The sequence below is a fragment of the Megascapheus bottae genome, chromosome 4 (assembly GCF_031878675.1).
Source record: "Megascapheus bottae isolate mThoBot1 chromosome 4, mThoBot2.hap1, whole genome shotgun sequence".
Lineage (NCBI taxonomy): Eukaryota > Metazoa > Chordata > Mammalia > Rodentia > Geomyidae > Megascapheus > Megascapheus bottae.
The window spans coordinates 82,564,813-82,707,261 of NC_143512.1; the positions used below are offsets into that span (position 1 = coordinate 82,564,813).

The following is a 142,449-nucleotide window of genomic DNA, read 5'->3' on the forward strand; positions in this document are numbered from 1 at the left end:
CAGTGACCTTCTCTTTTTACTGATGTTTGTTCAGATTATTAGGACAGCTGGTCAAAGTGTACTACAGAAATACTTCTTTTTTTCATATATTTTTATTGTAATTAATAGAAGGGTTACATGATCCTTGCCAGATAGATGGTGCATTAATTCCCATACATTGATACCCTTTCAAATGTCTTGGTCCCCATTTACCTCCCCCCCACCCCCACTCCTCATCTTGTTTCCCCCCCTTCCCTATCCAATTTCAAATAACCAAATACAAATATATCTGATATATCAGGGAACAAAGTGAGATACTGTAACAATATGAGATAACCAAGGGACAGCAAAAGAGATGAGAGATAACATAGTACATTAAGGACAACAATCATTCATTATATGGCTTATGTTTCTATATCCTAGAGATCCTTTCATTTAGCGTCCTACTATATGGCCTTTTGTATCAAGGTTTTGCTCTATTGCAAATCTCTGCTAGGAGAGCCCAAGATTTCTACTGATTATGACAAATGAGGGAAACCATTGAGCCTAAGTTCCTTTGAGTCTGGCTTACTTCACTTAATATGATCTTTTCTAAGTCTTTCCATTTCCTAACAAATGGGGCGATGTCATTCTTTCTGACGGCAGCATAGAATTCCATTGTGTACAAATACCACATCTTGTTGATCCACTCATCAACTGAGGGACATCTAGGTTGGTTCCATATCTTTGCTATGGTAAATAGTGCTGCAATGAACATTGTTGTGCTGGTGGATTTAGTATGTCCTTGTTTCTGGATGGTTGGGTAAATGTCAAGTAGTGGAATTGCTGGGTCATAAGGGAGTTCTATGTTTAGTCTTTTGAGGCACTGCCACACTGCTTTGCATAGTGGTTGAACGAGTTTGCACTCCCACCAACAGTGTAGCAGTGATCCCTCCTGGCCACATCCCCTCCAGCATCTGTTGTTATTCGTTTTCCTGATCCTGGCCATTCTAGCTGGAGTGAGGTGGAATCTTAGAGTTGTTTTGATTTGCATTTCTTTTATGACCAGAGATGTGGAGCATTTCTTCATGTGTCTATAGGCCATTTTTGTTTCTTCTTCAGAGAAGACTCTCTTTAAGTCTTTGGCCCATCTTTTAATGAAATGGTTGTTACTTTGGAGATTAGTTTTGGATTGATTCAATTTTTTGAGCTGTTGATATATTTTAGATATGAGGCCTTTGTCTGTTGTTTGGTTGGTGAAGATCTTCTCCCACTCTGTAGGCTTCCTAATTAGTTTACTAGCTATGTCCTTTGCCATACAAAAGCTCTGCAGTTTGATGCAGTCCCACTCATCCAGCCTTACAGAAATACTTCTAAGATACTTACATCTTTCAAGCTACTGACTATCACACTAAACTGCACTCCATCCAGAGATGCAGTATGAGTTTTGGCTTATTGATCTCAAAAAAAGGAAAAGTTGGGCTGGGAGTTTGGCCTAGTGGTAGAGTGCTTGCCTAGCATGCACGAAGACCCGGGTTCGATTCCTTGGTACCACATACATAGAAAAAGCCGAAAGCGGTGCTGTAGCTCAAGTGGTAGAGCTCTAGCCTCGAGAAAACAGTGTCCAAGGACAGTGCCCAGGCCCTGAGTTCAAGCCCCAGGACTGGCCAAAAAAAAGAAAGGAAAAGGTCTCGGACTTCTTGCCCCTTCTATTATCCTATCATAGGCACTTCGGGAAACAATATGTATATATATGGATTTTCTCAAGGCTAGAGCTCTACCACTTGAGCCTCAGCACCACTTTTGGCTTTTTTCTATGTATGTGGTACTGAGGAATCAAACCGGGTCTTCGTGCATGCTAGGCAAGCACTCTACCACTAGGCCAAACTCCCAGCCCCAACATGCATATTTTTGCATTCGTTGACTGTGTATAGTCTAATTAACATTGTGAGGCACTAGTTAAATAGCACCAGAGTGGGTCTATGGCCACTGGACGCAGCATAGGACTCAGGCCAGACCGTATTTATCATTGTCCTGGCATAAACCTCTTTCTGGCTAATGAAACAGTGGCATGATTATTTCTACAAATTAGCATCACTTCAAAGCCATTGTCTAGTAATCCTGCAACGTCTGAGTGTTTCTCTTTCCCATTGCACATCTGTTCGTCTAAATGGATTCTGGCCCTTTGGAGAAGGCTTGGAGAAAGATTCACAGAATATAAGTGTGGCAATGTTCGATGCCATTAGTTGTGTAATTATTTGTTCAATGGCTGTCTTCCCTCTGGAATCAGGGCTCCATGAACAGAGGGCGTGTCTGTTTGGCTCATTCCCATAGTCCCAGATTTTAACAGTGTGCCAGATGCAGCGAGGCACCTGAGCACTTCCTGAAGAAATGAACAGAGCAGGCAAAGGGAAGGGGCTGCACTGGGTGCCAGGCCCGGCGGAGACTGAAAGCCTATTGTTCTGTACCAAAACCTACGTTCTTCTTCAAGTTCCTCAGCTGCGGACAGCACCCCAGGACCAGAGGACAGGTGCTGAGACTACTAACTCTCAGACATCACACAACATGTTGGGTCCTTGACAGCTTTGTATCTCCTACCAACCTAACTGGTCTCTGCCTTCTTTAAGTTTTGCCATCTCTTGGATTCAATACAAGAAAGCTTGGAGAAGCTGATCCCTGAGAGTAAATGTCATTGAACTTGACATTTACTGCACATACATAGGCATCTGGATGCCTAAAGCCTGGGACCTGGCTTTGGGGACATGAATGACTAGAATTCACTTGCCACTTCCATCTACCTGTTCATCTTAACAAATCTCCATGGCTTTTTCTATTCTTGCTATGGTTCTTTTGACCCAATAGCTTTTTAGATGTCCAATCTAATCCCTTGCAATGGTGGATTTTTTTTGGGGGGGGGGAGTCTTTTATTATTATTATTATTATTATTATTATTATTATTATATAGCTGTAAAAGAGGTTACAAGCACATAAGAAAGATTATGAATACAATACTTGTTGATTTCATGTCATTTTTCCTTCATCTTCCCCCCTTTTCCTCCTCCCATCCCTACCCTCGTTACGTAGTTCATTAACTGTTATTTTCGAATAGCTGTAGATAGTTATAGAAACATTGAGTAGTACAAAGAGTTCTCACCTGACTTAAGTATAATTTCAGGCCGTAAAATTGTAACAGACACCGGACACTGAGCTAAACTACAGCACTTGGTCAAGTTGCAGTTTTTTTGCATCCTTTTTCTGTCTTGGTATGAAGCCAAGACTCGCATGTTGTGTCTAATTGTCTCCCTAGCACAGCCAGTCTGACCTCGCTGCTTGTCTCATCTTTCTTTCCTCACCTCAGTATGTTTGAAGAATACAGGTTGCTTGTCTCATCTTTCTTTCCTCACCTCAGTATGTTTGAAGAATACAGGTTAGGTCGTTTAAAATGCATTTCAATTGGAAACCTGTCAAGCAAGTTAAATGGCAATCTTATGCCACATAAATTGCAGCTTCAAATCTGTCTCTCCCTATCACTTGCAGAGTGCTCCTGTCTTCAGCTTCCAAATTGGACTTGTGGACTCCTTATCACTGACCCCTTGGTCCTCTCATCCTCGTTCTCACATCACTGTTGGAACCACCAAGGCTCGTGGCCAGGAGGAACTGCCTCTGACAAACACACTCAGGCACCTTTGTCCTTGCTCTGTAATACTTCACTATCCAATGCTCTTCCAGTGCTCATGGTTTTTTTTGTAGGGGGGGTGGTGGCAGTGATGGGACTTGAACACTGGGCCTGGGCGCTGCCCTGAGCTCTTCAGCTCAAGGCTACTGCCCTAGCCCTGGAGCCACAGCTCCACTTCCCATTTTCTAGTGATTAACTGGAGATAAGAGTCTCGAGGACTTTCGTGCTTTAGTGCCCAGACTGGCTTTGAACAGCAATCCTCAGATCTCAGCCTCCTGAGTAGCTAGGATTACAGGCATGAGGCACTGCACCCAACTCCAGTGCTCATGTTTCCAGATGCTCAGTCACAACATAACAGGTAGCCAGCCATCCACACGCTACGTGTCCTCCTTCCACCTTTTGCCGATTACTGAGAAAGTTTTGGTGGCTGTTGTCGTTACAGCAGCAACCTACTTCCAAACAGATTTGCACAACATGAAATAAATTGTTTCAGTTGTTGCAAACCCTCCCCAGATTTCCATGATTCCCCCAAATAAGGATTTATTTCACCCCCGCCTGATGTCCAGTGAAGAGGATCCACTTGGGTCAGTCACTGTTCCAGGCAGTGACTGCCATCTAGACTCCTTCTTTATTGCCACCCCTAACATGTGGCTCTAAATTTGCCAGAGGGGAACAAAGGATCTGGCGTGACAGTTGTTTTACTGGCTGACCTGGAAGTAAAACACACATCACAGCTGCTCAATTGGTTCCAAGAAGACTGGTAAAAGCCTTTGTCCTGGATATTTAGGAAAAGAACTCTGTGATGAGATCACGAGAATTGCGTCTACTGCACTGATGGGTCTGAAGGGGCACCTGTTTCCTTGAAACCTCCCATCCCATGCAGAAGAAAGCATTTTCCCTCCACTCTAGCCTTAGGCTCTATTCATGTCATACACTTACCACGCCACATTAAAAATCATGGTACTGTCTGTGGACTCGCTGGATAATGAGCCTGTGAGGGTTCAGAGCTGTCCTTTACCACTCTCCTTGGCTCCAGTTGTGAGTACCATGTTGAATGATCGTTGAATGACTGAGATGGAGAAAGGCCAGGCTAAAAAGGGCCTGAAGAACTTCTCCTTTTTGGATAATAGGATTTTTTTTTCACATCAGTAAGGAGAGTTTTCTAATAAAATGAATGCATCATTAAGGCATTTTTTTTCATTGACTTGAGTGAGCATTTCATTCTCTGAAGGAACAACTGCTTCTTTGGTTCCTGCACTCAGCAGTCACATGGCAACTTACCGTGGAATCCCCAGGGAAAGAGTCTCTACACAATGAAAACTCTCAGAAGAGACTGCATTTGTATTTTTCAATAAGACTTTTTGTATTAATGAAATTGCTACTTGAAACAGACAATGAGAGGTCCCGAAGTATGCGCGCTGGGACATGTCAGGACAAAAGCTACCATTCAGTATGGGCTGGAGATGTCTGAGGGGTCCTGTGCAGCTATCCTCTGCTCCTGGGCTTGCCTGTTCAAGGAAATGACAGAACACCTTTCTATTCAGGCACAGCCATTTCTAATTAACTGGTGGCAATCACAGAATCAAGAACAATAGCCCGTTTGTTTGTCATTAATCTAAGACACAAAGGGCTTGCTTGGAGGAATTCTAACTACACAGGAGATGTGTCTGGCCCTAGGGCTGGGGTGTGAGTGAGGAGGAGGCTTCTCCATGGCATAGCCTGCCCAGAACATGGACGGAAGCTGCCACCAGCTCACTCAGGCCACCTGCTGGCAGGGCTGTGGGTGTCATACGGCTCCTTGCTGGGTAATGTCATCTAGTCACAGCTTTGCGATCTAGCTTTGCAGTTCTGTATGTTGTCTAGGTGGAAGTGTCTTCACACACACACACACGCACACACACACGTATTTCCAGGGGATTACACAGTGTACAGGCGTGAGCAATATTGGTGGAGTCTTAGGAAACTGGACTCTGCTAGTAGCCAACACACCCACCTTTGAGAAATGGACCCAACAAAACAGGTTTGTGCCCAGAAGCTCACTGAGTTACTAGCCACAGTAGACAGGAGGTGGAGAAGCAGGGTGGCAGGAAGCCAGAGCAGGGAGGAGGAAACATCAGGGTATGTACCTGCTAGTACAGGTACACACACACACACACACACACACACACACACACACACACGCCAGGGACAGACAGATGATGGAACTAGAGACTCTCTTTCCTCCTGCTCCTTCTCTCTTTAATTAATCATTTTATTTTTAGATTCATAGAAAATCTGAGCAGAAAAAGTAGTTGTTAGATAACTTTTCTTTTCCCAACATACCTACTATTAATGCCTTGTATTAGAACAGCAGTTGTATTAATGTCTTGTATTAGAGTAACCTTTGTTACAATTGATGATAACAACTTAATAGCCATTTAAGTGAAACTAGCACATTCATTAGGTAATTAATATACTTGAAGGCATTGAAGTATAGTAAAATAATTTCATTAGAATGATACTGTATAAGTAGAACCACATCGTAGTTCACAGTACATGCCATAGTTACGGGTTAACCCTTGCTGTTCTATAGACTTGGACGAGTGCATGCGGTCCGTATCCACCATCACAGCACCAAGCAGAAATTTCACATTTTTCCATGCTGTCCCTTTTCACCCTTCCTTTCAGACCTTGAACCATCATCTTTTTGCCATATCCCTACTCATACCTTTCCCGTAGCACCATTCTGCTTGGGCCCTACAATGTGGAGTGTCTCTTTCATTTAACAGCATGCACCCAGGGCCCTCCCTTGTCTTTTCCTGGCTCTGTGGCTCATTTTACTTAATCTCTGATTCGTGTTTCCATGGGCATGAAGATACCACAGTGTCATGATCCATTCACTTACAGACAGATGACCAAATTACTCCTGATAGTTGCTGACAGCTATCATAGTTCAATCTTCTAGTAAACGTTTACCTGTAGGTTTTTGTCAGATGTAAGCTTTTAGCTCCTTTGGGCAATGTGTAGGTCCTCAGTATTGGATCGATGATAACAGAACGTCTACTTTTGTTGTGCATTGCATATCCCCAGGCTGGCTTCCCAAGTGGCTGCATTATTTTGTATTCCCACCGCGCATATCCATGCTTGCGTTTGCTTCAGTCAGTGTTGTGGATGGTGAGCAGCCTAAAATGTGGGTCCTGGTGTAGAGATGAAAAATAACTACCCCCAGACCCAAAATCATTCCCCTTCAGTAAACAGAATAGAAAAAAACTTCCATTCGAAAAATCTCCAAGCACCCAGAGGCTGCACACACAGGACTTCTGAGCCCTAGTCAGCCATTGTTCCCACAGGTGTCCATAAGCTCCAGGAACTAGCCTATTTTGTGTCACGTGTAACATGTATAACATTTGTTTCCCAAGCCATAAAACTACTCTCTGACAGTTGAATGGGACTCAACCAGCGTGAGAACTTCCCATCCGCCTGAGAAGTCCCCTTATCTCACTCGACCACCGGCCAGCCGTAAACCTGTGATTTTTGCCTTTAAAAGGACTGTGTAAACCCTGATTACCAGCTCCTCCTGGGGCTCCCTGCCTGGCTTGTAACCCGCACTAAACCTTGCTTTTGCATTTCGGACGCCTCTATCTCGGTGGTTTTCTTTGGGGACCCCGTCTCAGGGCACACCATTTTGGCGCCCAACTTGGGGCTGGTCCGGGATCCCCCAGGAACCCCACAGAGACCCTCTGGAGCCCAGAAGGTTTGTTGCACAGTAACTGGTAAGAGCGCTTGCTGTTTGTCTGTGTCTGTGTTGTTGCCGTCAAGTAAGGGAGCACCGTCTGGTAATTGGTCCTGGGAACTTTAGATTTTGTGGCGATCGCGTCTGTATCTTGCAGGATCTCACTGGGACAGACGGATCTGTACAGTGATCTTGGAGGGAAAGGGAGACGTCCCTGTCCCTGCCTGGGCAAGGGGTCTCTGGATCCTAAGCCGTCTGGGGGCACCGAGGAGGTGTCTGCCTGGTTTACACTCCCCAGGGAGGGGAAGAAGGAGTCGCTCTGATTCCTCCTCCCCGCACCAGGTGGAGTGTGTCTGGGTAGCTCCCGAGTGAAATTTGTTGCTTGTTATCTGTTTGTTTTTAGTCTACCAGTCTTCCTACTTCATTCTTTTAACATGGAAGGCAGTGCTCTACTCCTTTAGATCTGACCCTTGCACAGTGGCAGTATGTGCAGGAGACTGCCAGTAACAACAGTGTAATAATTAAAAAGAAAAAGTGGGTCACTCTCTGCTCCTCTGCGTGGCCCACATTCAGTGGCCCACCGGCGGAACTTTCCACCTGGCTACCATCCGGAGGGTACAAGAAATCACCTCCCGTCCACTTACAGAGAACCCTGACCAAATGCCCTATGTAATTACATGGAGAGGATTAATTGAAAAGGAAGGGGTGCCCTTGGGGTAAATCTTTCTTGCCTCCACAGATACCTACTTCAACTATTCTGGCCACCCAGACCAAAAGATCCTGCTCTCACCAACCCCCCATCTCAGATCTTACTAATCTCCTAGAAACTGTTCTCTTCACCCACCAGCCAACCTGGCATGATTGCCAGCAGCTCCTGAGAGTTCTGTTCACCACCGAGGAATGGAACAGGATCCTAGAAAACGTCAGGAAACTAGTCCTGGGCCCCACAGGAAACCCCATCACAGTCCCTACCCAGATTGCAATAGCCTTCCCTTCCAAACACTCCAACTGGGACTACAATGAGGCAGGAGGTAAGGAGCGGCTCTGGGTCTATTGCCAGGCTCTGTTGGCAGGTCTCAAGGCTGCAGCTCGCAAGCCTACTAATATGGCCAAAGTTTAGGATGTAAGACAGGGTGCCCTTCTAGCTGGCAAATATCATGTAACCCTTCTATTAATTACAATAAAAATATATGAAAAAAAGACAGGGTGCCACTGAGAGTCCAGCAGATTATTTAGAAAGGCTTATGACAGCCTTCAAGCAATATACCACTTACAATCCCGAACTAGAAGAGAACAGACAGGCAGTTATTTTAGCCTTTATCAACCAGGCAGCACCAGACATCAGGAAGAAAATACAGTCCTTGGAAAGCCTTGGTGAGAAAGGATTAAGAGAGTTAGTAGTTGTGGCAGAGTATAATAAGAAAGAGACTGAAGAGCAGAAAGGAGAAGGAAGAGAGGGGGAGAGAGACCAGAGAGAGAGGAACAGAGAGACAGAAGACAAGAGGGACAGATACAAAGGATTTTGAATGGACAGCAAAGGCAAATGGAGCAGATGCTCCTAGCCACCATTGGCAAGCCAGAGGATAAAAATAGAAGACCAAAATTAGGGAAAAACCAATGTGCCTATTGCAAGAAAGAAGGACACTGGGCCAAAGAATGCCCCAAGAATAGAAGGAAGGACTTTCAACCTTTGTCTCAGCCTCTGCACTGGGGGCAGATTATCGACCCCAGAGTTCAGGACAGGTAGAAAGAATGAATCAGACCATAAAAGAGACTAACCAAATTGGCCTTAGAGACTGGCTCGGACCGGGTGTCACTTCTTCCTTTTGCTTTATTTAGAGTAAGGAATTTTCCCTATCAGCTAGGCTTTAATCCTTTTGAAATAATGTATGGACCCCTCTCCTCCACCCATTGTTCCTAGCCTCCAAACTGATCTATCTGCAGCTCGTGCACAAGAGTGTGTGGCCCCAACTCAAAGCCCTTTACGATTCTGCCTCTGTCCCTACCTCTTATTTGTTAAATTCCTTATGTAATTAAGTTGTCTTGTAAAAAGTTTTGTTTTGAACCTGGTTTTACCCGCAAGAGTAAGATTGGCAAAACTCTCATGATACTAAAACTTCCAGAAAATGAACGGCTGATATTAATTTTGCGCTAAAGCTTTAAGATCTTTGAGTATGAATGTGTGTGAATGAGTGAGTGAACATGTTCAAGGTTAAACTGTCAGCATGCTGTATTAACAATGGATGAACTTATACCTGAAACACAAAGACAATTGGGTAAACCTAAGTTTAAGCTTCAAGAAAAATACTAGGTTTGATTGTTTTACAATGTCTCAAAGGATTATTGCATAGTTTTAAAGAGGAATTGGTTAATAGGATTTTTCTAAAGATTCTGAAATCTACATTTAAAAAAATCTGGTATTGTAATGCATAGAGCTGTTTACATTGTAAACACTGTATCCTGTTTAGCCCAGAGGCATTAGGGAATTTGGAATTTATTTCCTTTAGTTAAAATTTGGAGCTAAATATCAGAAATTTAAGTATGAATTTGTTTATTAATGTCAGAGGTGATGTGATTAGTGTTTCTTAAATTGCCCCCTAAAATGTATTAAATTGGGAAAAAGGGTTTTAAGAGAAATGTTTAAAGGTTTATCTCTTTATGATTTTGGTTTCATGCTACTGGATTGAAATTAAATGTATTTTAGAAAAAGAAGGAAACTAAATCCAGACTTAGACTTTTGGTGTAGCAATGATGTTTGTAGTAAGGAAAAACTTATTTGAGTTTCAACTGTTGCTGGAGTTCTAGGCAGTAACCTAAACTGCAGAAAAAAAAAATGCCTCTTCTAAAAGGAGACCTGGAGGCAGAGGGAGTGTCTTGAGTCCATAAGGGCCCTTCAAATGCAAATAAAGGCTAAAGTGTTAATTGTTTAAGCAAATATCAGTAAAAGTTTTAAAAATATTAATTAGAAATGGGTTTCTGAGCAAAATTTGAAAGTGAAGTTGTCCTAAATGCTTGTTTCAAGAAAGAAAAAGAAAAGAAAAGAAAAATTGGGACTACCAAAATGATTGCTTAATTGCTATTTTAGTTTGCTCTTGCAACTCTCTTTGTAGCAATTTCCAGCTGACTCATGGAGAAGGACAGCAGATCCTTATTCAGCTGTAACTTTGGCCCTTACCAAGTTCCAGGTAAGATCATGCTTAGAGACTATTTCTGAGTTGACCACCTTGTTGCTTTAATTGGAGTAACGTGGCCTTTTGTAGGACTCATTGATCTGAAAGCCTCAGTTTCCAGCCAGCCCAGGCAAAGCAAAGTCCCTGTGAGATTGTGATATCTAATCTGGCAGCAGACTGCTAGTGGGATAGAGTTGCTTTGGAGCTCAAAGTGGCAGAGTGCTAGCCTTGAGCTGGAGAGCTGAGGGACAGCGCTCAGGCCCTGAGTTCAAGTCCAGAAACCAACCAAGTGAAATGCCAATGGGACATTTATCCCTGTATGGAGAGACACTAGTGGGACAAAAGCAATGAAGCATCCAGATGCAGAAAGCCTCTGCTTGGATGGCAGAGATGGTGTCAGATCCTAGAGTCACTTGTGTTTGGCCATTCAAAATTAATCAGAGCCGGGAGGTCATAGAATAGTTTGTAAGCATGCCTTACTAATGCCCATGCCTTTCATAACTGGGCAGGAACTTGTCAATCATCTGTAATAGTGGGTAATTTAAAGCCCTAACTGAGCAAATTTTGATTTGACACCAGCCACAAATTCAGGAAAGTTTGTGGATCTGAGGCTGGTGTCCCTATTGATCTGTTTAGATCTGACAACTGAGGCATAGTTAGAGTCACAGAGATTAAGCTCCCCAGACAGTCAGAAAAATACTTTTGCAAATGGGTACTAAGTAAGCTACACTGTTGTAGCCAAAGAAAAAGTTTGTGCAGTTGTTAAATGTTGAATATGGTATCTAGTTTGGAGCAAATCATTGCTCCTGATATGTAATCCTGGCAACCCCTTGGTAAAATAGGCTAAGCTTTTTAAGGTCCCTGGCCAAATATAGAGACAACGCCCCTGCGTCAGCTTGAAGAAGTTACAGAAACTGATCTTTGCCCATAACCCCTTAAGATGAAGGGACCAGGGTCATTTCTTTGGAAAGTGAGACAGGATAAATTAGAGGTATGGAAAAAAAATAGTAACAGATGTGCAAGAGTGGAGACTGCGCTTGTGGGGAATGGCTACAGGTTCAAGTCTTCTATACCTGCCTAGAGAATCCTAGCCTCGTTTAATCTGGTTACTAAAAGTTGTCACCCTGGTATTGCTTTGAATCTCAACCCTATACTGTCCTAAAAAAACAAAAACAAAAACAAAAAACAACAGTGGGGTGCCAGCCTGCAAAAATGAGTGTGCTCAGGAAAAGCAACCAGGGAATCATTGGAAGAATTCACCAAAGTCAGGCCTTAGGTTAAGCTTCTTTAACCAGTCCATGCAGAAATTTGCAGGTGACCCAGTAGGAGGTGTAACATTCCATTGGAGCTGCTGAGAGATGAGGCTGCTGCCACAAGTTCTACCCTGCCTGATTCTACCACCATCCCGCAGCTGCTTCCTGAGAGGACTGGAAGTAAACCCTTGGTGGTGGGACATTCTATCTGTGCTGAGTTCAAAGCCCCCTAGGTTTTTGCAGCCATTATGGTGACTCTAGATGGGTGAAGGGAATTTTCCATCCAGTGCTGAACAGCCTAGACCTGAGAGGTGCTAAATGTGAATGAGGGCTATAGTCAGGTAAAGAAGAGAGAAAAGGTTAGTAAAGAAAACCTTTGGAAAGGAATTGAGGAAACAGAAGAATAGTTTATGCATAAGGGAGGATCTGGAAAGAATTGTCTTATGTTTGTTCTACAAAAAGGGAAAGAGACAAAACCTAGAGACTTCCTGTATGTAGTAGATGGTATGAGCATGTCTTGAGAATGGAGCTTACAAGTAAAATTGGCATGTAACTGAGCTAGCCATAATACCAACAGGATTAGGATTGGTACAGTGATGTAGAACTATTCTTTGAGCCCATCTGAGGAGTTGCTATGTTTGGATGTATATTTCCTAATTACGAGGACCTTCTTGGGTGCAGAACTGGAAGGGCACGCTGTATGCTCCCTAAACCAAAGAATGCTGTCTGCCCGAGTCTGATAACAATTGTTGACACCTCCCCCCAGGCCATGTGCTGTCTCTGGTATCCAGAGGCAGCCCCAGTAAAGAGCTACTGGACTCATCACACCTAGGTAAAGACAGCGTGTAAGGATCTTGAACTTTCAGACTCCCAGAGAAATGGACTTTGACATTCTTGGGTCCATTACTCCCAAGCCAGTCCAGCTGACCTCTACTGTGGGGACAGGTGGAAGACCAGCAGGCACCCCTCCAACCCCTTAAAACTTAAGATATACCGCCGCCTGCAGGCCTCCCACCTTCCTCTGCTGTCAGGATGCTGTGACAAGCTTGGTGAAAAACTAATTAAAGCTAGTTCATAATCTTCTATTTCCCACCTCCAAAAATCTCTTAGTTCCCTGGCTGAAGTAGTTATGCAAGACAGGAGAGGACTAAATTTATTATTTCTACAGCAGAAGGGCCTCTGTGAAGCCCTTGGTGAGAGGCACTGTTTTTATGTAGATCACTCAGGGGTAGTTAAACAAACAATGGCCAAAGTTAGGGAAGGTTTGCAGAAACGGGAAAAAGAACTAGAAGCTCACCAAAGCTGGTATAGTAAATCTCCCTGGTTCACCACTCCCATGTCTAGTCTAATAGGACACCTAGTGATATTATTACTTTTACTAACTTTGGAACTTGTGTTCTTAATAAGCTTGTGCAATTTATGAAAGAGAGACTCGGAACCATTCAGTTAATGGTCCAGAGAAGCTACTTCCCTGCAGGTGAAACAACTCAGGAAAATGATTTCATAGAGTTGGTAGAATAGGAGCCAAGGTTGACCCCTGTGGAACAACAGCAGGGGGGATGTAGAGATGAAAAATAACTACCCCAGACCCAAAATCATTCCCCTTCAGTAAACAGAATAGAAAAAAACCTTCGATTCGAAAAATCTCCAAGAACCCAGAGGCTGCACACACAGGACTTCTGAGCCCTAGTCAGCCATTGTTCTCACAGGTGTCCATAAGCTCCAGGAACTAGCCTATTTTGTGTCAAAATTAGACTGCATGTATAACATGTATAACATTTGTTTCCCAAGCCATGAAACTACTCTCTGACAGTTGAATGGGACTCAACCAGCGTGAGAACTTCCCATCCGCCTGAGAAGTCCCCTTATCTCACTGGACCACCGGCCAGCCGTAAACCTGTGATTTTTGCCTTTAAAAGGACTGTGTAAACCCTGATTACCAGCTCCTCCTGGGGCTCCCTGCCTGGCTTGTAACCCACACTAAACCTTGCTTTTGCATCTCGGTGGTTTTCTTTGGGGACCCCGTCTCAGGGCACAACACTGGCATCACCACTGCTTTAATTTACAGTTCTGTATTGCCACATTGAAGCAGACTAACGTAGGGATAAGTTAACTAGTTTATAGCACATAAAAATATGAGAAGCAAGCTAGAGTTGGGTATAAGATGTCAGAGATAAGATCCTATGAGTAGGTCTATTTTTCCTTCACCGCTAGGCTACAGCAGCTAACCCGTATTAACGTGGGGTAATATGTGCCCAGAGCCCCAGAGAAGCGCATTCTGGATAGATACATCAAGAAAAAATGGATAAATCTCATTCTGGGGCTAAAAGAAGGCATTGTTAAAGGAGGATAAATATCTCCTAATGATTGGCTTTTCTGCTTTAAGTAGCATCTTAAGAGAAGTTGTCTAACTTAGAAAGAACATCAGTGAAAAACATATACTTCTGTATAATTTGAGCACAAAAAAACCCAGGCATATATATCACAATGACCCATATTGAATGAACTGGCCAAACTGGATATCTCTGGCTCTAATAGATCATTTGAAAGGAAAAAAAGCCGGATGCAGTGACTCACACCTGTAATCCTGGCTACTCAGGAGGCTGAGATCTGAAGATCATGGTTCAAAGCCAGCCTGGGCACTAAAGCCCATGAGACTCTTATCTCCAATTAACCACCAGAAAACCAGAAGTGGCACTTTGGTTCAAGGGGTAGGGCCTTAAGATGAAGAACTCAGGGACAATGTCCAAGCCCAGAGTTCAAGTCCCACAACTGACAAAAAAAAAAAAAACAACAACCAGAAAGGAAATGATTCACAAAGAAAAGAACTGAGATAACCCGCTTGTTTTTTTTAATAGTGTGAAACCAAAGAAGTAAAGCTGAGAGATTGCACCGTATTTACGAGGAACTAACATGCACCTAAGGCACAGAGCCTCGGTGAGAAGCGCACTTCTCATGCAGCAGTGGCGCAAGTGTCACAGTGTAGTCCAGTGGTGAGGCAGGCCACAGCAAAGCTGGTCTGCAGCTGCAAACAAAGTCAGCGCCAGGAGCTGCAGTGTCCCCTGGGCAGGGCTCATGGGCAGTTCCAGGCTGTAGTTGGCTGTTGCTGAGAATTGTGCTTGGAAGAGCTAGAAGGAACGGCCCCTAGGGGGCGCTGCGGCTGAGGCCAGCTGGTGACAGTGACTGAGGGTCCTCAGCAGAAGCCACCAGTGACCAGGGATTGGGCAGCATGGGTCCCCGAGTCCCTCCTGGCTGACAGCTTCAGTGACATTTCTCCTAACCAGGAGGAGTGATGACTGCACGATTCACATCTTTAGAGACTCTCTTGAAGTGGATATTTCTAGGACCCAGGTCAGATTCTTCCTAAGTTGACCCAGTCTGGTGGAGACCCGCGCTTTGTTTCTCTCCATCTCATCCAGCTGTGATTGGCAACTGGAGCAGGAACGGGGACAGCCACCATGACACCTCAGAAGCAGAAAGCACCCCGAGTTTATTATTAGCCAGCCCTCTCCAGCACAGCGTAAAACACGAGGGCGTGCCTTACCCATTAGGCAGAGTTGAGTGAGGACAAGAATTTTCATACCCACTGAGCAAAGGCCTTGGACAGCAACAGCTTGGGGCTGGCAGTCCTTACTGAGCCACCTGCTCAGGCCTTCAGGTTTGCCGTCGTCCTTCAGGCTTTCTCACTAGGACTTTCTGCCAGGTATCTCTTATCCTCTTGCTTTCCACCATAAGACAATCTCGCAAACACTTTTGCCTGTTTATTGCCTGCTTCCCTACCTCTGCGGTGAAGCTCATTCTCATCACTGCACCAAGACTGTTAAAAGGCGTATTGTCACACCCACAAATGCGGAGCCAGCAATGGCATTTTGCGTTAGGACAATGAGAAACGGCGCAGGAAGGGAAACACCATAGCTTTGTCTTTCCAACCAAGTCCTTTCATTTGCTATAGTCACTCAGTTCTTAGGGTTACATAGATGTTTCCACCTGTAAAACATAAATTTTAACAATCTCAGCCTCCTCTCTCCCTCCCTCCTTCCCTCCCACCTTCCCTCTCCTCCTTTGTCTTTCTTTTCTTTTTTTTCTGGTCAGTCTGGGGCTTGAACTCTGGGCCTGGGTACTGTTCCTAAGTTCTTCAGCTTAAGGCTACTGCCCTACCCCTTGAGCCACAACACCACTTCCAGTTTTCTGGTGGTTAATTGGAGATAAGAGTCTCACAAACATTAGTGTCTAGGCTGGCTTTGAAACACAATCCTCAGATCTCAGACTCCTGAATAGCTAGGATTACAGGCATGAGCCATCGAGTATGGCTTTCCTCTGTCTTTCACAGGGGATTTGAACTCAAGGCCTTATGCTTTCAGGCAAATACTCTACCACTAGAGCCTTTCTGCAGTCCTTTGTGGGTTCGTTCGTTCTTTCTTTCTTTCTTTCTTTCTTTCTTTCTTTCTTTCTTTCTTTCTTTCTTTTTTTGTGGGTCATGGGGCTTGAACTGGGCCTAGGCGCTGTCACTGAGCTCTTCAGCTCAAGGCTACCACCCTAAACTTGAGCCAAGCCCCACTTCCCATTTTCTAGGGGTTCATTGGAGATAAGAGTCTCAGGTCCTTTTGTGCCTGGCCTGGCTTTGAACCTTGATCCTCAGATCTCAGCCTCCTGAGTAGCCAGGATTATAGGTGGGAGCCACTGCACCCGGCTCCAGTGCCCATGTTTTCAGATGCACCGGTGGGTTTCATTATTTTTCAAATAGCTTTCACAATTGTGCTTAGGCCAGCCAGGACCATCATCCTTCTAAACCATCCAGCAGAGCTAGGATGGTAAGTGTGTATCACCACATCCAGCTTTTTAAAAATTGGTTGAGATGGCATCTCACAAAGATTCTATCCATGCTAGTCTTGAACTTCAATCTTTCCCACATTAGCCTCTTTCCCTTTTCTTTTACTATGAAGAAAACAAATGCTCTTCCAGAATTCAGGAAATTCTTCTACTCTGCTTGGTTGGCAGACACCTGTTTTTTTTTTTTTTTCCCAACAGATATCCAGTCTACTAAATGTGAAGGCCTATTTATATTTCCCCAGAAAGATATAAATATATATGTCTTTTGCAAAAAAAAGATTGCTCTTGGAGAACCAGGAATTGAAGAAGTAATAATATGATATTTCATCTGTATTGTATGTGACAGATGAGGCTTTTACCAAAGAAGGGTGAGAATTCTAAAATATTACCCTTCAATCCCATTAGTCAACAATAACATAACCACGACTTTACAGGGAAAAAAGTGGAGAATGTCATCTGCAAAGAGGGAAAGTTTCACTTCCTCTTTCCGTATGGGGACCATGTCATGAGAAAGGGTATCAATGTTTGTGAAGTAATGCACCTTCTCTCTGGTGAATATAATGTAACCCTTCTATTAATCACAATAAAAAATTATATAAAAAAGTGGAGAATGTAATTTTAAAAAAATAGCTTAGAAAGTGATCCTCTTGCCATAGTTTTTAAACTGGTTTCTGGTTGATCGATAGTGCTACCTAGATTCTCTCACTGCGGAGAAGATTCTAGATTTCAGAACTACTATTTTGCTGATCTTGTAGTTTCACTTCGTTCCTTCAGACACATTGGGCTTTGAAATGATCCGAAGGTTGTGGGAGAATGTGCCAGCACCTCGTCTACCCCTGGGTTGGAACAACCGTGGTTAGCCTGCCATTCTGATGCTTGTATTGTCTTGGCTGCTTTGTAAAGATTTCTGACTGGGATGAATTCAGGAAAAGGTGCTAAGGAGCGTGGCATCATGTGTGTGGCAAGCACATCTGGGTCCTTCAAACCAACCCCGGCCATCATCAGAGGGAAAAGCAGGGTATGAGGTTATCTTCAATAAATTTCCCTTTTTATTTGCATCATATCTGATGTTTTCTCCCTCCCCTCCACGATTCCAAAATGCATGGGTTTCAAGACAACTGGAGTTCATTGCCTTTTTTTTTTGGCCAGTCCTGGGGATTGAACTCAGGGCCTGTGCACTATCCTTGGGGACCCTTTTGCTCAAGGCTAGTGCTGTGCCACTTGAGCCACAGTGCCACTTCTGGCATTATTATTATTAGTATTAGTATTAGTATTATTAGAGTGTGTGGTACTGAGGAATTGAACCTAGGGCTTCATGCATGCTAGGCAAGCACTCTATCCCTAGGCCACACTCCTGGCCCCGAGTTCATTGCTTTTGGAATCTGAATTTTGTGAAGGCTTGAGGTGAGTCAGCCTTAGACAGATGCAAACTCTTTCTCTGGCTCCCAGCAGGACTAGAGTTCTCAGGGCAGGGATAGGCGCAGCCATGGTGAGGTAGGTCGCCAGGAACCCCTGCCCCTCTTTAGGCTTCCAAGACAGGGCAAACTGCATCTAGGAGATGGGTGCCCCGTTCCAGCAGATCCAGAGATGGAACCAGTAACATGGAGTGAGAAACAGGAGACTGGAAGGCTTGGTCCCCAGCCTGGCACAGTGGAAGCTGTTAGTAGCTCTGGCTGAGGTGTGCCTTTGAAGTTGGGTCCTGGCCCCTTCTCCCTCTGTCTTTTGCATCTGGAAGGTGAATGGGATTTTTCTGTATCGTGAGCTCCCATTCTGTGTTCTCCACCTCTCCCCTGCCCACGCTGGGGGCCTAAAGGCAGTGGGTCTGCCCTCTGGAACAGAGGGCCCAAATGAGCATTCCTCTTTGTTGCTGATGATCTGAGTGGAGTCTTTATTGCAATAACACATGATGTCACCTGCAGACCCCTGAAACCCAGTGCAGACTCCAGGCCTAGACTCGCCAAGGATGGAAGCTGCTGGAGGACTTTGAGAAAGACTGAGTGGTGAGATACCCTGGCCTGTGGCACAGGACAGGGATGGGGCTGTGGAGCCCAGACCCTACATCCATGGGGCCCTGAGGGGTGGAGAGTGGACGGAATGCACAGATGGCAGGGCTTGCTAGCAGCAGTGGGCGCCAGTGGACTTTGAGGCTGAAGCAGACATCAGTGTAAAGCATCAGCTGCTCTCTGCCTTGTTTTGATTTTTCTTGATTTCCCTCTTTTTACGTGATTCCAGCTCCTTCATTATCTCTTGCTGTCACCTCCTCTGTGCAGGGGCAATCTGTAACTCACAGCTGCTCCACATGCCACCGGCGTGCACAGACGGCATGGGAAACACAGAGCAGGTGCCCCTGGCCATGGAGAGCCCTCCTTTGAGGAGGGACAGGCAGAGCAATGAGTGACCCTGGTGGATTTGAGTTGTGACCCAGGCAGCTGCTGCGTGTGTGTAGTCTTCCCGCAGAGGACGTGACGCAGGCAAGCACACGCTCAACCCAAGCCCCAGGGGAAAGATGTGGGGGACAAGGCCTGTGGGAAGGGACCCAGTGGCACGAGCAGAGGTATAGAAAGTGGTATCCATGTCCCTAAAGGCTGCAGAGAGTGCCCCTTGCCCTCTAGCAGAAGCCACAGTGGATTTAAAATAGGAACCCATCAGCTAAGACCTTGGGTGTCCTTTTCCTGAATGTCTTCAGTGAGAAAAGTATGGATGTGGAATTAAGTTCACAACATGGAGATGGGGTTAAATCCACTAACAATGCAAATGCTACTAGTTAATATTTGCCCAGTAGGACCCTATGTCTGAGAACTTTCCAGAAGGTATTTATTCATTTACTACAAGTGCCAGGTGTGGACCCAGCAAAGAGCACGTGAGTGATGTGTTCAAGACTGCACAGATGAGAAGTCGTAGGGCGAGGCTCTTTATTCCCTGTGGGGTTGGGGGCTGATTCCAGGGCCTTGTTCACGGTTGGCAAGTGCTACCCCAGCAAGCTACTTGGGTCTAAATCCTGGTTGGTATGGTCGCTCACTCGGCACTGGCTGGACCAGGAAGATCTGCGTGCTCTGACCTCCCGACGACTTTGTAGGCTGGGACTTCCCAGCCCTCAGAACAGTGAATAGAAAATTCCAGTTCCAAGTAGCTGCCCAGCTGATGGTCTTAGTTCCAGCAGCGCTAAGGAGCCCTCGCTCGGGGAGAGGGAGGCTGGAGGATGACGGGATCCAGATAAGCAACAGGTTCTGGGCTGGATGTTTCTAGCAAGCCCGGACCTCGCCTGATTCCCCAGACTCCCAAGGCAATCCCTTGCTCTTGCGCCCCGAGCTAACCTGGGGACTTCAGTGGTTGGAAGTTTCTTTTACCTCCTATTCTCCCCCACTCCCCTCTAGAAGGGAGCGCCCCACAGGCGGCCTTGTGTATCCACTGACTCCTTCCAGGAAGACTGGCTACCAGAATCCCACCTCTGAGAACACACAGGCCAACCACACTGGGCACATGGACATGAATGGCCCTTACTGCAGATGGTAGAAGCCAAGTGCTTGCTCACCCAGTCCCTCCTGCCCCCGTGCACACACTGCGGGCATCTTCTCCAGATCTAAACTCCAGGCTAGGGCTCTAGCAGCGTTTCAGTGAAGCACAGACCTTGTTTCTCCTTCCTCTTGCTTTCTGGTGTTGAGGGAAAGGCAAGGTGGGGTTATATTGTCCTTATTGAGCAAATGTGCTTTTGACCCCTGACTAGGTCTTGGGTTCTCGAGCAGGTCTTACAGTACGCTGTGCCAGGGCTGTCCCCCTAGCAGGTCTTACAGCACGCTGTGCCAGGGCTGTCCCCCTAGCAGGTCTTACAGTACGCTGTGCCAGGGCTGTCCCCCTAGCAGGTCTTACAGCACGCTGTGCCAGGGCTGTCATGCTGTATGTCAGCCTGCTACTGCTTTCCTGCGAAGTGGGGCTGAAATACAACGTGAGCCACGAGAGCTCGGCTGAGTGAGCCCTCCCCTGCACACAGAACCCACCACATGGAATGCCAGGCTCCAAAGTGTCAGCAGACCTGGGTCTGCCCAATGCAAATCATGTGCTGCTTGGAACACAGCGGGCACACTGCGTGAGTGACATGTTGGGAAATGCTGGAGCTTAATGAGCGTGAATTTCCAAGTACAGAAGAATTTTCCTGCAGAAAATGGGAGGAATAAACCTTTAACACTGATCAAAGAAGTCTCATGACTAGCATTTATTTCTTGTAGGAATGAATCACAAACTCTACATAATTAACCACACAATCAGCTTATACCTGAATAATTTGCTATGATGACTCCAGCAACCTGTCTTTGCTGGAGACAAACCTGGTGCTCAGCCAGTAATAACAGTGATTATCGTTACAGTAGACTTTGTTCCCGGGTATCAGACAGCAACTTTATGAGGCAATATGAAGTAGAAAATTAAACCAAAAATTGCTCAAGTAGCTAGGTATCAGTGGCTCACATCTGTAATCCAAACTACTCAGGAAGCAGAGTTCTGAGGATTGGTTCAAAGCCAACCCGGGCACTAAAGACAGTGAGATTCCTATCTCCAGGTAACCACCAGAAAACCAGAACTGGCACTGTGGCTCAGTGGTAGAGGGCTAGCCTTGAGATGAAGAGCTCAGAGACAGTGCCAAGACCCAGAGTTCAAGCCCCACAACCAACCCCCCTTCCCCCAAAATTGCTCAAGTATCTTCTGTTGTGATTTGAGAAGGGCGTGTCCTTGAGGACTTTATTTTACACTTGCTTTAAGAAAAAAACAGTAGTGTCTCCTTATCAACGTGGCATGCTCAGGGTTGCCTGAAACCATGCAAGCCCATGTGTCTCCTCACCCTCCCAGGATAAAGTTAATTTACAAGTTAGTCAGTAGAACAAATGATAGTGGATTGAGTATGACAACAGATGTAACATGATTGCCAGCATCACCACTCTGTGCCTGGGGGCCATGGCTAAGTAAATAAGGGGTACCTGAGCACTACCCTGTGATACCTACCACTACATTTGATTTGATGAACTGGGGTGACTGCCAGATGGCAAATGGATGGGCAGCTCACAGGACAAAGAGGAAATCACTGGATACTTTAACCTCCAGAAGAAAACAAACGCTTCCGAGGGAAATTTCACTCGAAGACAAGAGAGCACTGGTATTTTTGTTCTGGCTTATCTGCATTTAATTTAGCTTCACGGGGAATCCAGTGGTGATGGGATTCCGGTTGTCACAGCAGTGGCAAAGCTGGAATACTTCTCAACACAGTTAAGACATGAGTTCTTAGTTACAACTCAGGCTTTAGGAGAGGGACCATTAAAATGGAATGGATTCCATGGTTTTGGGGGATCAGGCAAACCCCAAATATCTGCAGAGCAGAAGGCACAGGCACAGGTGAATAGCCATGATGCAAGAGACCCCTAAAGGTGATGTGTCGGTGTTTGTATTATCCTGGAATCTTGCTGCTTTTCAGGAAAGATAGCCTCACTCTTAATCTGGCTCCTCCTTGAAAGTTAGAAAATAGGTAATGTGTACCTTTCTGTGCCCTGTGTGTGTGACAGGAATGAGAAGCACCATCATCTGCTCTGCGCACCAGTGAACAAGAGGTTGTGATGCTGTCACGGTCGGGGCCTCCCCAGCTTGGCACCCATCCTTGAGGCCCCAACTGCCGGGCTCCAGCAGGCCCCTCCCCATCTGCGTCTTGGCTCACTTGCAAGGATGCCACTCTCCTTCTCTGCCCAGATTCTCTTCTGTACCTTGAGCAGAGCTCGGTAGGAGCGTGTGGTCACTGGACTCAGTGGACGGCTGGTCCAATATGAGCTGTGGCTTTCCAGGGCACACCTAAAACCATGGAGCCAGGCTTAGGGGCTTTTATCTTTAAGAGAACAAATTTCCTTTTCAAATAACTCTAGAGAGTAAAGGAAAGGAGTTCCAGAAATAATCAGTAGGATAAGGAACATTTCACAAGTGAAGTCACACACCCCTGTAAGTCCACCCCTGGAGATTGACAGAGGAGGATGTTGAGTTCATAGGCCGTCTTGGATTGCACAGCAAGACTGTGCCTCTCCCTCCAACCCCAAACCAACCGACCGAACAAAGGAAAAATCTCAATGTCACAATAATGATCAGAAAAATAATGGACACCAACTTACTAAATTGAAAAATCTATCTGTTACATTGTTCAAGACAACTAAAACAAATGTCATTGAAATCTTCAAGGGCAAGGAAACGACAAATGATTACCAGATGAATACTGCAGACGGATGTGGTAGCAAATGCCCGTAATCCTAGCAGAGGTATTGAAGCAGAGGTCACCTTGGACTACGTATTGAGTTTCAGAGCTTTCCTTGTCAAGCACCTTTTGAGACAGTACTCAAAAATACTAACGAAAAAATAAGGAGCATGGCAATATTCTCATCAAAGCAGAATTCGAATTATTCAACAGGAAAACTGACTTTAATTTGAGAGCAGGTACCGATCGTAAGGAGTGACATTTTACAAATAACAGCATCCAACAAATCAAGAACTCTTACCGATACAATGAAAATTACGTATGAAAGAAAGATAACATTGCAGAGAATTTAAAAATAACAGTTACGTTTATTGTAGCATTATTCACAATAGTCAGACTGTGGCATCATCCCAGGTGCCCAGAAACTGTGGAATGAGTAAAGAAAATGTGATCATGTACGTAAGGAAAATTAAAATTGATTTGCTCACAGGAAACATAGTTGGAACTGGAGATGATCATATTCAGTGAAGTGCCCCAGGGAAGCTGACCGACATTGCAAATGGACTCTCACTTGTGGGAAGTAGACTCTGAAAGTCTGAATGACAGCTGTGTAAACTGGGTGTGTGTGTGTGTAGATCATAAGACTCCTGTTCTGCCTCCTGAGGAGCTGGGGCAGCTAGAGGCATCAGCCACTATATCTGTCCAAGGTGAGCATTCTTTAGACTCTCAAGTAAACTTAAAATCCATAGGAAGAAAATTTATAGAAAAATAATCTCTACTATACCCATACAAAAATCTTTAAATAACATCTCCCACGTAGGTGAAAAGTAGAAAGCATCATCTTAAAAATATATTATTTCTGTAAAAATATCGAGCTCAAAGGAAATCTAAGAATTAAACTGGGAGATAATTCAGAATAATTACAAGATCATTATTAAACTTAAGGTACACATAGCCTTCAACCTAAAATCATACTTGCTAAGAGTAACCTAATACAGCTCTTTTTTTCAAGCATTGATAGACACAAGAGAAATAACCAAAGTCAGAAGAATAAAAGGGAAGAAAAAGTAGAACTTTCAAAACTAAGAAACACAGGAAATCATAGGGCTGAGGATGTGGCTGAGTGGTAGAGTGCTTGCCGATCATGCATGAAGCTCTGGGTTCAATTCCTCAGTGCCATAAACAGAAAAAGGCACAAGTGGCACTATGGCTAAAGTGGTAGAGGGCCAGCCTTGAGCAAAATAAGCTCAAGGACAGGCCCAGGCTCTGAGTTCAAGCCCCAGGACTGGCAAAGAAAAGGAAGGAAGGAAGGAAGGAAGGAAAGAGAGAGAGAGAGAGAGAGAGAGAGAGAGAGAGAGAGAGAGAGAGAGAGAGAGAGAGGGAGAGAGAGAAAGAGAGAGAGAGATCATCATAGTGCAAATCAGCTTAGATGAAAAGAAAAAAGCCTTGAGAAAATCTAATAACTCATGGAAATAAAATATCCAAGTGGGTATGCTCTAGTTCTGCTCTCTACATTCTATGTGCCCAGCTCTCCTATCTCAAAAATCTCAGATGGAGGGTTCCCGCTGTTCTTTCGAAGTAGTCAATGGCGCCTCTCCATCCTGCACCTCACCTGGCAAGCTGGGCTGGACTTCATCCAGCTGGCTTAACCAAACTGGGATAGACCAATGGCTAGACACCTTGGCCCAGCCCCAGTGAGCAGCGGCCTCCCTTCTGAATCAGCAAACTCAAGTCAGCATAGCAGGTACAGATCAACACAGCTGGGGCCAGCCTGGGGCCTCAAGGGAATTCTGGGGAGGGGCACTGCTGCAGGGACCTTACACACAGGACTGCCTGCCAGGACAGTGGATGGGAAACACATTCTTCCCTAGGGGCAAGACAGTGGAAGATTCCAGTCCTACAGTGTGAGCCATCACTGCTCAAAGGTAAATTTTAACCTCGAGGTCTTGCCTTGCCTGGCATGCAGCGAGAGCCTCTCAGTGAAGTTCAGTCTGATTAGCCTATTACTAAGTGGCTCGTACATTTAGAGGAAGAAACCACTCTGCAGTGAGTTCTGGAGACCACAGGAGCAGGAAAGGGAGTCAGGACTGCAAAGCTTCCAGCTGAAGGCCATCTCACCCACATCCGCTTAATACAGAAAGGGAATCATGATCTTTCTAGACTTTGGGTAATCTTCAAACTTCTCCAGGTACCACCTAAAATAAGAAAACACATTCAGTAAGGCACAGGTTTAAGCAATGCATTTTTTCATTATAATACACTGGTACTGGGATTGAATTTAGGGCCTGGTCCTGGCTAGGCAGCTAAAGGCTCCCGCCCTGCTCCTTGAGCCACAGCGCCACTTCCACTTTTCTAGTGGTTAATAGGAGATAAGAGTTCACGGACTGCAGTGCCTGGGCTGGCTTGGAAACGAGGTTCTCAGGTCTCAGCCTCCTGAACAGCTAGGATCACAGGCGTGAGCCACCGTGCCTGGCTTGGTGTTGCTTGTTTTCTAGGTCGGGGCTCACTATGTCTGGAATATGTTCCTCGCACCTGTGCTTCCGCTCTGTGGCCCGGGTCGGGTGACAGGAGCATGCCGTTCTACTCCCCCACAGCTGAGTGAGCGGGCATGCTGACCACCACATCTGGCCACTAGTTGAGACAGGAGTGCTATAAACTCTGGTGCTGGCCCCAAGCGACCACCCTCCTACGGATCTGCTTGTGCCATGTCCCTGGCTGCTGTTGACTTGAAGGGCAGTTCTAAGGACTTTGACATTTCATGTGTGAGTTAGTTTCATTTGTATAATGAGTAACTCCACAAACCTAAAAGACAACTGAAAAGGGGCAGTGGGGGATTCACTCTCCACTGGGAAGCGAAGTTGCCAACATGCCAGAAACACTGGTCAGTACGTGCCAGGCCCTCCTCTCCTAGGATGGTAGGAACGCCCGCTGATGAACTTCAGTTGCCCTAAGGTTTGGGGGAGGCTGGTAGGCCAGGCACTGGGCTTGTGGGTGATGCTGAGAATTGGCTCAACGTAATCTGGTACCACCCATAATTCAACCCTTAGCTCAGACAGACAAAATGATCAATTTTGATATGAATTCTATCAGTGAAGACATACACTCTTCCTGGAGTAATGCCAGTTGAAAGGCTGGCAACTAAGCTGGTGAAATAAATATACCACAAGTACTCTGAAGCCAGATATGGAAGTGTTCACTGCAGTGCCACAATCAGATCCCAAAGGAGAGCAAGACAAAACAAACAAGGAGTCTCCATAGGCACAAACTAAGGATACCGGACTGCACACCACAATGGAAAACAAGTAGCTACTTGTTAGTGAGAAACACATGAGCTGCGTCACCCTGCTAGTACTGGAGGACTTTAACACTGCAATCCACAATCACAGAAGTACGTCGGGGCAGACTCTCAGAACCATTCTTGCTTCCTTCCCGTGATCTGTGTAACAATAAGACCTCCATGCTCTGAGCCAGAACTCAATCAAGTTACGATGTCGTCAAGATACCCTGATTCATTTTCCAAACCACATTAAACTTAACAGATTTACTCAGATTTACACAGATTTACACAGATATACTCTTCCGTGCGGCTCCTCTGTGGCTGGCCTCCAGGTTCAAGCACACCCTGTGAGCATGCCCATGGCTGTTCTAGTCATACCCCACAGGGGTGCACAGTCACGCCACGCAGTGCTCTCCGTAGTAAGTGCAGCTGCTCAAAGCAGGGAGACAACAGAGTTGCCTCAGAATTCTACCCTCTCAAGAGGACACACTCAGCAACCCACACAGCTGGGCCAGGGGCTCCAGTCTCCAGCTTAACTACCAAATGCAATCACATAGGAATTTAAGTGCCAGTGGTTATGGGAAAAATGTCACTGGTATGAAAAATTGTTTCAAGGATTACAATAAATACAAGTCTAGAAATAGTTCCATGTTCTCTTCACGATCAACTTGATCATTTAATCAGTTGAGTTTACTGGATGACTGAAAAAAGGACAAGGCAGAGGCAATGGCTCCTGTCTATAATCTTAGCTACTGCGGAGGCTAACGGAAGAGGACGGGGAGTTTGAGCCCATTCTGTGCCATGGTAAAACCTCATTTCAAACCAAAAGAATAGAAAAAGAAGGAAAGAGAATAAAGAAACATTAAAAAAGGACAGTTTTTATTTTGTTCTCAAAATATGTTCCCGACATTGTTGAAGATATTTCTTCAAAACTGAATTCTTCAAAATTTAAAAACTGTTTTGCATTCATAGTGATTTAAATGGAAAGTGAATGGCAAAGAGCCTTTCAGCTCATGCATCTTGGAAAGAATAACTGACTTTTCTTCAACAAATCCTTTCACTTGGAAAACGGAATTGGTTATTTCTATTTCTGAATGTTAAGTATGCAAATGTTGAAAGGGATTTTCTTTTTCCCTGTTTCTGTTAGAGAAAATAGCTTTACAACAGAGTTGTGGGCTCTTGTTCAGTCTTCCTCTAATCCAACCCTAAAAAATCTATTTTTTAAATTTATCTTTTACTAGAAAATAGCCATTATTTGCTTTTCTATATCAAATACTGCAAGCAAATGTTGAGACCAGTATTTTCTGGGAGGTGATGACAGACACAGTAGGGACCAGGTCCCTGTGCATGGGAGGCAAGGGGCTGGCTGGAGGCTGGAGGGAGAGGTTGGGTACCTTAGAATACAGGAGTCCAGGGATCGGGCTCTGCTCTCGGGACTGATGTAGCATGCAGCCCAGCAAGGCTCTGTTCATTTTCTAAGATCTAGTTGTCTATGCTTAGTTCAAAGTAGCAAGGCATTATTTCAACCAAGTTTTCTACAAAATCACTGGGCAGAGGAAAAGCCAGAAGCTTTCAAAAGTCAAACTCACTATATTTTAAAGGTGCCGTCAGTTTAACTTGGCAGACGTCTGGTGAAAGCGTCGTGAATTTGGTGTTCCCACACACAACTGCAACAGAGCTACCTCACAGGGGCAGCAGGGCCATATCCTGACAGCTCAAGGAGCCTCTTCCTCCGGCTCCCCCTGCCATTCTCGGTCTTGAGGCTGTGCCCATCCTCAGTTCTGCCTTCTCCATTTTTGTGTCTCCATATGGCACTCTTTACTGGGGCTTGAACTCGGGGCCTGGGTGCTACCCCTTAGGTTTTATGCTCAAGGCTGGCCTTCTGCCGCATGAGTCACAACTCATGTCCAGCTTTTTGCTCATTAATTGGAGAGAAAAGTCTTATAGACTTTTCTCCCAGAGCTGCCTTCAAACCACAAACCTTAGATCTCTGCCTTCTGAGTAGCTACGATTGCAGGAGTTAGCCATTCTTTTCCATAAGCTGTCAGTCATACTGGATCCAGCCCATTCCATGTCAGTACGGCCTCACGTTAACCGGTCACCTCTGGGACAATCCTACTTTGAGTATGGGCCATGCATTGGGAGAGACAATTTAGAAAACTGCTGCACAACAATTCCCAGCCACTGGCTCTCAACAGTGCAGGTGCTTTTTGGCATGGTCCTTGTCGCAGGCCTCTGCTCATTTTTCTTTGTGCTGCTCCGTCTTTCCCAGGAGCTCCGATGCTCTAATGTTGGTGTGTAGGAAGACATCAAGCTCACCAGCAAAAGGGCATGGAGGTATACCTCCTTCTGACCTCAGCCGTCATCACACCGTGCACAGCTCTTCCCAAAGGCAGCCGCCTGAACACGGCAGCCACAGCCTTTTCCCTCGCCATCGACAGTAATCGTGAAATCTCTCAGGACATGAAGCTATGAGGTGTTCTGACCACTGGGTACTTCTGTCCCCTAAACAACTGTATCATGACATCAGCGTGCTCCCTTTTGGCTTTCTCTTTGTCTCATTTCCCACAGATGGCATCACGTATTTGTGCATGTCCACAGCTCTGGTGACGTGGAAGACGTGAGTGGATGAGGCTGGGGAGGGAGGAGCCCTCTGGGCTCTGGGATTCGCCACGCCAGCATCTGCTGCACACGGCATTCACAGCCTTACTGTGGCTGTTCCAGCACTCTGAGTGGAAGTCATTGCTCCCACCACAGACCCTGAACCCCCTGCTCAATGGTGAAGCTAACCATGGCCTCTGGTGGCCCAGGCTCCTTGGCCAAAGATGTGGTAGAGGAAAGCAGCACAGCGGGTCAGAGGACTCCTTGCTGGGCCCCGAGCACAGGAAATGGAGGGTGTATCGCCTGGCTGTCGCCAAGACAAGGCTTACATTGCGCTCGGCCAATCAAGTTAGCACGTCAAAATTTGAGAGCCTGGTGCCAGTTATCCTAGCTATTCAGGAGGCTGAGATCGGAGGATCATGGTTTAAAGCCAGGCTGGGAGACACTTACCTCCAATTAACTACCAGAAAATAGGAAATGGAGCTATGGCTCAAAGCAGTAGAGCGCTATCCTTGAGTAAAAAAGTGTAGGGATAGTTCCAGGTCCTGCATTCAAACCCTGACTGCCAGGCCCTGACAAAAACAAAAGCAAGAGAATTACCTACAGTCAAAGAATAAAGTTTAAGTGTTTTGCAACTTACTGGTGATGCTGTTTTGCTCTGGTGACCAGAACACAAAACGTGAAGAAGGCGAACACCCCGCCCTGGAGAGAGCAGCTTGCCAGCGCAAAGCCACCCCACTCCACGACTTCCCCCAAATAGTTGGCCGCGGTGACATATTCAAACAGACCTCCTAGACAAAAACAGAGTGAGACAGTGCGGTTATGACAAGGCAACGCCCAAAGAAATTCTGACTTGAGACACAGTAGTATCGATTTGGGAAAACCTAAATGCAACCATGTAAAAACTACAGAAATGTTTGTCAGTGCCATATACAGCCCATTACAGCTTCAGGTTACCGTCCCGAGGGAGGCCGTGCCAATGGCGTCCATTCATGTGATACACACGTCTGCAGTCACGGCAGAGGCCTGCAGTGAGCCGCTTTACAGGTTATGGACATACCTAAGCCGGCACAGGGGACATCCAGCAAGCAGTAGCTGTCACTTAGCTTAGCCACAGGGTCTAACAGGAAAGAAAATGCCCTTCCTCAAAAAGAAATTCATTATTTGACTAATCAAAGTGTCATCAATGCTGTGGGCATTCCAGCAGCCCATTCCCTATCTAGAACCATGAATTCCAGAGAAACAGACAAGTGGGGAGAGGTGAGGAGTGGAGAGGTGAGGAGTGGAGAGGGGCAGGGCAGGGTTGGGTACCTGGAGGAGATCCTCAGCACAGATGGGGGCAGAGGACAGGGCTCACTAGATGGGTGAGGGCCATGTGGCATGGGGCATCAGAGATGCAGAGGCTGAACAATAATGCCCAGTACACCCCAAGGTCCTGGGAAGGTGAAGAGGGAGGATGAGAGGCGGATCTGTGGGCTGACCTCAGGTGGGCTCTGGGATTGGGAAGCGGAAGGAATGAGCGTGAGTCCTTCCAGTTACAACCGACCAGGGTCTTCCCAGCTTCTGAGAACTAGCTGTGGATAGAACATGAAAAAGGACCACCCTTCAGGTAGAAATGTGACCACCCTTCAAGATAGAAACATGACCATCCTTCAAGGTATAAACGTGATCACTCTTCAAGGTGTAAACGTGACCACCCTTCAAGATAGAAACATGACCATCCTTCAAGGTAGAAACGTGATCACCCTTCAAGGTGTAAACGTGACCACCCTTCAAGGTGAAAACGTGCCCACCCTTCAAGGTGTAAACGTGGTCATCCTTCAAGGTATAAATGTGACCACCCTTCAAGGTATAAATGTGACCACCCTTAAAGCTGGCTCTGTGGCTCAAGTGGCAGAGCCTTGAGCAAAAAGTGTCCAAGGACAGTGCCCATGACCTGAGTGCAAGCCCCAGGAATGGCAAAAAAAAAAAAAAGACAAAGAAAAAGACAAAGGAAAATTCTAACCTTCAAATCAAAGCAACCTTTGCCTTTTGACAGAAGGACACCCACGGATTTCAGCAAGTATTCCCTTTCAAACAGCTTTCTAATCCTTCCCTTACTTCTTTTGTAAAAAGTAATTGTCAGTTATACCCCAAACCCCAAACACCCCCAACAATAATGGAGTTGTGTGACCCCGAGCTTCTGGCACTTATTTTCTGCCCTAGTGTAACCCACATGCCCTCAGGATTGAGGACTGTATTGGCACCTCAGGCCCTATCTTTGTGTGTCTCTGGGCTTAGATCTATTCCTTTTGCAATCATGTTCCTTTAGCCTTGACTGCTGACACTTCCATTATGAATGGAGTTCTAGGCAGTGCTTCTACAAGAGTCCCAGGGCACAGAGGGCATGCCTGTGCATGAGAAAAAGTGGCCACACTGCATGGAAGTCTCCAGAAGTTCAGCTCAAAGCCCGCCTCAGCAGAGCCCTCACAGGATATCTCTGAATCAATTAAAAGGAGGAGGGAACAGTATGAGGGCAAAAGTCCTGGTTCTGCTTTCCTGGGCTTCATGGGATCTGAACCCCCCAGGCTGGCTGCTTGCTCCCTGCATGTCAGTGATGGTATGTGACGGGATGCTTTTCCTGAACGCAGACTTGAGTCCTGCCTTACAGCACAAAAGCTTTACATTGCCTTTTTTTTCCCTTCAAACAGTTTATATTCTGTCTCAATGTTTTGATTTTTCCTCTATCATTTCAATATGCAAGATCGATTTTCAGGCTTCTGTAGCTATCACTGACAAAGAAGTCTAGTTTTCTCCTCTGTCTTTTTATGCACTTTCTTGCTGGTGGGTGTTTTCTTGTCTTCGAGAGTGCAGGTGCTGCTTAAGCAGTAGAGAGGAGGAACTTTGGAAACAATTTCTTGGCTGTGCTTTGTAGGTTCCCCTTTCCTCTACCTATGCATGCTTGTATGTGCTGTCTTCCTCGTTCTTCGGGTTTGACTAAGTCAAATTGGGATGTTGATCAGCCTATGGCAGCACACAGTGGAGGGAAAGGGCCAGAAGTGTGGCTGTATCTGGCCGCTTACAACAGATAGGTTCCTGCACACAGGGTGCCTTGGGGCCTCTCTGTCACCACTCCCTACCTGCATCCTCCATTCTCCTGGATGCCCTCATTCTCAGATGCACCCTTCCTCACTTCCCCACCTCCATGGTATCTAGAACTTTCAGGATCCTTCCATTCTACTCTTAGGACTCATAACCTGCCTTTTTAATTTCGGCATGGCTCACTCTGCTAGGACTGCTAGCACCCAAGGGGTATCTCTTCCACCTCCCAGGCCTGGTGGACCACCAGGCACCCATCAGGGACTCCTTGGCTCTCCTCTTCTCTGGCTTCTCTATCACAGCAGGACTGAGACTTGAGAGGCGGGCTCTGGAGCCTCCACATCCAGGCCACAGACGAATTCACTTGAGGTTTGGGGGGTTCTGTTCACTTGTTTTGCTGTGGTTTTTGAATGGAGGTTCCCAAAGAGACACCATGCACTTGTGCTTGTGATCACACGTGCTACCTGGAGAAGGCGGAGCCCACACTCACTCATGGTTCATCTACGGATGATAATTCACTTTATTTTTTTATTTTTGGTCAGTCAGGAAGCTTGTACTCTGGGCACTGTCCCTGAGCTCTTCAGCTCAAGGCTGGCATTCTACTACTATAGCCACAGCACCACTTCTGGTTTTCTGGTGGTTCATTGGAGATAAGAGTCTCACAGACTTTCGTGTCCAGGCTGGCTTTGAACTGTGATCCTCAGATCTCAGCCTCCTGAGTAGCCAGCATTACAGGCGTGATAGTACACCAATGCGTTAAATAAAACTCAGCCTAACATTTTTACTTACTTTCAGTGGGAGGAGGATCCATCAAGTAACCTCACCTATTACAACCTTGTTCAGAGAAGTAGCAGTGCCTCCTGCAACATTTGTGTCCTAACCCAGATTCTCCTTTGTGCTTAATAACTACCCTGAAAGTCAGAATTGGTTCATTTCTTTCCTGAGATAACAACTGCAAGACGGATTCACCCTGAACACTGATCAACACCGTTCTGTGACATGGAGTACTGACAACGCCTGGTACTGCGTCGGGCGATAGAGACGGCATCAGTCTCAGTACATACCCCTGGGTATCTTATATCCAGTCTCCCCGGGTTTTCTGAGATTCCTCAGGATGTGGTCTGAGTGGATGTTTATCACCATGCCCAGTAACCACAAGACAAAACCTAAAGACAAACAAAAGAGAAGGATGGTGAATGAGCTGAGTGCAGTGGGCAGGGCAGTTTCGGATAGTGGTTATGAAGGCACCAGGCCTGCCTTGCAGTCCGAGGTGATACACAGGGTGTGTTCTCCAGAGAATTCATAAGTATATTTCTTCCCTTGAGATTCTAGGGACAGAGGAAGGCAGTCTTCTGCAAGGCTGCAGTTAGACCTCGAGAATGCCTATCAATGTACATTCACTGGTATACAGTTTTTGAAAAATCAGATCTTTGCAGAAATGTACTGCGCATTTCTTTTTCATGGAAGTCTACCTGCATTGTGGGGAGGTGAGCCATTCTGGCTGGTTCTTAGGTTTCAGAAGGTAGTACGGGACGCTGAGGACTCTCAGGTTACACAGTAGACAGCTGTCCAGCTGCACTGGGTGCAGGCGGCTGGCCACCCCAGCTGGCCACTCCTGCTGGCCGCACTCGCTGCCACCTGAGGGTTCTGGGTAGGCACAGGACCTGTTTCTGAGTCAATATGTGTGAAGGTGCCTGGTGTGGGGGACCCTGAAATGCAGCAGGGTAGCTCGATGCTGGCACTGGCTGCTCGGGACTCCCTAGAAATGCTGGCATGACACCAGGGTACAGGCCGTGAGAGGTGGAGAGTACATCACTGCAGATGCTCACCTGCTAGAAACCAGGGGCGGGTCATCCAGGACTCAGGATACACTGCGTACTGGCTGAGATACCTGCTCTGCAAGTAGCCATTGCAGGTACAGAAGGTGAATGCCAGCACATAGGAGAACAGCAGCGTTGGCTTCCCGCCTCGGATCAGTAATGGGAAAACCAAGGTCCTTGGAAAACAAGACACAGAAACAAACCGAAAGAGAAATGCATAACACATTGCTGAGACTCTGTCTGTCCCCTCCCACACAGAGGCTGTACTTGCTCAGCTTGTTGCTTGGCTGGTGGCCTACTTTGTCGCATACTTTGGAAATGAAATTCTTGGACTTTTCTGTTCATGCTGGCTTTGAACCATCGATTCCTGAGTGGCTAGGATTACTATTATTCAGTTTTGTCTCTCTATAATCTTCCTTTCAAGTGTCACCCTTAGTTTATACTCCACTTATGCTAAAAGCCAGGATTTTAGATGTAGAATGAACCCCGTGTTCTAATAATAGACACCAGTCATTGTGGTCAAATCCTAGATTTTAATTGTACAGAACGCAAAACACATACCAACTCTACTGAAAAAACTGAAGGCGTCTCCAGACACTCAGAATTCCTACTGTTCTAAAACCATTGCCTCCTTCTAGTTTGTACAATAGGAATCGGGGCGCGCTATCCCATCACCTGTCATCAACAGAATGTTCCCTCTACCCATGCAGATCCACGCAGCACCCACCAGCTGAAGCCCACACCCCACCAGGCTGTGTGGGAAGCATGTCACTCACACTTCACAAGGACAGAGTGAAGACACACAGAGGCTGAGGCTCCGGGCCCAGGCTGTAGGGCTGGGGTGTCTGAGTTTAAGTGTACATGGAAGAGTACATTACTCTATCCTGCTTCAGGTGTGCCTGACTGAAGACAGAAAACACAAACTTTAAAACTTATGAGAAAAAGACGATGCAAGGCTTATCTTCCATTTGAATTTTCTCTTAAATATCAATGTGCCATATACTGAAAAAGGGAACACCACAATAAATCTTCTAGACCTGAAGGTAGAAAACAACTCCAATTTATTGGGATAAATTCTACAGGCGGATGGAACAAAGTCCTTAAAGATGCAGACAACAAGCTGACCCGAAAAGAATGCAATCTACAGACATGCCCAGGACCTAAACTGAATTTAGATCTAAAATTCTAGAAAAGGCAGAACTGGATTCTGAGAATTAGCTGCCAAGACACACGAGGGTGTGTCCCTGAGCTGTCCCTGAAATGGCCTGATGGCACGAAGCCTAGGAAAAGAGGCATGAGGACAACCTCAGGGGCACACCACTCTTCCGTCCTTGGCCCATGAAGTACTTACCCCTGACCTGCAAAGTCTGGAAGAGAGGCACACTCCTACTCTCTGCCTTAGTCCAAGCTTACAACATATATGAGGGCAGCCCGGATTCTAAGGAACACAAACCACTGACAGCACACTTTCATTACCCTCTCCTACATTTAAGGCAGAATTCTGGATAACAAGAATAGACTGGTAGGCTTCTATATATGTCTCTCACTCTGCTCGTGGTGTTTTCTGTTTCTACTCTTCCTGACATCCCATGTCCCCTGCTCCTCTTCCTGATCTTCACAGAGGAGATCATAGGCATGTGCCACCACTTTGTACCTGACTTATATTCTTCCATTATATATACCTTGGCACACAAAGCTTAAGGCACGCCTGTCTGGCCCTTTCCAGAAAGTCTGCTGATCATTGGCTTGAATTTATTTGGTGTCAAATTCTGGAAACATTACTTTGTCTTTCTCAGGCTCTGGTGGTGGAAGCCGGCTGCAGCTGGAGTCTGTGGTCTGCCTTGGGGATAAGGTCTGGCTTTCGTGTGTCCTATCTCTTACCAGGACTTACCAGGATCCAGCCTGTGCTCTGGGGGAATCTGGAAAGGTTCCAGCACAGAAGACAGGGCAAGAGGCTCTGGGGCCCATCTTTGTCTAAATTTCCTCTAGACTTCAGGGGCTACTATAAACTCTACAGTGGTAAAAGGGGGACCATTCAGGAAGGAAGAGGGGCACATACATCCAGAGACCCACACAGTCAGTGATGTAGCCCAGGCTTCCTCTGTGGATGCACCAATATTCATAAGCTCTCCATATACTGGCTCATTCTCAGTCACCTTTCCACAGAGCTGAAGGAGTCAACTGCTATACTAGGCCTATGAGAAGGGAAACCATCCAACCTCTATCTGCAAATCCCTGAAGATAGACACTATCTTTAAGAGAAACTCTGAGGCACTTGGGCCAACAAATGCTTTATTCAGATACTGTGTCACAAATCCATTTCTGTCCTGTTAACAGGGAAAGGATACAAAATCGGCAGTTCCCAGGATGCAACAAAGGGACTCTACTTGCCAGCTAAGGAGATGAAGTGCAGTGTTGACTTTGATACTGTGTTCTCTGCTAATGTTACAACTTTACTATTTTATATTCTCTCCTTTCCATGTGAAGAAACAGGACTCATATTTCCCAATGTTGTTTATTCCCTGGGGAAACTGCAACCCTTCCTGGGCCTAGAATATAAGGCAGGGAGCTCAGCCACCAGCAAATGGGGCCAGATGCCCCTGGCCAGGATAACCTGCCATATCAACCTTCTGTGTGCAATTACAAGCTTAGACATCGCATAAAACTGTCCAGCACTTTCTGATAGTGTTTCTAAAAGGTTTCCTGGGCTGAAGATCTAAGTCTCAGGGATGAAGAAGCTCTGGATGGGGAGGTTTATGAGTCTTGAATGAAACCTAAGTATCCTATAAGAAGAATGGCTTACAAATGAATAAAAATCACAAATCTCACAAATAAACAAACAAACAAACCCCAAGGTCATCAGAGCTATAAGGACAGTGGGTATCTCCACGAAAGGATAGAGAGGTTTGAACTTCCAGTTGCAGCACTAGGGTATGTTCTGGAGTGCTGGAACCCCTCACTCAAGGTAGGTTCTCTACCAGCTAAAGTAACTAGCAGCCAACTCTGAACAGACAGTCCTGCAGAGAAGCCTGGCTCTGGGCTAGCTCCTACACTTGGGTTCCCAATAAGTAAACCCAAACTCGCACAGTCAATATGATTTTCAGCCAGTCAGAAACCACTGTCTATCCTCTAACTGGATTTTTTTTTTTTTTTTGCCAGTCCTGGGGCTTGAACTCAGGGCCTGGGCGCTGTCCTTGGACACATTTTGCTCAAGGCTAGCGCTCTGCCACAGAGCCACTTCCGCCTTTTTCTGTGTATGTGGTACAGAGGAATTGAACCCAGGGCTTCATGCGTGCTAGGTGAGCACTTTACCACTGGGCTACTCTCCCGGCTTCTCTAACTGAATTTTTGATCAATCAGAAAACACCACCTACTCTTCAGAGATGTGATCGATCTAAAACTGTCAAGTAACTTAGAACTCAGGTGGGACCTCCCACTCTAACAAATCAATCCTCCAGTTCTGTAAACACCTTATGGAAAGTGTTTTCAATATGTTCAATGTTCTATATGCATTGGACATATGTGGAAATGTCACAAACTAATCCATTTTGTTCAATGTATACATGCTAACAGTAACTTAAAAATAAGAAAAAAAATGGTTTCTCCCTCCCATCCACTCAGTAAGCCCCAGTAGCTTGGGAGCCTGAATCGTAAATTACTCCCTCAACTGACTTCACAATTTCAATTCCTCTAAGTGTGTCAATTCCCTTCACCTTTGCAGCTCTCTGCTGTATTTTATTTATTTATTTATTTATTTATTTATTTATTTATTTGTCAATCCTGGGCCTGAGCTCAGGGCCTGAGCACTGTCCTTAGACTTTCTCAAGGCTAGAGCTCTACCACTTGAGCCTCAGCACCACTTCCTGGTTTTTTTCTATGTATGTGGTACGGAGGAATCGAACCCAGGCCTTCGTGCATGCTAGGCAAGCACTCTACCACTAGGTCAAACTCTTGGCCCTCTCTGCTGTATTTTAATATCACTTATGCTTCAAGCACAGCAGTGGAGTTCATTGGACAATGACGAAAGAACTATATAACTCCTGGATGGATCTGGGAGAGGACTAGAAGAGAGTAAGTAAACAGTGAGCCCTGTATGAGAGGAAATGTACTAGTGACCTCACAACTGCAATCCCTCTGTACATCATACAGAGTGAGGCTGGAGCTGGATGCTGGTGGTTCACACCTACAATTTTAGCTACATGGGGCTGAGATCTGAGGATTACAGTTTGAAGCTAGCCCGGGCAGGAAAGCCCATGAGATTCTTGCTTCCAATTAAACACCAAGCCAGAAGTGGAGCTGTGACTTAACTGGTAGAATAATAGATTTGAGTGAAAATGCTAAGGGGGCAGCATCAATACTGGAACTAAACACATAAATGTTAAGCCAGTTATTGTATACATTAATGGATATGTTAAAATGAAATCTCTCATGTAAACTAGTTAATGTGAAAAAAAAAAAAGAAACAAAAGAGGGTGAGGCTGGTCAGGTTCTCTTGAGAGGCCCCGATTAGGGGAAAGGCTTTGAGGATCTTAATCAGGGATGGAACAGAATCAAGATCCACTCTGTCACTGCTGAGACAGAGTATAACCTTCCGGTAGATGAAAGGAAGTGAAGGCTTTGAGTACTTGAACTCTTGCACTATGGATCCATTTGACTGGTCCCAGCCAGTCAAAACCAAGGGTCAAGGCACAAGTCGCACCTGCATTCACACCCTCTGTTACCTCATTTGTGGTAAAAGGTGAGCCTGAGGAAATCTCAGGCTCAGGGAACCACTGAACAAACCTGCTTGGCAGGAGAGAAAGTAGAGCATGAGCTTGGAAGGCACACCCAGGACTCCCACACACTCACTCATGGCGATTCTGAGCGGCCCTGGAGGAGAGGGCTCCACTGGCAATGGGCTGGAGTGAGCTATGGAGACACTGCAGGGAGGGGGATGTGTGTATGCACGTGCACGCGCGCGCGCGCGCGCACGCACGCACGCACACGCACACACACACACACACACACACACACACACACACACACACACCAGGGCCATGCCCCAGGATGAACAAGGGCAGGGCAGGCAGGGAGGGGTGTACTGGTCTCACTACAGGCTCAGATCCAGCAAGCAGGAGCCAAATGAACATGGTTCTAGGAATACCATCCATCCCACACAAGGGACACTGCCCCTGGCCTTGGCCTCTGGCCTCAGCACAATCACAGTAGGCTCCTGCCTGCCACGGCCTAACTTGGTTTCATTCCTGTGCATCCTCATGGCTTGACACAGGGCTTCTGAGACAGCTACTGCTCCATGAGCACCTTTCCTCACCCAGCGCCTTGGGTTCTCCATGCTCATCCCTCTTGCACCTGCTCCCTCTTGCCCCGCGCGCGCCTCAGTGCCCTGAGTCCCCCAGAGGCACTGCCAGCTGGGATGCTTATCGCTGGTGCTAAGTGTGGGTTCCACCCTGGTGCTTTTCCAGGTACTGCCAACTCAGGTCAAATGGCTACTTAATAAATTAGTGACTTAAGCACAATGGAAACTTTTTCTCTCTTCTACATAGGAAACATTATTGTTCCTGAACTCCAAGGACTCTGTATTCAAAACATGGAGAGTCCAGCAGTTAAGTAAACAAACAAACACATAACACGGTGCTGCAGCAAGTCAAAAGGCACTGGTCTAGAAGATATAGCTATGGTCAACTCACTTTTGATAAAGGGATCAAGAACATACCATTGAGAAAAGAGGACCCCTTCAACAAATGTGCCGGAAATTGGGTACCATAGGCAGGAGTCTAAAACTATTTTCACCCTGCACAAAACGAATTCCAACTGGATCAACAAGCTAAAATGTAAGACCTAGAACCTTAAATCTAATATAGAAAAACAGCTGGAAAACCCTAGAAGTTATAGGCTCAACTACATCTTCTTTTCTATTCAGCTGCCTAGAAGATGGGAACAAACACTCAAAAATGGGGGTGTCATAAGTTAAACTTTCTGCACGCACGCATGCGTGCACACACACACACACACACATACGTACACATACAACCACCACCACCAAAACCAATTCACAAGTCATAGAATGGGAGAAAATGTCTGCCAGCTATTCAACAGATACAGGATTAATATCAAGGGTATGGAAAAAGTCAAAACGAAACAACAAAAGAATAGCCAGGGTGGGGTGGGTACGGTGCCTCACGCCTGTAATCCTACCTACTCAGGAGGCTGAGATCTGAGGATCGAGGTTCAAAGGACCTGAGACTCATAGAAAATGGGAAGTGGGGCTTGACTCAAGGGTAGGGCGGTATCCTTGAGCTGAAGAGCTCAGGGACAGAGCCCAGGCTGAGTTCAAGCCCCGTGACCCACAAACAAAACAAAAAACAAAACCAAAGAATTCAATGAATCACTAAGCAGACATATTGAGCAGACAGTTCTCACGAGTAATTCAAATGGCCAGTAGATCCAGGAAGAAACATTCAACATCGTTAGCCATAAGGAAATTTCAAGGCAAGATTACATGACGGTTCCATCTCACGACAGTCAACAGGAAGACAAACACATGCTGGCAAGGAGGCCAGGTGAGAGAGGCTGGGAGGGGGCCCCTCCTTCCATGCTGGAAGACCAGTATGGAAGTTCTCCAAGAAAGTAAAAATAGGTATAGGGTGCGTATGTGTGTAAGAGAGGGAGAGAGAGACAGAGACCGATCACAAGGTAAATAGGAGAGCAGTAGACATAAAGCAGTAGAAGCCTTGACCAAGATATTTTTCCATGGAGTTGGTGCTGGGGCTTAAATTCAAGACCTGGGCACTGTCCCTGAGTTAAAAAAGCTCAAGGTTGGTGCTTTACCACTTGAACCACAGCTCCATTTCTGGCTTTTTGGTACTTAATTGGAGATAAGAATCTGCCATGGACCCATGATCCTCACATCTTAGCCTCCTGAGTGCCTAGGGTGACAGGCAGTGAGCCACCAGCACCCAGGGAGCTTTGTGTTGTCCTAACTTTTCCCAGTTGGTGATGGTGATGCGGCTTTTTCTCTTCCTGCAAGTTTGGAAGGTTCCATTTCCTTTCTTACCATGTCTGTGTTTCTCCCTCACGTTCAAGTCTCTTATCCTGCCAGACTGGATGCCACGGCCACCCAGCCTGGTGTGTAGGTTGGTAAATCATTACCGTTGTTTACTTCTAGGTTTTGATGGCCTTGCAGTTTTATATTTGGCTCACCATCCCCAGACTACATTTAGTAACATTCTTTCCTTCTGCCTATGGATCCACTTGCCTGAGCTGAACTGACCTGAGGGTCTTGCTCAACTACACCCATAGCGTGCTTTCTGGCTGCTTCCCCTCGTTCTTGTCTGCCTAGCAATCCTCATGTCACTGCAGCAGCACTCTCTGCCTCCTCTTCTTGATGCTTAATTCTCTACATTGCACCAAGTGGTACTGAGTTCAAACTTTAGTACTACCACTGGGGGGAGGGGGAGAAAAAAGAAAGCAAAACTCAACCTATTTTAATACCCTGTGTATCACTGCTGGGCATTGTTACAGTATTTCACCTTGTTATCTGATATATTGTATATATGCGTATTTGGTTATTTGAAGGGAGGAAAACAAGATGAGGGGCGGGGATGGGGAGAGGGAAATGGGGACCAAGACATGAGAAAGGGTATCAATGTATGTGAAGTAATGCACCTTCTATCTGATGAATATAATGTAACCTTTCTATTCATTACGATAAAAATATATGAAAAAAAAGAACTGAAGAAGGGTAAATGAATATAATACATTCATACACATGCTTATTGTCACATGGTTAACATTAGTCAGATAGTGGAATTAGTTTGGTGCCCAATAATAAATGAATGAATAAAGATTTGGCACATGTTTACCATAGACTACTATGGAACTGTGAAAAAAAAAAAAAGCTGTTGTTTGCAGGAAAATGAGTGGAACTAGAGAACACCATGGAATCGGAGCAAGATAAACCTGGCTAAAAAAGCCAAATGTATAGGGTGGGAGACCTGAAAGACATGTTTAAAATACAGTTAGGTATATACATGTACATATATACATTCATAGATGTATACATACGTCCGTACATCGCTATGTATATATATGAATATCGAACCTGATTCTAATTATGGGGCTACATGGGAGACTGACGGGCAATGGAGAGCGAAAGAGAGATGGTGAGATGGCAAGGAATTGTGAGATGTGGCGCAATTATGCATGACAATGGCGCAAGAAACCTCAGTGAGGACTGCTGATTAACAGGGGTGTGGGCAGGGGCGGAAGGAGAAAGAGCAACAGATTCACCCTCTCCATTAACTCTGAGCAAAACACCATGTCTACATGTGTGAACACCACAGTGAAATACCTTGGTACAATTAACGTTAGTACACACTTAAAACTGAATCACAAGAAAGTAGAGCAGGCTCTGTTAGGGGCAGCACTGCGGGAGGAGGGAGAACTGAGGAAGAGGGTGAGTGAGGACAGCTCCGTCTGCAGATAGGAAAGCAATGACAAAGTCTGTTGAAGAGTGATAGAGGGGGTGAGGTTGGTTACTTGTGGAAACGTTCCCAAGAGAGCCCCACTGTAAAATTAATGTGCACTAACACACACACACACACACACACACACACACACACACACACACACACACACACACCTCAGAACACAGAGTTCACAGTTAGTCTTCACCAGCAGCCTGGGCCAAGCCCTTGCATGTGCTCAGTGCTCTGAGGAAACATGAGGAAGCAGCTCTATCACCCTGCTGGCAGCTTTGACCTCATGCATGGGGTGCATGAAGGATTGAGTGTAACCAAACACAAGGCTGGGAAGTGCTCCCTTCATTTCCAACAGAATGTTCTCAGAGGTGGCACCGGAGATGGATGGCAGCGTGCCTGCATGACACGGGCACACAGCCAGGTGGAGTGGTGCTGTGCCATGCCAGGGGTGCAGGGAGCTTCCGGTTTCACCTGCCAGCTGGTCACAGGGCAGTACACTCTGTTGCCAGGGGGAGAAACACTGCTACAGAGAAGGGTACAGATGCCTCGGGGTCCTGAGGGTGGGGTCAGAGAACAAAACTGGAGTTACTTTTGTTGAGCTTTACCAACACTGACAAAAGCCAGCAGGCTACAACAAATGGGTCCTCCGGCAGCTGTCCTGGTGAATCTTCCTTGGAGTCACACACGTACAAGTCAAGCACCCCACCTCACAAGGAGATTTTGAAAGGACATCTGCCCAACAGCTGTGGGTGGCATCTTGTCGGGGCCAGATACCACCTGGCTGTGTTATTGACACTTGCATATCAAGGATAACTGCTTCGAAATTCCGTGTGTAATTCTCAGCTTTAATAATTCTCCCTGTACCTACACACCGTAGTCCTCACCCAGGCGCCTGGGAATCCCACAGAACCTAGTATTGCACTGTAAGAAAGTCTTCTTCTGGGCCAGGAACTTGGCCTAGTGGTTAAAGTGCTTGCCTAGCATGCATGAAGACCAGGGTTCGATTCCTTGGTACGACATATATAGAAAAAGCTGGAAGTGGTGCTGAGGCTCAAGTGGTAGAGTTCTAGCCTTGAGAAAGTCCAAGGACAGTGCTCAGGCCCTGAGCTCAAGCCCAGGACTGGCAAAAAAAAAAAAAAAAAAAAAAAAAAGAAAGTCTTCTTCTGTCGCTGATTGCAAACAGCAGAACAGAGTTTAGATTGGCCCGACTCATTATTGCCTGGGTGAGGAAACAGTTCTGCCTTTCCATGGAGCCCTCTGCAAGAGTCCTGAGAACGCACGGTAATAACAATAATACTAATAACAATATCCCTTTGTTTGGCACAAATAATGCTTCATGTGCCATGCTGGAAAGAAAATCTGAAGAATTGCAACTATTCTCCCTCCCCCTCAAAAAAACACTCCAAAATCATTTCCCATTTCCTGCTGGAAATAAGAAATAGATGGGACTAACTTCAAGCTGACTTGGGGTTGGTGTTTTGCACATTTAGCTAAAATATAAAGATGTAGGTGTTGACCTAAAGGATATAAAGGAGAAATGGGTTAAAAAAAAAACACCCAAACTCTAGTAGAAACTGGTTTGTCCCAAACTTTGGGTAACAGCCTTTAAAAATTATGTATTCAGGAAAATGAAAACCTTGCTTTCAATCGGTCCATTTTGTCAGATATATAGCATAGATTCAATCCTCTTAACGACATAGCAAGTTGCCACCACTGTTTTCCTGTCCTGTGACTAAAATTCTAAAATGAGAGATGTAAGATATGTATGGGCATATTTATGTGTGTTACACACATGTGCATGCTGTGTGCTGTGCAGACACGGCTAAATTCTTTAAGGAATTCCATTAGAAGTGGTTTACAGCTCAGTGAGATCTAAAACTAAAACTGAAAATTAATGAGGTCAAATCTCTTTTAGTTCACGGAAACTAGTAAGTCTGAGAAATCAACTAGTTTTAAATTTATTGGTGAAATAAATTATTAGGCAATTATTTTTGCCTGGGTTACCATTCTGACAATCTAACAGAGACATATGTTAGATGTGTAAGATAATCTGCTCTGGACTTTGGTGGCTCACGCCTGTAATCCTAACTACTCAGGAGGCTTACATCTGAGGATCACAGTTCAAAGCCAGCCTGGGTATGAAAGTCCATGAGTCTCTTAAATCCAATGAACCACCAGAAAATCGGAATTGTGCTGTGGCTCAAGTGGCAGAGTGCTAGCCTTGAGCTGAAGAGCTCAAGGACAGTGCTCAGGCCCAGAGTTCAAGTCCTACAACTGAAAAAAACATCATCTGCTAATGTCTCAGATATGTAAGCCTCATCCAAGAACAAACAGAGCTACAAAGAGAAGGCCAGGACACCGAGCCCCCTGCCGCGCCTCAGGGAAACTGCACACACTGGGTGTCTTCCTTTCAGGACTGTGAACAGGATTTCATGATGCATCCCAGGCTGGATGTTTATCTGGGGTCCCCTGTGTGACTCCATCCGTCCCAGGCTGGATGTTAGTCTGGGGTCCCCAGGAGCTGGGGCTATGACACATTCCACCACGACTGGTTTCCCACAGTTTTTCGGACAGGAAAGAAGCTTTACAAAATGATAGCTATGTTTTCCTGATACTTTGTTTTTATAAGTTGTCTGGATGGAATCATTAAACAAGTTAGGCGATGGAAGTGAGCTACGTATAGATGAGCTTTTCATTTAATCAAAGTGCAAACTGTGAAGCTCATGGTAAAAGTCCGAGTCCCATCTCTCTTCCTCAGCTGCCCCATGAATGGTGTCCCAGCACAGGTTAGGAAAACACTCCATGCCTCCAGCCCTGGGCTCGTTGCTAAACGAGTTAAAAAACAGAAACACTGATGACTATAAATTCAAGTGTGCTTGGCTTCTCCAATTCCACATAAATTATACACTGGACATGGAGGCATTTACATTTCTTAGTGTGTAGTCATGTACAAGGTACACCACAGTGATCACACACACACACACACACACACACACACACACACACTGTGCGTGGACTAGAGGAGCACACCAAGGCTCTGTGTTCCCTGGCTCCTCTCCCTGCACTTTCGACAGCTTTCAGTGAGTCCACCTGTGCCACCTTCCTGCAGACACAATGTGTTCTGGTATTGTTCATTTTCTGCCATTCTTTCCCTTTCATTTTTCATCTTCTTTTACTCAGATATACAATCTCTCTCCCTCTCTCTCCCTCTCTCTCTCTCTCTCTCTCTCTCTCTCTCTCTCTCTCTCTCTCTCTCTCTGCTCTTGAACTCAGGGCCTGAGTACTGTCCTTGGGCTTTCTCAAGGCAAGAGCTCTACCACTTGAGCCACAACACCACTTCCAGCTTTTTCTATGTATGTGGTACTGAGGAATCACACTCTACCACTAGGCCAAACTCCCGGCTCTCAGATACTCTCTTGATTACAGTTGTGTGTGTGTGTGTGTATGTGTGTGTGTGTGTGTGTGAGAGAGAGAGAGAGAGAGAGACAGACAGACAGACAGACAGAGAGAGAGAGTGAGAGAGAGAGAGAGAGAGAGAGCGAGCAATCATTATCCTTCTTAATCTGACTTGTTTTGCTTAATATGCTCTCTAGTTCTATTTATTAAACTCTATGTGTCGTAGTTTCATTCTTCATGGCTGAATAATATTCACTGTGTGCATGTACCATGTATTCTTTATCCATTCATTACTTAAAGGGCCTCTGGGATGCTTTTATAGGTTGAACAGTGCAAGTGTACCTATTGTATCTTGACTTACATTGCTCTAACTAAATGCCCAAGAGTGGTATTACTGGTTCATAGAGTAGTTCTATTTCTAGCTTTCTTCCTTTCTTTCTTTCTTTCATTCTTTCCTTCTTTCTTTCTCTCCTTCTTTGCTACCTTCTTTCATTTTTTTTTTTGTTAGTCATGTGGCTTGAATTCAGGGTCTGGGAGCTGCCCCTGAGCTTTTCAGCTCAAACTACTGTCCTATTCCTTGAGCCACAGAGCCACTTACTGGGTTTCTCGTGGTTAATTGGAAATAAGAGTCTCACGCACTTTAGTGTCCAGGCTGGCTTTGAACTGTGATCCTCAGAACTCAGCCTCTTGAGTAGCTAGGATTACAGGCATGAGCCACCTCACCCAGATCTATGTCTAGTTTTCTGAGGAACTTTCATACTTCTTTCTATAATGCCTATACTGGTTCACTTTTTTTTTTTTTTATCAGCAGTGCAAGAGGGTTCCTCCCGCACTCTGAATGCTCATTTACACACACACACACACACACACACACACACAGTTTGAATGCATTAAAACATCTGTTCTATTCCACATCTAAAATCTGTTCCATGAGGAAGCATGTGTTTACAGATCTAAAACATAAGCAGCTCAGCTGATTGCTTCCTTCTGGAATCCTCACTGGTAAAGAAGGTAGCTGGGGGGCCGGGAGTTTGGCCTAGTGGTTAAAGTGCTTGCCTAGCATGCATGAAGACCCGGGTTCTATTCCTCGGTACCACATACATAGAAAAAAGCTGGAAGTGGTGCTGAGGCTCAAGTGGTAGAGCTCTAGCCTTGAGAAAGTTCAAGGACAGAGCTCAGGCCCTGAGCTCAAGCCCAGGACTGGCAATAAATAAATAAATAAATAAATAAATAAATAAAATTTATAAAAAAAAAAAAAGAAGGTAGCTGGTTTTTTGGGTTTTTTTTTTTTTGGCCAGTGTTGGGGCCTAGGCACTATCTTTGGACACTTTTTGCTCAAGGCTAGCACTCTGCTACTTAAACCACAGTGCCACTTCTGGGATTTTTGGTGCATATGATACCAAGGAATTGAACCCAGGGCTTCATGCATGCTAGGCAAGCACTCTACTACTAGGCCATACTACTGGCCCCTGGAAGGTAGCTCTGTTAATTTTATTAAAAACTTATGCAAAGAGTATGACAAAATTCCACGTATTCAAGAAAGGAGGCAGGAATAAGGCAGAAGGAATGAAGCAGGAAAGACAGCTAGGAGGAGCCTGAGAGGAAGGATGATGCACTTCTGCCAAGAAAAGTTTGTGGATATGGGTTTGTTTGTTTGTTTGTTTATTTATTTATTTATGCCAGTCCTAGGGCTTGAACTTAGGGCCTGAGCACTGTTCTTGGGCTTTCCTCAAAGCTAGTGCTCTACCACTTGAGCCACAGCACCACTTCTGGCTTTTCTATGTATGTGGTACTGAGGAATCAAACTCCAATCTTCTTGCATGCTAGGCATGCAAACTCCTAGACCCTAGGTCAAACTCCTGGACCCTAGTTTTATTTTATTTGGCTTTATATATATGCTATTATTTATTTTGGTGTGAGAAACGAGTTTGCTGGCAGAATGGAATTTCTGCCCAGCAGGATGAAAGACTGGTTCAGAACAGGGAGAACAAAATGCAGGGAAAAAAGGATGTGAGGAGTCCCAGCAGGCAGGTGGCTGTGAAGAATAATTCTTAGGCAATGAAATTGTGTGATCACTTTGGCTATAATTAGAAGAAAAAAAATATTTACAAGTTTATCTGAAAATGGAACAGGAACGTTGATGCAGTGCCAGAATGCAATTTTCACGTTAAACCATTAGGTTTTCTAGTACACCATCCTCATGATCATACAAAGTTTCAAAAATTTTCAGACCTAGCACAGTGGCTCACGCCTGTCATCCTAGCTACTCAGGAGGCTGAGATCTGAGGATCAAGGTTCAAAGGCAGTCTGGGTACAAAACGACCTGAGACTCTCATCTCTAATTAACCTCAAGAAAATGGGAAGTGAGGCTTGGACCAAAGGCAGGGCTGTATCCTTGAACTGAAGAGCTCAGGGATGACACCCAAGCCCTTGACATTTGAAATATGATGTAAAAAATCAGTGTTAAGGGCCGGGAGTTTGGCCTAGTAGTAGAGTGCCTGCCTAGCATGCACGAAGACCCGGGTTCGATTCCCCGGTACCACATACATAGGGAAAAACGGGAAGTGGTGCTGAGGCTCAAGTGGTAGAGCTCCAGCCTTGAGAAAGTCCACGGACAGTGCTCAGGCCCTGAGCTCAAGCCCAGGACTGGCAAAAAAAAAAAAAAAATCAGTGTTAAGAAAATCTTAAAAAAAAAAAAAAAAGTTTGGCAACTTTGCCAGGCACAGGTTCTTTCAACAGGATGGAACAAATACGCTTTTTCTTAAAGAAATTCTTGCCCCTCTTAATTCTTTTTTTAGATTACAAGCTACCAGTGTAACATAAAATCTCACAAATGACAGTTACTGCAACTACCTTGGGAGAACCTAAGAAAGTTTATTCCACCAACTAGGACAAATTTGACAGCATTCCCCACATAACTTTTTCATTCAAATTATTCTTACAGTTCTTTCTAATAATAATCAATCCAACTGAATCACAGGGTACTAAATATGCATTTGATTTAAGTAATCTATACAAATATTTGTGTTAAATCTAATTTGATACATTGTACCTCAGTTTGAATAAAAATATTTAAATTAATGTCAAAGGATAAGAAAGAGCCCCAACTTAGAAAATCTGAAAACTTCAGACACAAATTTTCAAATGCACAAAAGACTCCAAAAGATTGATTAATCACCCTTAAGAAACTTATTTGTGTTTTAAGGTCTTTGCTTGGGGAAAAAAAAAGGCAAAACAACAATAACAAAAAATGCAGTTCCATAGTCCTGGTGGCTCTTGCATGCTGCGATAGCTAAATGGTTTAAAGTCTCCAGTATTTGGGGCGCACAGGTTGCCAAGCTGCAAGTGGGGTCATCTGTCAGGAGAAAGGCAACACCTGAGACAAACACATCCCAAAGGGGACCTGGGAGCAAGGAAGCCACGCACCGCAGCTTGGGTGACTCGAGGGGAGCTCAGTTACACCTGGGCAGCCAAGCACTCATTCCAGGGCTTCTGTATGGCCAAGTCTATGCGGACCAAATGTCATTCCTCTTTCCTCATCACCATCTCAGTTCTTTCTACCCGTCTCCTGCCTTTTCCAGACGAATCCCTCACAGCCTTGGCCCCCAGGCTGGTGTGGCAGGCAAGGATGCAGGGGACGCGCTGGGGCTGTAGATCCTGGGGCGCGGGGGATACAGGGGACATGTGAGGCCTGCAGACCCCGGGGCGCGGTGCGGGGCCTGCAGACCCTGGGGGCGCTGGGGACACGGGGGCGCGGGGGACACGGGGGGCCTCAGGGGTCTGCAGACCCCGGAGCGAGGGGGCGCGGAGGACGCGGGGGGCCTCGGGAGGCCTACAGACCCCGGGGCGCGGGGGGCACAGGGGGCCTCGGGGGTCAGAAGACTCTGGCGCGCGGGGGACGCAGGGGGACGCGCGAGATCTGCAGATCCCGGGGGCGCGGGGGACACAGGGTGGGGCACGGGGGACACGGGGGGCGCGCGGGGCCTGCAGACCCCGGGGCGCGGGGTACACAGGGAGCCTCGGAGGTCAGAAGACCTTGGGGCGCGGGACACACGGGGGACAGCGGGGGACGCGCAGGGCCTGCAGACCCTGGGGTTCGAGGGACACAGGGGGCGCGCGGGGCGTGGGGGAACACAGGGGGCCTTGGGGGTCTGCAGACCCCGGGGCGCGGGGTACACAGGGGGCCTTGGGGATCTGAAGACCCCGGGGCGCGGGGGGACACGGGGGACAGCGGATGGAGCGCGAGGCTTGCAGACCCCGGGGCGCGGGGGAAACGGGGGGCCTCGGGGAGCCTGCAGACCCCGGAGGTGCGGGGGACCTGGGGGGGGCCGAGCGGGGCTTGCAGACCCCGGGGCGCAGGGGGACACGGGGGGCCTCGGGGGGCCTGGAGACCCCTGGGGCGCGGGAGACACAGGGGGCCTGGGGAGCCTGCAGACCCCGGGGCGCGGGGGCACAGGGGGCCTGGGGAGCCTACAGACCCCCGGGGGCGGGGGCACAGGGGGCCTGGGGAGCCTGCAGACCCCGGGGCGAGGGGGCACAGGGGGCCTGGGGAGCCTGCAGACCCCGGGGCGCGGGGGGAGCGCGGGGCCTGGAGACCCCTGGGGCGCGGGGGACACAGGGGGCGCGCAGAGCCTGGAGACCCCGGAGGTGCGAGGGACCGCGGGGGGGGCGAGCGGGGTCTGCAGATCCAGGGCGCGGGAGACACAGGGGGCCTGGGGAGCCTGCAGATCCCGGGGCGCGGGGGACACAGGGGGCGCGCAGGACATGCAGACCCCGGGGCGCGGGGGACACAGGGAGCCTCGGGGGTCAGAAGAGCCTGGGGCGCGGGGGACACGGGGGACAGCGGGCGGCGCGCGGGGCCTGCAGACCCCGGGGCGGGGGCACACAGGGGGTCTCGGGGATTCTGAAGACCCCGGGGCGCGGGGGCACAGGGGGCCTGGGGAGCCTGCAGACCCCGGGGCGCGGGGGCCGCGGGGGGCCACGGGGGTCCTGTAGACCCCGGGGCGCGGCGCGGGGCGCTGGTAATTACCTCTGCATGTAGTGCACCAAGAACATGGCCAGGAGGATGCGGTTGGGCCAGCTGCCCAGGCGCAGGGAGCGCTCGCGGACGCACTCGTACAGCGGCCAGACCATGGACGGCAGCTCCTGCAGCAGCCAGGCGGCCTGCGCCGGCACGCGCGGCCCGGACCACTGCGGCGAGTATCGGCCGTAGGGCGAGCCCAGCCAGCGCAGCACCACGAGGCTCAGCACGCCGAAGAGGCCCTCCAGGCAGGCGAGCGCGTCCAGCAGGCGCGGCTCCGCCAGCTCCATCCTCGCGGGCGGGCGGCGGCGCGCTCCATGCCCGGGCGCCCGCGGACGGCCACATATAGGTGGCGGGGAAGGGGCGGGAGGTTCGGCGACCGGGTGTCGGGCGCCGCCACCGACCCTGGCTCCTCCCGGGCTGGGGAGTCCGACTCCGGGGTGGGGCCGACACCTGCTGCGGGCGGGGCGGGGAGCAGAGCGAAGCCCCGCCCACCCTGGGGGCGTGGCCTCGCGCGCAGGTCGGGGAGCCGCAGTCCGGCCACGCCCGCGTGCGTGCAGGCCCCGCCCCGTCGCGCCGGCCACGCCCTCCCCCGAGCCCCGCCCTTCCATGCCTACGTGTGGGCAGCTGACGCCGAGAAGCTGCCGCCAGGTCCTCACTGCGCACGCGCCCTGGCTAAGTCGTCTACCCCATTGCCTGAGTCGACGTGACGAGCGGGATGCTTTGCGTGGCGGAGCTTTTGGGGGTTTCTCCCTGGAATTACTTTCCTTCTAGGGTGAGCCGTATTCTCTTGAGCGGGAATGCTTTCCCGAAGCCTGCGCTGTGGCGTGTGGGGCCACGTTTCTTGACGGCGTCTGCCAGGGCCAGGCCGGTCCTCGCGGGGGCCTCGCCGTCGCGGGCGGAAGTGCTGCGGGAGTCGCGGCCGTGGCAGGCCGGTGTCTACGAGCCGCCGCGTGCGCGGCCGCGTGGGGAATGGGGCGGCGGGCGCGGGGACGGCGGCAGCCGCAGCGGCGGCAGCCCGAGGATGCGGAGGACGGCGCCGAGGGCGGCGGGAAGCGCGGCGACGCGGTAGAGCGGGCGCGGCGGGGCGGCGGGGCCGGGGTCTGAGCCGGGATCGGGGCCGGGGTCGGGGCCGGGCCGGGGTCGGGATCGGGGCCGGGATCCGGGTCGGGGTCCGGGGTCCGGGTCGGGGTCAGGGCCGGGGCCAGGGGCCGGGGTCTGGGGGCCGGGGGCCGGGGTCTGGGGGCCGGGGGCCGGGGTCTGGGGTCTGGGCCGTGGCCGCCGCCTAACGCCCCTCCCCTCACTCTCTCCCCCCACAGGGTTGGGAAGGCGGCTACCCCGAGATCGTCAAGGAGAACCAGCTGTTCGAGCACTACTACCGGGAGCTCAAGATCGTCCCCGAGGGCGAATGGGACCAGTTCATGGCCGCCCTGCGCGAGCCGCTCCCGGCCACGCTGAGGATCACGGGCTACAAAAGGTGGGGGTTCCGGGGGCAACCGAGGGGGCTTGGGGCGTCCGCGGAGGCCGGCGCGGCCGGAAGCCGGGATGGCAGGATCGCACATGCTCCGGCGTGGGGGGGCGCGAGCCCAGCGGGTCCCCTGCCTCCGCCGTCGGGGCGAAGGGCCGGCGAGGTCAGGCGCCAATAGACGACGCGGCAGGTGCATTGGGAGCAGAGGAATTCGTAGTGCACCTCGCTGACCCTTGAGTGGTGTAGGAATAGGGGGCGCATGCACTTTTTTAAAGGAATCTAGTAAAGCAATGTCTAAAGCACTTTCTGTTAAATTCATGTGGGGTTTGTTATAATTAAAACATCTGCAGAACTGAATATGGTTGAGTGTTAAGAGTGCTGGCCCAGCATGCAGTGAAGCTCTGGGTTTGCTTCAACTCCGTGCCACTTATATAAACAGGGAAAGCCAGGAAGTGGCACTGTGATTCAAGTGGTAGAGCGCACAAGAAGCTCAGGGACAAGTGCCCAGACCCCCGAGTTCAAGCCTCAAGGCTAACAAAACAAACAAAAAACTCCTCACCCAACCAAACCAAAAAATACAACATATGTGGACTTGGGAAAGATGGCTGTGCATTGTACATCAGTGGGCAGTGGGAAATTTGCTTGTTTTTTTTTTTTTTCCAACAGCCATGCGAAAGAAATTCTCCATTGTTTGAAGAACAAGTATTTTAAGGAATTGGAGGACCTGGAGGTGGATGGTCAGAAAGTTGAAGTTCCACAGCCCTTAAGTTGGTAAGTTCATCACATTAGCTTCTCTTTGGGATTTTAATATTTGTTCACAGCAGGAGTTAGCTCTTCTTTTCCTTAGTGGTCCAGGGTGTGTCTCTAGGTTCTGTACTGTGCAGGCTTTATTAGGAAATGCCTGGAACGTGTCAGAACAAACTGGAGGTGTCTAGCCCTGAATCAACTTGTTCAAGCTGCTAAACTTAAGTTGTTCCAGCTTCATACTTCAAAGTAACTTTTGAGTTATTGAAAAATTGAAAGGGAAAAATCATAAATATTTTACATGTTGTGAACTGAACAAGTGCTTTCTGGCAGCTTTTGACAAGTGAATGCTCGTATCTTTCATTTTTAGACAATTTTTAGTCATTGTAGACTTTATAACCATGAAGTTTGCTTTTACTGGATTTTGGGTTATCAGGGCCTATGTAAATGTGCACAGAATATGCCTTTTGAATGAATGCTGAGTGGTCACAATATAACTAGTTAGGGTGCTGTTAAGATCAAAGCCAGATATTATTACAGAATGCATATCTGAGGTAGAAAAGTAAATGGTGCCCAATGAGAGAGAGAGAATGTGTATGCTCTACGATGGGCTAGAAAGGAACACTGTAAGAAAATGAATTAAGCATCAGGTTGCTCTTGGCGAGCATTAATTACTTGTCCATCAGAGTGCCATTAGTGGAACAGGATGTCTTCTGGCTGCTGTAGTTTTCATGGTCTGGCACTGCCTGGCAAGTGCCTGCCTAGCCTGAGTTCAACAACTGTAATATTGCCAGAGGTGCACAGTGTCAGGTGTCAGCCCTGTTATTTTCATCTTCATGGCCTGTGCTGTGTGAAGTTGGTCATCCTGGTGAAGTCTCCTGCTGACCTCTCCACCTTAGCAAGGACCAGAGGGCTCTCTGCTCTCTCTCAACATTATGATTTTGGAGTGACGTGGGCAAGAATTTTGTTCAACACTCACAGCTTGCTTGCACTTTATCAGCTGGTGGTCTGGTTAGAACAATTCTGTGGGGCAGGGACACCAATCAGTGTTGCTGACTGCAGTTGAGAGCAGTGTGGCTATGAACAAGAAAAAAAGGAAATTGGGTGTTTCACTTGGCATGTGATCTGTAGAAATAGTAAATTATCAGGAGAGCACTTCAGCACCTACAATCTGTGAGAGTTAGACCTTTTTTTTTTTTTTTTTTTGGTCAGGTATCCTGAAGAACTTGCCTGGCACACAAATTTAAGTCGGAAAATCTTGAGAAAGTCTCCGCAGTTGGAAAAGTTCCATCAATTCCTGGTCAGCGAGACTGAATCTGTAAGTAGGCATCTTTGAGTCTTGCAGCCGTAGACAAGGCGTGCAATCATACTAGTCACTGGGAGAGTGACAGGTGCATCAGACACAAGTAAAGGCCCCTGTGAGTGGATGCACCAGCTCTCATGTCTGACTGCTCTGCTCTGGTGCTCCTTACTCCCTAAGGTATATAAGATTATATATAGATCACCTTCAAGAGATGCTCATTTAGTTCTGTGCTCAGTATCCTGCCTGAATTTCTAACATTCTAATAGTAGATTTCGGTGGGAGGCTTGCTTTTTCATAATGGTTGCCTAGGTAGCATCCATGTTCTACTGTAAACGTCAGTTCTTCTGTTTTGTATAAGAATGGGATGTTTTTCTGTTGCCCAATTGAAATTCTCTGCATTCTTCTCCCTGCTGCTCTGTGGCAGGGGAACATCAGTCGTCAGGAGGCCGTCAGCATGGTCCCGCCCCTGCTGCTCGATGTCCAGCCACATCATAAGGTAGCTGTTGGGGAGAAGGGGGAGGGCTGGGACTCTGTCCGATCTGTCTGTGAACCCAAGCCGACCTTTTCTCCACTCTGGGTAAAGGATGGTGTGTTTTGAATTTTAGATTCTCTTTTGTGCTTTTGTCTGATTTACATTTTGTAGTTCACTCCTTCAGAGTATCAGTTTGTTCAGATTACCACATGGGTTATCCTCAGTGATCTTCATTGGCCAAATAACATTGAAAATCTGAGAGTTTGTTATTTGAGGGCAGAGGGGCAGATCCTAGCGCTCTGTATTTTTGCAGATGGGGAAAGCAAAGCGGAGAGATGTCAGGTAACTGGCCTGAGACTCAAGTGCTGAACTGGAATATGCCTGGCCTTTTAGCATTGCTCTATAACAGTCTTTCACTGATTTCTAGTGCCATTCTGTTCCCATCCCCTAGGATGGAGGGTGGGGATAAAAGGGGCTAGACAGTAGTTATTACGAGATCCTTATAAGTCATATGACATGCTACAGATGCATTCCACGCAGAAGTGTATGTTTAGGTCTTGGAATAGAAATCAGGATATTAATAGGACTAAAAACTGTTCTAAACTAAATCTAGAATATTATTTGTTGTATCTAGATTTTAGATATGTGTGCAGCACCTGGATCAAAGACCACACAGCTAATTGAAATGCTCCACGCAGACATGAATGTCCCCTTTCCAGGTATTCTTTGGTGGGCTACAGACAGGGAGCGATCTTACACACTACTGCAACTGTGACAGCCATGGGCTTTCTACTTATTAAAGGTAGAGCCACTAGAAACAAAAGCTCCTGAGCAAATGCATTCATACTTGGGGAAAACCTTTTCTTTAGAATTTAAAATCAAATGATAGGGTTTCTTTTTTGTTTGTCATGCATACTAACAGATTTCACAGTTTGAGTTTCTAGCAAAAACAAGTTCTGGGCAGGTTTGGACATCCTTTTTAAAAAATTTTCTATTGTCAAGGTGACAAACAGAGGGGTTATGGTTACATAGGTAAGGTAGTAGGTACATTTCTGTTTGAACATTGTTACTCCCGCCTGTATTTTTTGTCAACATCATCCTTTTTTTTTTTTGGTTGGTCATAGGGCTTGAACTCTGGGCCTGGACGCTGTCCCTGAGCTCTTCAGCTCTAGCACTCTACTCCTTGAGCCACAGCACCACTTCCAGCCTTTTCTTTTTCTTTTTTTTTTTGGGGGGGGGGGTCATGGGGTTTGAACTCAGCCTGGGCAATGTCCCTGAGCTCTTCAGCTCAAAGCTACCACCCTATCCTTGAGCAAAGCCCCACTTCCCATTTTCTAGGGGCTAATTGGAGATAGAGTCTCTAGTCCTCTTGTGCTCAGGCTGGCGTTGAACCTGGATCCTCAGATCTCAGCCTTCTTGAGTAGCTAGGATTACAGGTGTGAGCCACTGGTGCCTGGCTATTGACATCTTGAATCTGGAGGTGTGCCACTTCCTTTACAGGTACAGAGAGCTTGCTCCTTATCAGGGGTTCCCATAACATCCATAGTATTTGCTATAGCTGCCTTGCTTCCTTTAAGTCAGTAGACTTGCTTCAGTTTTCTTGGCATGCTTATTAGCTGAGTGGGTTATTTTTTCTTTTTTGAATCATGTATTCCTACATTATTCAGAGATTATATTTTTGCTAGTAAGTGTTTGATATTTTTAATTGTTTTCTGCAAATTAGTCATGAGGAGTCTCCAGATGCCCCAGGAGCATCTTCTCTCCCTTGTTTATGTTTCGCTTCCTGATTATAAATGTTGCTAGGTATGTGGGAAGAATGAGAAACAAGAAGAGGCAGTAGCTAATGAAGTTCCCGCTGGTTGTTTGTTCTGGTGTGGGGAGTGGAGCACCGTGGACCAGGGCTAGTGAAGTTCCCGCTGGTTGTTCTAGTGTGGGGAGTGGAGCACAGAGGACCAGGGCTAGTAGGCACGGTCAAGTGACTCATCCTCAGCCCTTCACTTGTTTGCAGTGCTGGAACTCATGCCAGGTGATTGTGTTGCTTGTTACACCTTGTTCTCATTCACCTACCCAACTGATGGTTGAATCAAGGAAAGGAATCATTAACAAAATAATTGGTACAAATAGTTAATAGATCTTGGGGTGTTCATAGAATCCACATGGAGTTCCCGGTCTCCCCTTTGGGAACCGCATCCATCACTGCAGAGTCCCTGGACCTCTTACCTGCTGACTTAGAGGTTAGATATTTCAGGACATTATCCCATTTTCGCACATCACACCTGACACTACAATTTTACTTTCCAGAGGGATTTGTTATCGCTAATGATGTGGACAACAAGCGCTGCTATCTGCTGGTTCATCAGGCCAAAAGGTTAAGCAGTCCCTGCATCATGGTTGTCAACCATGACGCATCGAGCATCCCTAGACTCACGGTTGACGTGGAGGGAAGGAAGGAGATTCTCTTCTATGATCGGATTTTATGTGACGTCCCTTGCAGGTATTTACACTATTCCGAGGTCAGAAAACCCCACATCCACAAGGAAATCGAATGTAGATGGGAACTGCACATGACCAGATGTGCTTCTCATGACATCACGGGCCTGACCCCGTGCAGACTGGAGGGGTGGGGTGGGTAGTGAAGCAGCTTAGTCCTAAAAAAGGTAGAAAGAGTGTGGGGGGCAAAGGAGGGGGGGACGGGACGGGACACAAGACTCATAAACTACCACAGTGTTCCATTTTAGAATATTACCTGGGACTGTTTTGCATCTTTTCTTCCAATATGTTGAGAGAAAAATGCCATAGAGTAATGCATAATCAAATAGATTTTGGGGGCTAAATTTATTTAGTAGCAAAAGCAATGTACAAGTTAAGACTCTTGAAAAAGTATGTTCATGTACTTCACATTTGAAGTAGCTAGTGATAAATACTTACAGTTGATATATAAAATGCATTCCATAGCATGACTGAATAATGCTCCAACGAGGAAAGACAGTATGAGTACAGACACCTGTGCAGAGGCGCGCAGGCCCTAGGAATTAGAACTTGAGTACCTTGGATGTGGGGCCCAGAGGTCAGAAATGGCATAGATGCTCTTAGCACTGTTGTGAAGAGTGACGGGCACAGACTGAGCATTGCAGCTGGTACCACTGAGGAGCACCGAGTTAAAATAACCTGAAAATCGCTGCTTAAAGAAAGTGTAGACTTAGGTAAAAAAGTTTTAAATGGACTTCCTTAGATATCTTGCAGCATGGTAAGTAGAGTGCAACTCTGCTTGGAGTCAAATACTTTCTTACTCATGTGCTAATACAGTTTTCTTCGGTTACAGATAGCTAATTTACATTTGGGTAATTTTTCCTCTAGGGTGGAAATACCTGTGTTCTTTTTTTTTTTTTTTTTTTGCCAGTCCTGGGCTTGAGCTCAGGGCCTGAGCACTGTCCTTGGACTTTCTCAAGGCTGGAGCTCTACCACTTGAGCCTCAGCACCACTTCCAGCTTTTTTCTATGTATGTGGTACCGAGGAATCGAACCCGGGTCTTCATGCATGCTAGGCAAGCACTTTAACCACTAGGCCAAACTCCCTGCCCCACCTGTGTTCTTTTGATACTAGATGAGCATAAAGCAATCTTATGGGTGGGATCCTGGGGTTCTGACGCACTTTCCACTGAGCCAACCACACCTGCCGCAACAGGCCAGGGCCTCAGGCCCCTTCTATGCTGAGGACCCCTCCCACTACCGTGCATGTGACCAGCCCCTCCCCCCAAATGAAACCGGACAGGAAGCCTGACTGAGTAAACAAAGCTGGGAGTGGACTGTCCACATTGTACAAGATGTACATGGGAGTAGCATCTAGTAATGAAAGTGTGAAAATAATTTCTTTTAGAAAATAATGGAAAGTCAGAAGTGGTTTTGATTATAAAAAAATTTGGGAAAGGGATAAAGTTTAATTGAATTTTCTGTCTAAAAACCTTTGAGTATATATTTATTGTTCATGTAATTATGATTGAAGTGTCTGTTGATCAACTCAAGTTTCTCACTAGTGGTATTCAAGGTATTCTGTCCTAGATCTACAAAGTAGTTTGCTAGTAGAGGTTGAGGGCTCCTAATCTGAACGTGGGAAGTGCTCCAAAGTCTGGAACTTTTCGAATTCTTACCTGATGCCACAAGTAGAAAAATTCCACTTTAAAGTCTTATGGCAGGTTGCAGTGAAAATAATGTTTATCTTCAGGAAATAGGTATGATTTCCATACAAAACCGATATTTCCTATTTAGACTTGGGTCTCCTTCCTCAGATCTGTCATACACGTGTGTACTAAAAAATCTGAAGGAAAGCACAGTCCTAAATACTATGAATAAGATTACAATTATTATACTCTTATTACTATTATTTCTCCAGAGTAGACTAAAGTAATTTTCTAACACCTGAATAGTTTTCTGTTCAGATCCAATACTCTTGAATACAAAGTTGAAGTAGATATAATTAAAAATCTGTCCTGAATACGGACATAAGAAGTTTCTTGATAAGGACTTAGGTTGTTTTCGAATTGGTATTTATAGTGATACTTACAGTGCTGTTCACCTTATGTGGGACATGCCTGTTAAACTTTCGTCATCTACCCTTACAAAACTGCAAGTTGATAAATATCTTCTTCCCAGTGGAGATGGCACCATGAGGAAAAACATCGATGTTTGGAAGAAGTGGAGCACGCTGAACAGCCTGCAGCTGCACGGGTGAGTGAGTGATGGGACAGCCCCTTCTACCTACATGAGACAGGTCACAGGGGTGCAGGGATGGTCAGCTGTGTGGCCAGACTTCTCAGGAGCTTAGTCTCCAAGTGCGTATCTGGGTGACCATTGGTAACCATGAGCGTAGTAGTTTGTTCACATGGCACCTGCAGGCTGCTAGTGTGCACATTAATCCAGAATGCCTTCATGACATGATCATTCCTTCTTTGAGTGTGAGATTTTTACTTAGCATTTTTTGTTGTTGTTGGTTGTGAGACTTGAACACTGGGCCTGGACACTGCCCCTGAGCTTTTCAGCTCAAGGCTACTGCCCTACCCCTTGAGCCACAGCACCTCTGTTGGTTAATTGGAGATGAGAGCCTCACAGACTTTAGAGCGCGGGCTGGCTTTGAACCTTGATCCTCAGATCTCAGCCACCTAAGTAGCTAGGATTACAGGCATGAGCCACCGGCCCCATTCTAAGGTTTTTTTTTTTTTCCTCCCAAACTCTTTAATTTACTTAAAATTGTCACTTCATTTATTGTTTTTTGTTTTTGTTTTTGTTTTTGTTTTTTGCTCCTTTGTGGGGATTGAGCTTGAACTCAGGAACTGTTCCTGAGCTCTTTTGCTCAAGGCTAGTACTGTACCGCTTTAAGCCTTAGTGCCACTTCCGGTTTTCCTGGTGGTTAATTGGAGGTGAGAGTCTCTAGATTTTCCTGCATGGCTTTGTACTGTGATCCTCAGATGTCATCTTCATGAGTATCTTGGATTACAAGCGTGAGGCACTAGCTCCTGGCTTTGTATAGCTGTTTTTAATATCCATTTGGAAATTATTCTGCCTGTAGAACTTTGTATTCTTTAATATGACAAGTCGCATATTTATACACATGAGATTCTGGATAATCTGGCCACAGATAACATTATTACCTTTTGTTTATTAAATTTTTCTTGTGGAGTGATGGCACAGATAAAATTTTAGAAGTATAGATCCAAATTTTATGTAGAAAAATCACATTTATATAAATATGGAGGTTTTTAATAGAGAAATTCTCGTGATGAGTTAAACCTCGCCGGTTTTGCTTTGCTTGTCAGTATATTAACCCGCGGTTTATAAAACAATGCATTCCTGTAGGTGAATGTTCTTCATCAGTGCAGAAGAGCTCGTGTAGCTGTACCTTCCCTTCACCTGCAGGTGTGACAGAGGGTGGGAAGTCTGTGGTAACCTGGGGTTCCATTAGCTTACAGCTGCGGATTGCCACGCGTGGAGCAGAGCAGCTGGCAGAAGGCGGGAGGATGGTGTACTCCACGTGCTCCCTGAACCCCATCGAGGATGAGGCAGTCATAGCGTCCTTGCTGGAGAGGAGCGAAGGTGAGATGCTGAGCCGTGTGCACCTGCAGACCTTTTCCTCAGTGCTTTCGTCCGTGCTGCTCTTAGAGTCACGGCCTCTGCTCACAGATGGCCTCCTGCCGTGGGCTCGGCATATGCCGTGAATTATTTGGGATGCAGGGGCTTTGACGAAGGATGTTTTTTAGTTGTGGCAGGTCATAAAGTGTTTATCATCTTCATCATTTGTTAAGTGTATAGTTGAGTAGTATTGGCCTGACTTATGTTGTACAACCATGATACATTTCCAGATTTACTCTGCAAAAATAATCGCCCTGAGGACCATCCTCTGTCCAGCCGCTGGGACTCCTGCAGCTCTACAGACATGGTTATCTTCTGTGATTTGTTTGTTGTACTTAGCACGGCATCCTCCTGGTTTATTGTGTCAGAATACCAGAACCTCACCTTGCATAAGCTGCTTGTGCTGGCACACAGCTATAGTCCTTTCTGTGTAGGAAGCAGAGGTGGGAGGTTCACAGTGGAAGTCAATCTGGGCAAAGATGTGAGACCTTTTTGGGGGGGGGGGGGGGGAATCCCAAAAAAACGAAAGCAAGAAAGGATAGGACCATGTCATGTCACAGGTGGTAAAACATCTGCCTAACAAATGCGACTCTTTAAAATCAAACCCCAACACCACCCCAAATTGAAAACAAAAGGCCAAACAAAAACACATGAAGAATGTGTTTCACACATGTAGTGTACATGTGTGAAAAGCCAAGATGAACCCCTGCACTGCTGTTCAGCTTAATGTAAGAGTTGTCCATCTGCCTCAAAAAAAAAGAATCTCAGTGGATTCGTAGGCTAAAAACTGCTGTATTTCTGTAATACAGCAATATCAAAGCAAAGAGACAGGTCTTGTTGGTTCTAGGTAGGCAGTTTTTTTTGTCCTGGCATGAGGCCAGGTCTGGTTGTGCATGACATAGGAGCTGTCATTCTGTGTTGCCTAAGTACTCTGTGATTATCCTTCTGTTTGATGCTCACAGCTGCTATCAAAAGCTAGGTCTTTCCCATCTAGGAAGATTCTTCTCACCATTGGGCCCACCTTCATTCATGGTTTATGCCCATTTGTGCTTGGCATGCTTTCCTCTCAGAGCTCTTGCAGTTCACTTCCTCTTTGCTTACACGTGAGCTGTTTTCCATTCGCATTTCTTATTACAGGACTGCTTTTGCCTGGCTGTTGGGTAGCCAGGTTCTCTTGCCCCAGCCTTTGAAGGACTGGCCTAGACAAGAGTACTTCGCCTGGGAGCTGAGAATTCAAGCTCTATTTGATCTCTGTCTGTCCCTTGGGCAGTAGGTGGGAAGGAGGATTCTGAAACTCTGGGGAGGTGGGTGAGTGACCAGTCTCCTCCATAGTGCATCTGAAGTAAACAAGAACAATGGGGAAGGGAAGTCCCTTGGGACTGAGTTGCAGCCTTAGCGCGTCTGAGGGGTGAGCAGCCACTGCAGAGTTTGAATGACCTTGTCTGCTGTGGCTTCTTGGAGGCCTTCCTCATTGTCTGGATTGTTCCTCTGCATTTGTGATCTAACTGCTGGTTTCTGAGTGAATGTTTAAGAGTTTTTAGAGTTCCAGTTTTTAGGGTATATCTGGCTTGAAGACCTCTTTGTGCAACCCCTTGCAGCTAGCTGCATGTGGTGTCACCTGCAGACCCTGGAGGCCACGGTGTGTTCAATGCTGTGGTCACTGCATTTTGAAAGGTGACCTCACTGTGCTCTGGTGGGAAGTTCCGGCAAACCCACAGCCCAGGTTTTACACTTTGCATCCACTTCCTGTCCCACTGCAGCTTCAAGCTGCCCCTGACCCACTTTTGGTCAATGAGCTTGCCTTCCCTGGACACCGCCTGTGAATGGAGTCACCACGTGTGATCTTCTGCGCCTGGTTTCTTCACTGAGCATAATGGGCGTGCTGTGTTTAGGGGATCTTCTCCTCTTGTTTTCCATGTAGGTGCCCTAGAGCTCGCTGATGTGTCTGGTGAATTGCCAGGATTGAAGTGGATGCCTGGAGTCAGTCAGTGGAAGGTAACCCTGCTATGAGGACTCGGATTTAAGTGAGCAAGGATGGTAGGACAGGCAGAAGAGCTAGGAAAAGTAGAAAGCATTGGTGTTGGATAACAGGAATCAATACATCCTCAGGTTGTACAGCTCTGAATCCATTTGCAAATGATATTTAATCACAGGTGGTATGATTCTACCAGCTTTCCTCTTGGTGGGACATCATCTGGCCTTGAATTCCTTCTGTGGAAGCCAGCGTTGGTGTTGGTTTTCCTGTCCGCACTATTCGACTGTATTTTTTTGTGCTCTGGGATTCAGCTTTATTCTCCATGTGCTTGGGGAGACTCCTTGGCCCCTTGGTGTGCCGAGCAGTGGTGGCTGTGCTCTTGTGTGCAGGTCATGACCAGAGATGGGCAGTGGTTTGCCGACTGGGATGAGGTCCCCCACAGTCGGCATACTCAAATCCGACCTACCATGTTCCCGCCGAAGGACCCTGAGAAGTTGCAGGCCATGCACCTGGAGCGGTGGTCAGTTTGTGGGAAAGCAGGGCTTGGGGAGGGGCTGGGAGTTCAGTGCCTGCGGTCGTTCCCTTGTGTGGAACCCTCCTTTGCAGCTGCTAAGATGCCCTTGCTGCCTGTTAGTGACTGGCATAATACTTGTCAACTGGGGAATTGGTTAGAGCTTTGGCAACATGAACTTGAGGTTTTTATATAATTTCATGTGTGTTACTTGTACAGATGGGTTTCGTTCCATTTCTGTAATGCATACAACAGAATCATGTACATTTCCCGGCTCTAGTAACCTTTCCTTTCTCCTTTCTTACCTCCTTTGTGTCCAGCCTTAGAATATTACCCCATCATCAGAACACCGGGGGGTTCTTCGTGGCAGTACTGGTCAAAAAAGCTTCCATGCCGTGGAACAAACGGCAACCAAAGGTAACGGCTTTTTTCCAAGAACGTGACATTGGCTCTTTGTGCACATTTGAGACAGGGATTTAGCTTCAGTGGACGATGGATAGGAGCAGCAAGTTGGGGTTGAGAGGGGAGGACTAGGCCTGAGCCGAGGGGATCGCCTCTGAATTCCAGGTTTCTCGAAAGCCTACCTCTGTCTTATTTTGGGGCATGCATTCTGCCCATGTCTGAATCCAGTCATTTAACAGCGGTGGAAAAAATATAGAAACCGCTGTGGGACTGGAGGTATGGTCCAAGTGCTAGAGCCCTGGCCTCGTGTCCTGAATGGGCGTCACACAGAACTGCCCCGAGACTAGGAATTTGGAGCTCCTATCTGTGCCATGTTTCCTCCTCCATGCTCCCTAAGCTGGGTGCCACAAGGCAGCCTCACAGCCCCACTTAATTGTGCCTGTGTCTGTCCACACTTGTTATTTCATGACCATCCCATAATGACAGGTGGTGTCTTAGAATCAGGTGAGAAACCTGTATTTCTTGAAGATCCACGCTTGGAAATTAGGGCACATGCCGTGAAGACTCGGAAAAGCAGGAAGGAACTGTTTCCTCAGTGCTTCAGCACCTCCTTGGCACAGGCGGTCCTAGTTAGCTTTATGTCCTGCTTCTGCTTCTGTCTGGTGGATGTGGAACTTCACAGTTTTTGTAGCAGGTTGGATAGGGCCTCACGTTGAGTCTGCAAAGCATTCTTGAGATTTTCTTTTTTTGCTGGTACTAAGGTTTAAACTCTGAACCTTGCTCTGGTTCTACTGATTGAGACATACACTCAGCTCTTTGGCTATAGGTTACTTCTCATATTTTTGTCCAGAACTAACCTCCAATTTTTCCCCCCCAGTCCTGGCCTTGAGCTCAGGGCCTGAGCACTGGCCTTGGGCTTTCTTAAAGCTAGAGCTCTACCACTCAAGTCGCAGTACTACTTCTGGCTTTTTCTATGTGTGTGATACTGAGGAATCGAACCTGGATCTTTGTGCATGCTAGGCAAGCACTCTACCACAAGGCCAAACTCCCGGCCCCTCCGACCTCCAAATTCTATTTGTGCCAATGCCTGCTGTGTCACTGCAGTGATAGGCGCACACCACAACACCAAGTTTGTTAGCTGAGGTAAAGAAGCTGACTAACTTTTTGCCTGGCCTGGTTTTGAATCACAGTGCCCCTTAATTTCAGCACCTGCCAAATAGCTGTGACTATCTACACAGCTTACACAACTCAAAGTGTTTGCAACTCGTTGGTATAACGCTGTGAGTGTGTAGCACTGTGCTTCTACTCGAAAGAGGATACCAGCCACGTGCATAATACCAGCCACAGTGCCCGGTGGCTTCAGTTAAAGAAGTGACATTAGTTTTACTGTTGTAGTTTTACTGTTGCAGTTGACAAAGTATATGCAAAAGTTTGGTGGTGATCAGTGTTAATACTGTGGTTTTTTTGTTTATGTGTGTGTGTCCATGTGTGTCCATCCCTCCATCTCTCCATCTGTTTATCTATCCTAGGGCTTGAATGCAAGGCTTGGGTGCTATCCTTGAACTTTCTTGCTTGAGGCTAGTGCTCTCACCATATGAGCCACAGCTGTGCTTGCAGCTTTTTTGTGGTTAATTGGAGTTGAGTATCTCATGGATTTTCCCGCTGAGCTGGCTTTGAATTGTGATCTTCTCAGCCTCTTGAGTAGCTAAGAGTGCAGGTGGGAGCCAGTGGAGCCAGCACTCATGCGGTGTCTCAACAATAACCTGCACTTGAGCACTTAGATGATCTCTTGGTGCTGGAGTTGAACCCCCTGTACTCTCGCATTCCAGCCTGCACGCTCGCTCTCACCCGGCTGTTACCACTTTCCCGGTGGCAGTGCTTTTAGCAAGTGTAATAGGACCTGTGCACTAGTGGCCTGTGCAGTGCTCACTGTCCGTAGCCAGCCTGGCTCCCGGGCTGCCCAGCGGAGGTTTGGATTCAGCTCTGCAGGGCTCTCTCTTGACTGCACCTGATGGATGCCTCCTGGACATGCTGTCACACTGCTCCCTGTGTGGTTGGGTTGTAACTTCTTCAGTTTGCCCTGTGTTCTCAGCAGAACACAGTGTGCTGTAACTTGTTAATTAGGCTGTGGTTTTAGGCTGTGCCATGCGAGGTAGGGACATTGTTCGCTAGTTGAAATCAATGGGAGGCCACGCCAACTGCAGGAATAGACTTAAGCCTTTCACGAGGCTCCGAGCTGTAATCTCCTTGGCGGTGACGAGGCTGGAATAAAAAGGAGGGTACCCAGAGCCTCATCACCTTGTCTGGGATGTGGGATGCTCTGGAAGGCAAGTCACCGCTGCCTAGACTTTCTTATCTTTTGTGGATCATGGGGCTTGAACTGGGCCTGGGCGTTGTCCCTGAGCTCTTCAGCTCAAGGCTACCGCCTTAACTTGGAGCCAAGCCCCACTTCCCATTTTCTAGATGTTAATTGGAAATAAGAGTCTGAGGTCATCCTTTTGTTCCCTGGGCTGGCTTTGAACCTGCATCCTCAGATCTCAGCCTCCTGAGTAGCTAGGATTATAGATGTGAGCCTCAGTGTCTGGCTGGTAGGTAGATTTTTTTTTTTTTTAGTTGTATCATAGTTTATTTATCAACTCTCTTACTATTAAATGTTCAGTTAGGTTATTTATTTATGCAACTATAATTTTAAAGGAGCAATTTCAGATTTACCAAAAGTATCAGAAACAATAAAGAGAGTTCTTATATATACCTATGCAGCCCTCTGGTGTTTGCATCTTATATTTACATTTGCTGAAATTCAAAATCCACTATTGGCACAGTACTGTTGTAACTAAATTTTAATCATTCTTTGAAGTTCACCGTTTTTTCCATCAATGTCCTTTTTCTGTTCTAGGATCCAATCCAGGTTACACATTACTTAATTGTCATATCTCTTCATTCTTCTCTGGTCTGTGCCAATTTTTAATAGCTCCTTGTTTTTCATGATTTTGACAATCTTGAGAAGTATTGGTGCATGTCCCAATCACATTGTAATAGGCAGATTGTGATAGTCACGCAACATCACTGGTGGTGCCACTTGGAATCATAGTGTTTGCTAGGATCCTTTACCAAACAGTTTCCCCATTGTTCTTCTCTTCTTTGAAATCAGGTGAATAAATATAGCTTGAACTTAATGATAGTGGCCTGGGACAAAGTGAAGGTGCAAAGCAATACCTTTTGGGAATAGTATTTTATATAAATTATTTGACATAATAATCTTCCACAAGGGTGCCTTGTATCTTCTAACTTCACCCTACCTTCCAGTTAATATTAGTATAAACTCAGATTTATACTACACTTTGGTTTTTAATGTAATACTTGTTTTGCTGCTCAAATTGTTATAGTTTAAGTCATTTAAAGTTCCATTTTTTATTTTATTTTATTTTATTGTCAGTCCTGGCCTTGAGCTCAGGGCCTGAGCACTGTCCTTGGACTTTCTCAAGGCTAGAGCTCTACCACTTGAGCCTCAGCACCATTTCCGGCTTTTTTCTATGTATATGGTACCAAGGAATTGAACCCGGGTCTTTGTGCATGCTAGGCAAGCATTCTACCACGAGGCCAAACTCCTGGCCTCGGTAGGTAGATTTTTAACATCAATAAAACATTTTGAGCCCTTCTTTCCTAGGAAGTTACTTGGGCCCCAGGGTCATCTGGAACTGGTCTCACATCTCTTTCATACCTTCCCACCTCAGCACTAGCAAGAAAACACATGTGACATGCAGAGCCTCAGAACAAGCTTGGTGCCGTGTTACACAGCCAATGGGTGGGGGGAAATGCACGTGCTGATGAATGGAAGGTCTGGAAAGCCGTGAGTGTGCAACATGTGAAAGGACAGAAGGCAGGCGGGCATGCTTGGTTTCTGACTCCAGCCTGATCGTGTGGGGCTGGTGTTTACCGTTTGCCTGCCCACCACTTTCTCTTACAGCAAATGTACATTAAGCATTTTAAATGAGAATAGGCACCATGCACTACTATTTAGAGAGGACCACATGTTTTGTTGTTTTCACAAAACTGCCCACAACTTCTGTTTTAAGAGCAAATAGATTTAAAGTGATCGTTTTGGACAAAACCACGCTGTTATTGTCTTATCCGTTGCTCTAGAGAAATACAGATGATATTGTGAATGCTATGGTTTTGATACTCATTCAGCAGCAGAGAGTAAATTACTCCTTGTTCTCTTTTGCCAGGTTCAGGGCAGAGCTGCAGAAACCAGAGAAACCTCACAGTCAGGCCCTGCAACTCCCACAGAGGAAAAACTGTCAGACCCTTGTGAGCTGCAAAACCAGACAGTGACTGGAACTGGTGACACAGAAGTCACTGAGACACCTGTGAGCTTAGAGAATGAGAATAAGAAAGATGGCGTGTGTGGGTAAGGCGATGGGGGTCTCACAGTCCTATGAAGTTAAATGGGACCAGAGTCTTTGCTGCAGTGGTTTTGGGTGGGGTTTAGGATGTGGCACCTGTGGAATAATGGCCTGAGGGGTGGTTGCCTGCTGCGCCCTGAGTGCAGGTTAGAAGGGCCCACATTAGCTTTGTGTGCAGGGCCCCTGTGGAGCCTCCAGGACAGAGCATTGTGTGTGTGGGGGGGATGGGTCATTTGGGAACTGACTTCTAACCACATACTGCATTCTTACCCCCTTGTAGACCTCCCCCATCAAAGAAAATGAAGTTATTTGGATTTAAAGAAGATCCATTTGTATTTATTCCTGAAGATGACCCGTTATTTCCACCTATTGAGTAAGAATTAATTCAATCTCATTGTTAAACATTTACTGTAGAGAAAGAAATGTACAACTATTTGCATTTGACTGATAACTAGCTTTGTGTGGCTGCTTTTCCTTCTTCATTCCTGCGCTTTGAACTAAGGAAGGGCCTTTTGCCAGGCTGCTACTCTATTACTTGAACCATATCTCCGGCTCTACCTTTTTGCTGGTTATTTTAGAAATGGAATCTGTTGAATCAAGAGCCTCTAGGTCTCAGTCTTTTGACTAGCCAGGATTATAGGTGTGAACTATTGTAACAGCTTGTTTCTCTTTTAACTATATTTTAGAGCTGGGGGAGGTTGAGGGGTTGATTTCCCAATCTTTCAGATTAAAAGGAAAGGAAAAGTAGAGGGAGATAGAAAACTTGTCAGTGTGGTTCCAGATGGTGGTGAGCCTGAATGGAGCTCACTGAACCTAGAGTATAGAGAGAGACAGTGGCCGATCTGGTTCTTATCTAAGAATGAAGAGGAGTCTGGGTAGCATTGGCAGTTCAGACAAGCACAGAGGGAATAGTCAGGGTGGGTCTCACGCGTGTGTGTTCATTAAGCGGTCACCTTTAGGATAGGTGGGTTTTTACTTACGTTTGTAAGCGATTCTTTTGAGTGAGGTGGCGTCGCCTCTCTCGGGCCCTGGGCCCTGGAGTGTCGTGGAGAGAGAAGCTGTCTCCTGGGTGGAATGGGTAAGGTCTGGCAGGAGTGCTCTGGAGCATCTGCTGTTGGAGACAAATGAGTCGACACACCGCTGGTTGGTTTTGGACTGAAGCAGCATGATTGCTTTTGCAGGAAGTTTTATGCTTTGGACCCCTCATTCCCGAGGATGAATCTGTTAACTCGAACCACGGAGGGGAAGAAGAGGCAGCTCTACATGGTTTCCAAGGAGCTGCGCAACGTGCTGTTGAATAACAGTGAGAAGATGAAGGTGCGGTGCGGGCTGTGTGCTGCTTCTCTGCTCGCCGGCGGCCAGGCCCGCACCTGCAGAGGCACAGTGGTGGCCGTGCCAGCTCTCCCCAGGGCCCGCCTGCCTTCTGTCCTTTCGCATGTTGCACACTCACAGCTTTCCAGACCTTTCATTCATCAGCACGTGCATTTCCCCCCGCCCATTGGCTGTGTAACACAGCACCAAGCTTGTTCTGAGGCTCTGCATGCCACATGTATTTTCTTGCTAGTGCTGAGACCTGATCCAACTTGCTCACTGTCCCCTTTCTGGGTTGTCAGGGCCATGTGACACGGCAGTTCCTTGCCCGTCTCTTCTTTTCTCTCCATCCAGTCTAGCTTGCCCCTGGCTGTACCAACAGGGTTTGTTCTAGTGGTGGTCCTGACTTGGTGTGTCCTCTTGTTTTCCTGCTGGCAGGTTATTAACACAGGGATAAAAGTTTGGTGTCGAAATAACAGTGGTGAAGAGTTCGACTGTGCCTTCCGGCTGGCCCAGGAGGTAATTTTGAAAGACTAGAGATGCTCCAGTGTGAGTTAATGGGCAAAGGTAAAGGGCTCTCTAGCCAGCCAGCGCCGTCTACAGGCTGTGCTCTTGGATGCTTGCGGGCTGCTGAGCTCCTTGGCGTGTGACTCCTCTGGGGGCTTGCCCAGGGGTGGGCTGTGGTGAGGGCAGCACACCAGGAGAGAGAGGAAGCTCTGGCAGGGTGGGTGCTTATCCCGATGACATCATAGTGCTCTTCCCATTCTCACAGGGAATATATACATTGTATCCATTCATTAACTCAAGAATTATTACTATATCAATGGAAGATGTCAAGATACTGTTGACCCAGGAAAATCCCTTTTTTAGAAAGCTTAGCAGTGAGACATACAGTCAAGCGAAGGACCTGGGTAAGTCGTTTGAATTGTGTGTGCAGTCCTGCTCTTGGAGGTATTTTTCTGATCCACGTATTTCAATGCTATTAGCTGTACCATACCCGTGCATTCCACATTAGATCAGCCAGGCATGGATTAGGAATGTTCACGGAAAGAATGACTCCTCTGTCAGTGCTCCTGAGAGTGTGGTGTAACCACTGTTTGTGTAGCTACGGAGAGGTGCGCTGTGTTCTGTGCCCTGTGGGAAGGGCATGCATGTCCCCGAATCCATGCCCCACTGTGCACTGAGGGACGACGGCTGCTCGGTGTTCTTGGTACACCAGATGACTACAGACACCTCCCCTGTGGCACTGGCCTCTGGTGCCACCCAGCACTCCTGTCCCTCGGTAGACCTGGCCCAGGTGCAGACAGGTCTCGGGAACTCGGTCTCAGCTGTGGATGGCACAGGAGACCGAGTCACAAGGTAGGATTCGCATGACACTTTCCCTAACTTCATGAATGGTGGCTGTACAAGCTGACCTTACACTGTGGTAGTCATTTCTCTCACTTTGTGGTAGCCACAACCTGCAGAGTACAAACAGCCAAACCTGTTTTTAAGTCTAGTGTCTACTTGTGCAAGAAGAGATTAGTTTGAAGGATAAAGATAAGGGAGTTATGTAAACTTTATATGTGTGTGTGTGTGTGTGTGTATGGGTTACATTATATTCACCAGATAGAAGGTGCATTACAAACATTGCTACGCCTTCTCCTCACGTTTTTGTCCCCATTTTCTTCCCTGCACCCCCTCCCTAAACTTGTCTTTTTGTTTAATCTTGCATTAGGAATTACAGTATTCTTTTGATAACTTTTTTTTTTTTTTTTTGCCAGTCCTGGGATATGATCTCAGGGTTTGGGCAGTGGTCCTAAGCCACTTTGTACTCAAGGCTAGCACTCTACCACTGGAGCCACAGCACTGTTTCTGGCTTTTTCTGGGTAGTTTACTAGAGGTCAGGGAATCCTGCACTTCTGCCCAGGCTGGCTATATACGGTGATCCTAAGCCTTCTGAGTAGCTGAGATTACAGGCATGAGCCACATTTTTTACTTGTCATTTTATGCCTGTCGAGGAGCTGGAGGCTTAGTTTATTTCATGTTGAATTTTGAGGTTTATCCCGTAGTCTGTCCCTGACCGCCTTCTGAGGATCTTGTTACCAGCCTGGAGTGGGGGTAGGTGCTCCGAGGTGGCTCCCTCAGGCCTCTGCCTGGAGATGTTGCTCTTCACTAGGGCTCATGCCTTTACTCCTGTTTTGATTCCTGAGACTCAAACAATAGATTTGTTCTCTTTATGGTAAACAGCACATCGTGTACCCAGCTCTGGTGTCCACCAGCTGAGTCACTTGACAGATTGTCCCTTTCTCTTCCAGCCAAGGGAAGTGTCGTGCTGAAATATGAACCGGATTCTGCGTAAGTTGTCCACACCTTACCATTGGCCATGTTGTATACTGTCCTTGTGGGTGAGCAGATTGGTGACCTCACAGTGGTGGAATGTTCCGCTGAAAGGAGGCTCATGAAAACTTCACAGCTAGCATGTTGTTGTACACGGTTATAGAAGCACTTTTTACAGAGCAGTCAGTTCAGGCAAATAGATTTGTATTTGAACAGAATAAGATGTACAGTTCTTGCTTTCTGATGCTAATTCTGGACAGTGCTGAGCAGTCACTGGACAGGAGGTTGAGTGGATCTGTTCCAGGGCTGAAGAAGCAGAGGCCGAGGGCTTGAGTTCAAGTCTGTGGTGGCCACAGGCCACTGTTCGGCTGCTCACAGTGTTGCTCGGGTCACAGGGGGACTTCCTGGGATTGGCAGTACTTGTCATATTGGACAGGAGGACCAGGTTAGGTCACCTGCCTGGAGCTAGCCAGTGGCAGGATCAAGCCCCACCTCTAGCAGCTCAACTGCCTCTTTGTAAAGTAAAAATAAAAATCCATCTGTAAAGGGAGGATGTGCCGTGCGGCCTGGGCCTGCTCTGGGCTGGGAAGTTAGTGTTAGGGCAGGGATCTGCAGGGGGAGAAGCACGAGAGCTGGCATGGGAATCGGCCCTGGTGCAGCGCTGGTGTACACACTGGCAGTGGTTGAGGAGAACTAACAGGCCAGCTGGGAGGCGGGTACGGCCCTCGTAGGGTTGGCCCTTGGTAGTGCCGTGCAGACGCCCCACGTGGACTCGTGAAGACGGCTGCTGGTTGTCGAGCCGAGCTGCTGTCATTCACTGAACTAGGGGTGGAGGGAGGAAGGAACACATTCCCCGCGAAATGCCTGAATGTCCCCGCAGGTGGGCTCAGGCTTGGCAGCCGGAGGAGGTGCTACCAACCCGTGGAAAAGCAACTCCAGGCCAGCCCGTGGGGATGCGATCAGGCCTGTGAGAGGAGATGCGGCGATGGGGGTGGACACGGGGCTTTCACCCGTGTGTTCTGGAGTGCTCTGCCTCCCGAGTGGAGCATCAGCCAGGACGTCCCACGGTGGGCCCGGAGACCACCGCTGCATAGACGTGTGTGTGTGTGTGTGTGTGTGTGTGTGTGTGTGTGTGACACCACGACGCCATGGGGTGAGCTGTGAGGGCACCAGAAGGAAACTCCTTGCCCTAGGCTTGGCCACAAGTATAAATAGCAGCACTAGTGGTGTGTGAGGTCTGCAGGCGTGGACTCTTTTTCTCTCTCTCTTTCTCTGTCTCCCTCTCACACACACACACACGCTAGGGTTCCCCCCCCCCCCCCAGTAATTTGGGGGAGGTTTGTAAGTGCACATCTGTGGTTTCTGGATCCAGCAGTGTTCCTTACCCACTTGCCTTGCTTGCAGGAATCCAGATGCCCTTCAGTGCCCCATTGTGCTGTGTGGGTGGCGGGGAAAGGCCTCCATTCGAACTTTTGTGCCCAAGAACGAGCGGCTCCATTACCTCCGGATGATGGGTCTGGAGGCGCTGGGAGAGAAGAAGGAGGAGCTCGTTCTCACCAGTGAGAACGTGGACGACTCTCTGCAGCCGGAGGACCAGGGAGGCGCCGAACCCCAAGCAGAGCCTGACCCTGCAGTCTGTGACGCAGTGGCGGCCGAGCTGCCCCGGTGAGCACGAGGCCCGCTGAGCTGGCCGCGTCCCTTGGTGTTGAATGCCAAGTCCGGAGCCACCTCTGAACAGTGAGGTACGGTTCTAAAGCCTGGAAGTGGCTGTGAGGCTGGGAGCGGTGGAGCTGTCTCCAGCTGAAGACAGGAAACGTTTTCTAACATCCTGCGGGGGCAGAAAGCCTTTGCCCTTGCAGGACTCCCGGGTCCCTTTGCTCCATCCTGGTCCCTGTGTCGTCTGGGAGGAGTTCTCAGCTCCTCATGCTCGGCCCTGCCGCCACATTCCTGATGCTTGTGGTACACAGCCGTGCGTCGACGTCGTGTGGGGGCCTCCGGTGACTTCTGTGCCTTCTGTTGTGGGGTGGAGTAAACGTCCCCGGGCTTGCACTCTGTCGAGAACTGTGGTGCCCGCCGTGGGGGCGTGTGCTTTTCTTCAGGGGTGCTCTTGACTGTAGTGGGCATCCTTGGGCATCTCAATAAAGAGCTCTTCATGATAGTGTGTCTCCTTTGCTTCCTGTGAAGCAGACTGAAGGGAAGTGGAGGCCCCCAGCCTGTGTGTCTTGCCTGGACCGGGGCCTGCATTCGGGGCTGCTGTCCGTGTCGCTTAGTGACACAGACCCACTGTGGCAGTCCCCAGACCGGGTTCAGACAGAGAGCAGTTGCTCTGTGGGCCAGGCCCTGCCCTTCTGGAGGGGTTGCTGTGCCTGTGACAACAAGCCTGGCGTTGATGGCTCACGCCTATCACCCTAACGGTTTAGGAGGCTGAGATCTGAGGATCACAGTTTAAGCCTGGCCCAAGCAGAAACAACAGACTCCTCTCCAGTTAACCACCAAGAGGCAAGAAATGTCCCTGTCTGCTCCCCAGGGGCGGCTGTGGCTGGACCTTGCATCAGCTGCCCTGTCCCCACTCCCATCACTGCCTCTCCGCCTGGCTGTGCTTCTCCAGGGCTGGAATTCTTGCAAGCTTGCTATGGCAACTGCTTGCTTGACTGAGGTGGAGTCCTCCATAGCTTTTCTCCTGGGTTAGCCTCCAACGTTGACCTTCCTACCTTCCTGATCTCCATCTCTGATGGCTCGAAGGCTGCTCTTTAGCCAGTGTAGACTGACACCATTAAGCAACAAATAAGCAATCATGAAAGGTCCACACCTCTGTCCTCCACTGCCCTCTCCTTCGGGGCTGGGTTCTGCAGGAAGCCATCGGTGAGCACTGTGTACTGAGCATCGTGCTGAGCTCTTAATTCCTTATCATGTTATGTAGCACTTGTGCAGGGAAAGCCCAGCCTGAGAAATGACTGACAGGACTCCGCCCTCCAGACCTACCTTACTGTGAGCCCAAGAAGGTGTGGTGTTTTAAGATCACTCGTGTTTTACCCAGAGATGCAGAGTGGGCTGTGGTCACCTGCAGAGATGCAGAGGGGCTGTGGAGGAGTGGGGTAAGGTGGGTGGAGTTGGGGAGATAAAGGGACTCCCTGGCTTTGTGTGACAGCACTTACCTCTTGGGCTCATCCTCTGGTTGCTAGACGTGGCTCTTTTCCATGTCCCATGGAGCTGAGAGGATAGACATAGAGACAGTGGACTGAGACAGCAAGTTTTCTGCATTAGTTATATTTACAGTATGTATATGTAGTTGAGGAGGGGTGTGGATTTAATGTCCACTGCCTTTTACAAACTTGTGGGGGGGAAGGCTTTAAAAGAATTGGCCTGCAATTCAGAAACATGAAAAGATGCATAGATTCAATGACATAAGAATTTCCTGTATAAAATAAAAGCTCATAAAGTGAAGACAGAGACAAATTAAATAACGTGTTACATCAAGGGGCTAAGTTCCTTCATAAATACACAGAAGCCACCAAAAGGCAAAATCTGTCAATATTAACAGCCAGTAAATGTGGGTGAATCTGCTTGGTCTGAAATGGTAGAGAATGCCAGTATAAGTAATTAGGTTTTGTCATGTTGTGTTGGCTACGCACTCGATGACTTTTTTTTGCTAGTTGTGGTGCTAGAACTCAGGGCCTGAGCACTGTCCTTGGACTTTCTCAAGGCTAGAGCTCTGCCACTTGAGCCACTTCACCACTTCCAGCTTTTTTCTATGTATGTGGCACTGAGGAATCGAACCTGGGTCTTCATGCATGCTAAGCAAGCATTCTATCACTAGGCCAAACTCCCGGCCCTCGATGACTTTTTTGCATATTGACTAAACCTCTGTGTAGGCATTTGACAATTGTCAAATGTGCTCATACCCTTGAGTTTAGAAGTTGTACTTGCAGGAAGTTATCAGCACTTATTTTTGGAGAGTGTGAGCAGGCAGATATGCAAGGAAAAGCAGCATTGAAAAGGGGGACGATTGGAAGCCACCTGCCAAGAGGGAATTGATTAGATTGTCGTGTCACCTATGGTGGTACATGATTGTAATCTTAGCTCTGTGGGGGATGGGGGGGGAATGCCAACCCCAATTTGAAAAAGACACTAAAGCACAAAAGGCTAGGGACATGGTAGAGTGCTTGCCGAGAAACTAGAAGGCCCTGAATTCAAACCCCTGTACACCCATGTACCCACAAGATGAACTATTCAAGTCAGCCCTGCATTTCCCAGTGTGTGTCAGTAAGCGCAAATAGGCCTGGTACAAGTTGGCGGAGAACACAGAGGTGGCACTCAGCTGCCTCCTCCACGTGCTGGTCTCCAGGGAGAAAGCGCATCTGTGGTGCAGGAATGGAAGAATGCGTTGCATGTGTTTAAATGTTGTGCCATGCCTGTGTGTCGCCCAATAGCAATCACAGATCACTTAAAATAATAAATCATATAGCCGACCTTTCGGATCGTAAGAAGGAAGGCTCTGCTGTTGGCTCTTTGTCATGTGCGCCCGGGAGGAAGGCGGCTGGGGAGGAGGGGAGGAGGCAGTCCTGAGTCTGGACAGGACAGGACTGCCATGCCTGCTGCAGGTGTTGCCCGCTGAGTGCAGGCTGGGTGACACTGTCTGCTGGATGCCTCTGGCAGGTTTGTGTCGTGTGTCCTCCATAGCATGTGGGCTTAGCCAGACTTGCCTGGACCTGCACAGCAGCAACGGAGAAGTTGCCCCATCCCAGGTGGCTGTCACCCTGCAGGCCACAGGCAGCATGGAGGAGACGAGGGGCCAGCCGCCAGCCTGGGGGCCCTGGCCTTTCCGGTTGGTCCACCTTCGTAGCTACTCTTTTGGTCCCAGTGGACAATGCCCCTGGACCTCGAGAGCAGAGCCCTGCCATTCTGGGGACCCAGGTAAACCTCTCCAAAGCTCACGGGAGCCCAGATGGGATGAAGAAGCCAAGGGGATTCTCAGGTGCGGCCCCCTCCCCCAGCCACACTGGAGAGAGAACAAATGGGAAAGGGAGTGTTCCAAGTCAGGATGGCCTGTGGATGGGCAGCGAGCCTGGGTGTCCAGCTCACAGCAAGGCAGTGGCTCTCCACCAGGGGCGGCATGGCCTCCATGCTGGTGGTAAGGTCCGGAGGCACTGGGTTGTCACTGGACAAAGCCTGGCCCGACCCAGTGAGCCAAGAGTCCTAGAGTACAGGGATGGGTGAATGGGAGCCACGGCTCATGCCTGTAATCCTAACTACTCGGGAGGCTGAGGTGTGAGGATTGCAGTTTGAAGCCAGCCTGGACAGGAAAGACACAATTCTTATCTCCAGTGAACCACAAAAAGCCAGACATGGAGCTGTGGCGCAAGCAGTAGAGTAAAGAAGTTGAAGGACAGCACCCAGGCCTGAGTTCAAGCCCAGGGCCTCCGCCCCTGGTTGGAGGAGAGGGTGAGCAGCCGCTGCCCACTCAGGACCCCCGAGCTGCAAGCGCCAGGCCAGATCTGATGTCCAGAACAACTACTGGAACTGCCCTCGGCTCATTTCTCCCAAATCCTCTCCTCCCCGCGGGGCTGCGCTTCTTGCCTGAGCCCAGTCCCCCAGCTTCTGTCTGATAAGATTGTTCCCCTCCACCTCCATCGCTCCCTCTGGGATGACCACGGGCTGACCCTGGAGACACAGGAGGACATGGCTGGGGACATGGGCCCAGGGGACCCCAGAGATGCCTTGGTGGTGTCCTTCACCAGGCGTCCACAGCCTCCAGAGGACAGACAGACTGATTAGCAGACTAGCTGCTCTGGCTGCCTGAGATCATTTGCTTGACCCACTTTTCTGTCTTTCATGTCCCAGCAACAGCTGGAAGCAGATTATTAAGCTGCAAACACAGCCTAATTGAAAACCACAAGGGGCCCCTTTTCCAGAGAGAGAACCCCCCCCACACCCACCGCGGGCCTGCCCAGCACCTGCGTCTCTTCAACCAGTCACCCCAGGTCCCCAGGCTGAGCCTGCCAGCAGAGATTCGTTTTTAGTCCATCTACCTCTGCCACCTGATCATTTGAGGGTCATGCAAGGGGTGCTGAGTAAAATCCAGAGGTAGTCACTAAGATCCCACGCCTGTGTCGCCCCCTCTTTGCCTGGCACCAGAACCAGGGAGTGCAGGGATCTCACGCTGGTGGTAGGGCCCTCAGCGCTTGATTGAGTTAACCAGGAGTGAGCGTGCCCCCGTGGCCCGGCCCTCATTAGGTGAGTGAGTGCAAGGGAGCTGGTCTTCCCTGGAGAGAGGAGCTAGACAGGGCGGATGTAGAGACGCCCAGGTCACAGGGCCGTGGGCCTCTGGGGGCTGAGAGTGGACGGGGACAACAGCTAGCAGGCACCACAGTCCTATTGAGTTTAAGAGCCCAGGACAGGATCTGCCCCAGGGGAACCTGCAGATGGGGACACAGGTTCCTGACACTGTGGCATCAGCCTGACGAGATCCCCGCACATGAGGTTTCTTGGTGTATTAATTTACTGTGTTGTATGGATGTGTACACAAAATTGCCATCTTCATAATTTTTTAGTGCAGTGACATTAGCTCATTCAGGGTGTTGTGTAACTATTGTTTCTATCCATCTCCAGAAGGCATCCACCATCCCAGACTGAAACTGTGTCCACTAAACAGAAGTCTTCTCCTCCCTCCCCTCCCCTGCATGGGCAGCTTCGTGTCCGTGATCGGCTGCCCCTATGAGCCTAATTCTGTAAGAGGAGTCGAGGGCATTTGCTTTCTGAGGGGGTTCGAATCACTTAGCATTAAATACCCAAGGTTCGTCCATGTGCCAGAATTGACTGCCTTTTCCTGGCACGTTGGGTTGAACACGGCTCACCTTGTCGCCCCACGAGTATCGCTTGCTCCCACTCCACAACAGGCAGGGTGGAAGAGGGGCCGACACTCCCTCCACTTCCAGGTGGGACTCAGTGGTGCTCTGCACCCATCCATCTTCCCTGTGCTCTACTAGACGGCCACGTCCCCGTGGCCTTGGTCTGAGGGTGGCGGGCAGAGGCTCTGTGAGTGAAAGGCCTCATGGGAGGAGTAGGCAGACAAGTACACATGCTTATTTCTGACACATCCGGGACCTCCAATGCCTTGGTGACGTGTCGACGAGTGGGGTGAGTTTTGTTTTGTTGTATAGTACCGAGGGTGGGACTCAGGGCCTCAGGTATGCCAAGCACGTTTTCTACCAGCTGATTCTGGACTCGGGTCGTGGCCCTGAGGCAGAACCACTGTCTGGGAACCCTGGCCTGCTGTGGATGGACTGGGGTGAGGGCAAGCTCGGAATCGCCTCTTGTTTACTCGAGAAGCTCATAATCAGCAATTGTGTAGTTCAGTGCAGTGAGAGTGTGTGTTATGTAAAGTGAGCGTTAGTGTAGCTGGCTCACTGGGGAGATACGAGCAATGGTGATGGAATAAAGACATATGTACCAAATGGACTGAAACTCGTGTGTGTGTGTGTGTGTGTGTGTGTGTGTGTGTGTGTGTGTGTGTGTGTGTGTGTGTTCACATGTGTGCTGATTCTGGGGTTTGAATTTAGAGCCTGGGCATTACTATTTCTGAACTTCTTCGCTCAAGGTGAATATTTGAGCCCTTCCTTCCCTTCCTTCCCTTCCTTCCTTCCTTCCTTCCCTCCTTCCTTCCCTCCTTCCTTCCTAATACCTGTTGGGTTTTGTTGCTTTCCCCCCATTTAAAAAATTATTATCTAGATAACGGTTGAGTTTTCATTTCATACATCCACTTATGTGTACAATGCATCTTCGTCAGCATTACCTTTCCATCGTTCAGTTTTTGTGAACAGTACCTCTTGTCAGAGTCCTCTTCCATCACATGTGCACATTTCTGAAGAGAATCTGCTCTTTCTGGAAATTAGGCCCATTACCCTTTTTAAAAAATAAACAAAAATATTGCCCCCTAGTGGCTCCCGTGGTGGTTGCAGCTCTACTTCAGAAGGCCACCGAGCCTGAGTGGGCGTCTTCTCTTATCTGCATATTTTCCCCACGCTGAAGAGTGAAGAAAAGAGATTTCTGCTCAAAAGTAGTTCAGAGACAATACCTATGTGTAAATCCACTAAACAAAAAATAAGTTGTGAAAGGAGATGATCAGGGTGCAAAGACAAGGTGACTGTATTAGAGCAGTCAAATAAAAAAAAAAAAGGAAACAAAGAAGCATTTAAAACCTTTGGGACACTATTAAGAGACCAAAGCTAAAAAGGTTTGTTGGGCATAGAAGAAGGAGAAATGCAGACTAAAGGGACAGAAAATATAGTCAATAAAACTTTCCAAATCGTAAGAAAGAAGCACCTAGTCAAGTACAGAAAGCTAAGCCAGGTGCCAGTGGCTCATGCCTATAATCCTAGCTAAACTACTCAGGAGGCTGAGATCTGAAGATCATGGTTCAAAAGTCTGTGAAACTCTTATCTCCAATTAACTATCAGAAAATCAGAAGTAGCACTGTGGCTCAAGTGGTGTAGTGCTAGTCTTGAGCTGAAGAGCACAGGGACAGCACCCAGGCCCAGATGTCAAGACCCACGACTGACAAAAAAAGTACAGCAGTCTTTTAGGAAATTTATCAGACCAGATCAGAAACTAGTCCAAGGTACAATATAGTTAAAACATTAAATATGCAGAACAAAGAAAGAATACTGAAAGCTGCAAGAGAAAAATTCCAAGTCAGAAATATAATGTCAAGTCCATCAACATAACAGCAAAGTATTTCTCACCAGAACCCTTAAAAGGGGCGATGACATAGAATGATGTATTTCCAGTGCTGAAAGTAAACAACTGACAGCCTAGATTAATTGACCTAATAAATGCATTGTTCACAACCAAGAAGCATAAAAATCTGTGATAAGAAAGTGTGATGGAATGTATGACCACGGAACCAGCACTACAGAAGATATTCAAGAGAAACCTTAACACAGAAAAGGAAGATTAATATAGTTATGAAAATAGGGGAGAAAATAAATCTCACTAGATGAACGGAGAAGCAAATGGAAAGTAGGAATGAGCCAGACACTAGGAAAACAACAGATGGCAGGAATCATTTCAAAGCTTTGACATGGAGTGGCAGGTTCTAGTAAAGAGGAGGGGGTAACCGTGATCATATGATTTCTGCTTCTGAGACAGGGATGGGCACATGGCCTATTGGCAGCTTTCTGACGTCCACTGAGTGCAAGAACTCTATCGAGAATAACCCGGTACATGGGATATGGGAAATGGGAGAAATGAGGAAGAAGAGGTTGTTGAAGCTAGTTACAAGAATCCCAGAGCCAAGGAAGAACTAAGTAGTCACAGACACTCTACAGACGACGTGGAGAAGCCTCTCAGTGGATTCCAGAGAATACCATGAGTGAGAATGTTCTTCCTGCAGCAACACCGTGGAACAATGTGTGTGGTGGAATTGTCACTGGCAGCTCACTTGTAAGGGTGCCCCTCAGAGTCACACAGGCCAGCAACTCTGTGTCAGGACCAGGTGGAGAATCTTACACATGTAAGGAATGTGGGAAAGCCTTTACTCCGTCCCAGTACTTTCAGAGACAACACAGGCAGCTGCCTCTGCTCTGACCAAAATCACGAGAGCACTCACGGGAAATACGGGGAACGTGGGAAGGCCTTCAGCAGTTCCATCCGTTGACACACGCACACTAGAATGCACGAGGGGAAGAAATCACTTGTGTGCACACGGAATGGTCAGGCCCTTGGGCATCAGTTGTTTTTTTTTTTTCACTGAAATGAGAAGTTGACGCTGAAGTTAGCTACTTCGGTGACTGTGTGCATTGTGGGAAATCTCCATACTCCAGTTCCTTTGAAGGGCATGCAAGCACTCACAGAGTACAGAAGCTGGGAACAAAACAAACACCACTCTGTAGATGTAAGCTTTGTGGGAAACAAGTCTACTGTTCTGGAGATCTAAAAAGCCACGAGGAAACACACACTGGACAAAAATCACATGGATGGAACAGTGGAAGAAAGTCTTCATTTTTTCCAGGAACTTAAAGTTGAAAACAAAAAACACCTCACATTGAGAGAAACTTTGCAGGGTAAGCCATGAGAGTAGCGCTTCACTCACCTGAGTTGCCTTCAGAGACACGAGAAGACTCCTCTGGAGGGACGCACTGTGGATATGGCGTGTGGGTCATCTTCGCTGGTCAGGGCCTTCTGTAGGGAAAGCACACCTGGCAGAGGGGATGCAAGCAGTGTGGGAAGGTCTTCTTCTGTGCAGCTTCTTTCAGATGCACAGAAGAGCTGGAGCTCTAGAGAAACCCAACATGTATAAGCAATGTGGGAACCCTTTCATTAGCTCCCACTACTTAAGATACATGAAGCCTGGCGCTGGTGGCTCACACCTGTCATCCTAGCTGCTCCGCAGGCTGAGATCTGAGCAGTGTGGCGTGAAGTCTTGCCAAGAAAGTCTCCAATAAACTACTCAGAAAAAAACAGACATGGTAGTGTGGCTCAAATGGTAGAGCACTAGCCTTAAGTGAAACAAAGCTCAGGGGCAGTGCCCAGGCCCACAGTTCAAGCCCTAGGACTGGCCAAAAAAAAAAAAAAGATAAGAGAAGGACCCACACCTGAAGAGAAGCTGTGAATTATGACAGTGGTGGAAAGTCTTCAATTACTTGCCTTTTTCAACCAACACTAAAGAACTCGCAGTCGAGTGTAATCCTAAAAGGAGAATATTGCGAATGTTGATATCAGAAGATCTTTCCAGTACTTGAGTAAATGTGTGGTGTACAGTGTTTATTAGTGATGAGGATGTTCAAATAAGAAACATGAAAGTCAAGTTTCCTGGCTATAAAGGAAATATCAATCCAAACACATTGAGATTTTTTATCTCACTCTGGTCACGAGTGCCACCATGAAGAACACAAACAGCAACAGATACTGGTGAGCGTGCTGGGGAGATGGAATCCAGTGCCAATCCTGGTGAGCGTGCTGGGGGAAATGGAATCCAGTGCAGATCCTGGTGAGCATGCTGGGGGAGATGGAATCCAGTGCAGATCCTGGTGAGGATGTTGGGGAGATGGAATCCAGTGCAGATCCTGGTGAGCGTGCTGGGGGAGATGGAATCCAGTGCAGATCCTGGTGAGGATGTTGGGGAGATGGAATCCAGTGCGGATACTGGCGAGGGTGCTGGGGGAGATGGAACCAGTATGCCCTTATCAAAAGACTAAGCACAGAGCCATGTCTGGCCCACAGATACCACATCCATCTGAAGGAATGTAGGTCAGGTGAAAATAGAGATACTTACACACCCATGTTTATTGCAGCATTATTCACAACAACCAAGCTATGAAAATGATCCAGGGCCCTAAAACTGAGGAACGGATGAAGAAAATGTGGTGTGTGTATAGACACAACACACAAGTATTCTGCTGTAAGGAAAAAGACGATTTTGCTGTTTCCGAGCTGGAGATGGTTATGTTAAGTGAAGGACTCAGATTCAGAAGGACAAAGATCCTACACAGAAGGCAGACATAAAGGACAAACATCAACACCCAGGATTAGATATGATTTATGATTCTAGCACTGCTAGAGGGGACTGGAAGAGGGGTGGGGACAAGTGGGAATCCTACTGACCTTATACTTCCGTGAATGCAGGTGACAAAGGTGAACTCATTCCCGCGGTGGAGTGACGGGGTAGGAGGGAGGGGGAATCCAGAGCGGAAGCCTGGGGCACATCTCATCGAGGCCTGTGTGTGGAGGTGTGAAATGGCTCGGTGAGACACGGTGGACAGTTCACTTAGACTGGAATCCAGTGAAGGCCAGGATATAAAACAGGTCCTGCCAGGTGCATGGGAGACAGGGCGAAAGGATGGGAAAGGGTCATGTATGTGTACACATGTGTGAAGATGTGACAGTGAGGCTTGTGGAGACCGGTTTGGGAAGAGGGGAGGAAGGAAGGAGGTGACAGAGGAGGTGTGTCTGATCAAGGAATCTTGTGTACGCATATGGACAGGACAAAATAAAACAATGCTAATAAAAATGAGAGGAAGGGGAATGCTGACCTTAAGAAGAGGAGAGCAGAAACCTCAACTGGAAAAGAGCAAATGCAATTTACCAAAGAAGAGACTTCAACAGTGTTGTTGACACCGTTAGTAATTAGATAGTTGCAAAGTGAGAAACACTATCACTTCGTACCCAAGAAAACTCGCATGTGACACCCAGGAGGTGTGCAGACACTTGGAAGTGGGCAATGCAACTGTGTCTTGACAGCCTGTACAGTGCATTCATTATTCCCTAAACCCCTGGCACCGGTACAGTCAACTAACTGTACTCGGGTGACCAGAAGCCCCACTGCGGTGCCCGAGGGGGAATAACAGCCTTTTTCCCTGCCTTCCTGTTTCCCACAGGGTGGAGGGGGGCAGAGCCCAGCAGCGCCTTGGCAGTATACTCAGGCATATTCAGGGATCCCAGACCGAAACTTCCATCCATGTCCACGGAGCCACTACCATTCTTATGCATTATCCTCTGCTGGGAAGATTCCAGACTGCACCACAGGGCGTCCACCAGAGACGAAACCTGAGTTAATTTTATGTGAGACCATGATTCCTGCTGTTTTAGACTGAGGTGTCTTATTAGGGGATTGGACCCCCAGTTCACTGAGGAAGAGAGGTAAGAGCAGGGGTGCTGCGTCCCTAGGGTGCTTGATGAAGGTCGTAAGAAGGTCTTACTAAGTGGTTGGTGCAGGAGGTGTGAGGAAGAGGGGAGGGGAAGAGGGCAGTCGGCTGGCGTGTACCCATTGCACAGTGAGGGCAGGGGAGGAAGACTGAGAAAGAGGGCGAGACAGCTTGGGGAAGGATGCTCAGGCTTCTGGAACAGGAAGCCTGGAGTCAAGGCATCCACTGAAGGGACAGACAGTGCCATGTGACATGTGAGACCACCCAGAGAAAAGGGGGGTCCAGTGCCAGCTAGCAGGCTTGGAGCCGAGCCAGGAGGAGCTGGCAAATGGTGCCAGAGGCAGAGCAGGCTTCTCGGAGTGGACCAGCCGAACGCCACCAGCTGCCAGCTTGTGCCAGGACTCCAGGGCTGTTCAGAACAACGGCCTCACTGGGTGTTCCCCAGCCTGGTACAACCTTTCTGTTCCTGCCTGTGGTCACTGCTCTCTCTCCGCCCCAGCCAATGGTCCCACTGTCCTCAGGGTACCCTCCCGCTGTGTCCATCTGTGCAGAGCCCCTCCCTACCTGCAGCAGACGGCAAATCGAGTAGCTTTTCCACTGTCGCTGAGGCATCTCCTGTGGGCTGCTGGTGACTCCTCCGAACGGAGGAGTTTGAGATCGAAGCCTGCCTGGTCAGGGAGCCTGTGAGAATCTTGTCTCCACTAAACTACCCTTCCTCCTCCCAGAAAGCTGGTAATGGGTTGTGGCTCAAGTGGTAGGATGCTAGCCTTGGGCAAAAGCAGCTCAAAGACTATGCCTAGTCCAAGCCCCAGGACCAACATGTGTGCACGCGCATGTGCACGCGCACGCGCACACACACACACACACACACACACACACACACACACGCGCGCGTGCACACACACCTGTTCTGTTCCCCAGAAGTCTGGGCTCTCCGAATCTCCAGAAATCCCAGATCAGTTGGAGCTTTCATGGCCATATCACTTCTCTAGCATGGAGATGGAGGTGTTTTGAAAAAATTGCTTTCTAGTTTCAGGCTTTCCCTTCTCTCCTGTGGATTTCAATATGCTAAGAAAGGGTCACATTCTCCACACTTTGGGGGTGCATTGGAGTGGGAGAAGCAGGAGAACACCCCTGTGGGGCTGGTGCAGCAGGAAAGGCTGGTGGTGTCTGGGGCGCCGGCCACCACTTCTCTCCGTGTGGTCCTGGAGGCGGACACGTGTGCCAGCCCCCGCCGCTTATACAGATCCCTTACCCTCAGGGACACAGTGTGGGCAGGGAGCGACATACCTGTGCCAGCCCTCCATGGCCAGGGGGCACAGCATCCTCACAATTGAATTCACGTGGCCACAGCTCCCTCTGCTTTTCTTAGTCCACCACTATGGCCTGTGAACTTGGCCTCTGGCTCTTCACTCGGCACATGCAGAGTTAGCGCCCTGCACGAGCACTGTGTGGGCCTCCTGCAGACTCAGCCGCAGAGAGCCATGGCTTTAACGAGCGCACGGATTCCATGCAGCCTTCTCTGTCCTTTGGGTCTCATCTGGCTTTTCTCGAGGGAAAAGCACCAGGGTGGGGTGAACTTCAGGTGGATTGAAACCAGCAATCCACGCTCTTGAATCCACCAGGCAGTGGATCTAGTCACTATTCTGTGATCCCACACACGGGGACCTCACGGGAGGTCTGAGCCCTAGGCCTCGAGCCAGCGTGGGCACCATTAGTCTCCACCCCAACTCAGGATGCAAGAAGCTGCTCGGCTCTGACCTGCGGTTAGGCGGTCGAGCTGGTGTTTGGTTGATTTTGACCCGTCGCGGTCATGAGGGTGTTCCATAAGCTGTGTTTAGGAATGATTGCTCTACCGTCTGTGGAATCGCCCCTGGCTGGAGGCAGACTCAAAGTTTGCCCACTTCTCATTTTCTGGAACACTCTGTCCCATTGTTTGGATTCTGTGCACTTCCTCGAGCAAGTATCTGGAGCTCTTTAGAAGCCCATCACTCTAATTTTCTTCCCCTTCACACCCTTGAAGACCCCTTTGCCACGTGAGGCAGCCCATCCCCAGGGCCCCTGCTCCTGCTACCACACCACCTCCATCTAGCTGCGACACGGGCAGCTCTCCCACCGGACGGCAGCTCTCGCTGCACCGGACGAAGTATTTTCAGTGTACTTCCCACCACTGAGAAGTCTGTTCCTTGTTTAACTGGAGACAGGTGCCTCGTCTACAAACAAGGCCTCAAAAAATAGGGCCATGGTGGCTGGACTCCAGGCCAGGCCGCGTCACCGGACACCTCAGCAGTGAGATCACACATGGGAATTGCACTAGGCCTGCAGTTCCCAGAGGTACCACCCTTCCGCCTTTGTGCCTCACCCCCTCCATTCCAGCCAGGCAGATCTGGCCCCCTCCTGACAGAGAAGCCACTTGCCCAACACTTTAACCACCCTGCCCCCTGCTTCACTGAGGCTCTAGGCCCACGCTGCTCCTGATCACCTCTGCTCTCTTCTGGTCCCTTTGACTCTTTTCCTTTTAAAAAATTGCAGCAAATATGCTGCAGCCCCCCCCCCCCAAACTGAAATAGAAAAAAAGAAGAAAAGAAGCCTACACAAATAGAACGTTAGATAGCTCCACGGGGCAGTTTGGACCATTCGCTGTGGATCCACTCATTTCCAGGCCCACACGGCCCACCCCCGGGGCCCTGCCTGGGGCTCTTTGTTACCAGGAGCCCTGTTGGTCCTCGTGGAAGGCAGACACAGTCTGGTGACCCCATGCAGAATCAAATGGCTGGGTTGAGGCTTCTTTTATGTTGGCCCAGCATTTACAATCATGAGGTGGGAAAGAGAGCTTTCAAAAGGCATATGAGAGCGGGGAGGGAGAGAAGGGAGGGAGAGAGGGAGGGAAAGAGAATTATGGGGTAGGACTTGGATGGGTATTTCTGCCCAGGTTTGATGATGTGACTGCCTGGTTCTATTTGTGTGTGAGAATTATCATCCTTCTGTTTGGGCTTGGGATCCTGCCTGCCCACGAAGCCACCACACCCAAATGACAGCACCAAATGTCACTCCCCAAGTTTCTGAGTTGGATGGCAGCCAACAGAAATGCTGGAAAGCACTCATTCTGGGAGAGGATCTGATTGATGCGCATTTGACTATTTCCTTTAGGATCAAATCTGAAAGGCTCTGATCCAGGCTTTATTTTGCCCTGGCCTGGGTGGGTTTAGGGTGGCTGAGTAAGCAGCAGGGGCAGGGGGCGTAGGAAAGGAGTGTCTGGCCTCTTGGACTTCTCCTCCAGTTGCTTGCTCCTCTGCTCTTTCTAGTTACAATGTTTCCTCTGTCTGTCCTCTAGAAAAGCAAAGTCCAGGTTGACACTCCTCATCATGGGGGACTCCTTCACTAGTGGGGAGCCAAGGATTCAGCTAGCTGTCTTCATTCGTGGGAGGGGGCAGCTCTGAGCGGACGACTCGGCTTGAGTAGACGAGTGAATCAAGAACCAGGCCCTCCCCTGTGTCCAGGGAGGGCCTTCTCAGTTCATGTGCTTACTAAGAAATTGGCAGGAAGATTGGAAGTTAGAGCCCTTGTTTTATTTCCCAGGCTGGGATCAATGTCAATAGGCTTAAAGCCATTGTTTTCCAAACACAGCTTCTCATCTTCATGTTCGAACGCGGGATCGTAGGGTGTCACAGCATCTCGGGGTCTGGAGACAAGTGACGGAGGTCGTAAGAGCCCCAGTGAGACCCAGGCTATCAGAAGACCTCTGTCGTGGAAGAGGAGGTAAGGAGCAGGCAGTGCTCGGGGAAGTATGCTAGTGCGCAAATGTATGCATTATGGGGAAGCAGTACTATAAAATACAGAAGCTAAAGTTGTACAAAATCCCTTGGAACGAGGTAAAAAGATTTCATAAATCAGGCATGTGTCTGCAGGAACATGTGCAAACATAGAGTTGGTAAAAGTAAGAGCTAGCTAATGCAAACTTACCATTAATATTTAAAAATGGGAAGCTGTGGAAATTTGTAGCCTGGGATCCTTTTGAAGTTAGAAACTAAAATACTGCCTTAGGCCTGACTTAATACTTAGTACAATGAAGAGTAATTAGTCATGCTTAAGGAAAATCAGGTTAAAAAAAATCAATGAAGTTTTAATGTCCGATTCCGTCTCTAGGTGGTGCACTTCTGCCTACGTCTACCTTGCAGTTCTTCCTGGGAAGGTGCAGGACAAATTAAAATCTCAAAAATGGAGAAAAAGAAAATAGTTTCCTATAGAAAAATTCACTCACCACACTTACAATGCCTGCATTGAACTTCACTTGAAAACTCATCAGAATATAATGATTCAACAATTGTTTAGAAGTGCTCTGAGACAGGTTTTAGAAAGTTGTGCTTTCAGAACTCACCACCCCCGACCCCACCCTTTCCCCAGCCAATCACCGCCCACTTTCGCAATATCTCTGTATAGAGAGGGAGGAACAAATACAGCTTCATCTACCTTACCTGCCTCGTGGCAAAAAGTTAGAATACAGGCCCACCCCATTCCTCTGCCATGGCCCCATTTAAGAAGAAATAGCCTGCTTTCAGTAACACACAGCACAGTTCTGATATGGACACAGACTTCTTACCAATAAAGACTTTGGTGGCAGGCTGGGCAGAGCTTGAGAGTCAATTTTGTGTTATTCTTCCGTGCTTTTCCTTAGAAACTGCTGGTGTTGGGCCTTTTTCTTTTACCTTAAGAAAATGTGTCCTAGCTGGGTACAATGGCTCAATCCTACTTTGTGGGGGTAAAAGAGGTTCAAGGCAGCATGGGTAAAACAACACACCGAGAGTCTGTCAACAAGGTATGTGCCTGCTATCCTAGAGACGGCAGATCACAGGGCTGGCCAGGCATAAAACCAGACTCTATCTCAAAAATAATCAACCGCCAGCCAGGCATGGTGGCTCACGCCTATCATCCTAGCTACTCAGGAGGCTGCGATCTGAGGATCAAGGTTCAAAGCCAGCCCAGGCACTAAAGCCCATGAGACTCTTAACTTCAATGAACCACCAGAAAACTGGAAGTGGGGCTGTGGCTCCAGGGATAGGGTGGTAGCCTTGAGCTGAAGAGCTCAGGGATAGAGTCCAGGCCCAGAGTTCAAATCCCATGACCAACAAAAAAGAAAAGAAAAAGAAACGCACTCAAACAAAAAAACAAGAAAACCCCAGCCAACCCCCAAAAGGCAAGCATACATAAGGTCCTGAGTTCAAATCCTGAGTTCAAAGGGAAGGAAGGAAAAGATAAAATTTCTCTCTCTCTCTCTCTCTCTCTCTCTCTCTCTCTCTCTCTCTCTCTCTCTCTCTCTCTCTCTCTCTCTCTCTCTCTCTCTCTCTCTCTCTCTCCCTCTCTCTCTCTCTCTCCCTTCCTCTCCCTCCCTCCTCCTTCCTTCTCCCTTTCCCTCTCTCCCTCCCACCCTCCCCTGGTACACAGTGGCCCAGACACTGCCTGTCAGTTTCCAGACACCACTGTGGGCCTGTCTGGGGGCAGAGTGGCTGGGGTGGCATTGCACCTCCGTCCCCAGAGCGCCCTCTGCTGGTCTCCAGTAGCCTCGCCTGAGGGGAGCCCACTTCACAGTTTCTCCCCCACGGAGGGAGCAGCAGCTTGAGGAGACCCCCGGGGCCCCCTATAGGGGCCCCGTTGTCTTGCCCAGTGTCACCTACTGTATTCCAGTTACAGGAGGCTCCAGCCTTCTGCTTTCCAGGCAGTGCACGGTTTCACCTACCTGTGCCCAGAGGCGAGGGGAGTCAAGGTTCTGGGTTCCAAACTGCATTCCATCTCTAAAGGAAAATGTGTTCTCATCAGAGTTTGGTCTTAGATATTGATACGAAGCTCTGATAATGGCGTTTAGAGTAAGCATGAAATCCCACATCCACACCGTGTGAAAGGTGAGCGGAACTGCTCTCTAAGTGCACCCTGCCGAAGGAAGGTGGAAACTGGTGCTTTCAGAGTTGCACCTGCAGACGTTGCCCAAAGCAGAACCCCACAAGTCCACGGCATGCCAGCCTTCAGTTTGCACTGAGCACAGCATTTCAATTACGTTGAGAACCTTTCCCAGGGATCTCAGGCAAACGCTTTACAAGTCGTCCAACCCACAGTGGCAGCTGACCAAAGCGCTGACGGCACGCAGACACTGGGACAGACCTGGGCCGGTAGTATCGCTTTGATTTTATAGGCAATCCCTTGACACACTGCAAAGGGTCCCCTTGGCAAGCCACAAGCATGTCAGCAGAGCTAAGAGGGGGTCACACGACCGAGAACCACCCACACAGGACCATGGAAGACAGCACGCAGGAAACACGGAGAAATCTTGACATGGCTGAGCACAGAACATACGAAGACACAGCAGACATGCCATGACACAATGTTTATTAGTGGCAAAGGCTAGCTTTCCAAAATCATTTTTCCCGTTGGGGCAGTGCCTGTAGATTATTTGACTCATGCATTCACCATTTCCCAATGGCAAACATTTTCTTTCTCTGTATCATGGCACATGCAATTTGCTTTCTCTCAGTGTGAGCATTACAGAGCAGTCTAACTCTGGGAAAACACACATCCAAATGTCAATATAAATTGCAGTGAGGACAGAATGTTTTCAAGAACCTGTACCATTTGGGCAGCATTCACCATCATGGTAAGAGCTCCAGCATCCAGGGAAAATGCACATTGGTAGTGAATGCCAGCCGGAATGAAATCAAGCACAAAGGTTATAGCAGCTTCTATTTCAACTCAGTGTCACTGCCAGTGTCTGCTCAAGATCTAGAGACACACATGTCTACAAAGCAGTTCTGCCTGGGGGTCGATTTTCCCATTACTCATTCCTTATACATTCAGGGGAGGTTAACCTCTGGCTTGACCTTCTCAGTCCACTCCACTATTTGTCCAGCTCTTTTACAACCTTGTCATAAAATCCTGCTCGCTTCCCTTTGGAGCGACATTTTCTGCAAATATTCTGTGTCGATTATGTCTGTTTGCCTGCACGCTCAGCTCCTGTGTCTCTTCGGGAACTAAGCTAACACCACTTATTGCTTTCCTGAATGTCAACACTCAACACCGTTTGTTTGGCCTTTCCAGTTCATTGGCCACATGTTGTGGGTCAGACGGGCTCTGGGGTTTAATAATACTCAATGCTTTGTGAACCACAAGTTGCAAAAATTATATTAGAAAAATAAGGCAAAACATGGCATAAAGCCAAGGAACAGAGCTGCTATTATTTTAGTGACTGGAGACAAACTTCTGACTTGCTGACTTGGGGTTTGGAGCCCCTCGCTGAGTCAGTGGAGGGGAACCCGGGCCCTTGGTGCCTGCCAGCTTTTGGTGTGTTGACTGCACCACCTGTGCTGCTCTGGTCGGTGATGGCTTCAACAGTCTGAGGGTGGAAGGGAGCCTGCCCTCTGGTGTGGGTCATAGACTACCTAGTGCAAGGAGCAGCACAGGGGATGAGGAAGCAACACAGGATGAAGAGGCCTCGGCTTTGTCCCAGTCACCTCGGGACCAGTCACACGGCAGCGCTAGCCAGCCAGCCAGCCAGCCAGCCAGCCAGCCAACCTGCCTCCCTTCCCTGCAGAGGGCACCAAGCGTTTGGCTAAGACATCTGGGTGCCTCCTCACTGTGCAACTTCCTTTAGAAGTCTGCATGGTGCCAAACAAATTCCTCTGCATGGAGCCAGTTTTTCCAGGCCTGCCCCACTGTCACCGTGGGCTGTGTGCCGCTGCCCTCACATCTGTGAACAGGGTTCTGGGTGGTGAGGAGGAGCGAGGAGCTGTCAGCTCCCCCTCAGGGCCATGAACACCTAGACCTCGCCCTTGACGGGACCTGCCCTGCGCCTCTCCTCCAGGCCCTCCCCGCTTCCCATGGCCCTGCTGAGGCTCAGACCTTCACGCAGAAACCCTTCCTGCCAGACATTCGAAAGTGTCTGCCTGGCAATGGCTGTGGATTCTGCAATGCCGTTTGTATTCAGCTCCCCTGTGGCTGCTCACTGGGTGGCATCTTTGAATTAGAAGACAATGTGCCTTAAACTTCTGCCTTCCCTGACTTAAGAAGAGCTTGCTGAGGGAGTGGGGACAGCCAACGAGGCGTGGCCGACGTGGTGCGCTGTCTCAATGCCCACGCCCAACTGCATCTTAATCACTGAGCTCATTCACGTGAGTGTGCTCCAATTTAATCTCCTTCCAGAGGGTAGGAAAATAACATGTCAAGTTCATACCACAAGGTTACAACCCAGAAAACAGGCTCAGGCAGGTAAAGCTAACATCAGAACCACAGCAACATCGAGAGACTTCTTTTTTCTAACTCTCTTTCAATTATGGGTCTTTTATATTGGCCCAAAGACTTTTCTCTGAAAAAAATCTAAGACCAAAGTTTGTTCAGTGGGATGAACTTAGAAGCCCAAAACATCAGGCTTCACTGAGTGGTGGATTTCGCAATAGTCATTTCTCTTCAGGGTGGGGTGTCACTGAGGTCAGTGGCACGTCACTCCCACAGGGGTCTTCATCTTTAGTGACTGCCCAAGGCCTCTGCGGGTATAAAAGATCCCAAGAGCAAAGCCGATTGGCTGACAAAGCTACAGATTTTTGCATGGGGAGAAGCAACGAATTCATAACATTTGTCCCTTTGTCTTGGCTGGAATTCCAGTTCTAAATGGAGATAGTGACCTGCGAACTGTGCCCCGCCCCCGTCCTTTCCCACTTGATATCTCTCAAGAGTGATGGATTTTCTCCTCGAGTGTGACCCTGGAGCCAGCCTCTCCCCACTCTGGCCTCCACTGTGAGCATCTGGTTCTCTGAGCGGGGGAGATGGGTGAGATGGCTACTGGGTCGGGGGCCCGTGAACATGGGCATGTTGATGGCCAGGTAGTAGGGGACTGCCTGACCCTGTCAGAAAGGGGGCTTGGAAGGAATAACTTTTAAAGCACTTCCCCCACTGCTTCTAAATGTGGAATTCTTAGCTATTTAAGTGGAGAAGAAAGCTACCTTTTCGTGCAAAAAATTTTTGATTATTTCCATAAGTTTCTAACAACCCTAAAGGAAATGTCATGCAAAATGAATCAAATTCCAGGTGCGTGGAAAGACTAGGACTGAGCTAGTTGGCCTCGGGCTGTCACAGCCACGTGCAAGCCAGGGACACCATGTTTGCTGGCAGTCCCTTCTGGTGCAGTTCACCCCGAAACAAGTTCCTCCACTCAGCAGATAAACAAAAAAAATGTAGTGATTTTGCTTTGGATATATTTTTCCTAAAACATTTCAATTTAATTTTAGACGAGGAAAATATCTTGGGACTCAGCCAGCTTGGCTGACTGCTGTCTCTAAGAAGAGTTTATGCCCAAGACCTGCAGTGCCACAGTTGAGGCAATTCTATGGAAGCCAACAACTCTGGGGGCCAAAGCCCCTCCACTGTGGCCAGCTTCTGGAGTGGAGAATGTGTGGGTCAGGGGAATGTGTATCTTCAGCAGACATGCACAGAGCTTCCTGATTCGCCTTGCTTGCAGGGAACCGGAGCGGGCCAGGCCGTCTCCAGACTGCTAGCCAGCAGCTGTGTTGGTGTGTCTAGGTCGGGCAAGAAAGCCATAAGAAATTAAAGCATCAAGAAAGAGTAGATGTGGTTGATCTCCAGCCACACTGCCTGGGAGGGGAGGTTGCTGGGGTCCCTAGAGACCTGGGAACCCGCCTGGGAACGCGGGAGCCCGTGCTGTCTGGGGAACTGTCCATGCGTAGACAGAAAGCCTGCTCTTCCTCCCTGATGGGGAAACACGAGCGGTCACGTTTAAGTTTGGCTCTCCACCCTTCATGCCTCCAGGCCAATTCTCATCAGCTTTCTGGCGGCTTCTTGGAATATTTTTTTAATCAACTGGCGTTTGGGGGGAGACCGGGGCACCTGGCTCATTTCCTGCCTGGGGAATGCTGCTACCAAAGCCCACATGAGGAGGGTTGCCAGTTCTTTCCGTATTCAAAGTCTATGAAACATATGAAATATTTTTGGTGAAAGGCCAGTCCACAATGATTGGATTCTCGAGGCAGTGTGTCAGGTATGCATGATTTTATTTAAAATGTGTCCAATAAGATCTTTCCACTTGGAATGGACATTTGACCCCTTTCTGTATGTTTTTATAGACAGCATTTCCTCAGCCTCATGGAGTGTCTCAGAAAGTCTAGGTAACTCAACAGAAGAAAAAAATAAAACCGTGGGGAGATTACCTAACAGGAATCGCACTCCACAGTGAGCGTGTTCCTATCTTGACCTTGGGGACACACAAGTGACTACTGGGTGAAGACTCAGACCCGGTCATGCAAATCCTCGTAGGATCACTTGGCGTCCCTGGCAGTTCTGGTGTCCCCTGTCACTAAGCACAGGTGATAAGATGAGTCAGATGACCACAGTGAATGGGAAACAGTCTTTCGCTTTGGATGGTTGAGAGAAGGCAGGGACACAAATGCACTGTCTTGGGGTCACTTCCTACTCTCTGAAGTCCTTTCTCCTCTGATCCCGTGGGGGCACACCTAACATTCTGTCCCCCTGCCCCCCCCGGGGTGACAGCACCCCCTGACTCTCATCGAATGGCACTGATTTATCTGAGAACAGCAGCACACCACAACATCAGCACGAGAGAGCACGGTTTAACCAAGTGGGCAGTTGTAGATTTAAAATCGCTAGGATCTGGCAAGGTTAGAGCTGTGTTTTCACGAGCCAAAGTTCAGAGCACAGGGGAGGTCTCAATGTCATCATAGCAGACCACAGGCCACAGAAAGAAAGACATGTCTTCAAGTTACGTTGACCTGCCAGGAAGAGAGACAGACACAGAGCACAGCAAACGGGGATCAGCGGCGCCCGGTGCACAGCGCCCTCAGGAGGCAGGGAGGGCGCCGTGCATGGCAATGGAGCAAGCAGGGGCTGTGAGTGTCCCGCTGGCTCGACGGAGCTGCTGTCATGGAGAGAAGCGAAGGGCGGCGTGACAGGGTGGGAGAGGAGCGGGCAGCTGGGAAATTTGTCGCCGTCGCCACACTGGTTCTAGAGATGATGACCGTTCATTTGTCATGGAAATCCGATCTGCATCCCGGACAGCATCTGTGTCCTCGTTCTCCCTGTAAACACGTCCGTTCATAAATAACTTAAACGTGTCCTTGGCATTCAGGACGCAGTTCTGGCTGGAGTAGAAAAGGGTGGAGGGTGGGCGGCGCTGGAGGCGATGGCTGGGTGTGGATGTGTGGATGGGCAGGCAGCTGGAGCGGAGGGTGCGAATCAGCCATCAGAGACGGGCGGGGTGACCCAGCCGTATTTCTCATGAGTCTTCACCAAGCTCTTGAAGGTAGCTTCGGCTTCCTTGCGACTGAAGGACTTTTTTGACTTGCCGGCTTTTCTGCAGATCCGCCCCTGCGTGAGAGGAGAGAGAAACCAGGTTACACGCTTAGTAGAGAGGAGCTGGGCTATACACTTAGTGGTGATTCCCAGCCCCGCCATGTCTGTGAGACACCGAAAGGGGCGGGCATTTCTGATGTCTGACTTGGGTGGTGTTGGCCACGAGGCAGACACAAGATATGACGGCCCTGGAACAGAATATACGGAGGAGTCAGGGACCAGCACGCTTTTAGGGGTACAGAGGCCACCTTCATGAACCCCCGGCCTTGACTTGATCTGAACTTGCTCATTCTGTGCAGCTGGAGAATGGCCTCTGCCATTGAGCTCAATGAAAAGGCCATTGATTCAGAGCCAGTGGCCTCTTGCAGGGGCCAGACAGCCTTCTAACTTCCTCGGTGAGAGAGAAGTTCCTCAATGCGACGCCTTTTAGATCGGTGAGATCAATACATTTCTATACACGTGTGCAGGCTTCTATCAAGCCTGGCCTGGGAACAATTAGTGACTTCCTGTGCCACATCTCATTTCAGAGCTGGGAGGTTGAACGGGCCACATGTGCCATGGTTGCTGTGGTGCCAGCGGGGTGCTCTGGTGAGAACCAGCCTTCCCACCATAGGAGGAAAAGCCGGGATAGTGTGTGTGTGTGTGTGTGTGTGTGTGTGTGTGTGTGTGTGTGTGTGGCACTAAGGGTGAACTCAGGGTTTGCTCTTGGTAGGCAGGCAGGCCTCCACTGAGCTGTGCCTCTAGCTCTTTTCTGTGCTGGTTTTCGGATGGGGTCTCACTTCCTGGTGGGACTGCAATCCACCCGTCGTGATCGGAATAAGAAGCATGTGCCCCCACGCCCAGATTCTTTCTCTTGAGACCCTTTCTTGAATCTTTTTCCTCCCAGGTCTGGCCAGAAATCACAAGCCTGATGGCAGTTGTATTTGGCTTCATGACATCCTTTCTAAAGGCTGTTGTGTGTTTTACATGAGCTGCTCAAAGGGAGAATCAGACCAGTAGAAAAGAGAAGACGTAGGGCCGGGAGTTTGGCCTAGTGGTAGAGTGCTTGCCTAGCATGCATGAAGACCCGGGTTTGATTCCTTGGTTACCACATACATAGAAAAAAGCCGGAAATGGTGCTGAGGCTCAAGTGGTAGAGCTCTAGCCTTGAGAAAGTCCAAGGACAGTGCTCAGGCCCCGAGCTCAAGCCCAGGACTCACACACAAAAAAAGAGAAGACGTGGCCATGTACTGACTTCTGGAAGGTTCCCCACATCTCTGCAGGTTCTGTTTCCTGTTTTTATTATAACTGGCTACTTTGATTATGTGGTGCAGTTCTGTGAGATGGAAGGGGACTGAGCAAATACTTTCTTCATCACAGTCTGGGCTGAGGCAGATGTCTAAAGCTAAGCGACTGGATTAAGCAAAGGTGTATCTGCAGAGGGCACGGGCTTCACGTCACACATCCAAAGGCCATGTTTTGGGGAAAAGTACATATTTTAACCATCTCTGGTATTCTTGTTGACAATACTGAAGATTATTTGTGGTATGATTTGAGAATTCTGAATTAAGGACAAATGCAGGCTCACAGAAATCTTGGAATCTCTGTCACTTTTGGCGCGGCCCTTTCTCTTTGCCTGTTTCTTGTGAATGTCCCAATTGTTACAAGAAATAACAAACAAACCCCAGTGGAACAAATTGCCCTTTGTGGTCCTCTCTTCCCTAGAGGCATCATGAACTTGCAGCTCAGGGCTGAGTCCATTCAACTGTCAGGAGACAGAGCCTGCTAGATGCTGGCCCGCCTTGCGCTTTCCTGCGGTTCAGCTGTCAATGGAGAGCTCTGAGCTCCTGTCTGTCCACCCACACTTGGGATCCACAGATGCTTTCCATAGATGTCCACCCTCCTCTGATTGGCCATTTCAAGGCTTGGGCACCACATTCTGCCTTCCAGGGCATGATGAGATCTGCAGATTTGGACTTTTGGAGATGGCCCTGTAGGCCACGCTGTGTTGCAGTGTCACTACTCTGCAGGGGGTGAGGGGGGACCCTGAGCCTTTTGAACACATACAATTAATGACAAACCAGTTTCCTGGCAACTTCCTCCCTGTTTCCATCTAGCAAACTATTTTCTTTGGATTACTTATTTCTTATCCACAGTCACTACTTGTGTTTAACACTGAAAGACACAGATGTGACCATCTGTCACCCACTACAAGAGCTTTGTGTCACCCCTCGAGCTGAGGATATCTGTGAACTGGCCCTCAGCCAGGTACTGTGTGCACTACAACCCATGGTAACCAGCTCATCTAGCCCTGATATGGAGCTTCTAGGCCCTCGCTTGCCTACCAAGACTGTAAGTGCTTCTCTGACCTGACCTTTCTCTTCCTGCAGCAGAGTGACCTCTGACCAGAGTCCAGTGGTGACCTAAAGGGTGGCTTTCTGCTGACTGGAGAGCAAGACCAAGACAACCACTAGCTGTGGCAGGGAGGACCTCTTCTTGGAAGGTCTTTATGCCAGGCCTCCAGGACTCCACTCTGCAGCAGTCAGTGCTGAAAACAGGGGGGTTGGGCAAGCCGGGGCAAAGGGGGCAGGACACACCACACCTGAGAGCAGCTGGGGTCAGTCTAAAGGGAACCAAGGGAAGGTAACGCCTGCCCTCATGCCTGCTGGTGAGGCCCACGGGGGTGCACTTGGCTCCTGTTAGCTGATGACCTGCCGTGAGGCTGCGTCCCGCACTACAAACTCTTCCCGTCCTTGTTTTTCTAGCAGTCTCTAAATAAAATAATAACAACAACAGCAACAGTACACCTAGCAGGCTCAGAGAGACAATAGCATAGGTGTTCTCTCCTGCGTGGAAGCTAGATCTAAAACGCAGCTAGGCATGATAACACATACAGGGCTCAATGCATCTACCCATGCACGAACTAAGGAGGGGAAACCGAGGTGTTCACTCCTGAACAACTGAAGTGTTTACCAAAACGAACACATGTTGCGGGGGTTGAGGGGAGTGAGAAATGGGGAGACACAGGAAAGGAGGAGGCTCGAGCAAACACAGTCAGTATGTTCAATGTATATCATGTAAAAAGTGAGCTACGTAACTTGATGGTAGGTCTGGAAGGGGGAACACAGGAGAGATCAAAGAAAAAGGGGGGGCACTGGCCAAGAAGCACTGTACCCACAACCTGACTTACAGAATTGCTACCCTTTGTACAGCTGCTTAATAATAAGAGTAATACTAGAAAGCAATCAAGCTACTACTTAAAAACAACCTATGGTTCTTTCGAAAAAAGTACATTCTGGCCATGAAGAAGTCCAAAGAGTCCCAAAGGCTTAGTAGGTGGCCACCACACAGAGTGGGCTGCTGGAGGTATGGGGAGACCTGGCAGGTGAAGGCTTCAGTTCACTGAGTGAGTATATGAACGAGTGTGTGAGTGAGTGAGTGACTGAATGAAAGTAATCAGCGGTTCAGTCTCTTCCCAATGGCAGGAGCACAAATCAGCTGTTGTAGGAAATCAACCATTATTAGGGAAAAGCAAGAGAAGCAGTACCCACTATGCTAAGTTACTCTGCTCAAGAGGAAATGTTTCCTCACTAGAAAATTCTAGAACTTCCGTTGAAAAATCTTATGTGTTTGAAATATGTGCCCAAGGGCTGGAAGTTTGGCCTAGTGGTTAAAGTGCTTGCCTAGCATGCACGAAGACCCGGGTTCGATTCCTCGGTACCACATACATAGACAAAAGCCGGAAGTGGTGCTGAGGCTCAAGTGGTGGAGCTCTAGCCTTGAGAAAGTCCAAGGACAGTGCTCAGGCCCTGAGCTCAAGCCCAGGACTGGCAAAAAAAAAAAAATGTGCCCAATTGTGTGGCAAGGTGATCGCCAAGTGTGGCGTCTTACACTGGAGAAACTTCTCAGGACGAATGAGCGCAGGATCAGTTTTGTGTGAGCGTTGACAGGGCCAGAAGTAAAGCTTCACCTCACTTAGGAGTTCTTGGCCTCCCGCTGCCGACAGCACCAAAGGCACAGTTCACAGATGCTCACAAAACACAAGCAGGGCTTCCATGACAGTCTAGAGAAAGTTCTAGCGATTGTCGAAACTGCTATGAAACAGATGGTCTTTTCTGGGAGCAAGCAAGCATACAAAAAAAGAACTTTTGCTAAAAAAGAAAAAAAAGCAAATGAGATTCAGATGATCAATTTAAAGTTGATTTTTGTTTTTCCTTTTTTCGCTAGTTATGGGACTTGAAGTCAGGGCCTGAGCATTATCCCTGAGCCTCCTCACACTCAAAGGTAGTGCTCTGTCACTAGAGATAAGAGTCTCCTGGACTTCCCTGCCCAAGCTGGTTTTGAACTGCGATCCTCAGGTCTCAGTCTCTTGAGTAGCTACAATTACAAGTGTGAGCCACTGGCGCCTGGCTAGAGTTGCTGTTTGAAAGTTCACTAACACTGTTTGGTTCAAGCAGCCAGACGGCAGGAAGTTGTGTTAGCATGGGCAGTGGTGCCAGCAAGACAGACCTGTGCTCAAGGCAGACCGCAATGTCTAGAAAAATCCTTTCCATATAAAAAAAATTCATCCCCTATGATACACCAGGAGGCCCCATCATGGAAGCCCCAGTGCCATCAACCCTGCTTTCTAGACCAGACATGGGGACACAAAAGTGACCAATAGACGGCTTGAAGACACACAGCAAGCAATGGCCCCGGGGCCAGGGTTCTGGAGAAGGATCTGTGGCTTGGGGCCTGCTCTCAGAACTCCAGGCCAGGAGGCTCCCAGAAGGAGGAGAGAAGAACCCTGATAAGATAAAAGGCAAATAGGATAGGACCATGAACTGTCCATGGGCTGTGTCCCCCACCCCGCCCCTGGGCTGGGTTCTCAGGACTGTGGGGAAGCCTAAGTTCAGCGTGGAGCTCCCCGCTCACCTTTGTGCTGCCAGCTTTTATCTAAACCTCCAGCCCATCAGGGGCCTTTGCCACCAAGCGGCTGGGCTGCCCACTGCCTCCTGGGTGAAGTTCCTCTCCCCAAGGGCGGCTCCCTGGGTCCCCTGTGGTCCCGTTCCGAGATAAGAGGCACTGGGTGCTGTCTTCCCACCGCCCAGACACAGAATGCAAAGGAAACTGCTTCTCAAGGGCCATGCCAAGAACATCACGTTCTGTTTTCAAAGCTAAAACCCCTCTTGAGCACAAAACAGTGACTCCTCTGTGTTTTCTCCTTCGGAACCGATTCTGGCTCTCCCCATCGAATGTCCTGGCAATGCTTTCATGTGTCCATTCCCCATCGGGAAGGACAGGCTCCTTCAGATGAGGCAGACTTGATTAGCACCTCTGCATTTCCTGCGGCAGTTTACTCCTCAGCCTTGGCTCCCAGGAAGGAGCTTAAGCCACTGCCTCAGCACTCCCCTTCTCCTCTGGAGATGCCATGTTCACCGCTACACTCCCGAGTCACATGCAGAGAGCAAGGGTGTCTGCCTTGTCCATCGAACCTCCTGGCTCAGAATCCAGATCAACACATTTCCCATTTGTGGTCTACCTTAGGCTGCCACCATTTTCTTTCTTCTCAGAACACATTTGGAAAAGAAGCAGACTAGACGCCTTCCTCTCCAGGCCTGTCTTTGCTCACCTGTTCTTCAGGACTTCCACCAAACTCCAGCTTGGAGGAGCAAGTCTGTCATTGCCAGCCTGCCATCCCCGGAGTGCTGTGAGTTCACAATACCATGACACTTGGGTCCCCACCTGGCGGGAAGCTTTGATTTAGAGACAGGACACTGGGATCCCACTAAGTGCTTTCCTGATGTTTCAGAATGGCAGCGGGCTGTGCCCAGGGCAAGGCAACGCAGCTTCACTGCACATGTGCCCTGAGCCTTGGGGAAGACCAACACAGCCCATTGCACAGTTGCTAGGGAGATGAGAAGTGCCATAAGGTACCACTCTCCACATCTGTCTCTTGCTCATTTTCCTGCAGTGTGCTCACAGGGCCTTCCCCTGTGCCCGGGAGGGCATTGCATGGTCCCCAGTCCCTCCCCACTATTTGCTGTTGATTCTTCGCTGTCTGTCCTTGGGTACTTGAAATGGTTTATCTCCTCTCTCATCCATCAGCAGCCAGGGCACAGGTGATAGTGACAGCAAAGCCTTTGAAGGGAAACCGCAAGGAAAGAAGGAAACCAAGAGGGCTCTGGGTGATGTGGCAGGAAAGACTGCTGGGAATTCATCTGTCAGAAGTCAGGGCAGCACTCTCTCTCTTTAGTCGACACCTGATTCATGAAGTTGACACAACAACCCCGAATTGTTGTCCTGGAAAAAGTGCATCAAGAAGGAATGTGTGATTTCACGAGCATCTCAGGTAAGAGGGCAACCTTCTGCCTTCCAGAAATCAGGGCTGCCTTTGAGCTTTCCCAGGGCAGGTCGTGGCTTCACTCTGTTTTGCACAGGTGCATGGGGGCAAGTGAGTTCTCTAATGCGCCATGTCTGCAGTGTCCAACAAGTAGGGCAGATGAGAATCTCATCAGTAGAAGGCGTTAGATGTTTCCTAAAAACCTCAAGTGTAAAACTGTTTTGATCTGAGTATAGACTGGATAAACTGCATATTGCTTTTTAGAACAGTCTGGTTTTGTTGGAGACACACAGCAGTGGGAATCTACACGGACTGTTTAGACACTTATTACTCTTCTGCTTCGAGACAGGTGTCCAGGAAGATGCAGGTGTTTGCTCGGAGGTGTGTCCAGGAGCAACAGAGCTGCAGTCTCCCTGCCACTGCCAGGGACAGTGGGGTGTGCCTGGAGTCGGGCTTTCTTTCAGGAGGTAGACAGTGCAGATGGAACCCATGCTGTGGACTCAGCGTGACTCTACAGAGCTTGTGTATGTGAGCAGGTGTGGGTCTGTCTGAGTCAATGTGGTCAGCTTGAGGTAGTATATGGTCGGAATGTCCCCTCTGGGGGCCGTGGGGATCCTACACGGCTAGGGGTATAAAGGATCCACCCTGACACCCCTAATCTCAGCCCTCCATCACTGAACATCTAGGAGGTAGGGTAGCTTGTGTGACCAAGGATCCTCAGTACAGATGCTGGGTGCTAGTTCCAGGGTTAAGGGTGGGATTGGAGGTTTATGACTTCCAAGAAGAAGAGGGGCATTTCTGCCTCTCTTTCTACCAAGAGGGGCCCATTCCTGCCCTTCTTTATCAGTGGCAAACCATTATCAGTGGCAAACGGTTGCTGATTGCTGACTGGTGTTCAGTGAAGACAATTGCAGATTACTTTCCTGAAGCTCCACTATGTTTACCTGCTGTGGAAACAAATTCATCACCACTGGAAGGCGATATCAGACAGTCAAAGGAAACAAAAGGTATTTCCAGAGCCACCCATGCCTCTGCAGAGCAGTTCTGCTTCTTGCAGCCCATCCACCAGTCAGGCCTCGCCTCTCATGGGCCTGTTCCTCTGATCATGGGACCATTCCTCTGATCATGGGCCCGTTCCTCTCATGAGCAAGCACAGCGATGTCCTAACAACAGTTCTCACGAAGTCCATAACACCTCAGAGACCCAGAGAGCAACCTCCGAATGCATCCTTAACTAGGGAACTTTCCTCCCTCTGGGAAAATTAGACTTCTATGTGCTGAAACACTTCTCAGAAACTAAAGTCCCTCCTCCCATCCCCCCTCCACAAAAAAAACCCTTCCAAAACAACAACAACAACAAAAAACCCCAACCAACCAACCAGCCAACCAAGCAACAACTCTGGAAGTACACGTGGTACAGCTTACCCTGAGAACACCATTCTGATCGGTTTGTGCAGAGGCTGCTAATGAGGTGCTAATGTGGTACCAGGCTGTAGGTGCCCTCCTCTCCCCGCCAGCAAAGTTCCTGCTGCTAGAGGAAGAGTGTGGGGAGCCCTTGCAGTAGGGGTGACACCTTGCATGCAAGCGTTCCCATGCATGGCAAGAAACAAGCCTATTTCCTAAAGCCTACTTCCTGGCAGGCTCTGCCATGAAGCCTGGCAGCCATTAGCAGAGAGTCTGCACATCTCTACGCTGGGCCTCTGCGGCTCTCGGGGGTTCTGACAGTGTTCTCGAGGGGTTCCAGGCAGTTGCTTTCTGGGGGGCTGGCACACCCAGCGCTTGCCAGGGCACCCCTTCTCGTGACTCTCCTTTACTCTACCACCACCTTCCCTGGCTTCCTTCCCATCCCACCCTCTCTGTTCTTCCTGGTTTCTTGTCACATCCAGAGCCCCAAGTGCAAGGCCTCAAATTGTTTCAGGACTCCACAATGTCAGCACCCCCTAAATTTGCTGGGGTTACACTGGAACCGGTCCCAGTGCATGCTTTTTCTGTGTTTGTAAGGAAACAGCTTAGTCAGTGTTGCCAAAACAAGTTAGGTGGGCGTCTTGATGGAAAATGCGCTGTTGGGTTATCACAGGACAGTCTTCTGTGTGTATTCAAACAAGGATGCTGAAGCTGAGTTCCACGCTGGGGTGGCTGGTTGAAATATTGGGGGGGGTTGACTTTGAGGTGGCCACATGGAAGAGCTCTTTGCAGGAGCCTGGGACTGCTCTGTGCATGGGGACATTACTGTGGAGGGTGTTCTGATTCCATTCTGTCATTTCTCTGTTACCACAATCTCTGGTCTTTAAATAAGACTTGGAGAAAACAATGTAGTGACTCTTCTGAGCATCGCTGTGCGTCTTCAACACTACCTCTTTCTTTCTTTCTTTCTTTCTTTCTTTCTTTCTTTCTTGTGCCATTTCTAGGGCTTGAACTCAGGTCTCAGGCTCTCGCTTACCACTTTTGATCAGCACTTGAGTTTCGCCATTTGAGCGACACTTCCACGTCTGGATTTTTGCTGGAAACTTATCACGTCTCGAAGGTGTGTCTTCCTGAGTGGATTTCCAGCCGTGATGCTCAGACGTTAGCCTAATGAGTATGGAGTATTGTGGTGTCAGCCCCTGATGCCTGCCTGCCCCCTGAAATATGTACCTTTTTTAAAAATGTTCAGATTTGGAGTTTAAACTCAGGACCACACCTCTGCTAGGTGGGGCACCTACCACTTGAATAGTGCCCCTATCCCTCAAAGAGGCAAACTTCTTTTTTTTTGCCAGTCCTGGGCTTGAGCTCAGGGCCTGAGCACTGTCCTTGGACTTTCTCAAGGCTAGAGCTCTACCACTTGAGCCTCAGCACCACTTCTGGCTTTTTTCTATGTGTGTGGTATTGAAGAATCAAACCCGGGTCTTTGCGCATGCTAGGCAAACACGCTACCACCAGGCCGAATTCCCATCTCCAGAGGCAAACTTTTAATCCTCATGGCAACATTCAGGTGTTGAAGGCTAGTGCTGGGACCTGGCTCCACACAGCCACACGTCACTGCTCTTCCTATGGTGTGGTGACATCTCACCCAGTGATGGCTTCTCTCATTCTCCCTATCTGCACCATAAATATCGCACACTTCAGACCCAGCATCTGTTGGCTGCTTAAGCATGTTTACAGAGCAATGGACACCGAGCCTCACAGACTCCACTGCAAGAACTCAAAAGAAAAGTACAGAACACACGCCCCTATGTCCTCAACTATGTCCCCGGGGCATTTCAAACATGATATTTGAATTCATGCTTACCTAGGAAGTAAACACTTTTGGAATTTTAGAAATGAATAAGTGGAGAATCTGGAGACCAATAATAATTCCTCTGGTAAAAGCAGCTTTCAACAGCTCACGCTTTGCCCTGGAATTCAGGCGGGGGCCCTGGATGCCTGGATTTCCATTCACAAGGACTAGTAAACCATTACTGGCTCTTGGCATTTTGGTTTCCTCTCATGAAGCAGGGCTCACTGTCCTCGCTGGGCAGTGAAATCCCATCTTCCGGCCTTGCACCAAGCCTGCAGTCCTCCCGCGTCACCGCGTCACCACACAAGCTCTGTGCTGTGTGGTCTGTGTAACTCATGGACTCTGGCAGCACCACTCTTGGACTGTACCACTGGGCACTCCACGAGGCAGTGGAGTGACCTCTCAACCCTGGAAGTCACACACAAGGTCTAACCACAAGATTTTCAGAAAACTGGAGAAGGTTTCAAAGTCAAATCTTCCAGTCACACAAAGATTACCTGTGAACACGGTACATTTGTATCCAGTGATCTCACGAGGGCCTGTTGTGGACAGTGCTAAGTTAGATGTCAAAAGAGTAAGCCATCCAGAGTGCTCTTTTCCTAGAAAAGGAAAAGTGTATTTTGTACGTTGGCTCAAGGCATTAATTTCCCTGGCTTTGTTATTGTGATATTTACACAGGCCTGCATTCAGGTTCAAAGATAACAAAAATGATCCTCACTTGATCCTTATCGTTGACGGGGCAAAATCAGCCAGCTGTGCTCTGGCTTTGTCGGCCTTGTGGCTCCTGAGGGCTTTTCAGCACCACTGAGGTACAGAATTGTATTGTTCACTTTGTTATGTGTTGGTGACAGCTGCGTTGTGCACCTGGAAAATCATAAAGGTCTAGCTATTCCTGAGGAACTTGAGTGATGGTGTCTGTGTTCTGAAAATAGACACTGCCAGGAGCTGGTGGCTCCCACTTGTAAACCTAGCTACTCAGGAGGCTGAGTGGTAGAGCACAGGTCTTAAGTAACACTTGAGCCTCTAGTAACATGTGGGCGGTCAGGGGAGCTGCTGGGAGCAGCCCTAGAGAGCAGGGGACCAGTTAGATGAAGACAAAGGCACTTTCCAGAACTGTCCTATGTGGCAGATTGGTTTTCTAAGGTTTCATCATTCATTTAGAGGTCAAGGACAAAATGCCATGTTCTGTCTTCTGAATAACTTTGAGTCTTTGGAGGAGTTTGTGTTCTGTGATGGCCCACATGGGAATGGCAAGTTGGCTACTGGAAGCTGGTGATTTCACAGCCTGTCCTGGTCTGTAATTCAGTGACCAAGGCAGCACTGCATCCAAAACCCTGTCACAAAAACCCTCTTGTGTCTACTCTCTCGGCAGAAGGAGACTGACTTCCATCTCAAAAGTATGCCTTATACTGAACTAGATGAGAACAATCTCCTCCATGTAAAAATTATTATTGTGAAGGCAGATTAAAGTTGGCAACAATAGAGAACATCCGTATTATTCTTCATTTAGTAGTAGCCTTTTAGGTTTACATTCATTTAGAAAAAGTCAAACATCCACATATCATTTTAGCTATGATATTGTAGAAATTACACACGTCATCTGTAAGTTTGGGTGTGCATACCTATTTGTATACTGTAGGAAAAATGCATTTTCATTTTATAGGAAGTCTTTTTGCCAGGCACTGATGACTCACATCTAGCTACTCAAGAGGTTGACATCTGAAGACTGAGGTTTAAAGCCAGACCAGGAAGGGAAGTCTATAAGACTCTTATCTGCAATTAACTATCAAAAAGTTGGGTGTGGAGCTGTAGAGATCTAATCTTGGGCAAAGAAGCCAAAGGATCATGCTCAGGCCCTGAGTTCAAGTCCTAATACCAGCACACAACAGAGTCTTAGAGAAGCATGTATTCTATGCATACAGATATGTGCATATACACATACACATGCTTGTATTTCCTTGGTATACACATAATTGCAGGTGTTCTGATGTGTGTACATGTGTACCTTCATATACTTAGAACCTGATTTTATGGTATTTTGGTAGGCTCTGGCACGTGTGAAGTTTGTAGAGAATTATCTCCTTATGTCTAACATCATAGATGGCTCAACCTCTATGACGGAGCGTGGAGATGGGCTGAGCTTCTAAGAGAGGGAATTTCCACAGCATGCGTGGTGACTGCTGTGCGGGAGACACGGCCTGGGATAAGTCGCTCTGCCATCCTCTGATGATGTGGAGGAATGAAAGCATAGCTGTCATGCTCTTACAGGGTTCAAAGCCCCATGGGACAGGAGACAGCATCCTGTCAGGGAGGAGCCTGCAAAGAAGATGAGCCAGGGGAACCTGAACGCACAAATCAATCCTGTCGGTCAGGTTTTCTACTTTTGGGTAATGTAAGAATGGCTATAAACCAAAAACGGTGGAATAAAATTGTGATTGTTGATAAGCCTTGTGTTTGGTCTAGTGTGCTGGATTGGTAAATAATATTGCCAGTGACTAACTGTTCTCTGATGTGGTTCCAAACTCCACACACTTCTTTAGATAACACTGGCCACCTAAATTCCTCAACAAAATAAACACGAGCAGCTAAGAGGCTCAGCAGCCGCAGGCCTGCGAGCAGGCTCCTTCCTGGCTGGGCCTTCACACGGCTGTCCCGCGTGCCACACGCTATGGACGTGCTTACAAACAAAACCTCATACACCGACGCCCACTTACTAGAACACCAGGACTGACACATTGGAGGTTCAGAGAAAAAGGAAACACTCAGGTCTCCTGGACTGCGCACAGCAGCAAAACACCCTTATTCTGGCCTCAGTGACAGGCTGGGAACACCCAGCTCTCCAACACTCCAGCACTGCAATCACCAGGTGCTTGCCACGCTCCCCTTCCCACCCCGGCTTTCAGGGATGACTCAGGATCTTGCTGCGCCCAACGGGCACCCCTGCTGCCCCATTCTGCAGGATTTGCTGTGTCCCGGCTAATCCAGGGTCCCAGCTCCTGCTTTGCCTCTCTGGGAGTGAGTGTGCAGCACAGAAGGTAGGGGACGCAGGGCTCAGCTCCTAAAGGCACTGCAGGAAACTGAAGCAAGAGTCCAGGCTGCTTAGAGCCTGGGCTGAGGGAGGCAGAGGCTGGAGGAGACATGAGATGTTGGGATGGAAGTAGACAGACGGGTGGGATGCAACAGAAAACTCTGGCCTTGGGAATAGCAAGTGGGGGACATGCCCGCCCAATATGCACTGTGTGACAGGATGACAGGAGATGGATTCTTGGTCCTGGGTTCAAAAGAAATTGGTGGTTGCGAGGTACGGCTAAGACGCGGCAAGCTGCCCTGCCTTGGCACCGAATCGGCCTTCGGGCCTTCCTGCACAGTTCAGAGCCCCAGACGGCCAAGGACAGAGTGAAGGAAAAGGCAAGGAGACTACAAGGCCACACCGACAGTCTGGCGCAGAACTCTGGTCCCGACAAGTACCAGGAGATAGAAATCAAGGCTGAGAGCTGTCAGTGCCTGGGACGATGACTTCGCGGCCATGTTTTCCCTTGTCCCCTGGATTTCTGTTATGAAATGACAGCACTCGTAGGAAAACATTATCTAAGTTCTGCCTGGATAGAAACGGAAATTTCAAGGCGGACCACCCTAAAGAGAGAATGCCTGAAATTTGAAGAAGAAGTCACAGTATGTGGAAAGAGTGCCAGGATTCATGTCCATTTGGTGTGTAGCTTTTCCCCTAGAGGGCAAGATCCACCTGCAGAGCTTTGATGTTGATCTTTGGGAGGATTAAAATATCCAGAACAGCAAAGCGCTGCTAGCACAGTCCTGAGGAATCCACCTGGCTTTCCCCTTCCTTGTCAGGAAGACGCTCTGCTTCCTCCTGGGCTTCCCTGGGAAGTGGCACACAACCCACCAGGGAAGCCCAGGGCCCACCTCCCGGACCCGCACTGCCAGGGTGACACGGACCTGATCTCCAGGTACCTGTCCTGTCCCCTCCGAATCCTCACCTACCATTCAGGCCTCTTCTTACTGGGGAATGCAGCCAGAAGTGGGAGAGGGCCTCTCTCCATGCCTGGGAAGCCAGACCTTGCTGACAAAAGCCCTGGAAGGAGCAAACAGATCGTGTGTGTGTGTGTGTGTGTGTGTGTGTGTGTGTGTGTGTACTTGTGTGCAGAGCTATGCAATACACACACTTAACAATGGAACAAAGTTTGTTCATTTTCCTTCTGTTTGTGAGACAGCATCTGACCACTTTGAATTGAGCATTTTGTCTAATGTGGATTTTCAAGACTTTTGTAGCTCCTTTGTTTACAGGCAGAACTTACTGTGTAATGAAGAGATTTACTTTGAATGGTGACAAAATGAAGAATGTAACCACAGCTCAATAAACATTGTCAAACTCCTGGTTTACAAATGATTTTTGTCACTCTGTCAACTTTTCCAGTTCTGCTAAATGATGTGATTCTGAGCAGTATTCAATTATATGACACTACGGCAGTTTGTTTAGTCATTCATTTGCTTGTGGACATTTACAAAGCAGTCTTTCACAGTTAAGTTTTGGAGCTGGAAAAGTCAGAATCACTTCCTTGCAACAGAGCTCTGAACATTTATCTTAACCTTACTGGTGACTAAATTTAATGGCCAATTATGGATGTGCGCGCTGAGTTCTGTGGAGACTATTCCACAGATGATTCCTCACTCTGCCCTGAGTGTGCTAAGTAAGGGGTGAAGCCCTCCATTTCTTCAAAGTCCTCTGCCCAGCTCCCATGTCCTGACCTGCAGGTGACTGGCTTCTAGTAAGAGGTCCCTCCAATCTGGACATGTGCCAACTCCTACTTGAAAATGAGACACACCGAAGACGCCCTTGGAATGGAGGGGGTCAAGACTGCAGGCGACTCCTGATGTGTAATGGCGCGGGTTCAGGTATGTCCCCCCTGGAAGCCCACTCCCACGGGAAACTCCCATCCTTGGACTTCCAGAAAAACCCTGCATGCTTTGTAGGCTCTGGGGGCTGGGGACTCTGTCTCCCTCTCCGCAGCCCACCTCACTTCTTTTACAGTGAGCTCTTGAACAAGGCCCAGTGAGCAGGCCTTGAGCTGCTTCTGGCTGCACAGGTGGTGTGCGACCTGGCCTGACCAGGCTGAAGGCTGGTCTCTTTGGCAATCACACCTGCCTGTTGCAGAGCCTGCAGGCTTGCTCCTTCCAACAAAGCGGGCATGGCTGAGGTCTGGGTACACTCTGATCTGCAGGGACTCTGAGAGAGCCGGGAAGACCCAGAGTGATGCTGAGACCTCGGCCTGAGCCAAGTTAGGGATTGAAGATCTTCATCATTTCTCTTAAAATAAGGAGGATGCAATGTTCTCAACTCGATTAGATGACAGCAAAATAAGGTGTTTGCCAGGAGTGAAAAAGAAACAGATATGGAAATATAGCTGAGCTGAGAATATTTTCTGCTTGCCACTCATGATGCTAAAATGCATTGTAAACTTAAAACAGTAATTTGAAATTTTAATCAAGGCCCAGAACTTCAAAGCACTGAACAAAGGAGCAAACAGACTCAGTGTGTGTGTGTGTGTGTGTGTGTGTGTGTGCGCGCGTGAGAGAGAGACAGAGAGAGAGAGACAGACAGAGAGAGAGAGAGAGAGAGAGAGAGAGAGAGAGAGAGAGAGAGAGAGAGAGAGAGAGAGTGAGAGAGAGTGAGTAGAGGGAGAGGTAGAAGGAGAGAGAGATAACATTGTGTACTTCAGGTCAACAACTAGATCCTTTCTTAGAACAATACATGGGAAAGGCTGAGAAACTCAGGCTGCAGAAGAATGTCATGTATCTATTATGGGGACATGCCCGTATTGCTAGGCATGAGAACATCAATGCAGTCTATAGACGTATCCCAGAGGATCAATGACGTCCCTTGCCTGTGAACACTGACTCTACCTACCTGAGCCTCGAGATCTGGGGAGAAGCTTGGAGATTGTCAGGATCCTACCTGACGCCTGAACTCCAGGCCAGTCTCCAGGCCCCAGAGGAGTAAGCCACGGAGGGAAGTGGGTGGATTCACCTCCACTGTAGGCGAGCCACAAGTCAGCAAGAGGCTGCATCACCTCTGTACCACAGGCATTGCTGAGGAACACTTTTATGGTTTCAACAATCCCTGCTGGTCAAACATGTTTGCCTTGAATCCTATTAGAGAAAGGGCTTTTCCTACAAGTATTAGAAAAGCAAAGCATAACAAACTTCATTCAATAACACTGAAATAATTCACTTTCTTCTTGTGTGATTTTTGATAAGTCACACAAAAGACTTCGGAGTTTCCAACTTTCTACAATGTTTTATATTTTGATTTATAAACCCATTAAAAATAAAAACAAAGAAATAACTAAAGAGTTTTCAAGTGGACATTGTATTCTCAAAAGAAATCATATCTGCAGTGGCTAATGGATATGAAGGACATTTGCACAGCATAGGGGTAAATTTTTAAAAGAGGACGACTCTCCTATGTAACTTCCCATCAGCAATAAAAACCAAGCAAATTTACAGACAGTGCTCCTAGGATGAGAATGTGAAGAGACCAAAATTGAGAGGCGCAGGGTCCCCAGCAGCAGCGCGGTGTGGCCAGGGGCATTATCAACGACTAGCTGCACATGCTGCAAAGTCAGCAGAGGGAGACCCAGGGTCCCCACGAGTGGCATCAGGTGAAAGAGGAAGAAAGGGAGGCCACTCCAGTAATATTAGCAGCACGTGACTGTCACTGTGGCCCCGGAACACTAAGAGTTTTGACAGCAAATCGCTTTGCATAATTTTTTTTCTTTGTGCTGGTTCTGAGATAGAACTCAGGCCCTGGGCATTGTCCCTGCTGTATTTATTATTATTATTATTATTAATATTAATAATTATTAAATTATTCTTCTTCTCAAGGCTAGCTCTGTACTTCTTGAGCCACAGCATCACTTCTGGCTTTTTGGTGATTAACTGGAGACAAGAGTTTCATGAGTTTTCTCGCCCAGGCTGGCTTTGAATCTCGATCACATCTTAGCTTCCTGAGCAGCTAGGGTTACAGACACGAGGGGGAACAGCTTTTATCTCCATGAATTTCTATCTGACGTTCTATGAGTTCTTCATACCTGGTTAACAAATCACAGCGTTATTAGCAACGCCTTGATTTGCCATCAACATAAATCCTAGATTTAAAGTAAAACTGCATTACAGTTGTGATTTGGTAATGCCACTAAGGCCCACTGATGTCAGAACAGGGATAAATGGTGGACGGATCTGCAAGTCTTGACAGAATGTGGACAAAGTGCTTCCTCTGTGTCCCCTCCACATATTTTAGTACATGATTTTTTGGGGGGGCAGTCTTGGGGCTTGAACTCAGGGTCTGGGCACTGCCCTTGGGCTTTCTCAAGGCTACAGTTTTACGGCTTGAGCCCCAGCACCACCGTCTGTTTTGTTCTGTGTATGTAGTACCAGGGGATAGAACCCAGGTCTTTGTGCATGCTAGGTAAGCACTCTAGTGCTAGGCCACGCTCCCAGCCCCAGCACAACTGCTCTTCTAGGCGGGCCTGAGCATTATGCTCCTAGCACTATTCTGAGGTGCTCGAGGTGGTAAGAAGGGGCGTCAGCATCTCTGGTTTCGTCTTGTCCAGTCCTTGGAGTAACCAAAAGACCTCTATCTATCTTGTTAATAAAAAGCCAGCTGCCAGGATCTCCTCTTTAATAACATTACTAATAAAATCATCCTCCTAATTCAATTCCATAGACTCCAAGCTCGCTTTTTAAAAATTAGGTTAGATTTATTTATGAATTACGATAATATCCTGAAAGCTTTATGTAATTTTTACAAGTTAATCTTTGCAGTTAGACAAACCATCTTATACGAGTTTTCATAGAGTCCACTTTCATAAGATGCGTATTATTTTCTACATCTTAGTATTTTCAACATCTTATTAATAAATTCTGTGGATTTTACAGACCCCCCCAAGAGTTTATAATGTATATTATAAAAGAGGTCAAAGGTCATCAAGGGGCAGGTCTCTGAAGGCCTGGGGTCAGTGCCCTCTACCCGGTTCCTGCCTTCATGTGGGGTGTGGTGGGAATCCTGGAGGCTCCCTTTGGCCAGGAGCCTCTCTGTCCTCTATGCTTCCCGGGACCAGCCTGCAGGAGGGGTTAAAGGAGACAGGGAAGAGAAGGGAAGAAAGGATGAAGGAACTGGGAAAGGAAAGCATCACATCCGGCAATTCTCTCTGCATAGGTAGGTGTGAGCTGCAGGGCAGAATTCCCATGAACAAAGCGAGAAACGCCACAGGAGCATTCCTACAGCATTCTGATGACTCTGAAAAGATTACATTGTAAGAAGGCTGCATGTGTTCAGCTACTCACAATGAATGCAATCCAGTAACCAGTTCAGTACCTGTAAATTCCTTCTATAACATCTCTCCTTTTCCCTCTCCGGGAAGTAGACTGAAATAGAGTATATGAAATTAAGCACCAAGCACCCTAGCACAAATAAAATCCCTACAGCTATCAATATTCATTTTGTGCAATATTTATTTCTGCTTTTATCTCCTGAGAAACAATTCATACCCAAACCAGCACTCAATCATCACCCTAACACATGCATATCAATTCTTCGACAGTAATTATCTGTATTAGTTGTTCAAAACATTCAAGTTCTTAAAATGGTAGTACTACTTTCACCTTCGCAATTACTAATTAATAAATTAATGCATTCTGTAACTCCATGCCCAATCCTTAACACTAAAATATGATACTTTTTTTCTGGAAAAATTTCCTTCAATTGCTAAATGAACTGGACATATTTCAACTTTAAAAGCAATCAGATCCATTATAGGTGATAGTACTTTCTTATCTCCTTCATTAAAATAAAATAAATTTTCTTGGAGGGGATGCTTGCCAAATGTTGTGATAGAGGATTGGTATTTATTTTACAGAAAATTATTTTGAAAGTAGTCATTGTTTTCAGTCTGAATGAGTTTACCAATGCAATAATTATCTTCTGAGAAGCACTTCTTTCTTGAGTTATTTTCAGAATCTTTAACATGCCTTTCCCCTTTTGTATAAAGAAGAAATAAAACAGCATTAATTATCTTTCTCCTAGAGCTTGAAAGAATTGAACTATTCTTTCATTTTGCACAATACATGCCACCAGTTTATGGGGAATTAGGAGCAATCTATTTTCCTAACTTCGTCGGCAATTCCTTAGTTCCTCAATTCCACTAATTCCTGTGGTGGGCTGTGTGAATACACCCTCTCCCCACCCCCGCTCACCGATCCAGTAGAGCACAGCAATCTGTATCTGCAGAGAAATCCTGTCACCAGAATGTGCCCTGTGGAAGAGCCCGGCAGTCAGTGCCCGCCAGCTCTTGGTGAGCTGGCTCTGGCTTGCCACTAGACAGTACACTGACAGCGCAGTACTCGACTGAGTTGGGGAAGCCATTCCCCAATTTGTGTCTTTGGCTCCCTGACTCGGTATTTTCCTCGTGGGTTCCGGGGTCCAGGGAGAGGAGCAGGAGAATGCTCATCAGGGAGGAGGCTTGCCTGGGAATGCCCATGGTGCCATGTCAGGGTAGGTCCTAGAAAATCGGAGCCAAATAACAGAATGCAGGTGTGGGGAGACACAGGGAAACGGACGCACAATTAACCAACAATGAACAGTTAATGTACTGGGCAGGAATGCACAGGCACTTTCTAGAACGATTCCTGCCAGTACCATAACCTCCTGGCGGGCTTAGGAATACGTGGGCCTGGCACTTACTGGTAATGTGACTATGATCAGAACACCAATTCTCAAAGTCAGTCCTTCACCAACCACACGGACAGTGCTCTCTTTCAGAATGTTACCCAGAAATCCCGGAGCGCTTTCCCTTCAGAAGACCTCACCACATCCCCAGGGCACACCCAGCCCACGGCGAGTGATCAGGTCCATGGATGCTCACCAAGAGACGCATAGTCAAACAATAGACTCAGCAGACACAGACGTGAGTCAGCCGTGTGCCATTCCTATGTGGCAGTGAGATTCCACTTGGCAAGTCTGGTGTGCAGAGCCCGCACAGGGGGAAGGGGCCCTCATTTGAGTCTAACAAGAGTAGTGAACACAGCTTCTCTCTTGGGGCTTACCCTTTTTGGTTTGAGGATGGGTTTCTCTCCAGAGCTGACCTGGCCAGTGAATGCACTGAAGATGGGGCCCTAGCATTGCTGGAGCTCAGCTAGCCGGGGAGCTCTCTTAGAAGGTTGGGGACCGTGCCTGCCTGTGCAGGGAGGCTTCTGAACCCCAGCTGCATGTGATGACCACAGAAGAGCTGCTCCACTAAGCCGGCCAGGCCTGATCCTAATGTGTGAAGCATGGAGCTCTGAGGGCGGGGCCCTGCCCTGGAGAAGTTTATTCACAACCCCCCTCCCCCGGCACCTCCTGCATTACCAGGCCTGAAACCATGGGCAGAGGGAAGAGCACACTCGGGGTCACTCACCCTCTCCTTGCTACTGTATCAAGGTTAATCGGTTCCTGGAGATGAGGAGGAGAAGCTGGACTCAGGCTACCACAGGAACTTGGACCTACTGACCCCAGAGGTCAGCAATGTACCTTCGTGTTCAACCAAAGGAAAGCAAATCCTCCCTTCACTTAAATCAAAAAAATGTGCACCCTCTTCCAGCTTGTTCGATTCTCAGAACTCTCACCATAAGAGAGAGGAAGAGCTGTCCTAGGACTTAGGGCGGGAGCTCTCACTTGGCCAGCCAAGCTGGCATGGGGCTATTTTTAGGTGACAGAGTCCTGTCTGTGTCCTCCTGCCTGCCCTACTTGATGAAGAACAAGTAGCTATTTTTTCCCTGAATGCTCAGGCATATCAATACGACAAGCTGCAGAGTCATCGTCAGTAGTAATTATCTCTGTCCCTTCACGAAGCATAGGACAGAACAATGCAGTGACTCACAAGAACAAAGAGCAGGGTCTCTTTGGGTGAATCAGACAGTGCCACCCGCCTTGCATGGCACTATTTACTCACTTAGCTCTCCTAGCTTCCCGCCAAACGTGCTGCCGTTCCTCTGTCCTCTGCTGCAGGCAGGGTTTGCTAGCCTGAGCCCTCCTCTACCAGCTTTTTTTTTTAAGCCTCTGGAGAGGTATCTAAATCCCTCTTTGGTTGTGGATTGAACTGTGCCTCCCTCAACTCCAACTTAAAGGCTCAATGCACAACTCCCAGAACGTGCAAATCTGACCTTACTTTGAGATACAACCTTTAAGAGGGCAGCAGATTCAGAGGTCATTAGAACAAGCCCTAACCCAATAAGACTGCTGTACTTACAAGAACATCAGGACAGAGACTCTCCCAGAAGCTGACTATGAGACGATACAGTGGGAAACTGCTCACCTACCAAACAAGGCGGGACCCCAGGAGAAGGAAGCACTCAGAAGCTACGATGAGAATGTGAATTCCTTTGGACTCACTGCGACTTCACGGAGTAGTAGCGTTTCCTAACCTGTACAATGAGCTTGGGAGACAGGTCCCGGGGTCCTCACACTGCCTTCTCAGCTGCCCCTCCGCTCTGCACGAACACAGAAGAACCACTAGCTGCTGCTGCTCTATCGCTCCCAAGTCCATGCCAAGGGGTCTGATGCCTTCTGAGAGGACAGAGGAGTGACGACCTGTCACTCAGCTACCATCTGTTCCCTGCCATGGGGAAATGTCTACTTCATTAGAAAGGAGGCACCGAATACTGCGTGCAGGTGTGAGCACAGAACTCTGAGTTGAGTCTGAGCCAGTGGATATGTTTGTACCCTCCGGATGGTGCAGCTGCAGGCACATGGCGACTGGCTTGGCATCTGCCACAGGGTCCACACCTGGAGACGCAGGCGCACTCTGGAGCTGTCCACCAAGCGCCTCCCACACCATCGCTACCCTGCCTGGGTCTACAGCGTTCCTTCTCTGTAATCTCCGAGAAAGTAGATTGTGTAGAATATGACGTATACCATGCAAGAGTGGTGTTAACTTCACAGTTAGGTTGGCTTTCAGGTGCATTTCACAGCTTTTCTTTTCCTTCCTCTCTTTCTTTCCCCCCCGCACCCCCCTATCTCTCTCTCCCTCTTTCTCTCTCTCTCCCCCCCAACCCCACTCTCTCTCTCTCTCTCCAATCCTAGGGCTTGAACTCAGGGCCCCAGCACTGTCGTTGGACTTTGTCAAGGCTAACACTCTGCCACTTGAACCACAGTGCCACTTCTGGCTTTTCTATTATGTGGTACCGAGGATTTGAACCCAGGGCTTTGTGCAGGCTAGGCAGGCACTCTACCACTAGGCTGCACTACCGACCCTCACAGCTTTTGAACATCAAACATGCCATAGGAGCTAGGGATTGTATTCTTGTGGCTCAGTATGCAAAGAATGAGAACAAACAATCCTTCAAATGTTCTTGCCCATTCATTTTAAAGGTCCAGGAAGCTCTAACTGAAGAGACCTGAAAGGGTTCTTACAAGATTTGGTCACGTGAGGATTTAGTCACAGACAAATAGGTAAGAGACGTGCATCTGTTCCTGCATGGAATATGCCACATAAGTAACTTAGAGGTTCACTTCATTTCCTATGTCCATAGTCAATGCATAATACAACCTGCAAGAGATTTTGACTACATAGGGCAGGTATCAATTTAGTCTAATCAAAGCCTTGTGAAATGACTAAGCTTTTTACACGGGTAATAAATCCAAACTTTTGATTTTGTACACAAAACTGTGATGCAGATTTACTTTTTGAATACTATTACAATAGCAAATAATTTATTTTGTGGATTGGCTGAAATTATAGAAATGGTAAGACTGAGACGCATCCTCCCATGTTCAGAAGTCAGAGGAGCCTTTTCTACTTTGCAACTTAAGAAAAGAACACAGAAAGAAGAAATCTCAACAGAGGAACATAACTGGAATGTAACAATTCTGTTATAAAAAAAAGTAATTATTGCTTTGGTAGCAGTCCCGGTTCTCTCTGAATACCTAATCAGGTATTCTGATTGCTTTCCCAAAGCACATTACGTTTAACTATGGAAATAATTCGGTAACTACCACGTGCACAGTGAAGAACTTGCAAAGAGGGAATTTGCAAAAGGACACAAAGGCTCTCTAATGCTCAGGTTACCACCGTCCTGCGGACAGAGCCCTGAAACATTAATGACTGCTCATTGCTTCAAGCCCTTCCCTGCAGTTTGAATATTTCATGTGCACTGTATGCTTCTCTCTTCTGGAGAACTGTATGTTGAAATCAGCATAGACAAGCGTGCAGTCACTGAACTGTCATTTTCAACATTGCTAACTTTTTACTCAGCTTTCCAGATGTTTAAAAGATAATTTAATACAATATGCTAAGCAGTAGTAACAGAGTTAGGCTAAGATTTTTTAAATAAAAACAATAAATGCAAGTGCTGATAATTACATGCTCAGACTAGCATGCCGGCTGAATGCATGGCTTTTGAGCTCATTATAAAGAAAGACCTGTCTGTTTTAATAGAAGTATTTGGGTACCAGTGAAGCTGACATTATTCTTGACATCAATGAAAAAAAATGAGGAAAATAAATTCTCTTCATTTCTGTTTTTGAAAACACCCTCACTTAAATCACCCCTCATTTAAAATCATTTCTACTATGAAGGCTGCAAGCTAAGATCTCTCTCAAGTCTTAAATGTTATCATTCTGTAAGAATTTGTCCCCAAAGCCATCTTTACTGTGAAGAACAAGAGCCTAAGTTCTGTTGGCCATGATCTTCTAAGGAATAAACACATTTCTGTGGAATAAACTTACACATCTGTTATGTAAATCCTGCTTCAAAACGCATGGCTTCCCCAACCCGGGCTTGTATTCAATAGCACGAACCTCGAACCTGAGACCATACTTCACTATAGATGAGAAGCAATCTGGTGTTGGAACAGCAAGCTTGGTTCACTTGAAGGCATCTTTCTGGAGCTGTTAGACCCACTCCACTCCTAACTCAAGAGAAATGGAACCTGAACCCTGGAGAAGCTGAGCGGGCGAGCAGGATGGCCCAGGAATCTAGTGACCTTCTCTGCTGGAGATGAGATTCTATTTGTTTGGAACCCCAGGGGTTCCACCTCTAGTGAAATTGGCAGAACAAACTTCATTTGATTCGTGCGAAGTACCCTGCGGGGAGGGAATGGAGCCAGGCCACTGAGAGAGCTGATGCTCCTTCACTGGCTGGAGAAAGACCAGAGAGGTTATCCCGGGTCTTCTAAAGCAGACAGGGACTCTCCACAGATCAACCACGTCCACACAGAAACAGAACTTTATCAAGTCACGGTCGATGTTAGTTTAGGAGAAGATCACTCCAGAGCTGGAACACATCAAAAGCGTAGGTAAAATAAAACCAGGCGTCAGCCAGCCGGGCCACCCCTCAGAGAACTCATCCATCCCTGCTCTAGGCTTTCTTCACCGTAGAGCTGCCCCTTGGAGCCCTAGGTAAGACTCAGGTGACCTCATTTCCTTTCTGGTTTGGGTAGGAAATTTTAGTTCTGATAAATCTTCTCTCATCAAAGGGGGAGCATAAAAGAAAAGAAAAAACCCAAGTGTGAAGACCCATCCATCTAATCTGAGGGCGCCGGTTCTAGAGGAGGAGGAGGTGAGGAGGTGAACAGGCCTGGCACTGGTGGAATGGGTGGCCCAGTCCCTTCAAGGAGGGCTCAGCCCAGGGGTATTCTGAGAGCGCACGTCTCACCTCCCTCGAAGCCCGGGCCAGGCCCGCCACGGCGGAGCTTCCGCCTGCACACAGCCCATCCATCCCAGAGGCCTGGCCCGGGATCCGCGGAATGGACCCCGGAACTGGGGGAAAAGTTCACCCTGGCAGGGATGGGAGATGCGCTGGGCACCCAGGGTGGAGAGGGCCGGAAAGCAGAGGAGGGTGGAGAGGGGGAAAGGCGGTGGGGTGGGGAAGTAGAGCAGGGGAAGGGAGCTGTGTGGCAAGGAGGAGAGCTGGATGGAGAGCGCTGGCAGGGAGGGAGAAGGGGGGAGAGGAGGGAGCCCTGGGGGGGGGAGGGGAAGCGTCTCTTTGGAGATCGGTTCCTATGGAGCCGGCGAGCAGCGTGGCCGCAGTGGCCACTCCGGGGGTGGCGCTGCGGGTCGGATCGCGACCCCCCAGCCCCGCCCCCCCCGGCCCCCCCAGGCCGCGGGCGCGCGCGGGCGGACGCCTTACCTGGCCCTTGACCAAGCTGGCGGCGAACTGGCGCATGACGGCCTCCACCGTGTAGGCGCTGGACCATCCGCGGGGCGTCAGCAGCTCCATGCAGATGGCGCCGCCGTCCAGCACGTAGCCGTTCTCCAGGCGCGGGCTGAGCACCCGCATGAAGGGCGGCGAGAAGGGGAAGTTGTCGGGGAAGGTGAGGTTGAGCAGGATGAACTCCGTGTTGGTCTCCTTCATGTCCTGCCACAGCACCGAGTCCTTGTCCACCTGGTGCAGCTTCACGTTCCAGTCGAACAGGCTCTCGTCCACCAGCTCCACCGAGATGAAGCGGTCGCTCAGGCGCGCGATGTCCTGCAGCTCCTTCATGAGCCGCCGGCTGCGCACCTGCGTGCAGTGCTGCTGGCGAGCCGCGGGCACCGGGCAGCCGCCCGCCGCCGCCGCCACCGCCGCCACCGCGGGCCCCGGCCCCGCCCTGGCGCCCGCCGCCCGCTCGCGGGGGCCCCCGGCGCTCGCCGCGCCCGCCGCGCCCACGGCCGGCGGCGCAGCCTTGTCGCGCGGGGCCGGATCCGCCGCGCGCCGACCCTTGCCGGGCCCCGGGCTGGCGTCGCCCGCGCTCCCCGGCTGCGGCGGCGGCGGCGGCTGCTTGTGGCCGCCGCTCTTGGAGCCGCCTTTGCCGCGCAGCGACGCGCTCTGCTGGCCGCCGCCGCCGCCGCCGCGGTGGTGCTTCGGGTCCCCGGTGTCCCGGTGCAGGCGGATGAGCCCGATCTTCCGGAGCAGCGTGGCCATCTTAGGCTGGGCGCGGGCGCGGCGCTCCGGGACCCCGCGGGCTGGGGCGCGGGGAGGCGACGGGCGACCTCTCAGCGGGGCGCGGCGGCCGTGGACCGGGGACCCGCTCCGGCTCGGGGCTCCGGCTCCGGACGCCCGCGGAGGGGACGCGTGGCCGGGGACGCGGCGCGGACGCCCGTCCTCCGGCCGGTCCCTGCGTCCGGCCGCGGTCCTTTGTGCGCGATGGCAGGCGCGCCGGCCCCCGCGACCCCGAGTCGCGCCGGGGGCCGTGCGGAGCCTCCTTCCCGCGGCGCCTCGGAGGCGGCGGGCTCGGGCCGTGCCGCGTTGGCGGCTACCGCGGGGCCCGGGCCGGTGCCGCTCGCGTCGCCGCCGCTGCGGCTGCTGACATTGCAGAGGCGGCTGCTCCGTCTGAGCCGAGCGCGGCGGCGGCGGCGGCGGGCGCGGAGGGGGCGGCTCTGCCGGCGAGGAGGGGAGGGGGGGAGGACGGGGCGGAGCTGCGGGCTCCCGGGAGCCGGCCACCCCCGCCGCCCGGCTAAGGCGGCGACGCGCGCGCGGCCGCTGGGGGGAGACCGCGGAACGCGCCGGCCGGTGCGGGGCGCGGGGCGCGGGGACCGGGTGGGGAGGGCCGGCCGGCCTCCGCACACGGCGGGGGAGGGTCGATCTCCGCCGGCCCTCGCCCAAGGGGAGCACAGAACGCAATCAGATCAGCGAGTCCTTCCAATCAGACGCGATTGATTACGGGTTCCTGGGAATCAGGCGCTGGCGTCCACTCACCCGCGCTCGGGGCGGAGGACAAGCGCGGGACACTTTCCCCGGGAATCAAGGCCAGCGGCTGTGGGCACAGGGAAGGGGGCGCAGGCTAGCCGAGACTCTCCCCAACAGCCACCCGGTCCCGCAGGACTCCCAAAGCTGGCCCCCGGGCCCTGCCACGACGCGGGTGACGGGGGAGGGGGGGTTGTGGGGGGGAGACGGCGGGCAGAGCCCGTGGCTCCTCTCCAATGTGCTGTGGAGAAGCGCGGCGAGCGCACGCGTGGGCCCGAGAGTGCTGGGGGCGCCAAGCAGCTCAAAGCCAGTGCGGGAACCGAACCCGCCGACCTCCAGAGGAAAGGCTACAGCCCGCCTGACCATTTGTGCGTGGCGCAGCCGTGTGTGTGTGTGTGTGTGTGTGTGTGTGTGTGTGTGTGTGTGTGTGTGTTTGTGTGTGTGTGTACATGGCACAGCGAACCAGGGCCCCTGGGGCTCTGAAGCCCACTGTGGTTGGTGGTTGGCTGTTAATTTGGGGGCCTTTCGGATTGGGGGGTCATTTTGAACCCCTGGGACTGTCCTTTTCTTCTGAACACTGTTTTCTGAATCACTGGAATGTATTTACTGTGAAAAGAAACTTCAGCCTCCTGTTACAGGAGGCTTGGGCCTGGCGCCTCTGGGCTGGGCTTGGGGTATGTCGAGGAAGACAGCACATACTGCTGTGGCGGAGAAGTGGGGGGGGGGGCTGCTTTCCTGGGTCTCCAGGAAAGACAGGGCGCCCAGAGGCCAGGTCGAGAGCCCCCCACGTGTTGTCTACCATAGCATGTGGTGCAGGGGACCGAGGCTGGTGGTGGAATGTCACCTGGTCCCCTAGGCTTGGCTATGTGATTTTATCCAACTCTCCCTCCTTTGAAGACAGGTGGCAAGGAAGTGTCAACCTGTAAAATCTCTTTTTGGGCTGGTCCTGAGGCTTGAACTCAGAGTCCGGTAGCTCTCCTTGGGTCTGTTGTTTGCTTGTTTGTTCCTCAAAGCTAGCATTCTACCATGTGAGCCACAGCTCCACTTCCAGGGCTGGTTGTTGTTACTATTATTATTATTATTATTATTATTATTATTATTATTATCATTAGGAGTTAATTGGAGATAAGAGCTGCTTTCCTGCTGGGGCTGGCTTTGAACAGTAATTCTCAGATCTCAACCCCTGGAGTAGCTAAGATAACAGGTCTATGTCACCAGTACACAGCTCTTAGGAGTTTAACATAAAAAAAAATAAAATGGAGAGCTGATTCTGCAGAAGAGAAAGGCCACCCATGGGCTTTTATTTGACTTGCACAAAAGCCTTCATTGCACCCATGCTATGAGTGAAGAAGCAGTTTCAGAGCCTGGTGGTTGGCCCTGTTCTGTCATGTGCTAAGCAGGGTGGCCCCTGGTGGGGTCCTTGCCCTCTGAGACCCTCTGTATGCACACCCCGTGGGCACAGTGGCTTGGTTGCTGAAGGGCCCAGCAGAGGCACAGGAAGTGGGATCACCATAGCTCACAGCCACCCTTGGCAACACTGCCCTTGGATGTGTTTAGGGAAATGTTTACCCAAATCACAGGCTTCTCTATAGGAATGCAATCCTTGCTCTGGCTATTGCAATGGTTGGAGGGTCCTTGTCGTCCCAAACCCATGTGCTGGAAGCGTAGTCTTGATGGATGCAGTGAGTCGTGATGGGTTCTTTAAGAGGAGGGGCCAAAGGGGGAGTTTTGGTTCCCTTCCTGGGTTTTGGTTTCTCTTTCCAGTGCAGTCCACACTAGTAGCCCATCTGCCATGATGGGAAATATTCCAGGGAGCCTCAAAAGGCCGTCTCTCAAACTGTGAGCCCAATGAAACCTCTTCACCAGTTGCCTAGTCTCAGGTATTTCATGATAGTAAGCAGACTAACGGATGGTTGAGTGACTTGTGGTGTGGTTGTAGATGCTGAGTCTGCATGAAAGGATGGCAGTAGATCAGGACTGGCTGATCCAGGGAGCCATCTCTTACCCACAGAGTCAGGGCTGACGCCTGGAAAACACTAGTTCAAAGTTGGAAACGATCTAAATGGACAAGAGGGGAAGTGTGAGGAAGCTAGACCTCGTACTCCCCTTAAGGGTGCATCATGCAGCAGGGAAATTACAGTCACGAAGAGCATGAGGCAAAAGGGAGATGTTTGTGATTCACGAAGTCACTTTAGTGAACATGCGAGCACGGAATACATGGGAAGACTTGAAGGGCAGCCTGATCAGCACCAGTTATTGTATCAGAACGAACCGACATTCTCAGCTTTCTTCCTTCTCTGGCCTCTCAGTCGGCCCAGTCCCATGGATCCAGAAGTTCATGGCTGGCCTGGCAGACAGGAAGGGCCGAGAGGTTCATCAACTGCCCTTCTCCTGCACTAGAAGATTCCAGAAGATCCTACCTCCCAAGAGGGATGAAACATATGTCTCAAACCTAACAATAGGACACATGACATTTGGTTGTCACCCTTATTGCCTTTTACTTCATTTTCAAATTTTTGGAGAAAGAAATGCATTGCAGTTACAATGAAAAAAACAAGACCAAATTCTAAAAACTCATCAAATTAATTAGAAGGAACTCTGAAGCTAGAGTCCAGCATGGAGGAGGGCCGGAGGGAGGGAGAGAGGCAGGGAAGGGGGGAGGAAGAGGGAGAGGGAAGGAAGGGGGAAAGGGAGGGAGGGAGGCAGGGAGGGGGAAGGAAGGAGGAGGGAGGGAGGGAAGAAGAGAGGGAAGCCACTCGCCTCTACAGTGGACCAACCCCCTGAGAATCCAGTTACATATGCCTGTAGCTTCCCCATCAGCACTGAATCAGTGGCCCCAGGTTCCGCCTTGCCAGCTGCTCTTGACGGAAGAGACAGAACCTGTTTGTTATTTGCCTCAGAGGACTGCCTTGCAATCATTCACTTCTGGCCTTTGGCTGGTTAATTGGAAATAAGACAGGGGCTTGTCTGAACTGCAACCCTCGACCCTCCGATCTCAGCCTCCTGAGCAGCCAGGATTACAGGCCACCAGCACTTAGATTTAGTTCTTTTTCTTGGTAGCAATGCTACCTCAAGACATCTGTCCTGGATTTGTTAATATTGGTTTTCTTTTGAAGTAATGTGTGCAGGTCACTGCAATGTTGGAACCCATTTTCTGGGTGGCTCTGTGACATAAGAAGGTCATGGGACCAAGTTTGCCACTCATTTCTCCATTTTTCATGGGTAAACTCTGCATTTGAATGTCAGGTTGTTGCCTTTCTCCCCCTCCCCCTCCTCCCCCTCCCCCTCCCCCTCCCCCTCCTCCTCCTCCTCCTCCTCCCCTTCTTCCTCCTCTTCTCTCCTCTCCTTATCTTTATTCCCCCCCCCATTTATTTCATAGTTCTGAGAGGACTGTCACATACACAGTTTCAACCCTTCATCCTGTGTCACCATCCTGGTGGCCCAGGTCCACCTTTCACAGTGTGATGGGCTTTCCTGTCAGTGTGGCCTTTGTCTGGGGTCACCACCAACAGTGCTGGATTGGATCCACAAGGCCACTGCTTGCCTCAGCTATTGTCCCATTCGCTCTGGCACCAGGAACCCACAGGGGCGTCAGTCAGGCTTCTCTGTGGCCCTGGTGGGGCTGCCCAGCTCCTCTGGGAATCCACAGCCTCCAAATCACAAGTGAGTGGGCTGGGGAGGGGCCTGAGCCACCTGGGTGACAGATTCAGCACTGGTCCTTGTGGGCTTGGCTCAGCGTGTTGAGCAGGGAAGAAGGGATGTGAGAAGGCTTTTGTAATTATAGAGTACAGATTTTTCTCTGGCAGTTGGAGAAATTCTTGAGAGATGAAATGAGTCATACACTTCTTTCTGAAGAAGAAGAAATAACTTGGTCCTAAAAGAGATTTCCAAAGATAATAATCTCCTTTTTTCCCCCCCTGCCCTTTTCATCTTTGCTTGAGGCAAAGACAGTTACTTTCCGGTTGTCTGGAAGTGTGGAATGACAGTTGATATTGTGTCAAGGGAAGCATCTCTATTCAATGCTACCTTAAACATTAGGTCTAAATATAGGCCTCAATGTAGTATTCTGAGAACAGAAAGTTGAAGCTGCTTGCTGGCAAGACTGAGGGGTGGTGAGTGAAATCTTATAATTAGCCGAAACTGAGAACATGTATTATATTTATATGATGCATTTTCAGAGTGTTAGAATAGAGTCTTCTACTGTCTATCTCACTGACCCAGTCTCACGGTAAAAGTCCTATCACTCGTATACCAACTTTGAAAAAAATGTAATGGAGAATAAGTCCTCCAATTATGGGGCTCTAAAATAATATCTAATTTTTAAGTTGTTTTAAATCGAGGATTAGTTTATGTGTCGTGCAGTACATGGAGTAGTTGTAGAACAGTGTGCACAGGTGTAACTTGCACTCCAATCCAGGAAGGCGGGAATACTTCCATTAGCTTGGAAGTCCACACAGGTGCACATCTGCTCAGCCCCTCACCGCCCCTCCACCACAGCCACTCTGCTTCGGTTTCTATCACCATCAGTGTGTTGTGTGGTGTGTGTGTGTGTGTGTGTGTGTGTGTGTGTGTGTGTGTGTGTGTGAGTGATGAAGGGAAAATATAGTATGTACTTTTGTTTATCTAGCTTCTGTCAATCAATACATAATCAATTATAATCATGGCCCACGTTGTCACATGGGATCGTTTGTTTTTCATTGATTGCTGGTGCTCTTGGAATGCCAGTGCCGGAGTCAGCTGAGCCATCTTTCTGTCAAAGGACACATGATGTGATCTGGTTTCAGGTATTGCACACACAGCAATAGGGACAGTGCCCAAGCCCTGAGTTCAAGCCTCAGGACTGGCAAAAGAAAGAATAAAAGAACGAAAGAAGAAAGAGAGAAAGAAGAAAGACAGAAGAAAGAAAGAAAGGAGAAAGAGAGAAAGAAAAAAGACAGAAAGAAAGGAAGGAAGAAAGAAAGAAAGGAAGAAAGAAAGAAAGAAAGAAAGAAAGAGAGAGAAAGGAAGGAAAAGAAAATAGGCAGAATGCTTCTTTGTGAAGCAGACTTTGGAGAGATACTCAAGGACCCACAGCTGACAAAGGCAGATTGTCAGGGACCTTATCCCACAGAAGGGGACTTCTGCCACCACCGGCCACTGCTGCAGAGTGTGTGGAGACAAAGGCCAGGCCAGGCTGGGCTTCAGGCTACCACCAGGGTGCGGCTGGCAGTGCCCACAGCAGTGGGCAATGGAAGATGCAGCCACATTTAGGTGAGAGCATGGGTTGCTGGTCAGACAGGAGGAGGCAGAGTGGCTCTCCCAAGGACAAGCCCCAGCTCATCCCCAGAAGCGCTGTTCTCCTTGAAGTCAGAATCACTGGCCAGCGAAAGTGTTCAAGTCAGCACAAGAATCCAAACACCAGCAAGTGCCTGAGGAAAAGCAAGGAATGAGGGAATTTTAATATATACAAGAAATATCTTTTCAAGAGAGATGTGAGATAACATTCAGCTTGTTATTTTTCTGTGGGTCATACTTTATTTTGGGTTGACTACATCCCTAAGTGAAGTAATCCAGGAATGCATATTTAAATAGAAAAAAGCTTAGTCCTAATCAACACGCCCCCCCCCCCGCTCCCACGCAAACACACTGACGCCGACTCCAGAACTGGCTCTGCGCAGCTTTCCTTGCGCGAGGGTCGGGGTTTGCAGAGCTTGCTTGTGATTATATCGGGTCCACACGTTTGCTATGGAACTAATGGCTCTCCACGTGAGTGTGGCTGTGCTTCACGCCGCAGCTGCCCAGGGAAGCCCCCCTCCTGCCGCTTTTCTCCCCTCCTCCCCCGACCGGGGCTGCCAGGGTAGAACCCTCACCACAGCTATGCCACCTGGAAGAGAAGCCCCTAGGGCTGCACTGCAGAAGGGGCTGAGATCGCTGTTCTGCCACAAAGACCACAACACCACCACAGCTTCCCTGAGCTTCAGTGCCTGCCCAGATGCCCTAACATTGGTTTAGGGAGGTTTTGTCCATAGTGTGTAAGATGGGCCCCTCTGATGGCCACGTGAGCCTGTAGGAGAACTCCAGCACCGACTCCTTTCCAGTGCACAGATGGGTGGAGAGAGGAAGAAACTAAACTAGAAAGAATGTTATCGAAAAAAAACGGATGTCAGTGTCCCAAATGGGATGGTGATTTCAGTGGGACAGACAAGGTATGTCCCCACATGGCCAGTCTGCCATGGTTTTAAGCCTAGTAGTTCACCAGAACTCCAGAATCTTAATTTAACTAAGTGGAGGGAGGGAGGGGTGCCAGTGGGGTTAGAAGTCTCAAATGCATATTTAGGAGCAGGAAATGCTGGGCTGCCAGCGTTAAGTCTGGGCAGTCTCTATGCCTTGAAGCTCATAATGGAATTTTGTTTTGTCCTTTATCTTGTTTGAACTCAAGGCTTCATGCCTCTAAGCAGGCACTGTATAGCTGAGCCATAGTTCCAGTCCTGACAGAGTCTCACCTCCTGCCAAGAGTGGTATCAGGGCTATTCTGTAAATATTTTTTTTTCTGTGCCCATCCTGAGGTGGGAACTCAGGACCTGGGTACTCTTCTGTCTGAGCTTTTTTGCCCAAGGCTAGTGCTGTATCATTTGGACCACGGATCTACTTCTGGCTTTTTGGTGGTTAACATGGGGTAAGAGCCTCATGGCCTTTCCTGCCGGGCTAGCTCTGACCTGAGTCTCAGATCTCAGACTCTTGAGTAGCTAGAACCGCAGGTGTGAGTCACTGGTGCCTGGCTAACGTGCCGATTTTAGACTCCCTGTCACGGCCAGGATGACGGGTGCAAGCCATCACATCTAGCTTCCTTTCATCGACGTGGAGTCTTGGGGACTTCTGAACCCAGGGTGGCCTCTGGTTTGAATCCTCCCAATTCCAGCCTTCCCTGGTTTAGGATGATGTGCACTTGGCACCATATACGTTGAGAGGTGACCTCACGGACTTTTTTTTTTTTGCTCAGTTTGACCTCAAACCATACGATTTCTATTGTCAGCTCTTGAAGCTAGGATTGCAGTCATGAGCCACTGCACATTCTAGGTTTCAGAGTGTCTACAAGAAATGTATAGTTTTGAACAGGGGGCTCTGGGCGTGGGTGGTACACACACAGCAGGAACGATCTATGGCACTTCATTAAGCAGGTAGCCCCGCTTTTCAATGCCTGTAGCAGTCCCTCGTCATTTCACAGACATGGAGACAACCTTTCCCCCGCTGGGCTGCTCCTGCCTTCCCCACGGCAAAACCAGTCGAGATGACCGAAAATACTCAGTGGGCCTGTTGCCTGCTGCCTGGGTATCCAACTGGAGACACTGCTGGCTTACCTCGGGAATGCTAGCCAGTAGAACTTCCTGCTCCTTCCCATGTGACACGGCGCCTCCAAGTCACCTCCACATCTTCCCAGCATCTTCCAGCCCAGCAGAAAATGGCACCAGGTAGCGTTAATCCCGTCTGTCTGAAAGCAGGTTATGGGTGGGTGAACATCTCAATAAATCCTGCTCTAAGTCTGAAGGGTCCTAGCTCTTAGCTTTTCTGTGAGCAAAACATACACACCACAGTAATTCAGACGAAAATGCTGAACTCATTTCACTTATTGCTACTAGCCATGGATCTGGCAGCATGAAAATCTCCCTTCATATGGTCTTCCGCTACTGAATGTCTTCTCTTCCCAAATACTCAGAAATGTTTTGTAAAATGTTTCATAGGTAGGAAAGTATTATTCTGAGCTGCAGCTGGAACACTCACTACGAGGCCATCTTTTTCTTTTGTTCGTGTGTGTGTGTGTGTGTGTGTGTGTGTGTGTGTGTGTGATGGGACTCGAATTCAGTGTCTGGGCACCGTTCCTGAGCTTTTTGACACAAGGCTAGCATTCTACTACTTGAGCCACAGAGCCACTTCTGGTTTTCTGGTGGTAACTAGAATTAAGAGTGCCATGAATTTTTCCGCTGGGGCTGGCTTTGAACTTCCATGCTCCACTCTCAGCCTCCTGAGTGGCTGGGATTACAGGTGTGAATCACTGGCACCTGGTTAAGGCCAGCATTTAAAGAAACAGATGGTAAGACCCTAGGAATAGTTATACACACACACACACACACACACACACACACACACACACACACACACACCCTATTATTTGGAAAACTCTCTTTATCTTGGGATGTGGGCTAGCCTGGATCCTATTTCATACCAACCTGCCTTGCGTATGTTTGTGCACACAATTAAAAAAATTGCAATTTTGCTCTTAGCATTCACAAGTAGCTGGGAGAAAAAGCTCATCAATGTTTCCCTCTCCGTCTTATCACTTTGCAATCTCATTGTTTCTAAGGAAGCGTTATTTCCTTTCTTAGTGCTATTTTTTGTCTAGTCCAGCAATAATTTTCTAAAAACATATTTTATTCAGAGTTAGCCTCTGAAGAATAAAAATTGCAGCAATTTAAAAATATAGATATTACTTTCTCAAAACAGATAACTTAAGTAGATAAGACATGAGTTGCACACACACATATTTTTAAAAAGCAATTACCATCTGCCTGATAGAGAAGAATAATTGTTGGGATTGAGGTTTATTGTGTAGCTTTATAATTAGGATGCCTCTGCACAGAATAATATCCTCATCAGAATTCATGAAGAAAGTCTTCTAATATTTTCCTTTTATTTTCCAACTCATTATGTAAACAGCCTCTCCGTGTTCAACTAGAAGAGTTTAGGATGTAGAAGCTTTCCTGAAGGGGAGGGTGTTTGTGACCGTACTTGTGCTTTCTGAGGGCTGGGGGAGCTGGTCCCATTGCGGCGGGGGGTCCTTTGTAATGTCACCCTCCCAGCTCACCTCGAAGGCACGGGCGGGACTCTGCTCTGCTCATTTCTAGGCTGGAGGAAAAGCAGGTGGGCTCCATCCTCATTTCCAGCTGCTGCCCGGGGGTGTCACGGCATCAGACACCGCTTGGTGCTCTCTGAAATGCACTTGGTCTTCTTGGAAACTATCTTGACACAATTTACTTCGGGCCCCCGAGTGTGGCCAAGTGGTAGAGTGCTCGCCTGGCAAGCACAGAGCCCTAGGTTCGATTCCTGGGTACACATGCAAAGAAAAAGCCATAAGTGGTGTAGTGCTAGCAGAAGTGGTAGAGTGCTAGCCTTGAGAAAACCCAAGGACAGTGCCCAAGCCCTGAGTTCAAGCCCAGGACTGGCATTTTTTTTTTTTAAACCTGGACCGGAATGGAAGGTTCTTGGCTGAACAGAGGGAGTGAATCTCTCACAGCTGGAAAGGTTGCTTTCTGTTCTGGTTTCTGCTGGTAGCCTCCTCTGGGAGCAGTCAGGGATGGGGTCTGGGGTGGGGAGGGAGGAGGGACCTTCTGACTTTCTGGCCCCCCTGCTTGGCAGCGTCCATCAGGAGCTGGTCTTGCTTTCTTCCCCAGCGGCCAGGCAGGACACCCACTGCCCGAAATCTGGATCTCGCCTTCTCTCCTGCAGCCTCAGGTCCCAGCCCAGCTCATGGCACCATGGACCCTCCAGGACCTGCAGGAGTGTGCTGGTAGAACTGTGATCTCAAAGGGGCATAGTGAAGGAGCCCAGGGAAAGAAGAGAGAGGCCTGCTTTCCTCTCCCCTCCCACAGAGCGCTGCCCCTTCCCAGTCCTAATTCCCTCTTAGGGAAAGGGTAGAAGATCCAGCTTCTGGGGCTCTGAAGCTGGAGGAAGAAAACAGACTGAAGCCTGGAAGGGAGCTGCCTGCACCCTGAGCCTGACTCCATGTGAGGCCCAGAGCCTCAGCTTTGCCAGCCTCCATGGCTGGCTCCTCCATCTCCCAGCTGAACCAGTCCCCTACAATCTATTTTGTCCACCTGCTAGCTTTGAGAAACAGGATCCTACAGGTCAGCTCCCAGTGGAGAGCCATCTTGAAGGCTGTGTCTGGGCATGGTCCAGCGGCCTGGCCTATCCGCCTGGCTCCCTTCTCCTCCCGTACCTCACACGGCCTCCAGTCTGGGAATCTCTCCAAGGCAATGCCAAAGCAGTGATGAGCTAGCGCCGACTTGGAACCCAAGTGGACTATTTTTAAAAGTTCTGCACAAAAGCTGTGCCATGAGAGAGAACAGGCTGTGTGCAGAAGAAATTCCATCCAGCCCGTGATGGCTTCAGACGTCAGGAAGCTCACTGAGGTCAGGAGCACGTGAGATGAGCTCAGCGTTCCAAGGGTTAGGCCTGGATGGGTTTTATGGAGTGGAAAATTTATGACTATCTAGATTTGAGAATATTATTAAGCCAGGAATGCATGAATGGGGAAAGCAAGTCAGAAAAATATCCTTGTCTTAAGGAGAGTTCCCTGAAATATAGGTTTAGATTTATTATGAAATTAACTACTCAGTGTCTGGTTATTTCCTAAACAAAATGTATGTGGATTCAGTTTAATTCTCATTCTTTCTCTCCTCTGTCCGTCTGTCTGTCTGTCTGTCTATCTGTCTGTCTGTCTGTCTATCTGTCTGTCTGTCTATCTCTTCTCAAGTAAGAACATCCAAATATAAAAAGTGTCTAATTCGAAAGAATCAATGATCCAGTGACAAAATTCTGTCTTTGATGAGAACATTGATGATTTCAGAGTAATTGGACAAATGACTCTTGATTGATTCAAGACACAAAAATTAGGCCTACTCTCAAGGTGGTGTCCAGAGGATGTGCTTTTTTTGAGTTTTCGCAACTTCTCCTGTCTGCCTATATTCTCAGTTCCCGTGGACTTCTGTAAGTACCAAGGGCAAGTTTACTCACATGTGTGAGGCAGTCCTTCCTTTGCCTTGAACCTGCCTCTCTTCTGCTGAAACAAAACATTTTCATTGAAGTAGAGACACTGGGAAATACATAGCGAGTTGATTTCCCAGGAACCAACTTAAGAGTCACTCAGTGTGGGGAGATCTAGTTACCTTTGGTGAATTTTAAGTTTCTTCAGCAATGAAGTAAAGATGATGTCTCCTGATACTGATTGCTGTTGTAAATATAATAAGGGGAAATTTTACATCTCCTTCGGTGATCTAAAACCTGCAGTAATGGTTCTCTTGAGCTTTACTCTCACTTCAGATGTCTGCAGCTTCAACAATTCAATGCAGTTTTTTTTTTGGCATGCAACGTTTTGAGTAGAATAATTCTTGGTTATAGAGGCTGTGCTACCCAACAAAGGGTACATAACAGCACATTTGACCTCCATTCACCAGATACCAGCAGCATCGCCAAAAAGGTTGTTTGCAGACATTGCTCAGCCTTGCCTGAGTGTGAGATCACCCTTAGTTGAGAGGCCTTGCTTTAACCTTAAAGGATTCAGTCTTCAGTCTGCGGTGCTGTTACAGGTGAAGGAAGGAAGTCAGGTCACTGGGGGCGTGGCTGCAAAGGGAGCATTGGAATCTCGGGTTTCTTCCTCTCTTCCTCTCTCCTTGTAGCTGATAAGAGGTCAACTCCTTGACATGATGTCTGTCTTGCCACAGACCACCAAATACTGGAAAACAATCAGCTACAGACAGAAACCTCTGAAATCATGAGTCCAATGTCCTCTCTGGGCAGTTATTTATTTCAGGTATTTTGTCTCAGATGGCTCATGGTGGCTGGCTCCTTACTTAGTCTCTCTGCTGTCTTGTCTTTACCAAAAGAAAAAAGAATGGTGCCCAGAAAAATCTGCTGCCCAGATCTGCCTTGGAACCAAATAGCATTCCATGAGAAATGTAGCTAGAAGAGTGTATTTCTGAGGCTCTCAAAAATGCACTTATTAGAAGGTGCTGGTAATCTGCCGTATCCTTGATTCCTTTACCATCCTTCATTCTCTGTCAGCCTGCAGAGAAATGTCAGAACTGCTTCATAAGCTTTAGCTTGCAGCAAGCGGGACAACCTTTGTAATGCTTCGGTGTCACACATGTCATGGACTCATGATGCATGTCTATGTACCAATAACCCCCTCTCCACCCTCCATCCACACAGCCATCAGTCCCGCTGTCCAAGGTCCTTAAGGGTGACTGAGGTCCAATGCAAGGGGCAGACATGTCAAGAGCAGAGACACTCAGGGTCCCCAGCAGAGTCTAGTTTTAAAGCTTCTGCATATGTACATACCTACGTGTGTACATCAGTGGAATGCAGATGAGATGCACTATGGTTTACGTGTCACGTGCACAGGTGTACGTTACCATGATGATGCCATTAGAATCAGATGCTTCAGGTGTCCGCTCCCCAGTAAATGCCACTAGGCACCAGTCCCCCATGTCTTGGGGGAGGGGTGACGGTTCCTGTCCCTAAGACTTTCTTTGGTGGTGTTGAACTCAGAGCCTCGTGCTTCCTAGGCAGCTGGATCTGTGGTGGAGCCACGACTCCATCCCTTTTTGGCAAGAGCTGTTTTGCCGTGTGGTCTTGCTCTTTGTCTGAGCCTGCACCTGGGGCTAATCCTTTTGTACACTTAGCTGGGGTGACAAACATGTCCAGTTTCTTCTGCTGAGATGGGTCTTGTGAGTTTTTGTCTTGGGCTAAGTAGGAACTGTGACCTTCTTGTTCTCAGCACCCCGAGTAGCTAGAGCTGTGTGAGCTGCCATGGCCAGCCTCTCAAAGCCTTTAAAGCCAGGTAAGCATAGCATGAAAATTAACGCGGGGCATTTAAAGAGAGCAACCATAAATAAGAACACTGGAGATGGATCTGTTGGAAGGGAAAGTCTGGTTTAGTAGTCTGGAGACTGTCTTCTTCTCCATGAACACCAGTTTCCCTTTTTCCTCTGTGTGCTTGGGGCCGTGATTTTGTCAGCATCTCGGTTACTCATGCAGTGTTTACGAGGGGCTGTTGCTGGGTCTGTAAAGAATTCCAGGCTCTTTCTTTAGATGGTACCATCTAGTCTATTCCTTCTTACACATTCCTGAAATCATTTCTTATTCTCTTGCTTTTCTGAAGGTTTGTCCCTACTGTGTATGTGTTTGAGTCCAGTTGGTTGCACTTAATGAGATGGTGCTTGTTTGAAGCTTGATGAATAAGATGTCATTTAATGAGACTTACTGTACAAAGAACAAGACCGGTTAATGAGTTGCAGAGCTGTCCACTTTGATTCCCAGCCTGCTCAGCATCTCTCACAGCACGCAGAAAGTTCTTCCGCTCGCTCACCAGCTTCCATCTCCTCCTCTCTCTGAACTGTGGCTAGGCCTGCACCTCTTTATATTTAATTTAATTGCAAAGTCAAATGATGTTGGGTGTGAAAATATAGTGTTCATTTTTCACACAGTGCTGCCCCTTTCCAAGTGAGACATTCTAGAGAATAGAAGTTTGACAGGATAAAGCCTTCATGGCTGGAATAAGCTGGTAACTTAACACGCAACCACATCAACATTTCATTCATTCACTCATTCATTCAGTGGACATTTGTCAGAGGTGAGAGTTTTTGTTAAGGCTTTTATAGTGGAAGGAATACCGAAAGAGAGGAAAGGGTGGAGGGAAAGAGGAATGGAAGGAAGAAGGAAAGAAGAAAGCAATACAAGAGACTACAGCAGACCAGGGACGCTTGGGGTTTCTATTCTGACTTGACTCTCCTTACCAGACTCACCTTTTCAAGGCAGGAAAGGCTGTGTCTCTGCTGTTTTCCTGGACCTCTTGGGCAAGGTTCAGGCATGGGTAATTTGAAGCTCTCCCTAGGTGAGAGAGCTCTCCCATGGCTGGGCTAGAATTGCTGGAGGAGCGGAGGAGGATGCCAGCTCGCTGGGAAAGGAGTCTGCCAGGGTAATGTGTTCAGGCCTCTTGGGCCCTCTAGTGTCTGTGTACCCTGAGGGCAACAGGGGGAAGGTTGGCTCTGAGCATGGAAGACTCAGCACAGCACGCTTGTATAACAAGTGTGCTGGAGAGGCTGGCAGCAGTCCCTCCCTGGCTTGTGTGCTCTGTCTCAATGGAGAGCCACCAGACTCTTTGTCCCAGATGAGGACAGAGGGTCCCCTGCAGGCCTGATGCATCCACAGAGGGCAGCATAGGAACCGAACCCCAAGGGAAAATGTGACTGCAGAGACAGCACCCCTTGATGGGTAGCTCCCAGAGACAGACCCTGCTAGCCAGAGCTCCCTTCAGCTGGAGGATGGACAATGTCAAAGAACCTTAGAAGAAATGTACCTGCTCATATCACGAGCTCTTCTGTATTTTAGGACCCAAAAATATTCTAAAGAGAGTTCCAGAAGAACTGAGCAACTCACTGCCAATGATTTCCTGGTCTGGGTTTGAAGAGGCCTTCTTGGAGCCACTGTGGTCACACTCCTGCTCTGAGAATGCTTTTCTTTTGATGGAAGGAAAGGAGCCAGACAGAAACTCAGTGCTCCTGAGATCTGGGGGACTAAAAGTGGTGGGTGCTGGAGAGGAGGTGGCTGGTGGGTAGTGTGCTAGGAAGTCTGCCCACCACTCCCCCAGACCTTCCTCAGCCCAGGCCCTCCTGGTTCCCTGGCACAAAAAGTTCATTCACAGTTCCTGAGCATGGATGAAAGAGGCGACCAACAAAGATTCGTGGAAATATTGTGTGTGTTTTACTCACAACTGAGGACATCATGCATTGTTACGGGAGTTTATTTTTTCTCTACTAAAGTCATGCCTGTACCAGTAGCAACATTCATTTGAGTTGATTTTTTCCTTAGGTGGGATGTTAGCAGAGAAGGTGATGAAGGAGGAATTCAGAGTGCTGTGGGCTGCGGTTGGAGATCTTGAAGCAACCAACAATCCTCCTTTCACCATTCTAGAGGCGAACTATCTGAGACCACTTTGCCATTCTGGCCAGGCTCTGGCTGAGAGTCTGCACAGAAGCCATCTTTACCCCTTTCGAGCTTCTGGTGGGTCCCAGGAATTGCTACCCACCCAGGTTCACTCCAGCCTCTATTTGTCATCCATGACCTTTGCCTCGTGAGTCTCTGAGGTCGTAGACATTTCCCTCTTCTTGTAAGGATGCCAGCCTTGGGGCCAAAGATGGCATTTCAGCTTATCTACAAATAAGATCCCTTTCAGAGGCCAGAATTTTAGGACATCATTGCATCTTTGAGGGCACAAGTCCCCTATAACAGAAGGTGAGAAGAATGACACTTGCTGGCATGGATGGCATCAAACCAGGAGTGGAAGGACGAGAAGGAGACGGTGGATGTGTGAGGGCAGTGGTGGCACTGCAAGGAGCCTTTGGCCATCTGAGGAGGTGCAGTTGCTGAGAACCAAGAGCTCACACCACCTCTGCTGTTCCCAACTTCGGCCTGGACTGCTTTTCACTGGGGAGGAGTGCGGTATGATGTCACAGAGTTTAAATGTCTTGATTTATGGGGCAGAGCACAGTCTGTCTTCCATGCCACGTTTCAGCTACACTCGAAGGGAACTGGTTCCGGTGAACGGTGGCAGTGCGGAGAGAAAGCCAGGACTTCCTTGGGACTTCTGACACTGAACTCAGGACTGAGCACCGAGCCCTCCCCCCCTCAGGGATGCCCTCCAGGCTCTGAATTCCCACTCATTTTGCCTCCTAGAGTTGAGTGCCACCATCTTCTGCTCCGACAGGTTTTACATTCAATGAAAAGAGAAAGCAGACCATCAGAGGCTGGTTTCCAGTACTCTCGTACCTGGGCTTAGAAAAACAGCAACAGAGCCAAAGACCACACGTGTCTCTTCAACAAACAAAGTTGCAGAAGTGAGCTTCCCGCTTGCACATTTGTGACACACAAGGGATTTCTGCTTTTCTCCCAGAGATGGATGGCTCTCCAGATGCTTATAAGAGCTAATTTAAGGCTGTTTTGCTTTAATTACACAGATAAAGAGAAGCAATAGGGAGCAGCAGGTGGCAGTGAGGCGGGTGTGAGTCTTACAATTGGTCAGATCGCATTTGTAATCCCGATCCTACCAGTTCTAGGTGTGTAAACATAGCCAATCATTTAATTCAAGATGACTCTGCTTAACCACTGATCTTTTGGGGTTGTAAGGGACGGAATCCAAAAATGTCTGCTAAGGAGTCTGCATGCTGCCCAGAGAGAGTCAATGCAAGAAGTGGGTTCTGAGTAGAATCACATCCCCTAATGTCAAGAACAAGGTAAGTTGAAGCGCTGGCCTTCTGTATCCTGGAGTGAGACTTTATCCAGAGGTAGGATCTTTATAGAGGTAATTAAAATGAATTTTCAATTCATTAAAATGGTATGACCTGTGTCCTCGTAGAAAGACAGACAGACACAGCAGCAGCAGCAGTAACAACAACAGTGTGTAGAGATATGGGAAACATGGCCAACCACACGCCAAGTGCAGAGGGCTGGAGAAGCAGCTTTCTGCAGCCCCCAGCAGGGGCCTAGTGCAGCTCACCCCTTGAGGGCTATCTCTACAGTCCAGAAGGGTGAGCAATGCAGTTCTTTGTCTTAACCCTCCGTCTGTGGTTCCTTGCTGCGCCAGTCCCTGGACACCTCCATAGCACAGACTCAGCATGGTCTGGAGAGTCTGGGCTGTGCTGACAACACAACAGTAGACTCACTCTGGCGAGCTGAGGGAGCTGCACAGCTTGAACACTCACCCTCAAGGTGCCCTTCGCAGCACCTGCTTTGCGGTTTCCTTTTCTGTTCTCATGACAAAGCCACAGGGAGCGGAGAGCACCTGGAGGATGGGCAAGCATTTGAGAACAGCCCAGCCATTGATACCCCCTCCCCCAAAGTGGAGCCCGAGTCCGTCTGTGACATCACATGCTGTAATGATGTGTAATTACAGGAGATATTATTAAATTGTAAAATGGGAAGCTGGAAAACATGCAATTTGGTGAGCGCTGTCTCCTGCCTGGTATAATTACATGCCTCTCCTTCAGTTGACATTGTATTTACAGGGCGAATGCTGCCCGGGCCCCTGCTATGCCTGGTAATGTGGGAATAAGCCTAGGTGACAAGTCAGAGTCATAAAGAGCATTCATCTTACCTGGGGCCTGATTTTTAATTTATGCTACGATGTGAAAAGGTAGTCCAATCTTTATAGATGCTGACTGGAAAGTTAAAGATTCGGTTTCCTTTCTTCCTGCTTTCTTCAGAGAACTTAGTGTCAAATGGACTGTTGGCCTACAAAACACAGTTATTGAAATGTATAAGCTAGACCTGAGTGGTTTGGAGACAGGAGTCTGGAGTCTGAGTCTTTAGGGTTAGAGCAGGACCTTCTGCTCTTTCCTGTTGACACTCAGGACAGAGTTCCGGGCTGTCTGCCTCAGGGCCGGGAATTGCCAGCCATACCCTCACTCTCTACCCATGGATACCTGTAGCCATGCTTTCACTATACAGTGACAGTGTACCCGAATAGTGCAGAGAGACCCTTCCCAGAAGAAATTTCCCTCCCCAGCTAGTTTGGGATTCCAGGGTATAGGAAAGAGATGGTGGATTATGTGAGGATGAAAGTCAAGGTCATAGCTGCTTGCTAATGTGTACTGGAATGTAAGAAAAGCAGTGTATGTGGTCTGGAAGGGTGTTGCAGCTCCTCTTGCTTGATGAAACCCAACGCACACTGACTGATAGGGTTGAGATGAAGGCTCAGGTGGTTCTTCTGCCCAGAAAGAATTCCAGGATCAGCCACAGGGAGCTTTGAAAATGGGGTCTTCTCTTTCTAAACCTTCTCAGCATCGCGACGCTTACGAGCACTGCGCCTGGGGCTCTCCTGCTACATGATTGGGCAGCTGGCAGTGAGGAAGAACTCGTGCCCTCTCAGTCGAGCGAAATGACCAATTCATATGTCATCTGCCAGAGTCAAATCACAATTTCTTCATGGTGAGGCTCTCCCTTGGTGCTACTGATAAAAGAAATGAAACATGCCCTCTAGCTTTACTGGGTCTTAGTGGGAGCAAAAAGCCACTAATTGGGGGGAGGTTCACAGCCGAGTAATGCATTGCTGGATCCTTGCTGGCTTTGCTGTGCATAACAGTTCATGAAGACAACAGCTTGCCCGGGTTCTTTTCAGGGAACCAAAGGTCTCTGGAGTGGGGAAGAGAAGACCTGGCATGTCTGTCCTATCTGTCTCCCTCGTCACCTTAATGTGTAGACTTACCTCGGCACCTAGACATGTCAATAACTTGAGCAACGCTTAGCCCTCAAATATATTCCAGAGTTAACTTGGCCTAGACTTGTCTGGTTCCTCTGTTTCTCCTTCAGGGTGAAGTCTACTTGCCTGTAGGAGTGACCATTGGATGGCCCTGGTTGCCAGCAGTGGCAGGCCCCGGGCAGGGGTGTAGACGGGGTTCTTCAATGGGGCTCATTGGGAGGTCGGGGAGTTAGGCCCGGGATAACTATCACTGGGCTCATCCCAAAGATGCATGCATGCCTGCAAGGCCACAGCCCTGCTCCTTCCTTAGAATTAGAAATACCACTCGTCTCAGAAAGGCAGGGGAAGAGCAAAGAGGAACAATGTCTTTGAAACAAGCAAAGTGGGCAAATGTATTCCTGGCATGGCTTTAAGGAACAGCCTTTCTGCAGGTGACTGCAGTCAGGTCTGACTGAGATGAAGGACCAGCACACAGCTGGCTCCATCACACCCCAGGCCGGTCTTACTAGGGAGAAGAATGGAGGCAGGATGTCCCCCAACCTCCCACAGTCAGTGTGGTGACAACAGAAGCATGAAGCAAACCCAGGCCCCCCCCATCTCGAGTCTCGTTTCCTCAAGAACACACTTCTCACGCAGTGGCAGGGTTTCCTGGCCGTGGGAGCCCCAGAATCCTGTGAGCTGGGAGGAATTCTAGAGGTTGCAGGGCAGGGGTATCTTACCTGAGGAGCCAGGCGTCTGGTTGTGCAGGCGAGTCTGGTTTCAACAGGACCTGTTGCAGGGTGCCAGGGTTTCTGACTTTGAGGATTCCCAGGCAGAATTTCTGGGAGACACCAGACATGGCTCAGTGCCCGGGTTTTTCATGTGGAAGATGAAACGTTTGGTAAGGTGGCCTTTCTCACTCACCGGAGGACAAGAATTGCACCAAAGATGCAAAATCCCCGACTAGACGATGTTGTCTTGCTTGGCTGACAAGATCCTCCATGCAAGCAAGAAAATGCTGTGCTGAGGGTGCTTTGTGAGTGCTGCTCAACAGAGAAACAGAGCAGCATTTCTCTGTGTGCAGTGGTCTGCAGGACAGCCAGTGTGGTGACTGGCGTACCAAGAGTGCTTGTGGGATGCTTTCCCTCTCTTTCGCCACTGCATCCCAGAATGCCTATGAGTCTGTCCTGGCAATGCCTACCTGGGTGAGGTCCAGGGTGGATGTGTATGCCACCAGGGCTCCCTGAGCCATGGGTGGGAGCACGGGTGCAGGCTGCCGTCATTGCACTGGGTCTCCATCTCCAGTCTTTCCCGTGAAGGGGCTTCATCTGGAGAGTTCCACAGATGCTCACTGTGCCCTTCCCTCTGGGCCAGCCTCTCTTTCCACTTTGGCTTGGGGAGGTTGCCGTGCAAGGAGACTGGTTGTTCTGTACCAGTCCATATCAGTGGTTTCCTCAGGACTTGGTTAAGGATGTATGTCTTCTGCTGGCAGCCAAGCACTTGGGAGCTGTGAAGACACAGCATTGATATAGAAAACAGAAATCCAAGGCAAGCGTTAATACCAATGTCCTGGGGCTTTGGTGTTCCACTAGGAAGGTGAACTTGGCCAAGTTCTAGAAACCATTTATTCCAGGAAACACTAATCTAGGGACTGCAGTAGAGGCATTGTGCTGAGGAATATAGAGTTTAGGGGTGAAATAGTGCCCCTTAGTCCAAATTCCTGTCCCAGAACCTCAGAAGAGAACCTTTATCTCACTCAGTAGTCTTCATAGATAGAATTAAGATGAAGATCTATTGCTCTGATCGATTGTCCATCCCATGGACATGTCTTTATGACAAACAGGGTGATGCAGAGAAAGAAAATAGAAAGTCAGGTGAAGACCAGATTGGACTAGTGTAGCTACAAGTTAGGGGAGGCCTGGCGACGCCCATACACTGGAGGAGGCTGGGAGAGCCCTCCCACTGACATTCCACAGAAGCTTTGATTTAGGGCTGCTGATTTCTTTTTTTTATTAAAGAATTTATTAACATTGATTTTTACATCATATTTCAAATGCCATGTTTCACAAACAAGTATTCAAGAAGGGAATCTCTATATACAATCACTGGCACTTAGATTTTAGAACATAATGAAACGTAAGCTGAGGGTTTGTATGTCATAGATACACACTAATCTATGTAATAAAACATTATGTCTATAGAGTATATATCCCATCATAGATTTTTATGTCTATGTAGTTATGTTTATATCTCCAAGACCATGTCCATAGCATTGGGTATGTAAATATTGAGTCCTCACTCTTGTACTGTTTGGATCTAATAGCCACATATTAAGGATACCATGCGCCTTCTGTTCCTTTGGTCTTGACTTACCTCACTCAACATGATTCGCTCTAGTTTTATTCCCAGTGAATGCCATTACTTTATCTTGTCTGTTGGCTATGCAAAATTCCATTGTGTGTGTGTGTGTGTGTGTGTGTGTGTGTGTGTGTGTGTGTATATACATATATATATATATATATATAGCATTTGTCTGATGTGTTATTGGTAAATATCTTTTCCCAGTTGGTTGGCTGCCTTTCTACTTTAGTAACTATGCTTTTATCTGTGCAGAAACTTTATTTTTAGGTAGTCCCATTTATCGAGCCTCTCTCCAATCTGTTGTGACC

The 142,449-nt window shown here is 48.4% G+C and overlaps 3 protein-coding genes across 4 annotated transcripts; 1 reads left to right on the plus strand and 2 right to left on the minus strand.

The window, feature by feature from the left end:
- Window positions 1-24,118: 24,118 nt before the first annotated feature.
- On the minus strand, window positions 24,119-50,921 carry Srd5a1 (steroid 5 alpha-reductase 1). The gene is made up of 5 exons (XM_090332147.1): window positions 50,498-50,921; window positions 33,602-33,768; window positions 32,837-32,938; window positions 29,335-29,485; window positions 24,119-25,011 (listed from the first exon to the last, which is right to left on the minus strand). The coding sequence occupies exons 1-5, from the start codon at window positions 50,776-50,778 to the stop codon at window positions 24,945-24,947; spliced, it is 768 nt and encodes a 255-aa protein (XP_090188273.1). The 5' UTR covers window positions 50,779-50,921; the 3' UTR covers window positions 24,119-24,944.
- Window positions 50,922-51,191: 270 nt separating this feature from the next.
- Window positions 51,192-73,679, plus strand: Nsun2 (NOP2/Sun RNA methyltransferase 2). Of its 2 annotated transcripts, none has more exons than XM_090332149.1 (19): window positions 51,192-51,263; window positions 51,808-51,965; window positions 52,623-52,727; window positions 53,913-54,018; window positions 54,428-54,499; window positions 55,110-55,194; window positions 56,777-56,969; window positions 59,125-59,199; window positions 60,431-60,561; window positions 62,519-62,592; window positions 62,962-63,092; window positions 63,404-63,500; window positions 67,715-67,896; window positions 68,172-68,264; window positions 69,073-69,208; window positions 69,641-69,721; window positions 69,975-70,113; window positions 71,500-71,539; window positions 72,926-73,679. In XM_090332149.1, the coding sequence occupies exons 1-19, from the start codon at window positions 51,207-51,209 to the stop codon at window positions 73,188-73,190; spliced, it is 2,220 nt and encodes a 739-aa protein (XP_090188275.1). In that variant the 5' UTR covers window positions 51,192-51,206; the 3' UTR covers window positions 73,191-73,679. The 2 variants fall into 2 exon arrangements, with proteins under 2 accessions (XP_090188275.1, XP_090188274.1); XM_090332148.1 differs by lacking the exon at window positions 51,192-51,263 and adding an exon at window positions 51,406-51,556.
- A 20,512-nt stretch (window positions 73,680-94,191) lies between these two features.
- Window positions 94,192-121,426, minus strand: Ube2ql1 (ubiquitin conjugating enzyme E2 QL1). Its single transcript, XM_090332150.1, has 2 exons — window positions 120,259-121,426; window positions 94,192-95,538 (listed from the first exon to the last, which is right to left on the minus strand). The coding sequence occupies exons 1-2, from the start codon at window positions 121,030-121,032 to the stop codon at window positions 95,407-95,409; spliced, it is 906 nt and encodes a 301-aa protein (XP_090188276.1). The 5' UTR covers window positions 121,033-121,426; the 3' UTR covers window positions 94,192-95,406.
- Between the last annotated feature and the right edge of the window lie 21,023 nt (window positions 121,427-142,449).

Bases quoted from the DNA above. Each gene is read 5' to 3' on its own strand.
- Ube2ql1 (XM_090332150.1), bottom strand. From the start codon at position 121,032: ATGGCCACGCTGCTCCGGAAGATCGGGCTCATCCGCCTGCACCGGGAC. The intron at 95,539-120,258 runs GTAAGGCGTCCG...CCTCTCACGCAG, and splicing joins CCAGCTTGGTCAAGGGCCAG to GGGCGGATCTGCAGAAAAGC.
- Nsun2 (XM_090332148.1), top strand. From the start codon at position 51,461: ATGGGGCGGCGGGCGCGGGGACGGCGGCAGCCGCAGCGGCGGCAGCCC. The intron at 56,970-59,124 runs GTATTTACACTA...TCTTCTTCCCAG, and splicing joins TTATGTGACGTCCCTTGCAG to TGGAGATGGCACCATGAGGA. The intron at 69,722-69,974 runs GTAATTTTGAAA...CCATTCTCACAG, and splicing joins CCTTCCGGCTGGCCCAGGAG to GGAATATATACATTGTATCC.
- Srd5a1 (XM_090332147.1), bottom strand. From the start codon at position 50,778: ATGGAGCTGGCGGAGCCGCGCCTGCTGGACGCGCTCGCCTGCCTGGAG. The intron at 29,486-32,836 runs GTATGTACTGAG...GTTTTTGTCTAG, and splicing joins TGGATATAAGATACCCAGGG to GAGGTCTGTTTGAATATGTC. The intron at 25,012-29,334 runs GTAAGTTGCAAA...TTCTTATTTTAG, and splicing joins AGAGCAAAACAGCATCACCA to GTGGTACCTGGAGAAGTTTG.